The sequence below is a fragment of the Emys orbicularis genome, chromosome 1 (genome assembly GCF_028017835.1).
Source record: "Emys orbicularis isolate rEmyOrb1 chromosome 1, rEmyOrb1.hap1, whole genome shotgun sequence".
NCBI lineage: Eukaryota > Metazoa > Chordata > Testudines > Emydidae > Emys > Emys orbicularis.
This window is the reverse complement of record NC_088683.1, coordinates 129,315,901-129,460,079: the sequence shown is the minus strand read 5'-3', so window position 1 is coordinate 129,460,079 and position 144,179 is coordinate 129,315,901. Positions and strand designations below refer to the sequence as shown.

Sequence of the window (144,179 nt, the reverse complement as noted above, 5' to 3'; positions counted from 1 at the left end):
CAGCACTGAGTTAGGTATTATTGGCATTGTGTTACAGATGGGGAAACTACAGTACAGAATGTTTAAGTGCCTGATCCAAAGCCTATTGAAGTCAATGGGAATCTTCCAATGACTTCAATTGGTATTGGATCAGACCCGAAGTCCCAAGATCTCAGATCAAGAGAGTAATAAAAAGCCCCAGTCCCATTCTTTAACCTTGATACATCATGCAATCGATAGAATTATGCTGTTTTTCTGGACATACTTGTCTGAACCCATTATCCTAATAGAGCTCATCAGCTCCCAGAATCGGGCCCTTTGAAACTTAGTGCATTGGGGCTTAGCAGAAAGGCAGCAAACATACGGGGTTCTGTCCAATGTCACCTGAAAGGCAGGGGAATTTCCAAGGGATTTTTGTGGTTGAATACACTCTGCATCTTTCAATATCAGGCCTTCTTTCTTGAGTCCAGCATGGTAAGGTCAATGGAGACACTAGCCACTAGAGGATTATTAATCCCCTCTGTCCACAAGAGGTATTGGGGGGAAAGGTGGCCAGAGAGAATTTTAGGGTCTCAGTGGGGAATTAAAAATTAGGTGGGCATTGAGCTTTAATAGCAGACAAAATCCACAGCAAAAATAATCTGTCTCCCCCAACACCATGATGCCCTGGACTCATTAACAGAGACATTGTGAGTAGATTTACTCACCTTATCTATAAACTGTACACATACAAACAGACAACCCTAAATCTCTCTTACCCTGCTATTTTTCCTCCTGGCAATATAGCCTTTGTAGTCAATTTGTTTATGCTTTTCCTGAAGGTAAAATTGTACCCAGTTATGCAAACCCAGAATCTCTTTTCCATGTTTTGTTTCTCCGACAAACACGTGTTCGAATCCACAGGAATCAGGCCTACAATAAAATCAGCATAAAAATAATTAGCTACAAAAATTAATTTGCTGGATGCAGAAGGCCAGAAAATGAACAAAATTGGCACTTGCTGAGAGTTATCCATGAACATTGCCTGTTTTGAATGTTTTCTTTTTCTTTTTTGTGGAAATAAAAACAAAGATCTGGTTGTGAAATCTAAGTTGCTATTTGATGTTAAAGGAATAACTACCAGTAAAAAACAAAACAAAAAAACACAAACCAATGGACCAGAATATTTGTCTTTTCCATTATAAATTGACATTTATCTTTAAATTGCTTTTTGTCCCTCAAATGCATCTGTTTTCATAAAAAGGATTGTGTACCTAATAATCATTCAGTCTTCAAAAAATAAAATAAATAGTCTTTGACAAGCCAGGACAGTCTATTACAGAAACAGTGGGACATTAAAAATTACTTTCACCCAATTAATACATAACCAATTAATAGATAATTTTCTCCATTTTCTGTGGTTATGTCTGTGTGACATACAGACTTATTTCTTACATCCTATTAAATATGGTTATTACTCGGATCCATATTGACCATACATACCCCTTTCCTGTTTCCCTGGTGTATAGCTGAAACCAGATGCCATAGAGCTGAGACTTGAAATCGTTCAGACTGGGTTTTGACCAATTTTTTCTAACTAAATATTGATGAGTAAGCTGGAGGATTGAAAACAAGGAAATATAATTAGTTTAATTTACAGCTAACTGTGGCAAGTGATAAATCACGAAGAGCTGCTCTACTCACTTTCATTACTTCTGTTTCTAAGATAGCATCAAGAAAACGATTGTTTTCAGCCATTTCTTGTGGGGTCACAACTTCTGCTACACCAGTTGACGTTTCATAGTTGTCCAATAGGGAAACAAAAGCTGCAAAGAAAGATTCCATTCAGCATGGCACCTGGTATAGATGCTCAACAGTGTGTAGACAAAATCACCTTTGTAGTTTGGCCTCTAGATGGCAACATAATCACAAAAACATGATCAATTCTGGTATTCTATCTAGTATAGCAGATATATAAATAACAGTGTTCTGGTGAAGCTCCACTAATTGCTATATCATTGCATCTTTGCTCTGATCAAGGGTTTTAGGCCCAGTAGGCATTGCTGTTCAACGATATAAAGTTTGTCCATCCCCAGGTAAGCCCAACCCTGGAGACGGTGCTAATCCTGACCAAAAAAAAAGATCTGTGTGAATAATAAGTCCTTGTTCCACAGTAGAAGTAGTAATACCAGAAAACATCTTCCATGCAGAAAAGGAGTCAGTGTGAACCTGAATGGCTGCAAAATGAGAAATAATGTTATGACCCAATTAATTAGTTAATGTTTCTAGAGGCACCAAGGAATAAGTAATAAATTGAAATGGCAGTTTCTGGAACTGCCATTTAATAGGCATAAAGCCAAATTCTGTTCTGAGTTACACGGCTGTGTAAATACAGAGAGATTGCCTCCATTGCTTTTATTGGCATTGCCTCACAGGTGTAATAGATATCAGAATACTGCTTAGAGACTTTTGTTTGAAATAAAGGTAATGTTGGTAGTTGGTACTCTATTTTAATACCAGTAGCCAACCATCTGAGCAACGAAAGTATTAAGTGTGAACAAGTTAGATTTTAAAAGTTGCTGGGTTCTGCTGATTGAGTTTATTCTTGTAAATACGTATAATTCTAGCCAATCTTACCAAAAACGTGTATATTGTTTACCCACATATTTCCTCTGGAGATCAGTGTACTTTCTGAAATAGAGGCCACAGGTAAACTCCAAGATCTTATTGAAAATCTAGGGGAAATTCCCTTTCAAATGACATACTGCATGATGATCTTCATCTCCAAATAGTCTGACCATTCAAGCTATACATAATGCTACATTTTAAGTCTACTTTTTAAAAAAATGCAGATTCATCATTCCATTTCCAATGTTACCAAAACGACAATGAGAAGAAAGGATGCACAATTACTGAGGAACAAACCCCAGGAAGATCTCACCTGCAAAAGTTTTTATGCTCTTCAGACGCTCTTCATTTACGTAGCGAAACAGAGGCTCAGATGCACTGTCCCTTGCAACCCCGCTACCCTGCTGTACAAAGCCTGCTTTTTCCTATGAGAAGCATCCAAACAAAACAATGAAGGATGCAAAATGTATTTAAAGGGGATAATCCCTCTCCTAGTAGTAATCAAAGCACAGCAGGAAGTTAACTGCTATTAAAACTGTTTATTATACTACAAAACAATCGAGATCGTTATACAATAAATCATAGCATCAAGAAGAGAAAAATATTATTTTTTTGTCATTGTAAGAGTTTGAAAGGGTCCTATTGCCTCTTTCTCGGGGCTAACAGTGATGGCTCATTGGAGAATAGCTCTAATGAATAACTAAGGACACCTCTGTGTTGTATAAATAATAAGCAATCAAGTGGCGCAATGTGGGTCTGATGCTGCACTCCTGGCACCAACAAAACTCCCATTGTCTTCAGGGAAATTAGTGCCTGCATTAGAATTGTGGAATCAGGCCCAGAGGGGAAGATTCTCAAAGGTATAAAGGACAGCCAGGCGCCCAACCCACATTGACTTTAAATGGGAGTTGGGCACTTAACTGCCCTTTGTGTTTTTGAACATCAGCCCTGTTTCAACAAGAGATTTAAGTTTTCTGAGTGGAAATTCTTCTCTTGGATTCAAATCCTGAGCGTAGCATCCAGGCCAAGCACTGGGTAGATGCACTGCGGAGCTGGTATGGTACATACCCAAACCCCTGGTGCAAAGGAAAGGAGGAAGAACATAGCAACTAGGGTGACCAGATGTCCCGATTTTATAGGGACAGTCCTGATTTTGGGGTCTTTTTCTTATATAGGCTCCTATTACCCCCCACCCCCTGTCCCAGTTTTTCACATTTGCTGTCTGGTCACCCTAATAGCAACTGATCCTCTAGCCCCACTTCCAGCTGCCCCAGCCCACCCATATAGTGCACCCCCATGTGCTGCTGCATTCCACACTGAATAGGGGTGCACATCCCCTGCAGGGCCTCCCACATTTAGTTCCCTGCTCCATCACAAAGCAGAACTGCACCAGTTCCCCTGCAAAGGGAGGAGTCTAGACTTAGCGCTTGGTGTGTAACACTCCAATAATAATTTTAGTATTAATGGAAAACAGAAATCAGATAAATCAATATCTTTAGAAGAAAATAGAAAACAATTTGCACAAAACTTTTGGGACTTAAGCTTCATTTAAAAAATACCCCTCTAATATTTTTTATTTGATACTTGCCAACTTGCCTTTCTTTTTATTTCAGTTGCTGGAAGTCGCTGCTCTTACTCCAAGTACAGATCAGCTAGCTGAAGAACAGAACTGTCATTCTGAATGGATGCTGTGAGAGTTATCTGTTTTCCTGCCTGCCATGCATTATAAAATGCTCTGACGAGGTTGTGGTTTCACCAGCCATTGTGTTAACTGTTTCTTCTCTCTGTACACAGTAGAATTCTGCTAGACAGCAGAACTGCACTAATTTGTGCTTTGCCAGTCCGTGCCCTCATAACTTATACACACACAGCCATCTCTTTCCACTTTATGATAAAAAATATAAGCTCAGACTCACTGTAGTGAGGTTTGATACTATTAAGATTTCATTACTTTTACAGAATATACTATGGCATATTTTCTAGCATACTAAGAATTATTGTGTTAGTTTACTTCTCACTTGAATATTAATTCAATAGCTAGTTGTCTTTTGAGACCTAGCACAGTGGATTTCTTTAGTAAAACTAAGTATTATAATAAAAATTACAGACAATAATAAGTACGATGGCCTCAATCCAGCAAAGCATTTAATCACTTTCATAAATTTAAGCATGAGAATAAAGCCCTGTGCGGATACAAAATTTGTATCCGCATCCAATCTGAGATCTGCAAACATGGTCTGTGGATATCCGCAGATTTGCAGGGCTCTAGATATAAAGTTTGGATCTGCATCCATCTGCGATCCGCAAACATGGTCCATGGATATGGATATCCGGAGATATAAAGCAGATATCCATAGATTTGCAGGGCTCTATGAATAGTCCTACTGAAATCAACTGGCTTGACTGATTTGCTGTACTGGTTCATTGATTTCACCTCCTGGTGCTCGCTACGGGTGGTTGCTTTGGGGCCTGATCCTACAGTATTAAAATCAATGGAATTTTGTCACTGACTTCAGTGAGAGCAGGGCCTCAGTGACTAAGGGAAGTTGCTGGTGTGAGAGAAACTGACCTCTAAACAGGATTGTCTGCTATCACCGAGGAATATGGAATGCAGAATTCCTCAAGGATCTATGGCATCCATGCTGTTCAACATTTTTACTTGGCTTCCTATCTCTTGCTCTAACCATGAGACCAAATTCCCTTTAGATCTGCTCCTTTAGCGGATAGCTATTTAATAGTCATAGAATTCTGCAACATTTTCCAGGGATTAACCCAAATCTATGGCAATACAATGAAACTCAAATGAATATCTGATAAAGAAACAGATTTGTTACAGAATAAACCTTCTGGCCAGCCTTTCAAAAGTAGGAGCTTAAAATCCCTATATGGCTACCTACCTGATTTTCAACAGTGCTGAGCTCCAAACAGCTCTCACTGAAGCTTTTGAAAATGAGACTAGTGCCCAAGTATGGATTTAGGGGGTCTAATTTTGAAGCCAATGGAAGCTGTTGGGTGCTCAGCATTTTTGAATTCTGATTTTAATTACGTTGGCATAAATGCAGAATATCTCTACTTATTTCAGTGTGCTACAGAAAGCAGAATTTGGCCTTAGATGTGTTAAATGAAGACATTTACCAAGCTAAAAACATACTGCATTCATAAGCAACGTGTTACTGCTAGATTTCATTGGCCCCCCATTGCTACATTATGCATTTAGCTAATTTCAGGCATCATAAAATATGTTCCTTTCATCATTCTCATAACATTTGATTTACCTGGCATTGAAAAAAACCTCAAAAGCATTAACAACTGAACTGGCACTTCCCCACATGGTCTTTGTTAGAGCAGGCAGGCATTACATAAGAGGAAATCTGACAAATCTTGTTAACTCCATAGGAAGAAAAGAAAAAAAAGCAAAGTGAGCTACATTGTGCCCTGACTGTGCAACCCCTTCAAAGTGAGTGGGGTTGACTGAGGGCAAAATTGAGCCCAATGTATATAATTTATAACAGCAACAGTATTCAGCATAATTCCCACAAATGTGGCATCAACAAGAGATTCTATATTTAAATGCCTCGGTTTAGTGGAATATGTTTTATGCTGCTGAGTTCTGATCCCATTTACACATCTGAACTGTAAAACGTCCCTAAAGGATCCTGTTAGAAAAGCAGAACATTTTGATGCAATAACATTCGACGACTAGTACATTTAATCTATACATGGATTTTGAACAAGAAACAGTGTTACCAGATCAAGCAGCCCCTTCTCTAAATGCTTAGTTTCAGCTAAATATCAGTAAATTACCCCTGGCTGAATATCTCTCAGAAAAAAAGTGTTTAACTATTGACTCTGAAACCCCATGAGCAGACTGGGTCTCAGAGCCCAGGCTCCGGCCTGAGCCCGAACGTCTACACTGTAATTTTTAGCCCCACAGCTCGAGCCCTGTGAGCCTGAGTCAGTTTCCCCAGGCTCTGAGACTTGGTGCTGCAGGTTTTTTGTTGCCGTGTCGACGTACCCCAAGTCCCTCACAAGCATTATCAGCTTAGTGCGCAGCAGGGAAACAGTAGATGTGGTATATTTGGACTTTAGTAAGACTTTTGACACAGTCCAACATGACATTTTCATGCGCAAATTAGGTAAATATGATCTAAATGAAATTACTATATGGTGGGAGCACAGCTGCTTGAAAGGCCATACTCAAAGAGTAGTCATCAATGATTTGATGTAAAACAGGGAAAACACATCAAGTAGGATCCCAGAGGGGTCTGTCTTAGGTCTGGTGCTATTCAATATTTTTATCAATGACTTGGATGATGGAATGGAGAGTATGCTTATAAAATTTGTGAATGACACCAAGCTGGCAGGATTTGCAAGTACTTTGGAGGACAGGATTAGAATTCAAAATGATTTTGACAAACCGGAGAAATGGTCTGAAATCAAAAGCATGCGATTCAATAAAGATATGCACCAAGTACTACACTTAGGATGGAAAAATCTAATGCACAAATACAAAATGGGGAATAACTATATAGGCAGCAGTATTGAAGAGAAAGATTTGGGGTTTATAGTGGATCACAAATTGAATGAGTCAAGACTGAGATGCAGTTGTGACAAAGGCAAAAGTCAATCTGGCATGTATTAATGGGAATGTTGTATGTAAGACACGGGAGGTAATTGGTCCATGTCTACTTGGCACTGGTGAGGCCTCCATTGGAGTAGTGTCCAGTTCTGGGCGCCACACCTGAAGAAAGATGTGGACAAACTGGAGACAGTCCAGAGGAGAGCAACAAAAATGATAAAAGGTTTAGGATACCTGACCTATGAGGAAACATTGTAAGAAATAGGCATGTTTAGTTTAGAAAAGAGAAGGGTGAGGGGGGACATCATAGTCTTCAAATATGTTAAGGGCTGTTATAAAGAGGATAGTGATCAATTGTTCTCCATGTCCACTGAGGACAAGAAGTAATTAGCTTAGTTTGAAGCAAGGGAAATTTATGTTAGCTATTAGGAAAGACTTTCTAATTATAAGGATAGTAAAGCACTGGAACAGATTACAAAGGAGGTTGCGGAATCCACATCACTGGAGGTTTTAAAGAACAGATTAGATGAACACCAGTCAGGGATGGTCTAGGTTTACTTGGCCCAGCCTCAGCATTGGCGTGGCGGGGTGGGGGGGAGGGAGTGGACTAGACGTCCTCTTGAGGTCCCTTCCAGCTCTATATTCCTGTGATTCTATGATTAATGGATTTTGTCTTCACAACACCCCGGTGAGGTAATGAAATATTATCCCCCTTTGACAGATGGGGAACTGAGGCACAGGGCAGATGAAGTGACTTGCTCAAAGTCAAATAAAAGTCTGTGGTAGAGCCAGGAATTGAACCCAGATCCCCTGTAGTCTAGTCTACTAACTTAACCACAGGATCATCCTTCCTTGCCAAGCAATGTAAGAGGTATTCCTGCTCTGTGGGCAGAGAGCCTCATTCTCACCTTACCTACCAGCCTGGTTAATTTTATTCCAGAATTGAAGGCAGTTTGCATTTTCCAGCCACAGCCTGAACAACCAGCATGCACTGCCTCAGAGAAGGATAGATAGTTAGCAGGTTGGAAGAGGTGGGGCTCGTCAGGAGAATAGTACTGGGAAGAGTGAGGCTTTCAGAATTCACTCCAGACAGAGTTCCAAACTGGCTCCATCACCCAGTGGCCAGAAAAGCTTCCTCCTCCTCATCTACTGACCACAATCCATAGGCGCTAACCAATATGAACACTGCTGAAGACCTAGAGTGAAATCCTGATCTTATTGAAGTCAAAGGGAATTTTGCCATTGACTTCAGTTGGGACAGGATTTTACCCTTAGAGATTAGCTGGTGTCCTAATGTTTAATTCCCCTTATCAAAACATTGCAAAACACATTTCCCCATAACAGACTGATCTGATAACACTGACGATTGTACGGAAGATGCAACAGGTAACAAACTGGCTAGCACACTCAGTGACAGAATTGCCATACATTGTGTCTTGAAGATTTCTCAGGGCAATACAAGGAAATCCACACTGTCATCAATAAAGGTAAAAGACTTGGGTTTCTCTTAGTACAACATTGAGAAACATTTTTAGAGAACAACACGTTTATATGTATCGGGTCCAATTTATGGGCTCAGCACAATACCCAAGGTAGCAGGGAAAAGGAGACCCTTGGCAAAGGCTTGAGTAATTTTAAGGCTGCTTTAAACTATATTCAGCTGCAATGGCTCTATAACAGGGTGACTGTCACCTTAAGGATAGTAAGGATTAGTAAGGTGGTCAGTCAACCTCTGTTCTGTGATGTGTCCCTGTAAGTCCTGGGACTTTTTAGAATGCATGAAGACCTACGGACAGCAAAGTTAGATTTTTTGGAGGGTGGGGAGTGGGGAGATGGTCTCAGGGGAACAGTTAAGGCCTGGGGAAAATCCAGACTACTCTTTCTTTAAGGGTCTGAGCCCAAGAGCCTTGTAGGGTGGGTGAGGCAGGGCTCCCCTCTCTCCTAGCCAACTAAGACAAGCTCTGGGAAGAAGGCTGTTTATTTTCTGTCTCTTCCCTCAGAACAGGGGAGATAGCAGTAGATGAAGGTTAATTTGCTCATGCTCTCAGCCTGAGGGTGAAAGGACTGACTGGGGAAAGGCCAGCTCGGGGAGAAGTTGACTGGGTTTCTACAGCTGGCTTAAATTACAACTCCATCTCCCAAGGAGGAGAGCTGGGGAGGTCCTGTCTTAAGGAGAAGAACAGAGGGATTGTCTGGGGACTCCTGAACAGGGGAAGGAAACTGACCAGGACTCTTACATGGACCCAGAGTGGGTGTGAACGTAGGTGACTAAAGAAGTGAGTAGAAAGAGTCAATAAACCAGACCCCTCAAAGGGAGTATATGTTTGAACTAATCTAGTCTGGGTAACTGACTGAAAGAACCTGAGTGGGCACTGAGGCAAGGTGCTGCAGAACCACACCTGGCCACAATGGGGTGTGCAGGGATTGCCCACACCTTTACCAGATCCAAGGGGCAGTTATGCTTGCCAAAAGTAGCCAGAATGCAGAAGTGCTCTGGTCATTACCCCTATGCCCCAACCAAAATCTTGGAGGGAGGTGGGGGGTGTTTGAGAACAGAGACAGCTATTTGGCTCTGTGCTGCCCAGGGAATCCTATTATGCTGAGAATGTTCTCAGGGGTCTGTAGCCAGCCTGTTTGCAGCCTCTCTACAGCACTTTTCCTGTCATTCTAGTGATGTAATGGACCTGTGAATTGGGCCCATTATATATACACATAAACAGTGCCCCGGACACCCCCCCCCACCCTCTATTTCATATAGATTCATCCTGTCCTCACTCCTCATGATATTTAGTAGCTAAATTACCTGTAAGTCAATTGTATAATCTTTCCCAGGCACAAAGCGGTTAACATCTGCATCCCATAGCTCATTGAAAAGTTTAGAAAGTTCATGATTTAACTCCAGCCTGCAAAGAAATTCAGAAAAATATCAATGCTTAAAAAAAAAAAAAGACCCAGATCAATACAACTTTGTCAACGGCAGCATCCACATTTCTGGTGGCACTTCAGTAGCGTTCTGGGTGCTATCAGGGCATTGAGGGAGCTCTCTCTCCTCATGACACTCACAGTCAGTGCTGCTCTCACCTGAGGGAAAATATTAATTAGTAGTACAGTCTGCTGATAATACCTAAAGTACTTTATGAAGAAATGGGAAATTGTTTATTTTGTAAGTTTTCAAGAGAATTTTTTCCTTTTTCAAGCAATTGATGTTATTACTTTTGAACAGCAGATTTCAGTTTTATTTTATAATTAGTGAAATCTACTAATAAAAATTTTTAAAAAAAGATTCATCCAGAAGGATTCTATAGACTCATCACAGAAATACAGCCATCTCTAGTGTGGAATGCAGCAGATGTTTAACAGCCAACAGCAACACTACACAACAGAATAAAAAAGGAAGTGAAGAATTCCAATTTTTTTATGGTTGGTTTTCTAGGGAAGATCCCTTACTCCATCACACTCCCTATTCCGGCCAATTCTCCACCTTCCAATCCTTCAAATTCCCATGTCAGAGCAGCTTTCCTTTGCTAAAAGAGGTTGGAGGGGACTTCCTTCAGAATACATCAGTGCTGCTCCTAGATCAGTCAGGAAGATTGTTGTGGAGCAATTCATGGTGCTTCCTCCCTTCCAAAAAAACAGTGGACCTGAAAATACCAGCATAAAACTAGACTAATCCAGGGGTAAATTGAGTCTTGAGTCTGTGGTCTTCCTCCAGCATGTAGTGGCACTAAGCACTCACTGTAAGGCTACCATGTTGGCCCCTCCACACTTTAAAAGACATTTGTCTCACTTAGAAATAGAATTACATAGCCACCAGCAAGGCGCATTCATTAAGAAGGCTTCTGAAGGTGACATTTTGTTTCTCTTTAATATTCGTGACGAACCTGCTAGCTGATAACTGGGTTCCTACTTTACCTCCACCCTGGCTGAGGTGGAGAGTGCAGGGCAGGGTGTGGTTATCCAGTTCACCATCCAGCCAGTAGAGAGCTCCATAATCCCCAGTATGCAAGAAAAGGAAGTAGCGTGCTGAGGTCAGAGGGGACCAGGCTCTGGAATCATAGGCCTGGAAGGAACCTCTAGAGGTCATCTAGTCCAGCCCCTGCACTCAGGGCCGGCTCCAGGCACCAGCCTGGCAAGCAGGTGCTTGGGGCGGCCGCTCCGGAGAGGGGCGGCACGTCCAGGTATTCAGCGGCAATTCGGCGGACGGTCCCTCACTCCCGCTCGGCGCAAAGGACCTCCCGCCGAATTGCCGCCGCAGATAGCGATCGCGGCTTTTTTTTTGGGGGGGGGGGTGCTTGGGGCGGCCAAAACCCTGGAGCCGGCCCTGCCTGCATTCATGGCAGGACTAAGTATTATCTAGACCATCCCTGACAGGTGTTTCTCTAACCTGCTCTTAAAAATCTCCAATGGACAGAGATTCCACAACCTCCTTAGGCAATTTATTCCAGTGCTTAACCACCCTGACCATTAGAAAGTTTTTTCTGATGTCCAACCTAAACTGCCCTTGCTGCAATTTAAGCCCATTGCTTCTTGTCCTATCCTCAGAGCCTAAGAAGAACATTTTTTCTCCCTCCTCATTGTAACAACTTTTATGTACTTGAAAACTGTTATCAAGGGACAGAAGTTGCCTGAGGCCAGGGACAGCAGCCGGGGGTTGGCCGCAGAGGGAAGGCCAGATAGCAGTCAGCCTGAGAGTTGGGATGAGTACGCTGAGAGCGGGCCAGACACACTCTATTGTTGGCAGAGGAGAGCAGTAGCCACACCAGGAGGATACAGGGCACTAGACTATTCATCCCGTTCCTTTGTGGTCCACGGGAAGAACAGGATTGCCTGCGTTGCCCACAATGTGCTCATTACACTGGCGGCTCTGCATTAAAACCATGACTATAATAAAATCTCACGCTTCAGGGCTTCAGCCAGTTGCCTGCAGGGATCAGGATAGAATCCCCCACCCCCCTACCATGGAGCATAACTGGTTGTATAGTAAAGCAATCCTTTTACTCGAAATGTGTGAGTATTTATGGGAACCCAACAAGGGCTGGACCTTGAAGAGCCTAGTGCTTGGAGAGAGTGGTACACAGGTCATGCTACGAGGTGTCAAAGGGGACTGATGTACCACAGCACTCACTACAGTACCCTGTAGTGGGGCTGGTTACAGTATTTTTCCCTTTGTTTTACATTTACAATAAAGTTTTGACCCTATTTCTTCAAGCGGTGCTAAACTTAAGGAACTAGTCTTAGATTTTGGGTATATTTTCACTTCAGAGTTCATTGGGGCTCTTCCTTAGGTGTTACCCCTGCCCTCCCTCCAGTCCATACATAAGACCCTATGACCGAAGTGTGGTGGTGCTTTTAACCTGGACTAGCTGATTCATCTCAGGCTCCAGGCTAAAGACCCAGTGAGGCTTTCACTTGGCCTGGGTACCTGATCATTTTGTACTGAGGACACAAGCAAAATCACCCAAGCGCTGATGGTCCTCCAATTCCCCTCATGGGTGTGGAAGGACAAGTTCTCCCACAATTCACTAGGCAAGAATCATAGAGCAACTCAGGTTTTTGCAGCACAAAGAACCATGGCATGTATGTGCCCCCCAGAAGTCCTAGAGACTAACACGGGTGAGCGTAGCGCCAGTGAGGACACAGTAACTCGGCTATGGCTGTGCAGTGTGGCTGCTCACACCCAGGCTAGGCCCATCCGGGTGCCCAGACCGAAGTGCTAATCACCCAAGTTAATTCTACAGTGAAGACACACCCTTAGTAACCAAGTGATTGTGACATTTCCTGCAATAGTGAAGAAAGCTAACAAGGTCAGGACAATCTGAAAATACAGCCAGTAGGACCTATCTAGTTTCTATTTCTTAGTCTGCTGGGACTGTTCAAATAGGCTCATTTATAATCCCTCTGACTTTACAAAGTAAAATTTTATTTGGTTTAACTATTTGAATTGGCAAGTCCAGCACATTAGTTCAGAATGATACAATGAGGACTTATGCAAATTTATATTGACACAAGAACCAAGTCTAGATAAACAAGACATTGATCACTGAAATGCCAGGTAGGCACATTGGAGAGTAATAAGAATCCTTACATGTCCCCAAAGGGAGTGACTAAGTCACATATCCTGGTTCCTGAAACACAAACTGGTGACAGTGAAACAAAAGAAAAACCGAACTACTGTAAATCTTAAGACTTTTCCCTCCGTGACCCCTCATTCTGCTCCCTCCCAATGGAATCACACTGCTCTGAACCTACACCTGTCATTTCTGTTCAGAATCCCTGACTGCCCAATGCAAACAAAACCCTGCTTTCACCATTCCCACCCACACACAAATAATTCTCTATCTCCTCCACACTTAAATAAATGTTCAGATTTTAAAAGGAAAAGGGCTGGGGAAGAAAAAGTTACGTAAAAAACTTTAACAACTGGATGGATCTTTGCTGTATGGATTTCTTCTGAAAGATCATCTTTTGTGTCCATGCTATACATGACACATTAAACCTACAAGAGTAGCCTTGTAGTGCTGACTGCTAACATAGATGACAAGCACACTATTTCCATTTTTTTCAGATCTTTTGCTTTTTGTGCACACGTTTTAGACCCTATTGGATCTGATCTCAATTTCTTGTTTATTAAGCTACTGGCCTTCAGATACCGTATGCATTCAAAAGACATACACCTGTGGAGAAGCCTCAAGTGAGCTTAGTGAAAATAGAACTTTGGAGGGAGCTGCTGAGCAAAAGAAAATATTCCTCCAAACAATATGTATGATCTTTTACATTATTTTAAAGTATGCAGTTTTGTTGTAGCTGTGTCGGTCCCAGGATATTAGAGAGACCAGGTGGGTGAGGTAATATCTTTTATGAGACCAACTTCTGCTGGTGAGAGAGAGACAAGCTTTTGAGCTGTGTAAGTCGAAAGTTTGTCTCGCTCACTAACAGAAGTTGGTCCCATAAAAGATATTACCTCACCCACCTGGTCTCTCTAATTACTTTAAAGTGTCTGCTGAATTTTGGTGGGAAGGTGGGGATGAAAGAAGAGCCTAATCCTGTAGCTATTAAATCAGGCAAAACACCTGTTGACATTAGGAGGCGTTTTGTTGGACTATGGGCTACAGAGCAAGCCCAGTCTTTTGTAATCTTTTGAAATGAGTAGCAGGCTACATTAGCCACTTCACAATTTCCTGGAGGCTGGGTGAAATGTAATGACCTGTGATCTACAGGAGGGCAGACTAGATGATCCACTAGTCCCTTCTGGCCTTAAACTCAGTGAAAATCTATGATAGTGTGGAGGGGATAATATGAGACATTTACCTGTATACCCGTGTTCGGCTGCCCCTAGAGGCTGGACTGGGAACTGTTGTTTCGATCTTTATTGTTATTCTAACTTAAAGCAATTGTGCCTATGGAATTTGCACATTTTATTTCTGGTGTCCCTAGTAAAGCAATCCTTTTACTCGAAATGTGTGAGTATTTATGGGAACCTAACAAAGGCTGGACCTTGCAGAGCCTAGTGCTTGGAGCGCATGGTACACAGGACATGCTACGAGGGATCAAAGGGGACTGTTGTACCACAGCACTCACTACAGTACCCTGTAGTGGGGCTGGTTACAGTATTTTTCTCTTTGTTTTACATTTACAGTTAAGTTTTGACCCTATTTCTTCAAGCGGTGCTAAGTTTATGGAACTAGCCTTAGTTTTTGGGTATATCTTCACTTCAGAGTTCACTGGGGCTCTTCCTTAAGTGTTACCCCTGCCCTCCCTCCAGTCCATACACAAGACCCTATGACCCAAGTGTGGTGGTGCTTTTAACCCGGACTAGCTGACTGATCTCAGGCCCCAGGCTAAAGCCCCAGTGAGGCTTTCACTTGGCCTGGGTACCTGATCATTTTGTACTGAGGACGCAAGCAAAACCATGCAAGCGCTGATCATCCTCCAATTCCCCCCATGTGTGCGGAAGGACAAGTTCTCCCACAATTCACTAGGCAAGAATCAGAGAGCAACTCGGGTTACTGCAGCACAAAGAACCATGGCATGTATGTGCCCCCCAGAAGTCCTAGAGACTCACACGGGTGAGCATAGCGCCAGTGAGGACACAGTAACTCGGCTATGGCTGTGCAGTGTGGCTGCTCACACCCAGGCTAGGCCCATCCGGGTGCCCAGACCGAAGTGCTAATCACCCAAGTTAACTCTACAGTGAAGATACACCCTTAGTAACCAAGTGATTGTGACATTTCCTTCAATAGTGAAGAAAGCTAACACGGTCAGGACAATCTGAAAATACAGCCAGTAGGACCTATCTAGTTTCTATTTCTTAGTCTGCTGGGACTGTTCAAATAGGCTCATTTATAATCCCTCTGACTTTACAAAGTAAAATTTTATTTGGTTTAACTATTTGAATTGGCAAGTCCAGCACATTCGTTCAGAACGATACAATGAGGACTTATGCAAATTTATATTGTCACAAGAACCAAGTCTAGATAAACAAGACATTGATCACTAATCACTGAAATGCCAATCTGAATATTGTCAAATCAAAAGTGTAAACTGACAATTATGGGGCAAATTCTGCCCTTGGGTGCACTTGTGCAGGGTCCCATTGACTTCAATGGGAGACTCTTGCATGAATCTGAGGGCAGAGTTTGGCCCTTTAGAATTTAAGTATAAGCAATAGATGGATGAAAATGAAGGGGAACAGCATATGTCCTTTTGTGCACATGCATCTATTTATTTTTATATATTTGTAATTCTATTTGGAGCTCTTAAATTAGCTTTAGAACAGACTGCTTGAATAAACTGAATGGCCAAATATTACCCCACAATACATGGTGTAGAAATCAGACGCGGAAAACAAAATCCACAGAAAATGTGCTGTGTAAGTGACCACTTGAGGAAATGACAGACTCTTGTATGTACCATGTGCTACAAATCTACATAACAGTAAAAATCAACTCCATGTCTTGTGGTAACGGGAACTTGTCACACACTGCTTCCCTGACAGTAACAATATCTGTGCACAAATATTAAACTGCCATTAACACAACGGCTTTGGTTATAAAGGGGATGTGGAAATGAGGGTCTCCTTGCAATAACTGCTCTGTGGATTCGCCCCTCTATCCTGTATTCCATCTAGCATTACACACAATCCTGGCCTCTTCGGCAGCCACAGTTCATTTAGCCCTGAAGGCTTTGGACAGAATACACATCAAATCCCATTAAACGATTCTCTTTCATTAGTCGAAGAAGCTTGTCATTGATTGATATGAGGCACTCCCTGCTCCTGCTGGTCTTAGGAAGTAAAGGCTCAATCAAACTTGCACTGAAATCAAGGGGAATAAGGGTCAAATCCACCACTAGCATTAAGCAGCTGGAACAAAGGTTAAATCCATTATTGGTGCTGACTTAGGCTTTTACATCCGGGTGAACTTGGCCCCAGAACCAGAAACTGAACTCAGTTCTCCTTTACTTTTCTCACAACATGTTAAAAATATCTCCCAGCACAAGGCCCCTGATAATAAATTTCAGAGGTATAACAATAGTTGCTTTGCACACTTGCTGTGTTCCTGGGCAGATTCCTTTATATCAGACCATACCTGCAGGTCAAATTAACTCTTTTCTTACCAAAATGCCAATTCAGTTGCATGTCAGGGAGCATATTGGAAGCAACAGGTTGCCATACTCCCATCATACTACAAACATTGAATGTCACAGAACTGGCCACCTCCTATGTTCCTTCCGAGCTGCTTTTGAAGCTCCTCCCACTTCTGACCTTGCCTTCTCTCTCCCTACTACCTTTCATCTCACGTCCCAATCCAGTGCTGCTGTTCTTGCCCACTCATACAACCTCCCTTTTCTCTTTCCACAGATCATCCTGACTTACTAATGATTTTCCCCAAGCCCACAGATCTTAAAAAAAACAAAACAACAACAACAAACAAGGGATGAAGAGGTTAAAATGAGTGGTAAATATAGCAATGCAATGGACAACTTCATATACTGAACTCTTGGTTTCCTTTATTCAAGGGCTCAGAGATTAAAGTTATAATTGAGCAGAATCCAAGTCAGTTTCCTTGACATTCTGCAGTACAAGTGTAGGAGAGAAGGGAACTGATGGACTTTCACATCTCACTTGCTTAGAGCTGGTTTGGGAACAAGTAATATCAATATAAAACAGATGTTTGGATCAGGCTTAAAAATAAACCACATGTTGATGATTAGGTAGTAAGCACTTGTCATGCTTCATATACAATTATCATAATTATAAAGATACATTCTGTAATAGCTTCCATCTAAGGATCCTAGAGTGCTTTATTAACATCCGTGAATTGAACCTCACAGCCCTCCTGTGGGGCATAAGAATCACTATGTTCAATTGACCATTGAGAAAACTTAGCATGTAAATTCTTAGGTACTCTTGCAATGGGAGCTATATAAATCCCAAAAGGCGTGTCTACATTTGAATGTTTCATTGTGTTTTAGTGTGTTAATAAACTCAGGTTAACTAACATGATTGTAAATTCCAGTACAGACAGGATACAAACATTTTTTGCTAGGGTTAAACATGACTAGCAACTCATGTTTGTGTCCTAGAACAAATTTTTGAGTCGTGTCTACACTAAAATTTACAATTATGTTAGTTAACACGTTAACTTCATGTAGCTAAGGCACAAGATTGACCCTTTTTTGCCCTTCAAAGAACTATATTAAATGTAATAGTTACCCCTTATTTGACCCGAGTGATTAGCCAAATTCAGGGATTTTGAGGGTTGTTTCATTAGGTAGAGATATTGATGATGGAGGCAGGTATTTCTTAGATTCAATCCTATTTATTTACAATGAATATACAAAGTCCTGTGTCCCTGAACACAGCGGGAATCTAACAGCAGGAGACAGTGTCTTTGTTTGCAGCTCCAAGCCCCTTTCAACCAGCACTCAGAGCAAAAAACTCTCTCTAGCTTTTTCTCAGGGCCGTGCTCCCAGTACTTGGTCAGGCTGCGTCTTTGGCTTTTCTGTCCCTACTGTTTTAGGGCTATGTCTACACTGCACACATTACAACGGTGCGGTTGTGCCGCTGCAGCTGCATTGTTGTAAGTTGCGCAGTGTGGTTGCTTTTTATTGCCGGGAAAGAGCTCTCCCAGTGACAAAATAAAATCACCTCCAACGAGGGGCGGTAGCTTTGTCGCTGGGAGCGCGGCTCCTGCCGATGAAGCGCTGTGAATACCGGCGCTTTTCCTTGCTAAAACTTTTGTCATTCAGGGGAGTGTTTTTTCACACCCCCGAGCAACAAAAGTTTTAGCAAGGAAAGTGACAGTGTAGATATAGCCTAGTAGTTTCTCCTGCTTTTCTGGCCTGTCTGCCTCTCTTTCACAGACACAAAACAATAGCCAGCAAAATCCCTCCATCTATATGTGTCTTGCATGTGCCATTGATTTGGGTGGTGACATGTGCCTGTGTTTGGAGTGGAGGCTGCTGCCATTTCAGCTATCTGGTACCATAAAGGAGCTTAACTGTTTCTTACAACTTTCTTAAAAGAAGGGCAATGATTGCACCCAACCCATAACAATACAATTAGGTAGAAACTCTTAGCTGTCAGAGTCAGTACTGGATTCCAGAGCTTGTAGCCCTTTTGCACAACAGAAGTTACATGTGTGTAAGGCCCATAGTGGGGACCTTATGGAACACATCCATGGATCCATGCACATGCTCCACTCTGAAGGGGCCGCCATCTGGATGGCAGCATCACAATGCCAGTCCTGGCTGCTCAACCCACACAATGCAAATGTTAAAGTTTACAAAGAATTAACTACAAAGCAAAGCACAGAGGCCACCAATAACATTGCTATTATTGTTAATCATTTATTTGGGATAGAACCTACTATGTGTACAGTGGTTTCTAAACACTTAAGAAGGGTGGTCCCTACTATGAAGAAGTCACAAATTATGGGCAAATCTAGAGCATTTCAAATTCAGATTACTATCTCCACTGGGAACAGGATTCTCTTCCTTCCTTCCATCCCAAGTTCACAAAAGCCTACCAGAGACTTTTAATTTCCCCCCCTGTCACTGAGCAGATATCCATACAGTCATATTTCTTTACAGCACCTTCCCCATTTTCACCCCACATTGGGTCAACCTAATTTGGATGGGTCATTATTTCTCCTTGCTTTATGCATTCTCTTACCATTATCCACTCATTCTGTACATTCATGCTGTCTATCTCCCTGCTTCTGCTGCTACCATCTAGGGTTGCCAGGTGTCCAGTTTTCAACTGGAACACCTGGTCAAAAAGGGACCCTGGTGGCTCCGGTCAGCACTGCTAACTGGGCCGTTAAAAGTCCGGTTGGCATGGGACTGGCAGGCTCACTACCTGGCTCTGCGCGGGTACCAGAAACGGTGACATGCCCCTCAGCTCCTAGGCAGAGGGACGGCCAGGGGGGGCTCTGTGCGATGTCCCCGCCTCAACTGCCAGCTCTGCAGCTCCCATTGGCCAGGAACTGCGGCCAATGGGAGCTGCGGGGGTGGTGCCTGTGGGGGGAGGCAGCACGGACGCCGCAGAGCCTCCTGGCCATCCCTGCGCCCAGGAGCCGAGGGACATGTCACCGCTTCAGGGAGCTGCCTGAGGTCAGCGCTGCCCAGAGCCAGCACCCCGCACATCCTACCACACCCCAGCTCCCTGCCCCAGCCCTGAGCCCCCTCCCGCACTCTGAACCCCTCGGCTCAGCCTGGAACTCCCTCCTGCACCCCAAACCCCTCATCCCCAGCCCCACCCCAGAGCCCACACCCCCAGCCAGAGCCTTCACCCCCCTCCCATACCCCCAGCCCGGAGCCCCCTCCTGCACCCCAAACCCATCATCCCCAGCCCCATCCCACCCCCAGCCACAGCCCTCTCCCCCTCACGCACCCCAACCCCCTGCCCCAGCTCGGTGAAAACGAGCGAGTGAAGGTGGGGGAGAGTGAGTGACAGAGGGAGGGGGGAATGGAGTGAGTGGGGGGTGGGACCTCAGAGAAGGGGCAGGGCATCAGGGAAGGGGCAGGGCAAGGGTGTTCAGTTTTGTGTGATTAGAAAGCTGGCAACCCTACTACCATCAGCTACACTACCTCTGTGCTAGGCTTCACAGAATTTTCACATTTGAGCCAATTGCTATGGTGACAGGGAATCTGCTGTGTGCTGGAGTTGTAAATAAGGATTTAGTAAGGTAAGAGTTTGACAGCATTTATGTGAAAATTCTCTTTCACAACGGAACACCACCTGCTAGTCACTGGTCTGCTCACATTATAAATTTGTAGTGTTCATTAGATAGGAAGGTGCCATTTGCACTTTCCTGTTCTGGGGCAATTTTTTTTTAATTTTGCAAATTACTCCCCCACCCCATCCCCACAACACATTTCATGCTTCTTTATTCAAAAGAGGATGACCAAGAGTGAGCGAACACACACAGACAGTGGTTATGCTCACATATTAATTTAATAAGCATGCTCCTGCCAGCAATTCAGAAAATGTGTGCCTAGAATTTCAGTCACTTCACAGTACACAATAACTTTCTCTTTTCTCTCCTTTCTCCCCTGTCCATGACCAAAATATAAAAATGGCATCCATAAACGTAGGGACTTCCCAGCTTCTTTTTGTTGTTCCTTTTCTTTTCAAACAGGACAGAGCACATACACAGATTGTACCTGAAGTTTAGAATGAAGGTGAAAAAAACAAAAGACAAAACCAAACCCTGCCAAGACCGAGATCTTACTTAACAAGTTACAGTGTCATTCTGAACAAAGTGTTTCTAAATGTCACAAAAATACCTTAACCATCTGGCGTGACAACCTCAAACAGAGACACTGAAGCCCCAGGACATAATACATCTTAAGATGCAGTCAATGTTTGGATAAAAGTTTCCTTGAAAGAAATTATAATACTTCCCCCTCTAATTTTCAATATGATAGTGTCTGTGGCCACAATCAGCGTGTAGTCTTGTATGTTCTTGATTTCTTCCCTATTATTCCTCCTTCCATACTCTTGATGATATCACCTCAATTACTAGCATTGTGTTTCCATATAAAAAAAGATTAAAACAATTTCTGCATGACAAGACAGGCCATGTTTTGCATAGGATTAAAAGTGAATTTTGCATGAGTGTTGCTGGTTTCAGCCATCTCAAATCTATGTTTCAGTTTCAGTGCAATAAAAGCTATATTGAGAGTGTAAGAAGCAAGAGGGCTGCTGGGATGTAGCTTCTTGACTGAAACTTTACTATATTCTAACAGGTGTACACTTAAACTAAAGCTCTAACCTTAGCATTGCTGCTAATTTAAAACAAGACATTTGCATGCTATGCCATTTGTTTTTTGTGCAATTCAGTTGTAAAATCTCTCTCTCTCTCCCCCCCACACACACTCTCCCTTTTCACCTTGTCCAAATAGTTTCTGTGCAAGAAATAAGTACTGCTGTAACCAACCAAAACAACCAGCCTGAAAGCTAGTTCTAATGAATTCAACCAAATCAGTGCAACAAAAACTGTACTGTAAATGTGCAATGCAACACCCAAACAGAAGGCTTGGATGTACGTCTTCTGCAATGTAATTTTATCCTCAAGAGACTTTTAGCAGCAATGCAATTTTTTAAAAGTCCTCTAATCTTCGCATCATTTGTGATTTTAAAAGAAGCAAAACATTTGCCCAGGTTGCTAAGCAAACCCTTTGCATAAAGATTTAACATGCATTTAAAGTTTCCTTTAAAATTGTATGAAATGGTTAGTAAAAGAAATAAACTATTGACTTGATTCTCCCCTCATTTATTCCAGTGTAGGTGCAACTCCATGGGCTTCAGTGGACTTACGCCTGATTTACAACCTTATGATACATTTGAGAGAAGAATCCGATCCAGTAAACAGGACTGTATCTGTAGAGTGGAGATCAAGCTTCAAGTTTCAAGATAATAACAACTGTATCAATGCAATAAACAGTCTAGTAAGACCCTATAATTCCAGAAAAACACAAGCGGGCTTGATGAAAGACTAGAAGGAGGGGCTTGCATCATTATAACTTTACCTTTGCAAGGTACCCTGCAACATCACCTGCCTTAAAACATCTAATCTTAGTATCACATTATTTTACATAAAGCAGCATATGATTCAGTTGCCTTTTTCGTTCCCAGCAGCTTTTCAACTTGAAGCAAGTTACTACAATAGAACAGAAACAATAAGCAGAATGTTATTGCAATGCTGCACTCCAATTAAAGCCCCTTTAAATATAGGTGCCCCAGAGAAGCACAACTCTCTGTCTATTTGGCATTTAAAAAAGAGGAATAATGGGCCAGTGTGATTCTCCCTTACCTACGAGCCATGCTGAGAGAATATATTTCTCTTGGCAAACACACTGGAGAATGAGATCCCAGCTGAAGCTCAAAACTCTGCAGCTCAGTGATCAGACTGAAGAGGTGTCTCTTTCCCACAGCCTACTTACCCAGAACTGTCAGTCAATGTGATAGACAGGGCAAGAAGGCAATGGAGATGCAGACACGTAACTATGGGAGAGGAGTGTGATAGAGGGAGGGGCAAAACCTGACAATAATAACTTTGTGGCTAGCTGCAACCTGCTAGTAGCTGGAATAACTTGTCAGCTGTTATGTGTGCTGAGGAGACAGGGAGACGCTAAACAAGACTTAGATCTGCCTTTTCCTCATTCTTAGCCTCTAGAGCTTTTGTCATAGTGGACGTGCAGATTTACAAAGCACACAGAAAACAGAGCTCTGTAGGGAATTCCAGAATTGAATTCTTTGCCCACTGCTTTCCACATGGTGTATGAATTTTACATCCAGAAACAATCACTTCAAACCTAAAAGTTTAGTATTGACTTCACTGAGAGCAAGCTTGGGTCCTTAGTGTCATTCTCATGCTTTTGTTTTATTGTATGGTTATTATAAATCAACAAAGAAAAAGTTAATGAAGACACAGTGTACAGGGAAAAAACACCTTCCTGTCTTTCCGCTCACAACTATCATGATAGCTGACATTTGGAAAGTACTATGAAGGGCTATAAAATCCTCCTGGAGCCCTCACCCACTCCTGAACCCCAGCCCTAGCCCGGTGAAAATGAGCGAGTGAGCAAGGATGTGGGAGAGTGAGTGATGGGGGGACGGGACAGAATGAGTGGGGCCTCGGGGAGGGGCGGGGCAGGGAGTGGGATAATGATGTTCGGTTTTCTGCAAATAGAAAGTTGGCAACCCTAGGTTCAGCTGGAGGGCTGAGACTTGTAGGACTGGACTGGAGTGTTGGAATACCCAGACACTATAGAGCAGAGTCTTAGCTGAGTGCTGGAGCCTGGCCTGGCCTCTAGGAGGCACCCTGGCATTAGGGATACCACCTTAGTTTTTTTGGATTTGCCAGTTGCCAGAAAAATAATTTAATCTGCTTGTTTATTTTTTAAGTGGGTCTAAAGATTTGCATGATTTTCACAATACACTGGGATAGCTAATGGTAAAGTTTCTGTGCCCAGCTAATGATGCTGCAGTGTTCCCACTTCTGCAGTTTAAATAAGAGAATGATGTTATCAATCTTATCTGTATGTGTTCTCTCTGGAGTGGCTCTAGAAGGAGGGGGGGGTTGTGGAGTTGCCTTGTGATTGGGTTTGTGGTGGGCTTTTTTGCATTTCAAAGGTGGTAACCCTACCTGGCATAAGAACCCCAGTGACAATGTGGTAGAGAATGCGGGCATGAGCTTCCCATCCCTGGAGACTGACTCAGATTGTTGAACACCCTCGGCCTAAGGTCGTGAGTTGGTCAGATGGTGACAGCATGGATCTGGGATGCCTTCTAAAGTGGATGACCAAGATTCAGCAATAGCAACAGCAGCTCCTGTGGCAACTGGCTGCCCAGCAGCAACAGCAGATCCGGGACTTAGGGGCACAGCAGCAGTGATAGGTTCAACAGGTAATGGCCCTGCTGTAGCCTCAGGGGCTTACTGGAGTTTCATCTCCAGTGGCTGTAGGCCTGGCCAGCCACCGTCATGCCAGTGAAACCTCATGAAAATGGACCCTGAGGATGACTCAGAGGTTTTCCTGGTGATGTCTGAGCAAGTGGCGACAGCAGTTCAGTGAGCCATCCTGGAAGCACCTTATCTGATTGGATCAGCAGTCAGCACAGGCTGAGACCAAGGGCTGGATGCAACAGCAGCCCCAATGAGAAGCTGTCTGGGGAATCAGTGACCTGATGCCCTGGTGTGATGGGATCCCCAGTGTACAACCTGGAACTGTGGGAGTGTTGTGCCCCCTTAATGCTCCAGCCTGGGCTGTCTCTCACAATGCTTTGCTAGTGACAAACCGCCAACCCCTCCAGGTGCTGTTATCACTCAGCCATCAAAATGCAGAGACACAGCCAGCTAAGTTGCATGAATGCTCTGCAAGCCACTCATGAACTATACAAAGGGAGACACCAGCAAATCTCCCCAGCCTTGCACCCCAGAATGTACCATCTTATACTGCTCAAGACCTTCTCTTGAACAATGCAAGCTCATTAATTAGTTTGCCACTTTCTCAAAGGATAGTGGACATACACCAGCCTGTGTAATCAGAACAGATCCCCAAACACTTTAGACAAACTCACTGTTAAGGATAAACTATTAAAACAAGTTTATTAACTATAGAAAGTTTTTAAGTGATTATAAGTGATAGGCAGAAAGGTCATAGAGAGTTATATTTTATTTTCTTACGTAAACACATGTTCTAAGCCCTTTCAGACTAAGCAAGAGTTGAATCAAACAGTTTTTTCACTCCCACTGGATGTTGCAGGTAGGTTATAGTTCTTAATACACAGGCTGAAGTTCCTTCTGAGTCTGAGACCAATCTCCTCAGTTCAAAGTCTTTGTCTTCCCAGTGATCTTGTTGCTTTCATGGGGTCTCATGATGCCACTGTCCCTTATTTTATACTCTCAGTTCATGTCCCTGAGAAGTTACTGGCCCAGACGTGTCCTGTTGGCCTTGCTGAGTCCCAGAGTTGAGCAATCCCCATTGTGTGGTGCTCATGCAAATGTTTCTTCCAGAATTGTAAATCTCTTATTTACAATTCCCCTGCTGGTCAATGGCTTGTGATGGTTGCTTAATGCCTGTTTGGGTGTCACTTTGTTGTCACTGGAGAGCTAGCAGTGGGCGTCTCCCAAACTCACAACATATTTCAATAACAACCATATTGCAAAATCTCAAACATTCATACACAGTAACGATATACATATTTTGACAGAACAATGAGTTTCAGCAGATCATGACCTTTCATATGGTATCTTACATGGCATGCTTTGTATGAAATATCACAACCATATACAAATGATGAATATGAGATTACAGGGTGCTACTTTGAAGTACAGGGTATCACCCCCAGTTCCAGAAACAGCAGCCTCCTGGGGGGCCCAGCAAACTGGAGTGCCTCAGCCTGGTCCCCTCTCGAAGGCCAGCCAAGCCTGGACAAAGGATGCTGGGGGTCCTGCAGTCCCTCCACAGGAAAGCACATTTAAACTTAGAGATTGGATACTTCTGCTTCTCCCAAGTGCCAAATCCAAGGACTGTAAATGCCAAGGACCGTACAAAGTAATCTGTCAGGTAGGACCAGTTAAATCTGAAATCAGACAACCCAAGAAGAAGAAGAAGATCGGAAACCCTGGAAGGAGCAGGTGGGCTTGTTTATCACTTCATATCCCCCTGGGCCAGAGCTGGGACCCCAAGCATCCACCTCTGACCCAGAGCAAAAGACCCAAGTGAGACAGCTCATGAATGCCTTCCCAACATTATTTTCATCCTGGCCAGGAAGTGGGACTAGGGGCAGAGTTGTCCCAGGAAATTAATGGAGAGGAACACCCTGTGCTCTCTTTTGGCAATGTCCACCCTCAACAGTGACCTGCAAAAGATTTTTTAATTGGACTTTGCCCTTTTTTTTTTACACCGAAACCAAAGGTTTTTAAACAGAAATCCCTTCAATAGCTTATCTTTTACGTTTTTCATCAATGAACCCTACAATCACCCAACCTAGATTGAACCTGAAGTTCAAAACATACAGGAAAAGTTATTAAAACAAAACCAAAAAAGTTTAGGCTTTTTAAAAATACATCACAAAGAAACAAAAAGAACATAATCCAAATAACTTTTGCCTGGGCAGGTCACCTTAAAATCACTGGTTACCATCCTTTCAATTCCCAGCTCTGTAGCTCATTGGCTTCTTGCTGTTTTCCTTCCAAGACAGCATTTTTAGGGCCTATGGCTACTTTATGGATCAACCTTTGGTATAGGTCCCCCATCAGGTTCTTATTCTCCACTGGATCACCTGCAATAAATTAACAGACGTATTGGAGCATAAGCTTTCGTGGGTGAATACTCACTTCGATAGACGCATGCAGTTTATAAGGTGCCACAGGACTCTTTGTTGCTTTTTACAGATCAAGACTAACACGGCTACGCCTCTGATACCTGAAATAAATTAGGGCCCTGATTCTCAGGTGCTCTATTTCTGCACTTAAGTGGGAAAGATGGCTTTAAGTCAATGTTGTGCTCCCTTTATTTTTGGATATGTCTACCCTGCAATCAGGAAGTACGATTGCAACACATGTAGGCATACCTAGTTGGCTTTAATTTAGTTGATTGGGTACCAATAGTAGTGATGCCATGGTAGCACAGATATCAAAGCACTTTACAAAGGAGATCATGCTTATATGATTTCATAAGAATTTGTTAACATTTTTATTTGACTCAGGGTCTGTCTGCACTACACTCATATAGACATACACAAGCTAGCTTTAATCTATCTAGGTCAAGACCTGGAGTAGAGGTGGGTGGATTTCTTCAGATTAGTAGGTTAATCAAAGAAAAACATGGTTACAGTCGAATAAAAACTAGTCACAAATTTGACATGATTAATTCTGGCTATTTACCAAATGGCTGGATGTGGTAGCTGTAATGCTGCTGTCCTTCCTACCCCCTCCCACTTTTATCACCTTTAGCTCAGTGGTTAAGGTACCTGGGATATGGGAGACCTACATTCAAATGCCTGTTCTGGAACAGACCTGAAAGGGACTTTTTTGATTCACCAACAATTTCAGATTTGGTTTGCCCTTAACCATTCTTCCCTCCCCCTCCCCCCCCATCCGGCTCTATACAGGAGTAGTGAAGCTGAGCCAGTGCACACTTCACCATGAGCTGTACAAGTGCTCCTGGTAATTATTTGTGCAGCTAGCTCACACAGAAATGTGCACGGCTGCATCTTCACTGCTCCAGTACCTGAGCTAACTAATTAAAGCTAGCTCTAGTACGTCTACATAAGCTGCAATCACACCATGTGCTTGCAGAGTAGACATACCCTCAGTCATGTGTTTTATAAGGGATCCTCCGGACCATAATGCACACCTTGTTTCTTATCACCTTCGCTCTTACTAATGAAACAGTGCTGAGGAGCTGATAATTTATATAATAAAGTGACTGACTGTGAAGCTGTAATGTTTGCAGATGATTCAAGGGAGCAGCAGCTACCTGCAACTTCAGGAGCTGCACGTAGAGGCCTGAGGCCTGTCATCCTGACAAGGTAGAGAATCTGAAACCAGCTTTATGTTGGTTGAGAACTTAGGCCTGGTCTACACTACCCGCCGGAATCGGCGGGTAGAAATCGACCTCTCGGGGATCGATTTATCGCGTCCTGTCAGGACGCGACAATCGATCCCCGAATCGACGCTCTTACTCCACCAGCGAAGGTGGGAGTAAGAGCCGTCGACGGGAAGCCGCGGAGGTCGATTTTGCCGCCGTCCTCACAGCGGGGTAAGTCGGCTGCGATACGTCGAATTCAGCTACGCTATTCGCGTAGCTGAATTTGCATATCTTAAATCGACCCCCCCCCCGTAGTGTAGATGTAGCCTTAGATAGTATGGGCATACGGAAAGTTACATTTCCCTAGCACTTTTCATTGTATGCAGGGGCGCCATTTGGGGGGGCAGGAGAGGGCTCTAGCTCCGGCCCTGAGTTTCATAGGGAAGATCTACTCACCCTAGCCCCAGCCGGAGCTCTTAACTGCAACAGCTTGAGTGTGATATGTGATGAGTTTGGCAGCTGGGAGCAGCGCAGCCTTTGGGGACGGGAGTTTGTTTATAAACAGAAACAACAAGGCAGGGTGATTAAGATAAAAGGCTTATCATTAAAATAAATTAAATAAATAAATTAAGGATCCTTAGATGATCCTGAAAGCACTGCCAGGCACTTCAGTTAAAAGATAGGAAACAAAGGGTAGGAATAAAAGGTGAGAATGGAGCGCGATAAATGCAAAGTAATGCATTTGGGAAAATATAATCCTAACTCTACATACAAAATGATGGGGTCTAAATTAGCTGAACCTGTCAATAAAGAGATCTTGGTGTCATTGTAGATAGTTATCTGAAAACATCTGCTCAATGTGCAGTGACATTTTAAAAAGCTAACAGAATATTGGGAATCATTAGGAAAGGAATAGATAATAGGGGGAAAAAATCATATTGCCTCCATATAAGTCTACAGCATGCCAACATATTGAATAGGGCATGCAGATATGGTCACCCCATCTCAAAAAAGATATATTGGATTTGGAAAAGCTACAGAGAAGGGCAACAGAAAGGATTTGGGGAATAGAACACCTTCCGTATGAGGAGAGATTAAAAAGACTAGGACTTTTCAGTTTGGAAAAGAGACGACTAAGGGGGGATATAATAGAGGTCTATCAAATCATGAATGGTGTGGAAAAATTGAATAAGGAAATGTTATTTACTCCTTCACATAACACAAGAACTAGGGGTCAACCAATGAAATTAATAGGCAGCAGATTTAAAACTAACAAAAAAAAGTATTTCTTCACAGTCAACCCGTGGACCTCTTTGCCAGGGGATGTTGTGAAGGCCAAAACTGAGTGGGTCTAATATTTATTTAATTTTCTTTCTTTTATAAAGGAATTAGATACAGGGCTCCTGTCAGCTCATTGCTAAGTTAACTGCCAAAAAACTAGAGTTTTCAAGTGCCTAAGTAGCCCCAGGAATCACGGTTAAAGTTGTCCCCACCCCCACCAAAATCTGAAATGGTGCTGATTATATGATCTCAAAGCACCAGACATTCACTTGCCCTCATAGCAATCAGCTGGGCCGTGGGGGAGAGAAGGGCAGGTTGTGCATGTAAGGTGTTCTCTACGTTTTATATGGGAGCAGCGAGACATACAAAGATGAAGTGAGTTGCCCAAGGCCAAACAACAAGCTCTGGCGCATGGGGCAGCAGGCCTGGATGCACTAGTTGCTCTAACCGTTAGAGCACCCGCCTTCGGACTGCCCATGAGGACGCTAATACTCCGCCTACAGCATTTTCTGTCTGGAGAACCACGCACAGCCAACGCCCCGTGACCGCGGCTCCCAGCTCCAGGGAAGGAGAATTAAAGGTTTCATCCCCAGTGCGAGGCCGCCTGGCGGGCGGGGTGGCTTGCGGGTTACCCGCCCCATGCAGCCTGAACCCTCCCCCTCCGCGCGTCTCCCTAGGGCACAGCCACACCCCAGAGCCTGCCCCGGGGTGGGACGGGGAACCAGCCCGCGCCCTCCCGCAGCCAGGCGGCGAGCGGGGGCCGGCTCCCAGCCAGGGTGGCGCGCGCGCGCGCGCGGGGAACCCGGCGAGCTGTCAGCCAGCGTGATGGGCAGGGGGCTGCGGCAATGGAGAGGCAGGCCCGAGGGGAGGGGAGGGGAGGGGCGGGGCGGACGGTGACGGCGCGGGGCGGAGCGCGCTGGAGGCGCCGCAGACTCGCCACATTGTAGCGCACTGGGCCGGGAGGGCGGGGCGGCGCGGCTCGAGGCTTCTGTGATCTTCTCAGCGCAGCAGCAGAGAGGGAGCCCGGTGCAGACATGGGGGCGCAGCTCAGCAGGGTAAGCGGCCGCCTGCTCCAGCCCGGGGGGGCTAGTGCTCCGCGGGGGTGGCACTGAAGCCTCTGGAGCCCTTCGGATCGGGCAGGGCTCTTCCGCGATGGGGCGAGGCAAGGCGGCAAGGCCTCTTGCTGAGACTGTCACTGCTCCCCCTTGTCCCCCGGGAACAGGGCCCCACGGTGGCGCTCCCTTTTGCAGAGCTGCACGGTGTAGCCCTTGGTTGCGTGCAGGTGCCCCCCCGCCACCCTCCGGGCGCGCGTGTGGCACCAAGTTGCCGTATCTAGAGGGGTGCCGCTCCCAAGGTCTATTGACCATCAACGCAAACAGAATAACTTGGGGGGTGGAAGCTGCTGCCCGCGGGATTAGCGGCTGCAGTTGGTTTGCTGTCTGCAAAAGCCAAAGGCAGGGATTACAAGGGGTTTGGCGATGGTCCGTTAACAATGCCAAGAGGGGAAAAAACCTTAAAGCCTTTCTTAGAGGCCTCATCAGCTGCTCCGAAGCTTGTGCGGTGGAGTTTGTGACTCATCGTGTTTGACCGTCAGTGGAAAAACATTTCAGATTCCTGTTTTCTGGATGGTCACCAGCCTATGGCATCTAAACTTGCCTCCACCCAGTTCCTCTCTTAAACACGTTGCGGGTATATATAAACACTGGCGTTAAATGACATAGTGCCACTTACTTTTTGTTTGGGTCTGACTGTATTTTAAAGCTTCCATTATCCAGTAAACAGAATACAGAAGGTGCGTTACAAAGCAATGCAACTGCTCTCATCACCCTTCAATAAAAAGTGTGGGTGTGTGATAACAATAGACAGTCTGTTTTGAAAGAGCTAGTGACCTTAAATGTTGAGAAGCACCATTTTTTTTTTTAATCCCTTGCAAACTGACAAATTGAATGTGCCTGAAGAAGAGCCCTTACCACACCCACATCCTATTTTTTAGAAAGACACTGTCAGAGGCCTAGTATTTGCGGCTGGCTGGTTGCTTTTCAGCTAGGATCTAGTGTCCTCACTTTCAGTTTTCACATGCTTTGTAAGGTGCAGTTCTTGTACGCTGGGCTGTGTAGCTCCAGAAAGTGCAAAATGCATTGATTTTTATAATGCAGTGATTATACAGCCAAATAACTGGTGGAGGGAGGCTCAGGAGGGAGGTCTGGCTGGCCATGTTGCTAAGGAAGAGTCTTAAGAAATTGGCTTACACACAACCCTGTGCATTCAAATCCAATGTATGTCTGAAGCACTACACTTCTGTCCTTTGTTAAAAATCAGTTAAAAAGTTTAAACAGAAGTTCTTGTTCAACTATAAGTAGAATATAGCACTAGCACTGTGAAGATATTATTAGTTTCATGCTCTATTTCCCATTCTGATGGGAGTGGTTGTTATAACAGACTGACATTAAATATACTACACATTGATAAGGGCTTGCATCCCTGCTGATTTAAGTGTAATTCAGAGTAGTAAGTAAAGGCCCCATAGAAGAGGAGGCACAAATGCTTTAAACCATTCTGTGAGTGAATGAGTTGCCCTTTAAATCTAAGAATGTACAGTCAACTTAGTTTTAAAGTAGAGAATTTATTTAAAATAATCTGGCAGAAAATGAAAGTAATTTATTTCTTAAAAGTATTTTCCTATTGAAAGGTTTTTGACAGACGTAAACGTTAGGCAAAAGTGGGCTTTTAAATACCATCAATTGTCAGCAGTTGCATGACTTTCTCACAACTTTTTAACCTGGGAAAAATCCAGTTTAATAGTATCTGTGTTATGGTTGTCTCTCATTGAGTTCTTCCTGGTTCCAAACACTCATTTCATTGAGATTCCCAGTATAGGTCAGTTTAAGCAGCACTTGTTTATGGGTTAGGTTCTCAGCTGTGATAAATTGTCAGTGGAACTGTGCTCATTTACATCAACTGAAAATCTGGCTCATAGTCTCTCGAGGTACAGTTCAGCACCCTCCCTCTTCTATTCGTGAAGGCCTACTTGAACATAAATGGGGTCTTCATTTTAGCCTGAGTACAGAGGCCTAGATATGGAGGAAAGAAGTTCTGATGGCATTTATACCCTGGCTCATATCTGCTGTATCAGAGTGCTTTATGATTTGAAAGCAAGCACATTAAGGATGTCTGTATCTGTGTCGGTAATTTCAAATGTATTCCAGAGATAATATTTAATACTTGTATACTGATTACTTGGGGGGGAAGGAAATGAAATTATCTTGTGATATTCTACTTGTGTGCATTATGTACACAGGCCTAGTATGTATGCTAAAATGAAGTCTCTGTATATGGAATAATTAAAGTAAGTTGTTATTCATTTATATTGCTTATTTCTCAGGTTTCTTTTTCCTTGCCACGGTCTGATTTTAAAAAATGATACCATGAACTATCAGCTGTGGCTGAGACTTTTGCACAGTTATGTGGCTTGTTAAGAGATGGTCTGTGTGGAAAAGTGTTAACGGTCATTAGCATGCATCATTACCCTTTTCCAACAGCTGTATAAACCTCTCGTTTCAACCCCCTTTCTCCAGTGCACCTGCTTAAATATTTCTAACTGTGGGTGTTTGAGGGTGACCTGCAGGAATAGACTGGAGGCAGCTATAAACTATAGAACTTCAGATACTGTTGCTTCTGGACCACAAAGGCAGAGAAGGAAGATGGGTAAATGATAAAGGCACAATGACAAAATGTACGCCTCCCTTCCAAAACCACAAACAAACAACCCCTCCATGCTAATTAAACTTTCTTAAAAGATGGGTCTAGGCTGGGATGGGGAGATAGTAGCTGAGCATCCTGGAAGGTGTAAGACACTCTCCTAGAAAGGTTTCAGAGTAGCAGCCGTCTTAGTCTGTATCCGCAAAAAGAACACTTTTGTACTTGTGGCACCTTAGAGACTAACAAATTTATTTGAGCATAAGCTTTCGTGGGCTACAGCCCACTTCATCGGCTGCATGCAGTGGAAAATACAGTAGGAATATATATATACACACAGAGAACATGAAACAATGGGTGTTACCATACACACTATAAGGAGAGTGATCAGTTAAGGTGAGTTATTATCAGCAGGAGAGAAAAAGAACTGTTTGTAATGGTAATGAAAATGGTCCATTTCCAGCAATTGACAAGAAGATGTGAGGAACTGTGGGGGGAGGGGGAAAAAAGCATGGGGCAATAGTTTTACTTTGTGTAATGGCCCATCCACTCCCCGTCTTTATTCAAGCCTAATTTACTGGTGTTCAATTTGCAAATTAATTCCAATTCATTAGTCTCTGGTTGGAGTCTGTTTTTGAAGTGTTTTTGTTGTAATATTCCGACTTTTAGGTCTGTAATCGAGTGGCCAGGGAGATTGAAGTGTTCTCCAACTGGTTTTTGAATGTTATAAATCTTGACATCTGATTTGTGTCCACTCTCCTTATAGTGTGTATGGTAACACCCATTGTTTCATGTTGTGTGTGTGTGTGTGTGTATATATATATATGTGTGTGTGTGTGTATATATATATATGTGTGTGTGTGTGTATATATATATATATATATATAAAATCTTCCTATTGTATTTTCCACTGCATGCATCCGATGAAGTGGGCTGTAGCCCACAAAAGCTTATGTTCAAATAAATGTGTTAGTCTCTAAGGTGCCACAAGTACTCCTGTTATCCTAGAAAGGTTTTTAATTGCTCTCATTTTGTTACAATTCAGTGACCGAGTATTTTGCCATAAATTATCTCCCTCAGAATATGCCTGATAGATACACTGCTCTCAGGTGTTGCCCTCCCTCCAGATAAACCTAGTAGCAGTAGCTCCTGGCTGTAAAATGTACTCTCTAAAGCAGTGGTGGGCAACCTGCGGCCCATCAGGGTAAGCTGATTGCGGGCCGCGAAACATATTGCTGACATTGACCGTCCGCAGGCGCAGCTCCCATTGGCCGGGGTTCGCTGTTCCTGGACAATGTCAACGTCAGCAAAATGTCTCCCGTCCCGCAGTCAGCTTACCCTGGTGGGCCGCAGATTGCCCACCACTGTTCTAAAGGCTATAATTCTGAATGTATTTCATTGTATGCTACTGACCACACCCCGGTGCAGGAGCCGAGGATCCTGGTCCTGTAGTAAAATGCCATTGTTAAAAGTAGAACTTTTCATAAAATATTTACGCTTGTTCCCCCAACAAGATGTTTAATTGCAATAATAAAACCTTCTGTTCTGAAATAATTTATCTCTAACGAGGCACATCCTAGCTACCAGAGAGCAAGACTTGACAGAGCAATGTTTGGCAAGAGAACTTGCCTTCTCTCAGTCACTCAACTGATGTAAATTGGTGTAGCTCCTTTGACTTAAAGGGAGCTATCTTGATTTATGTCTTGTTTGATGCCCTATTAGGAGAGTACAGAACATTGTTTGTCCTGCTAGTATATTTCAGGCCTGTTTTCTTATGAAGAGTGATGAATTATTTTGGAAAGCAACCAGCCTGTGTTTTTCCAATCAGCTGACAATGGGTCTTTAGCTGCTGGATCAGAATGTATCTGAACTACTACCCTACTCTATTTTTCCTTTGAAGCAGAATCCTGTGAGGCTCTTGCATTAACTGACCATAAATAACAAAGTGCCTTCCATTCTGCGTTTATGAAGCAGACAGTGTATTAGTCGTGTGGCTCAAAACTAATGGTAGCAATTACCATACCATGACAGATCTGTAGTGCAGCACCCTGCCTCCAGGAGTGGTGATTGTCATGTGCTTCAGATGAAGATGTAAATATGATATAACAATTTAATGAGTAACAATAATATTTTGCACTTACAGTACTTGCCATATGTGGACTGAAAGTTGTTCACAAAGTTGGGGTGGATTTAGCTCCGTTTTACAGATGGAGAAACTGACTTACAGAGAGGTGAAGTGACTTGCCTGAGGTCACTTAGCATGTCAGTGACAGCTGAGAATAGAGCCTTGGCTCCTGATTCCCAATCCTATGCTCATTTAATTAGCTGTAGCTGCTCCTTTGCTAATTAATAACTGCATCTTTAAAGGGCCTATGTAACATTATGTTAGGCCTAAAATTTGGTTGGCCTCAAAAATCTTCTGTAATCCGGAGTTTCTATTCATTATTCTGTCCATCTCTGTCACCAAGACATGAAACATAAAAAGTAACCTTTTGTGCATGATATATAGCCTTTTGCTATTGCTGCATCAGCAATTAATGAACAGTCTTAGCCCTGGTCTACACTATAAATTTACGTCAGAATAACTGTTGCTCAAGGTTGTGGAAAATAGACAGCCCAGAGCAACACAGTTATATTGACTGAACTCCTGGTGTAGACAGCGTTATGTTGATGGGAGGGCTTCTCCCATCAACATTGTTACCGCCTTTTGGGGAGGTGAAGTACCCATGCTAACGGGAGAAGCTAGCTCATCGGCATGGGTAGCGTCTTCTCTTAGTGCTACAGTGGCGCAGCTGCACTGGTGCAGAACTGTAAGTGTAGACAAGCCCTCAGAGTTGAGATCTAATGGTGCTGCAGAAACATGGAAGTGTAAATAGTCTTGTTAGCTTTAGATCCATTAGAAACTTCATTTAATTTTTTTTCAGCAGATGCCTCCGTAACAAACTTAAAATGGTCTAATATAAACAACCATTTATGGCAGAATCAGTAGCTTCTTGACACGCGTTGCTACAGTGTTCAATAGCAATCACATTTATAGCACTATGACTTGAAAACAGCCAATCAAATTACTTTGTTTTATAAGCTAGTGAAAGTGAAAAATGCTCAGTCATGTCTTAAATTCCCTCTGGAAGCTGTAGTGCACCGATGCAGTATTATGTAACATTTGGGGGGGAAAAAAGAAAATTGAATCCCCTGCCCCTTCTGGTGGAGGGGCAAAATCTTTCACTCCCCATCCCCAGGGGAAGAAAGTGTAGAAAATTCTGCAAGGAGAACCCCAGTTACTCCTGTGACACTTCAGTGATATTATTATGATATGACTATGATATAATCATAATGTATTTTATAAAAGATAAGTCATGAGAGGTATCACTGGAAAGGTTATGATTTACTGAATATGATTATTCTATTTGTATGCATGTATCATTTTTGTATCTGAAGTTAGGAATATTGACTTTATATTTGTATTACAAATGTGTTTACACCTGGGGAATGCCCACTAGGCAAAAGGCTCTCAGTCTAGATGGCTGGCTGGGAAGGGCCTATCTCCCTTATCTTGTGAGACTTGGCAACTCTGCAGGCAGGGAGCTTTCTTGAGGAACAGCCTCTGACTCATGGCTGCTGTAACTCTACAAGGACATGTGACCAGGTCAGCTGGGACTGGACTCCCTCTTGGAATATCAGTGTTTTTCCACTGACTGGCGTGGGAACCAAGCTTTGAAACAGAGTTCCCACCATATGCAAAAGCTATTTAAGGCAGGGGTGTGACATCATTGTGGTTCTTCACTGACTCCCCGCCCCAGAGAGACTCCTGGAAACACCTGAGGAACAAAGACTGAACGGGGGGAGGGCTGTACCAAGGCTAAAGGGATTTTTAGCCTGTGAATAGAACACCTGCCTGGGGATTCCAAACTGTAAACTTAGTGCAGCTTGCCCTTTAAGAATCTGCAGCCTGTTTGTCTCATCATTTAGGGTGAGGATTTGCTATTCATATCCGACCTATGTCGTTGATTAAGCTTAGTTTGCATGTTTTGTTTATTTTGCTAGGTATTATTTATATTTATAATATTATTTATATTGCTAGGTAATCTGCTTTGATCTGTTTGCTATCCCTTATAATCACTAAAAATCTATCTTTTGTAGTTAATAAACTTCTTTTATGCTTTAATCTAAACCAGTGTGCGTTTGACTAAGGTGTCTGGGGAAAATCTCAGCTTGGTTACCACAAGTGCGCATGGTCCTCTTCACATTGAGGGAGAGACGGACCAGGTGTTAAACCCATACACTGGCCAGAGTTAACCAGGGCAGTATGGTACTGCTCTGGGGTCCGAGGCTGGTGGTTAACTGCATGTAACTGCAGCTGGGTGTGTCCCTACCTGTGTGAATGCTGGTGAAAGTGCAAGCTTGGAGGGCTTTACAACTTGTCACAGCAGCACAGTGTGAGAGGGAGCCCAGGCTGGTGGGTCAGAGGGCTCAGTGGTACCCCAGTATCAGGTGGCACCCCAGGGGAACCCGTCACAACCCCATCTGCTGTGTGGGAGTAGACCATGTAGAGAATGATACAATATGGCCCTATGTTTAAAATCTGTTCCCGCACAGAGGGCTCCTATGAGGCCTATGCCACTCTTGCATGGACCCTCTGCAAAGGGAGAAGGCTTGTTCTAAATGACTAACTGGACACATGAAAACGAGGCAGAATAAATCTGTCTACCAACATGTCTATAACCTGTTCCATGCTGTGATATCTGAGTGCTAGGAATCTAGAAAGACTAAGGCAAACTAAATGTGTATCTAAACCACCACATTATTTATATGGTAAACCAGTGTTTGTACTTACTGCAATGAGGTATCTTTGAATGGACTTTTTTCTGTATGTTCATAATATAAGCATGCAGAAACGGAGGATATGTCTCATGGGTTGTTTCTGACATGACATTATCATCATGGTATCACTTCACTGAAACAAATGGCGATGTTAATATTCTTGTCTTTATGCATTGTTGCAGCTTGGAAGGATTGTGACCTACCCATTATGCGTAGTCATCAGCTTGATCATGAGACTCTTTGGGAAATCCCCTCCTGCAATTACCCTGGAGGACCCTGAAGTGAAATACCCACTAAGGCTGATTGACAAAGAGGTAAGTAAGTGCACACTTGTACAGCACTGAGCACGCTGACAGCACTTCCATATAGATATATAATGTCCATATCATTCTACAACTTGAGTAATGTTGCAGCAATATTGTGCCCTGTTGGGAATTGTAAAAGTTCTAAGGCTGCAGAGTTCTGTTTCTGTTTATATTTAAACAAAGCAGAGAGCTGCTTATTTATAAATGCTTTTTACCTAGTTTAGCCGATGCTGTCAAGTTTACATTGTATTGTAAGAATCTAATTTTTTTTAAACATAGACTCTAAACCTCATACTGTTTTATTAGCATTGTCTCCATGCATGGCAAATGGGAAAGACGGTCTCTTCCGAATTATCCTGTGGAACATGTCACCCTAAATTCCTAAAATCTGCAGGATTTGATTGTCTTTTCTGTGTAAACCTTTTTTCATTTCCAGGGGGTTGGGCAGAGGGGAGAAGAGACTCATTTTAAGATCAGTTCTGGTCACAAGTATTGTAATACAGTTTGTATCTTTGTGGATGGGAGTTCAAAAAAGAGTTCTCACATAAACAGGAAACATGTTTGAAAATCTATAGCTGCTTTGGAAAAATACTAGCTTAATGAAAAAATGTTTCTCGCTAAAATGAACGGTGACCTTTGTAATTTACACTTCAGTGTTGCAAAATCCACTTGTGTGTGTAGGGGGAATAATGTAACTTCTTGTGTGCACTGCTGAGTATTTTAAGACATGTTAAATTGCATTGGATGAGAACTTCTTAAGGTTTCAAGGTTAAAAATATCAGTCACTATTTGAAAAAGTCTCCAAGATATAGCTGTGTGTTGCACAGTTGATTTTCAGTTTGAATATGGAGCTTAGGTCAGGCCTGCACTACAAACATACATCTGTATAACTACATTGCTCAGGGCTGTGGAAACATCCACACCCCTGAGAGATGTAATTATACCAATCTAACCCCTGGTGTAGACAGCACTATGTCGACTGGAGAGCTGCTACTGCCTCTTGTGGACATGGATTAACTATGCCAATGGGAGAAGCTCTCCCATCAGTGTAGTAGCATCTTAAGTAAACAGTTACAGCGACTCTAGTGCACTAGTGCAGCTGAGACGCTGCAGCTTTTGATGTATAAACCTACCCTTATTCGAAAACAAATTTTATTAGTTACAGGATATCTTCTGATGGGAGAGAACTATTTTTCTTAAGTGGACTCCATGCACATGTGTGTTTTCTGTGGTCATTCTTCCCCTTCCTTCCCAAAGGCTGAACTGGGTAAGGGGAGTGGTAGTACTCTACGAAGCTCAGTGCAGATTTTGCCCACCCCAATGCCAAAATGCATTGCTTCTTACACTAGATTGTGCAGCTGTTGTTAATATAAGAATTCCTCTCCTTTATAGCATGCTTAGATCAGTTAGTGAAATCACTTACAACCTGAACTGTTACTAGGTTTCACTATCACCCCTTTGAAGTGAATAATACCAGTTAACGCCATTGTCAGAGTGCCATTGTTTCAAACTGCCCACAAACTTCATTGCATTTGTTTACATTCCGTTCACTTTTTTGTGAATGGGGGCCTTTTCAACACTACCCAATAGTAATGTTAACAACAGTTAAGTATCAGAGGGGTAGCCGTGTTAGTCTGAATCTGTAAAAAGCAACAGAGGGTCCTGTGGCACCTTTAAGACTAACAGAAGTATTGGGAGCATAAGCTTTCGTGGGTAAGAACCTCACTTCTTCAGATGCAAGAGGTGAGGTTCTTACCCACGAAAGCTTATGCTCCCAATACTTCTGTTAGTCTTAAAGGTGCCACAGGACCCTCTGTTGCTTTTAACAACAGTTGTTAACAGACGCAGAAGAGAGCGTGCTGAACATGGTCCATTTGTTGAACAAGGACCAACTGTGTTTAGCACTGTTTCACCTAACCATTGTTATATCCTGGTTTAACAACTGTTTCCATCAGTCATACTTATTATGGGTCGATTTCATAGTGTAGATGAGGCCTCGGCAAACAGAATTATGCATTTAGACGTCTTTAAACCATTCAGGATTCTAAAGAGAAACTATCTTATGATGTAGTAAAATTATCATGCTTGGACACCTTTGTGGTTGATGTGACATTCCAGTTAAGTGATGAGGTGATAAAGAGAAAAGGCAGTTTACTATAACAAAAATAACGTTCAGTGCACTTCATTCTTTCTAGATTCCTGTTTGGATTCCCTTGTAATGAACAATCAGATCTTAATTTTATACCTATTTAACACCTGGTTAAATAAACCATAATCCTTTGGCACAGGCAGAATGCATCTCACACTAAGTGGAACTATTAGGACTTTCCTACTTGAGCAACAACTGTCAGTAACTTTTGCTATCATTGGTTATGTCCCTTCCCCGGGACTCAGGCCTGTCCTATGCTTAAGTTAGGTCGACACAGCTCTGACACTCAGGGATGTGAAAAATTCACATCCTTGAGTGCTGTAGTCATGCCGACCTAACCCTCAGTGTGGACTCGGCTAGATGGACAGAAGAACACTTTTATCAGCCTAGCAACCCCTTACATCACTGTAGGAAGTGTCTGTATTACAATAGCATAGCTGCGGCACCATAGCTCTGCCACTGTAGTGCCCACAGTGTAGACATGGCCTCACTTTGTAGCGTATTACAGAACTTTCAGTGTGCGGCAGCAGGGGCCACATGGACACTTACTGTGTGGCAGGCTAGTGCGCGGTAGATTTACACCCCAGCTTGCAGTGAACTAAGTGTTTGTTTAGACAAGCCCATAGGCTATGTCTACACTAGCACTTTTGTCAGTCAGAGGTGTGAAAAAACTCACCCCTGTCTGACATAAATTTCACCAACAAAAGTGCCGGTGTGGACAGCGCTATGTTGGCGGGAGACGCTCTCCTGCAGACATAACTACAGCGGCTCGTTGTGGGGGTGGTTTAATTATGCTGACGGGAGAGCTCTGTCCTGTTGGCGTAGAGCAGCTACACGAGAGACCTTACAGCAGTGCAGCTGCAGTGGTCCTGCTGTAAGGTCTGTAGTGTAGACGTAGCCTAAGAGTCTGATTCTAAAATCCTTAGTAACAACAGTAGTCCAATTGATTTGAATTGAACCCTTAGGGAAAAGTCCTATAGAGTTTAATAGGAATGAAACCTATTTGTAGCAACTATTCTACAATCATATCTAATTTAATAGCTATCACTTCTATGGGTATTTAACCATTGTATATAAGGGATAGAATGTTCTATTACATTTTATAGGGATCTTTTATAATAAGATGTAATACACCTCTACCCTGATATAACACGATTTCGGATATAACGCGGTAAAGCAGTGCTCCGGGGCGGGGGAGGGGCTGCGCACTCTGGTGGATCAAAGCAAGTTCGATATAACGCGGTTTCATCTATAACGTGGTAAGATTTTTTTTTTTTGGCTCCCGAGGACAGCGTTATATTGGGGTAGAGCTGTATGGTACAATGGATGAGGCATTGGACTGAGAGACCTGGCTTCTCTTTTCTGCTTTGTCACTGTCTTACTGTGTGCCCCTGGGCAATTCGCTTAAAAGCGCTGTGCTTCAATTTCCTCATCTATAAATGGGGGAAATTATACCTACCCACCTCTGCAGAGCTTTCATATGTAATGCTTTACAGAAGAGCTAAGTATTTGTTTATCTAAGGCAGGGGTGGGCAAACTTTTGGCCCGAGGGCCACATCTGGGAATAGAAATTGTATGGTGGGCCATGAATGCTCACAAAATTGGGGTTGGGGTGAAGGCTATGGTTGGGGGTGCGGGCTCCAGGGTGGGGCCAGAAATGAGGAGTTCAGGGTGCAGGAGGGGGCTCCGGGCTGGGGCAGGAGAGGGTGGAGTGGGGCTGGGGATGAGGGGTTTGGGGTGCAGGAGTGTGCTCCGGGCTGGGATCGAGGGGTTTGGCGGGTGGGAGGGGGATCATGGCTGGGGCAGGGGGTTGGGGGCGTGGGGAGAGGCTCAGGGGTGCAGGCTTTGAGCGGCACTTACCTCAAGCAGCTCCTGGAAGCAGCGGCATGTCCCTTCTCCAGCTCCTATATGGAGGCACAGCCAGGTGGCTCTGCACGCTGCCCCGTCCGCAGGCACCGCCCCTGCAGCTCCCACTGAAGTGCCGGAGGGGAGCCATGCCGCGGTTTCCGGGAACCGCGTGGAGCGGCCCATGACCCCGCTCCCAGGCTGGAGCGCAGCAAGACCCAGACCCCGCTCCCTAGCAGGAGCTCAAGAGCCGGCTTAAAACGGTTGACGGGCCGGATGCGGCCCATGGGCCGTAGTTTGCCCACCCCTGATCTAAGGGCTGCAAAGTAATCAATAGCACTAGAGTTCAGACCCTAAGTATGCTGTAATGAAACAAAAAGCGTATGAGGTGGAGTGGAAAGGGGAAAATGAAACAATATCTCATTAGTGCTTGTTCATTCTCCCCATCCAAATACATTACATATCACTTAATATTTTTATCTAAACTGAAGTGTCACTTTGGTCCAATGATCATGACTTATACTGTTTAAAGAGTTATGATCATAACATTTGAGAAATAAATCGCTTTGATTTATTTGGGGATAAATGATTTTGAAATCAGTAATAAGGTCCCAAGTTTTATAGCAGGGCTCTAATCTGCAGTGTGTGTTCTTTCCCATTATAATTAAGGAAACTTTATATATAATATTTTAAAGCCACTAATGTAACAAAGGAGACCAACTTAATAGTTGTTAATCCCCTCTTATACCCACCAGTGTTATTTCCAGTATTCTGCTCCAAAACTAAATTAGAATAACTAATTCATTTGATTTACAACATAGCCCAAAGTAAGTCTTTTGTTGGAGAACTGTTTCTGAAACTTCTGGCTTCTGAAACTTCTGAACTTCCTCTTTTTTGTCTTTTGTCTAAATTTAAACTACAAATGAAGAACTGGTTAGCTCCTCATTGAGATGTTTGGATGGAGTTCTGTACAAGTGCAGAGCATTATAAAGTTATTGCCTATATACTAAATTTCAAATAACTAGTTTTTATTGATCTTTGTTAAATCTGAAATGTTTCTCTCCATTTTTTGTTGTTGTTGCATTTGTCTTAGGTATTTATTGTTAGTTTTTGACCTCACATATTGAAATATCAATGTTATTTCTTATTTCTTGAAAATAGAAAGGCTTTCAAGGAATTTGAGTGGAAAGTATACTTTTGATACAGCAGTGAAACAGTGCTAAATTGACTTCTTATTTTATAGCATAATACATAGTGCTGAAACAGTTTGTTACATATCTGTGGATTAGGGTGAAACTAACTTTTAGAAACAGCCTGACTGACATGTCTATTAAAAACAAAACAAAGAAAACACCCAACAAAATACAAAGTATTTCCAATGATGTGTGATGGTTTTGTTTTTTTCCCATTTCAGGAAATTAGCCACGACACGAGAAGATTTCGCTTTGCCCTTCCAACTCGAGAGCACATTCTAGGTCTCCCTATTGGTATGTTTTATATTGGCAGCCTGGTTTTATCATCATGAATCAAAGCTTAGTTAATTATACCGGTCACAGACCTATGAAGCAGTATGGGCTGCAAGAACTACTTTAAACATTTTAAAAGCTACTGACGTTATTGTATCTTCCCCTGTGACGTCATCTGATTCATTCCAGTCGCAAAGTAAAATAAAAAAAACCCTCCTGCTCTAAATGCACTTCAAAATGCAGCCTTAAATATGGAGTACCTAGGACATCTTTATAGTATGCCTTTTGGATGTCAGCCATTTGTGTTCAGGTATGTGTAACTGACACGTGTGTTAATGAGGTGCTAATCACACTCGAATGTGCGAGTCATCCTTGAACATCCTTTTACACGTCTGTGTATGTGTGTAGTATATAATATCTAAACTTATGCGTATGGCTGCTACAGTAAATAACAAACATGATTGAGCTCCGGGTTGGAGAACTGCTCTCTAAGGCTGGTGTAGCTGAACACTTAGCCGGTTCAGCTGGATTTCATGCACACTGGAGGAAGAAATCTAGCAAGGTGGTATGGAAATACAGGAGAGCAAGGGAAAAATTTATTAGAGCATAAGCTTTCGTGGGCTACAGCCCACTTCTTCGGATGCATATAGAGTGAAACATATATTGAGGAGATATATATATATATACACACATACAGAGAGCATGAACAGGTGGGAGTTGTCTTACCAACTCTGAGAGGCCAATTAAGTAAGAGAAAAAAACTTTTGAAGTGATAATCAAGATAGCTCAGTACAGACAGTTTGATAAGAAGTGTGAGAATACTTACAAGGGGAGATAGATTCAATGTTTGTAATGGCTCAGCCATTCCCAGTCCTTATACAGTCCTGAGTTGATTGTGTCTAGTTTGCATATCAATTCCAGCTCAGCAGTCTCTCTCTTTGTCCTCACCCACAACTATTTCACATTTGGGGACAATATATACCTTCAAGTCAGCGGCACTGCTATGGGTACCCGCATGGCCCCACAGTATGCCAACATTTTTATGGCTGACTTAGAACAACGCTTCCTTAGCTCTCGTCCCCTAACGCCCCTACTCTACTTGCGCTACATTGATGACCTCTTCATCATCTGGACCCATGGAAAAGAAGCCCGTGAGGAATTCCACCATGATTTCAATAATTTCCATCCCACCATCAACCTCAGCCTAGATTAATCCACACAAGCGGTCCATTTCCTGGACACTACTGTGCTAATAAGCGATGGTCACATAAATACCACCCTATACCGGAAACCTAATGACCGCTACACTTACCTACATGCCTCCAGCTTCCATCCAGGACACACTACACGATCCATTGTCTACAGCGAAGCTCTAAGATATAACCGCATTTGCTCCAATCCCTCAGATAGAGACAAGCACCTACAAGATCTCTATCAAGCATTCTTAAAACTACAATACCCACCTGCTGAAGTGAAAAAACAGATTGACAGAGCCAGACGAGTACCCAGAAGTCACCTCCTACAAGACAGGCCCAACAAAGAAAATAACAGAACACCACTAGCTGTCACCTTCAGCCCCCAACTAAAACCTCTCCAGCGCATCATCAGAGATCTACAACCTATCCTGAAAGATGATCCTTTACTCTCACAGATCTTGGGAGACAGACCTGTCCTCGCTTACAGACAACCCCCCAACCTAAAACAAATACTTACCAGCAACCACACATCACTGAACAAAAACACTGACCCAGGAACCTATCCTTGTAACAAAGCCCGATGCCAACTCTGTCCACATATCTATTCAAGTGACATCATCATAGGGCCTAATCACATCAGCCATACCATCAGGGGCTCGTTCACCTGCACATCTACCAATGTGATATATGCCATCATGTGCCAGCAATGCCCCTCTGCCATGTACATTGGCCAAACCGGACAGAATTAATGGACACAAATCTGACATCAGGAATCATAATACTCAAAAACCAGTGGGAGAACACTTTAACCTGTCTGGCCATTCAATGACAGACCTGCGGTTGGCTATCTTACAACAGAAAAACTTAAAAAACAGACTCCGAGAGACTGCTGAGCTGGAATTGATATGCAAATTAGACACAATCAACTCAGGATTGAATAAGGACTGGGAATGGCTGAGCCATTACAAACATTGAATCTATCTCCCCTTGTAAGTATTCTCACACTTCTTATCAAACTGTCTGTACTGAGCTATCTTGATTATCACTTCAGAAGTTTTTTTCCTCTTACTTAATTGGCCTCTCAGAGTTGGTAAGACAACTCCCACCTGTTCATGCTCTCTGTATGTGTGTATATATATATCTCCTCAATATATGTTTCACTCTATATGCATCCGAAGAAGTGGGCTGTAGCCCACGAAAGCTTATGCTCTAATAAATTTGTTAGTCTCTAAGGTGCCACAAGTACTCCTGTTCTTTTTGCGGATACAGACTAACACGGCTGCTACTCTGAAAAGGGAAAAATTGTTTGTTCTGGACCAAAGGGGTAAAGAGAACCTTAGGACCCAGTCTGGCTTTTCCACCAAGTCATTGTCAGCCGTAGCGAAAGAGAATTTGCTCAGAATAGCCCCTCAAAAATAAACCTACTCTTCCTTCTGCTGCTTGTAGGACAGCATATTTATCTTTCTGCACGGATTAATGGAAATCTGGTTATCAGACCCTACACACCAGTCTCCAGTGATGACGACAAAGGCTATGTGGATCTTGTTGTCAAGGTAAGGATATCATTGTGCCAAACAATACTTGCCTATTTATAAGCCTTTAAAGGTTACAGTAAAAAGCATGGTGGTGTAAAAATACTTGTGTGATTCCGTGATGTCTAACTCTACTGTGGCTTGATGGCTTCCATTCAGCATTACCTCAGCATGCAAATCAATATAGATTTAATCCATATAGGTAAGTTGGGATCATCTAATGTTCTGAATTTTCCCCTCTCAATAGCCAAGTTGAGGTATTCAGTAAATCTTTCTAAAGCTGATAGAATTTAGTGTTAAATTACTACATTACTTTGCTGCCTCTCTTCAGAGTTTCATTTCCTATTATATGTTTCATTCTCACATGGTGACATGTTTTATCAAGCGAATCGTAGAAATGTAGGGCCAGAAGGGGCCTCGAGAAGTCAAGTCCAGCCCCTTGTGCTGAGGCAGGACCAAGGAAATCTAGACAAGTGGCTCTCAACCTTTCCAGACTGCTGTATCCCTTTCAGGAGTCTGATTTGTCTTGCATACCCCCAAGTTTCAGATCACTTAAAAACTACTTGCTTACAAAATCAGACATAGTGTTCTGTGACACTTTTGTATTTTTATTACTGAAAAAATGCGGACTTTCTCATTTTTTACCATATAATTATAAATCAGTTGGAATATAAATATTGTACTTACATTTCAGTGTATAGTAGAGCAGTCTAAACAAGTCATTGTCTGAAATTTTAGTTTGTACTGGCTTTGCTAGTACTTTTTATTTAGCCTGTTGTAAAACTAGGCAAATAACCTAGATGAGTCGATGTACCCGCTGGAAGACCTCTGCGTACCCCCAGGAGTACGCGTACCCCTGGTTGAGAACCACAGATCTAGACTATCCTTGACAGATGTTTGTTCAACCTGTTCTTAAAAACCTCCAGTGATGGGAATTCTATAACCTCCCTTGGAACCTTATCCCACAGCTTAACTACCCTTATAGTTAAAAAGTTTCCCCCCCACCCCACTAATTTACCTATATCTCCCTGGCTTCAGATTAAGCCTGGTACGTCTTGTCCTACCTTCACTGGACATGGAGAACAGTTTATCATAGTCCTCTTTATAACAGCCCTTAATATATTTCAAGACTGTTATCAGGTCCCTCCTCAGTCTTCTTTTCTCAAGATTAAACATGCCCATTTTTTTTTAACCTTTCCTCATAGGTCAGGTTTTCTAAACCTTTTATCATTTTTGTTGCTCTGGAGTCCTCTGGACTCTCTCCAGTTTGTCTACATCTTTCCTAAAGTGTGGCACCCAGAATTGGATGCAATATTCCAGCTGAAGCCTCACCAGTGCTAAGTAGAGTGGGACAATTATTTCCATTTCTTCTATCTAGCACCCCTGTTAGTACACCCCATATTAGCCTTTTCCATAACTGTATCACATTGTTGACTCATCCAATTTGTGATCCACTATAAACCCCAGATCCTTTTCAGCAGTACTACCAGTTAGCCCCCATTTTGAAGTTGTGCACTGGATTTTTCCTTTATAAGTGAAGTACTTTGCACTTGTCTTTAGTGAATTTCATCTTGTTGATTTCAGACCAAGTCTCCGATTTGTCAAGATAATTTTGAATTCTAATTCTGTCCTCCAAAATGTTTGCAACCCCTTCCAGCTTGGTGTCATTTGCAGAGTTTATAAGCATACTCTCCACTCCATAATCCAATTAATTAATGAAAATATTGACCAGTACCAGATCTAGGACTGACACCTGTGGGACCGCACTAGATACTCCCTCCCAGTTTGACAGTGAATCATTGATAACTAATCTGAACTTTCAACTATTTATGCACCCACCTTATTAATTTCATGTAGACCACATTTCCCTAGTTTGCTTATGAGACTGTCATCTGGAACTGTGTCAAAATCCTGAGTAAAATCAAGAACTACAGCTTCCCTCCTATCCACTGGTCCAGTAACCTTGCCAAAGAAGGCTTGGCATGGCATGATTTGTTTTTGACTAATCCATATTGACTATTTCTTAACACTATTATTGTTTAGGTGCTTACATATTCATTGTTTAATAATTTGTTCTAGTATCTTGACAGGTTTTGAAGTTAGGCTGACTAGTCTATAATTCTTCAGGTCCTCTTTGTTCCCCTTATTTTAAATAGGTAATATGTTTGCCCTTCAGTCCTCAGGGACCTCCCTTCTCCTCAGTGAGTTCTCAAAGATAATTGCTAACGGTTTTGAGATTGCATCTGCTAGTTCCTAAAGTACATTAGGATGAATTTCAATAGGCCCTGCCAACTTGAATACATCTAATTTATCTAAATATTCTTTTCCCTGTTTTGGCTTGCACTCCTTCCCCTTGTTAACATTAATTGTGTTGAGAATCTGGTCACCATTAACCTTTTTAGTGAAGACTGAAGCAAAATAGGTATTAAACACATCAGCCTTCCTCAGGTCATCAGTTATTAGCTCTTCCTTCTCTGTTAAGTAATGGACCTACACTTTTCTGTGTCATCCTCTTGTTTCTAATGTACACCTCTACCCCGATATAACGCGTCCTCAGGAGCCAAAAAATCTTACCGCGTTATAGGTGAAACCGCGTTATATCGAACTTGCTTTGATCCACCGGAGTGCGCAGCCCTGCCCTCCCGGAGCGCTGCTTTACCACGTTATATCCGAATTCGTGTTATATTGGGTCGCGTTCTATTGGGGTAGAGGTGCATTTAAAGAACCTCTTCTTACATTCTTTTATGTCCCTTGCTAGGTGTAACTCACTTAGTGCTTTAGCCTTTCTGATTTTATTCCCATTTTGTCTCGTTTGTTACCCCTTTGCCATTCCTAGGCTTGTCTTCTAATATTGAATAAATGGCTAAGGGGAATGTTACTCATAGGTCTTGTCTACATGGGAAAATTCTATCAGTTATACCATTATGACCCTTGCTTTTATTCTGGTATAAGAAGGGCTTTTTTGGCTTAGTTTAAACCCTTTCTCAAGTGACAAGGTCCTCTTATACAGGAGTGTGTGTATGCGTGTGGCTGGGGCAGGGGGAAGGGAATTACACCAGTACAACTATATTTGTTTAAATTCACACCTTAGCTTATACTTGTAAATACTGGTATATCTTTCCTATGTAGACAAGCCCATAGCTCTATTGGTAAGGGGTCTGATCTTGAAGTACTTAACACCCGCTACTCTCATTGCCTTCACTTGGAAGCTGCAGGCTCTTGGTACCTCAGAATTGGGCCCAAGGTTAACAGATCTTGAGGCTGTCCCTGTGTAACAAAGCTGTCCTAGGACAATTTTCACCTGTTGAACTGGCTTTAAAATAGAACTGTCTCTGTTTTGGATTCTCAGATCTCTGTTTTAGCTTGTCTGACAGCCATGTCTCATTGCTTATTGAGTTTGGGCATATTAATTTGTGTATTACAGAAAATTAAGGCAAAAACTTGTCTTTGGTTTTAACTCTTTTAATGAAACAGTTCCTTTTAATCTTTATTTTTAACAGATTTATTTTAAAGGGGTCCACCCAAAGTTCCCCGAAGGAGGAAAGATGTCTCAGTATTTAGAAAGCCTGAAATTAGGGGATACCATTGACTTCAGAGGGCCCAGTGGATTACTTGTCTACAAGGGAAAAGGCAAGATTGATTTTGGAAATATTGTGTCCAGAATAACAAGCACAGAAAATCTTATGTAATTGTGATGCATTGTAATGTAGGAGTAGTGATTACTAACTTTTTTTCCCATAGAGGTTGTGGCCTTTCCTACACATCTTACCTACATTACAGAGGTTTGCTGGTAGTACAGACACAGTTCTATTCCCAAGAGTGAGTTTGCTGGTAGAACTTGTGTGTTTCCCTGAGAGAAATAAACTATAGCAGCAAAAGTACATTCATGCCACTATGACTGTGTTTCACTAAGGCTTTTGCTGGCATAGAAATGTTGCCCCAAAATCACAGCCCTAACCAGCATTGCTATACTGGCAGAAGTTTCTCGTGTAAGCCTGGTATAAGCTACTCCAGGATAAAGCAACTTTTACATACCGTAATTGTACCCACAGCAGGGATTGTACTATATTGGCAAAAAATAGCACACCTAACTGGCATAGTTATACTGATACAAAAACTGTGTGTAGACCAGGCCTGACCGACTTCTACTCAATTTCTAGCAAAAGAACCAGTAGCTGTGTTAGGATCCCATCTGCATGACAGTTAACAATGGTTAAATTTGGTTACTTTGTCCAGGCCTCTATGAATGAGGCAGAAACATGTAACGTCATGGTTAAGAAATGGGCTTTATCCCAAGCTAGGGCTGATTCCTAGGATAAAGCAGAAATGTTTGTAGCCTCTGTCAAATCTTTGTGGTGTGTCCACACTAGCCATTAGGAATCAATTAACTCTAGGTTTAAAAAAAACAAACCAAACACCACACAGTGAAGAGAAGCCCATAGAGACCTGTGCATGGGCTCTTTTAAAACCTGGTCATGACTTTATTCGACACCACCCAATGGCGTGGTCTTTGTGTAATAATTGCTGATGGACTGGATTTGTATTAGTGTTTAGATACTTAATTTTAGCCAGGTTTCTTCCCCACACAATTGAGATGTCTCTTAGAAATAGTCATTACATACAGAGAATGGATTGTGAGCTCTTGAGGGCAGGTTGATCTTGTCGGGAGGTGGAGGATGGTCCTTGTCAGACTGGGCTCCTGCTCCTTGACCAGGGCCACTAGACATTACTGAAATGCAAATCATGATAGCTTGATGTTGAGTAACGAGTCAAAAAATCCTGTCTAATTATAATACATTAGCAGCGTTCATTTTTGACGTCTTTTAAAATAGTTAGCACTTTTTAAACATATCTGTTTGTCCTCACAATAGCCTTATGAGAGGAAAAGGTGACACATCCCCATTTTCCAGATGGGAAAATGAGTGGAGAGGTGATTGCCTAGGGTCTGAGACGGTCACTATAAATCAGAATTAGAACTCAGGATTTGTGATCCCAGTCCTCTGTCTAAATTAGCATTCACGAGTACTCCCTAATATTTGTCTTAACTCCTTTTTTCCAGGCACGTTTGCTATTCGCGCTGAGAAGAAATCTGAACCTGTTCTTAAAACGGTGAAATACGTTGGAATGATCGCAGGTGGAACTGGTATGTAAGAATGAAGTTTCATTCTTTGTGCACCTTGTTTCTGCCAGGCTATTAGATGTATTGCTGGTGGCCAGTTTTAATTGCAGTTTTTTTTCAGGCATAACGCCTATGCTGCAGCTCATTCGCGCCATCATGAAGGACAAAGATGATCCCACCATTTGTCAGCTGCTGTTTGCTAATCAGGTAACTCTTCTTTTCTTCTTGTGGCAAGGGATTAAAATTGTCCTTAAGTTTAAAAAAACAAAACCCAGGTATATGCAAACCTCTCCTGAGACAGCACAGAACATAGGTACAATTCAGTATCATAAAACCCTAAGCTAAAAATGAACAGAAACTATAAAAACAGCCACATGTGAGGCCATTGCAATAAGCACACTATTCTGTACATTACTGCCTGGTAACTTTTGCCCTGACATCTAACCCCTCTGCTTTTTCCTATGTCCTCTTGTTATGTTCCTTATCCAGACTGTAAGTGTTTTGAGACAGGAATTCTTTCTTCTGTATGTTTCCTGGAAGTGCTTAGCACTTTTATTTTTTTTGGGGGGGGGGGGAGCCCTTGTCAGAATTTTAAAGCTGCCCCATCTAGCGGCATCATCATTTGCTCTCCTTCAAGATTAATACCCCCAGGGCACAGAACCAGGTTTGCGTAGGGAAGTATTAATCTGACTATTTCTGAACACAGTTGCAGTATATGACCTAAACTTAATTGTCCCCAACAGGCGATAACTGCAAAATGGGGGAGAGTGCGCCATGCAATTCGAAATAGCAGCTTCCTTGTTGTAGAACCAGCACTGCAGAAAGATATTTTCTGATCTGTCGGGGGCCATATTCTACTCAGGCCCCATTTTCAGATTTCAACTTCTCTGAAAAGTTGCAGTGTTATGCCACTACATGCTGTCTCTTTCTTTTCAAAACTCCAGTGAAGGATCAATACAGTGAAACTTAATATGGTTGTAATAGAGCTGGTAAATATTCTCAATTTTAAAACAGGAAACCCTTGTTTACGAATTTCATGATCTAGCTGAGCTAAGCATTAGGCATACAAAAGAGGAGAAACAGAGGTAGATGTTGTCCAGTGTGATGGCTTAATTTGAATACAAATCTCTGTCCACAGTCTGAGGGGTAGGGATGTAAGTTGACAGGAAGTCTTAGTCCCATTTGGTTCTAGTAATCAAATATCCCCTAATTAAATGGTGTAGCAAACACCATCCAATGGTAATGAACAACTTGTCTCTTAAACCAAACCAGCCACTCTTACCCAGATAACATTCTGCCACGCGTACCAAAATGTATGAAGGGCAAGATTCTCAAAAGGTCATATTATAGGCACCTAAATAAAGTAGCCAGATTTTTTTTTTTTTTAAAAGGGCTCACTCCAGTTTTCAGAAGGAGTTGGTAGGTGCTGAGTATTTCTGAAAATCTGGGCATAAATCTCTAAGCACATTGTATCAAGTTACACTAACCCAAACAAAAGCAGATGTGTGGGTTGACCATGTATGATGTTACAGACTATCCTCAGTGCTTTAACTTTATCTTGTATCCACTGAAGTTATTTTAATCATAGATAATGTTGTAGAAATGATAGTAGTAGAAGTTGGTGATGGAAAAGTCCTGTTGGGTCATCTAGTTCTTCTCTGCCAATACAGGATTGACCTTATTGTACATTTATCAGAATTATGTCTAGCCTAGACTTGAATGTGCCAAGGGATGTCCCATTTCCCTTGGAAGCGGATCCCATAGACTAATGCATCTGACTGTTTAGAAATTTTTCTGATGTTAAGCCTAAATTTTCCCTCTTCTGTTTCATCCCAGTATTTTACCACTCCAAATGCCTCTCCATTCCTGGTTTTTACACCCTTGAAAAAAATGTCCTTGCCTGGTCATTATTTAGCCAATTAAAGGATAAAATGTCTCATTCTAAGGATAGTTCATACACTAAGTGCTTCATAACTGGCTCCTTTGGATCTTTCCCCCCCTCTACCTGTGTACTCAGCCCTTCACACCCGTAATCACTTTTGTTGCTCTTCTTTGAACTCTCTCCTGCCTTTCAATATATTTCTATTGGGGTACCCTGTATTCCAGGTATTGTCTTAACAAAACTGTGTACAGAGGGCCTGCTGTCTCCCTGTTCTTGTTTGTGCACAACCAAAAATCACATTGTAACGTAACACTGAGTTGCAAACTCCTAGCTCCTCTGTCTGCTGTCACCCATAAAATGTCCTTAATTTTTGCTGCTTTCCAGATTTCTCCCTCACAGTTAATCAGTGTTTAGGATTGTGTCTATATCTTGTATTATCCCAGGTAGAATCTCATTTTATTTCCTACCCATATTTGTAAACACTGTAGACCCTCTTGTATTATTTCTATGTCCTCATGGGTGTTCTACACATTCATATTTAATACTTACTGCTAATCTCACTGCATGCTGTTAGCCCCTTTTAGATCATTGAAAATGTCTTCTATTGTCCAATTCAGATGCCTGCTTTTATTAGTCAGATCCAGAAATAGCTTTCTTGTAACAGATGCAGTTTCACGTTAGATCCAGAAATAGGTGCCTTCTCAGCAACAGGTGCTGATAAACTCCCTCCACAGTCCCCAATATATTACTGTCATTGGTGCCAAATTGCTGTGTGGCTGGGTAGAGTATGAAGGGACTAGCACCGCTTCATAATGTGAGGCTGAAAAGGAGATGGAAAAACTACCCTCAGAGTCTACAAGCATTATTTATACTATAGTGATGTTGTGCAGTAATTTCCCAGGTTTTTTGAAAGCTGAATTGATACTGAAGACTGTTAATATAGTATTTCAGTTTTGTGGTGCTGCATCTAATAACCATGTAGTGGGGGGTGGTTTTGTCATTTTAAAAAAAATATCTAAATATATTTTTATTCTTTTTCATGAGACAAGGTGTGGTTGTCAAAGATCAAGAAGCTGAGAAATTTGGGGTCTGTTTCGGACTCTGTCTCTATCTCATTGAGTTATCTTAAACTTTGTGTGTCTCTCTCTCTAATATTGAGATGATAGCTACTGCACAGGAGTTTTGTGAGGCTTAATTTGTTACAGTTAAGAGACTGGATGAAGGACTCTATTGAAAGTATAACTCCTTTCCTTTCCTTGCAGACTGAGAAAGATATCCTGTTACGTTCAGAACTGGAGGAAGTTCAGGTTCAGCATCCAGAACGCTTTAAGCTTTGGTACACGTTGGACAGAGCACCTGAGAGTAAGAACTAACATGCCACCCCTGTCAATGCACCAGATTACTAGTGCTGATGATTACAATTCTAGAATCCTCTCTAACTTTTTCATCCCCTGTTAAGGCAACTAGATGCCTTCAGAGCTGACATGGTGACTTCTGTAGGAAGGAGGTTGGTAGCTAGTGCCTCCGAAGCTATGCAACTGGTCAGGAGAATGCTAGTGTGTAGTCCTCATCTTTGACTTTGGCAGCAAACATGAATAAGTGCCCCCCCCCCCCCCCCCCCGCTCTCCTGACTCTAGTTTCAGTATATTCTGAAGAAAGAAAGGAAAAAAAGAGCGTTATTGACACAAGAATTGAGGATTAAATGTGTTGGCTAATATGGGAGAACAAAGAGGCAATCTCATTCCCCTTTTTGGGGTCAGCAGTTTTGTGTGTTCAGTGCCAGCAGCAAGCTGGGGAACCCCGAATCCCTCTATGAAAGGGTTAACACACTAAATACCTGTGTTTTCTTAAACAATGAATTAAGAAGGAAGGTCATGTGGTACTAAACTGTGATAGGGGAAACTTGGGTTCTGTTTACAACTCTGCCAAAAACTTCCACTTTTAGTAAATCACTTCCTCGATTTCAGTTCCCCATCTTTAATATGAGGATAATACATTTATCCTCAACACTCTTACATTGTATTAATACAGTCACGGTGCTGAAATATTCTCTTATTCTGTGTCTAAGTTCCTAGCACAGTGGAGCCCTGTTCTTGGTTGGCCCATAATAAATAAGGGTGAGTGTTGTTATAAAGCCTGTTAATAAAATACCTTTTTCCCCCTCTCCATTCAGATTGGGATTATAGCCAGGGATTTGTGAGTCAAGACCTGCTCAGAGAACACATGCCCCCTCCTCAAGATGATGTTCTGATCCTCATGTGCGGCCCTCCTCCAATGATCCAGTATGCTTGCTTACCTAACCTGGACAAACTGGGATACACCAAGGACATGAGATTCGCCTACTAAAGAAGAGTTAGCTGTGCTGTAGTGCGGAAAGAAAGCTGATGTAAGGAAAAGCATCTAGTTAACAGGGAACAAGACAAAGTACACACACAGGTGGCTGGTGTACAGTGCTGGGAAGCTACATTTAGATTATAATCACTTAGATTTCTTAATGAGTTTGGAAGACAAGCCATCCATTTTAGACTCAAATTTTAATTTTGACTGTTTTTAGTGTTGTGCCAAATTTTGGCACAACACTAAAAACAAACAATTTAACCAGGTTGCAGGTGGGTAGTGATGTATGATGCTTTCCTTAACACATTCTTCAGAGAGACTCATTGACTACATTCAATGTCAATTTTCAGCAGCAAAGCATAATTTTTAGGGGAATGAAGAGGTCCGTTACATTGCTTAGCACTGTAACCACAGTGGTAACTAGTTACTTCCCAACACTGTGTATATTGGATAGCATACGTGGTATGAACTATGGCCATGTATGGGAAGTACACCTTTTATTTACCTTACTATTGCCAAATCTTAATGATCTCAAAGCTTTTACAGTAGGCGGGTCAACAGTGGCTGCCTCTTACACACTCACCTTGCAGAGGTGAAATCTGGTGGTTTACTGGTTATGACAGATATGTTGTAAGATGTCAAACATAAATACACATACTAGGAACATAATTTCCAGTTGTATTTTGGACTGACCTCACTTAAAGCAAAACTTTTCCAGCTGATCCCCTTCACTAGCCATTCCCCTCCCAAGGACCTGAGATTAATTCCTGAAGGCAGGGGCTTTTAAATATAGAATGTTGAAGCAGTTATTTTTATTTAAAGAGCTGAAGGTGCTAGACTAGTGGGGAGGGGGGGGTGTAGAAACTCTGTAGATTTGACTATTTTTCAGAACTGCTCCTGCTGGGATTTCACTTGCAAATCTCTAGGTGTACTAAAATCCCACTAGCAAAAACTACTCAATTTAAAGTAATACTCATTTAAATATTAGTCTCTCTTTTTGTACATTTATTTCTCTGATAAGTTACTAAGCAGGGGGCTCTACCCTGCATACAGTGCTCAAGTAAAACTCCATTGAGAATTTTGCCCAAAAAGGATGTGTAGAATCGAACTTGTCTGACAGCAACTTCATCTGTCTAGCCAAATCCAAAAGTGCTGGGCTGATTGTACCTAGGTCTTAAACAGCTTGTACCTAAACTGTGGATGTTTCCATACAGAATTTTTTACTTTCCAGCAATTGAGATGGAAGCTGTCCTACCTATAAGTTGTCAAAAATATAAAATCTTGTTGGAGTTGCTAAAACTGTTGGCTGAAAGAGTAAGTAATATTGATACTATAACCTCATAGTAATATGTATCTTTGTAATTTGCAGGACCTCTTTTTGTGCCTATGTACAGCCTTGTATTCTGCACTTAACAGGTGGAAAAGATTAAAGATAATACTATTATTCATTCTAGGTTTCTTTACGTTTAGTAGCCTTGCTGCTGGGAGATTTGTCAAGGTGTGCTTCTTACGGTCTGAAACTTGAGCTTCGGTAGAACTGTACTGCATCCTCCGAGTACAACTGAGGTGTTCCCACTACTAATTTAAATCTGTCTTTGGAGCAGGCAATATGTGCAAGTTTAAAGTAAAGCATTGGTGTTGCTTGTATCTCTAGAGGACAAACATACCCAAAGATTTTTTTTTGATGAGCAACCCTATAGCTGGTTAATCACAAGCTGTTTTGTATTACTTATCATGCATATTCACTTACTGGCTTTTTCAAAATGTTTGTGCAAGAAATAAAATATTTTGCTGATTGTCATTTCATGTAAGTGTTAACTTTGCAAAGCCATCTGTGCAGGTACATGGATAAAGAACTTGCTACCTCTTAATAAAATCCTACCATGGGTAGGAAAAGGACTAATTGAAAAACAAAGTTTAAAAAAACCACATTCTTACCCAACTGCTTATCTGTTTCCTTAGCTAGATTTATGGAAGAATAAATTCAGTCTGTAATCAAAACCATATTGTATTTTCTGCCATTAGGATTTTAGTACATCATCTTTAGTAGCAGAGGCCCCTTCAAAAACAGATATTTGTGTAAGAAAACCTTCCATACCTGCCTTAGATATGTAACTATTAAAAGCAGCATTTGCAAATATGTCATTACAGTGTGATGGGATCATAGTTCTTGGATAGTATTTCCCCCATACTTAAGCTGAGAGCTGTTGGGAAATTATTACTGCACAAGGTGAGTCACTATGGTTCTTTGAGATATGTTCCCCCTCTGCATGCTCCACTACTTGAGTTCTCGCTATGACTCTGCTGTAGAGAAGGAACTGAGGAGAGGTTAGCCCTCATGGCACAGTGCATATGTGGGCCCAAGGGGCAGTGCAGACACACCTAGAGTGGAGCACCCATCGGGACACTACTCAGACATGCCTTTACTTTCCCCAGTAGGTTCTGCTTACAAGTGGTGAGGAAGTGGTCCCTTACTTCAAAAAAGAGCCTCCTTGACAAAACATTGTGCTTTAGCTGGGGTGGGAGGAAGGGTCCCAGCTCTAGCACACTCCTCCCCCTAGTGGCTTTGATGTAGGCAGGCAATGCTTGTAGAAAGCTGTGTGTTCCAGGAGGAAACATTGATGTCCACTGTTTGCCTTCGCTGTGGTATCCAGCATCCTAGCATGAACACTGTCCAGAATGGATTAGCTTTCACCACCACCATGTGGATCTCTTAAACCCACCATAGAGGTTACAATCACACACAAATGGAGTTCACCATATGATCTAGACATACTGCACCTGCCATTAATACTTCATATTGGGTTTTTTTTTTTCTGATGAAGTTGTCTAAAATGTTGCTATAACTATACACAATTCTAGACAGCACTTTATCTGTTGTAGGTCTTTCCATAGAGCTTCTTTGAGTCCATTTCCTACCTCTGCTCACTAAAGCATTTGCTATTGATTTAGCTGTAATACACTAGAGTTAAGTCATAAGGAAGTGTTTTTATGTTAGAACTATGTGGATGCCATAAAACTACATACTAGCCCATATTCTGTTTGCTCACCTCTGACTCACTGCATGTAAAATTGCATGTTTCTTAAGAGTAGATGGGGTTAACTTGTAGAATCACCTACATTCAGCCACCACTGGGTAACATTAAGAAGGGCTCTTTACAGAGTTAAAAACATCATTAAGAACCTGTATTATGGCCTGAGACTAATGTACTTTAATTGTATAGGGAGCTGTATAACAGAATACTAGTAAATGCAACCATGTGAAAGTCAGTCAGTCATTTGCACATGCAAAGTTAAATGACTCAATTACATTTCTTACTTTTAAAAAAGGGTTTTTACCTTGAAGGACTAGAGGAGACTGACTACTTAAAACCTCACAAGTTGGTTTTCTTACTTTATTAAATCCTTTCTTACCAAATACCTTGCTGTCACACCACACTTCTCTGCAAGGAGTTAATTAGCAAATACAATAGTGAGGTCTTACTATAAAACTGCTTTGCTTTATAAAATGTGTCCCAGCGTACTTAACCTGGGGTAAATGAGTGTAGAGCCACAGAAATCAATGGAGCTATACTTCTATATACCAGCTGAATATCTAGCCCCATTTCTCTAAACAAATGAACAAAATGGTGCTTTTTCTTTCTTTTACACTTATTGGCTAGTGCACAGTAAGGCTAGGGACTCCGCTACTCCTATTTGTGACACAAACAGTATTGCCTGTCAAGCCATCTGCAAGTTTAATTTAAAGATACAAGAAACTCACTGCAGGGAAAACTGAAGTTTAGATTTCCACTCTCTGAACAAGTGCCTACAAATACCACATCAGTCTGAGAGTTGGTCAAAAATCTGAATATCACAAATCAGAACAAAAACGTTGAAATAGCAACAAGTATTGTGGAATGAAAAGTTCCAAAAAGCCCAGCGAGGAGAATGGGATTTCACATGACAGATGCATAGGGTGTGCTATGCCTCCTGCCTTTACAGGTGTCTTTGGGTGTGTACCTTTCTTAGTGCTTGGCCCTTTTGGCACATAGTAGCCCGGTGGCTCTGCTACTCAGAGTGGGTCCCTGGCTTCAGCACCTGTGTTTCTCACAAGTGCCAAAGGAGCTGGATGCCCAGTAGGAGGCTTACCCTCATGGGAGCTCTACAGCCAGCAGACATGTTGACAGCCAGTCACTGAACAAGACATTTTATTAGTCAATTGGAATATAAAATTGAGGGACATCAGCCTAGAAGGGTAAAGCAAAACTGCATGTGCCTCGTGCAGCACCACCTCTCTGCCCTGCCCAAAGGTCCTGGATTTCCCCCACCCTGCCCTGGTAAAACAGGATCTCATTGCAATCCCCTCACCCCTTATTTCTTTGTCTCACACTTCAGTCATGTTCAGACCTCTCCCTCCCCCCCAAATCTGGCTCCCATTGTTAAGGGTGTCCTGGGGTCCTGCAGTGGCCCCTCACAGGAAACAGGTGAGAAGATAGACCTGCCCCCTCCTGCTGGGCAGAAACTTTGCTGCTGGTGGATGGGCCAACTTTAACCTGCAGGGTAGAGATGGGAAGACAGGCAGTGACAGAAGGGAACAGGGCTAAGAGGGGGGTAATGGGAAGTATGGGGAAAGGGAGATAGAAACAGGAAATGCTCTCCTCCTCTTGTCTGCTCTTTGTTTCTGGGGCTCCCCAGGCTGCTCCCTGAGTAGTTGACAACACATTGGGAACCTCCTGCCTGCTTGTACTTTTTACAAAAATAAAACAGTATGTTTAATAAAACAAATTGAGCTGGAAAGAGCTAAGCTGGGTCAAACAGGTAGCCCTAGCAGTCCTCCTCTAGGTACCGCTCCCCATTCCAGGAAATTCCCCACATACAAGGTAGGCAATAATACAGAGGCCTTCTTAGAGTCTGGGAGGTTGAGAGGTCTGGTCACATTGTTCTCATGTGTCTTGTCCCTCTGGTCCAGCCAGTTGTCTTCTAGCATAGTTCCAAGGTAACTCCATTCATACCTTGGCAGTTCTTGATACACCATTCATCTCCCTCCCTCTATATGCCTATGCAACGCATGCTTGCTTCATTGCTTATCCTTTGTCCCAGGAAAGAAATTAACACAGTGTAACAATGCGAAAGGAAGCAGAGAAATTGAGTCACACATACCATTCATAAAAATAATACACGAACTTCCCCTCTTTTCCACATGGCACTTGAGGCATGGAAACTACAATTCACATGAGGTACCACAACAGCTGTGATGGACACAGGTTAATAGATTGACCTGAAACTAAACTTTTCTATTTGGCTTGACAAACTGAAATGTTCCAATTCAGGTTAACCCAACCCAAAGCAAAACATTTCACTTTGATTTTCCCAAAGGAAAACTGAAAAATTTCAGCAAAATCTAAAGTTTCTACTGAAATATTTCAATGTTGCAAAATAGCATTTTCTGTTGAAACAAACCATTTTGACAAAATATTCCTGACTAACTCCATTAATAAATAAGAGTTATCAAACTAATGGATAACTCAGGCTTTCACAGGACTTTATAAAAATCCTTGCAAAGAACAATGAAGGGAAGGGAAGGGAATGTGTAATCAAGTTCAAACAAAAAGCTGGATAGTCACCCCCAAAGTATCCATTTTTAAGAGAGCAGTTTTATCCTCTCCACCTTACTGAACCCCTCAATACTTAAAATACACTGAAATCTACACTAAGAACCACTTCTGTAGACAACCCTCATCTCAAAGAATCATTTTAGCATATGCAAGGTTTCTCCTAATAGGACAGCTAATTGTTGTGGATCTTGGCTGCTCACTTAAAGACAAATTTCAGTGTCCTTACTGTTTTTTCTTCTAATATTTTCAGTTCATCGATGGGCCTAATTCTGTGCATCACAGAAATCTGCTAGGAATTCCAGGCTTGATTCTGAGCTCTCTTTTATACTGGTGTAAGGCAACTGACTTTAGCAGAGGTATGCCTGAGTTACATCAGGCCTTAATATCTCCATTTTCATAACCACAAAGGTTGCAAATTCAGTAAAATATGGTACAGCTAATTGATTCTCAATCTTACATGTTTGATTTTGTTGAATAAAATTTGGATATTAAAATAGAAATTTGACTATAAAGTAGAAAAAAATATGAAAAAGGTTTGGGAAAAGGAACTTAATATCCCAAAAGTTAAATATCCACATGACAATTTTCCTTTAACCAAATAGTGATGCTTTCTTTCAATCCTACCTCCCCACTTTGTCTGCCTCATCTATTTAGTGATTTTTGGGGCTGGGATTTTGTCTCTTACTAGGTGTTTTCTGCAAGGTATGATTCCAAATTCATTTGGGACTTCTAGGCATTACAGCAATACAATAATAAACTATTAACAGACTACCATTTACTAGTGAAAAGAGTTACATATAGGAAAGCTTCTTGCAATCATTCAGTCTACATCCATGCCAAAGCAGGATGAATAATGCAATAATGAAACAACTTAGATTTTACACCCAGCATTATAAAATCATAGTATCATTGCCCTTTTCTCTGATTCTAAATAATAAAAAAATAAATATATTGTCTTTATAGCAACTTTCTGTTTAAGAAGTGCCCACACTCTCTAAGTAAATGTAGTAAACTCAACTCTTTCAAAAGATCTTTCAAAGGTTTGGGTGTTGAGTATTAAAGTTCTGAAGAACAGAATATTTTTAAAATTAAGCCTCTGGCACAAACACATTTTCTGGAATGCATATAGTGTTGATTTAAAAATTAGAGAGAGTTAATCATCTTGGGTCCTATAAAAATCAACTGCCTGGACTAAGTAACTATGTTCAATAGTGTGTGCGTGAGAAAGAAATGCAGATGATCGAAAGACCAGTACTGGATATTCTTTGGTGATTGGGTTCACAGCCCTTTTACCATTAACCAGGAGTTTAAAGAAAGTTAATGTACACCTTGCCCACCTCCTTGAGCCCATTTTTCTTACAGAGGCAGTTTTCAAGCATTTCTTTTGTGGAGAGGAAGCTGTCAGTGTTCAAGACGAACTGCCTTAGAGCATTCTCGCCTGACAGGTGATTTTTTCGTTTCTCCTTGTTGATGCTGTCTAGCATGACTCCTCTGATATCCTTAGGCTTCCCTGGCACTCCAAACATTATAAAGAGGCCCAGGCAGTCTTGTCCCACCAGCGTGCAGAACTCTTCAAGCTTCTCAAACCTGCTTTTGTTTTTGAAAGGCTGGTCTGCTAACGTGGCTTCCTTGCTGGGCCCCGTTTCATCATGGAGGAGCTCAGCCATCTGCAAAGACTGCACGGCGATCTGAAGATTGATTTGTTTGTCGGCTCCTGATAAAGTCCAGATCCAGTCGATCCCAAGCAGCAAAGACTGTTGCTTCGTCATCTTGCTGGTCGTGATACGCTCCTCCACTCCTTTTTCAATACAGAAACTGATGAAGTTAACCAAAAAGATCTCATTTAAAGTATCCATGGCTGGGCGGAATTTGCTCTGAGAATCTTCAAATCCAAGGTATTCTTTCAGCTTTTGAGATGCATGGACCACTCCTTGGCTGAACACCTCGTTTATAATGAGAATGTCAGCCTTGTTCTTCTCGTTAGGTTCCTGTGATAATTTCTGGCCCATTTTCTCTGCAAAAAAGATATTCCCACATGCAGAATGCTCTGGGGTAGCTTCTTTTTCCTCTCAGTGAAAGCTGCGCGGTCACTGGGTTAAGTCATGCCTTTAAATATGCACAATGTTCACCCACTGCTTTCCAGAAAAAAGTCACACCAATAGCAGAGCTATGCTGTGCAAACGGGTCACAGTTCCGGAAAGGCAGATACACATTTTTCTGGGCGTGCTCTCATCTAGCTCAATACCAGAAACCAGCTGAACAGGTTGGGTAGCTTTCACACAAAGTATCAGTTCTTCGGTGTGCGTTACTCAGACTTTACACCTTTATCGTTAATTCCAGCACCGGTTGTTTAACTTACCTTATCCTTTTCTGTTTTTAAAGCCACTACAAAGAAGCCGTTCTAGGGAGACTGGGTGGTTCATGGGAATATGGAGCCTTTCACATTGAGAACACTGGTTCAAATTCAGCTCAGGACAGCAGAGACCAAACTTCATTGCCATCTGACAGCTTTTCAGTGGGCTGTGTGAAATGAGCGGGTGGTCTCAGGTGCATTCTTAGTGGACGCTTGTCCATTTTGCAAAATTTGCTAGCAATAACTAGAACCCAGGAGAAAGGACAAGGAAAGAATAGAAGCTAAGTTATCCACTTGCCCCAGAGAAATGCCTTGCAAGTCAGGGATGGGGGCACATTGGCATGACAAAGTGGGGAAGCTTACGCTGTTCCTGCCTGCCTGTGTTGTCCTAGGCTTAGGATCATAGAAAATCAGGGTGGGAAGGGACCTCAGGAGGTCATCTAGTCCAACCCCCTGCTCAAAGCAGGATCAATCCCCAACTAAATCATCCCAGCCAGGGCTTTGTCAAGCCTGACCTTAAAAACCTTTAAGGAAGGAGATGCTACCCCCTCCCTAGGTAACCCATTCCAGTGCTTCACCACCCTCCTAGTGAAAAAGTTTTTCCTAATACCCAACCTAAACCTCCCCCACTGCAACTTGAGAGCATTACTTCTTGTTCTGTCATCTGGTACCACTGAGAACAGTCTAGATCCATCCTCTTTGGAACCCCCGCAGCTATCAAATCCCCCCTCATTCTTCTCTTCTGCAGACTAAACAGTCCCAGTTCCCTCAGCCTCTCCTCATAAGTCATGTGCTCCACCCCCCTAATCATTTTTGTTGCCCTCCGCTGGACTCTTTCCAATTTTCCCACATCCTTCTTGTAGTGTGGGGCCCAAAACTGGACACAGTACTCCAGATGAGGCCTCACCAATGTCGAATAGAGGGGAATGATCATGTCCCTCGATTTGCTGGCAATGCCCCTACTTATACAGCCCAAAACGCCGTTAGCCTTCTTGGCAACAAGGGCACACTGTTGACTCATATCCAGCTTCTCGTCCACTGTAACCCCTAGGTCCTTTTCTGCAGAACCCCAGACACTAGGGCTGTTCAATACAGTACCTTTTATGACTATATAACACAGTTAATATAAACAAGCTTTTCCAGTCTTACAAAATCCATCCCCCTCCTCTCTCTTCTTGGATTCGCTAAACATGATGGTCAGATGCATGCCATCTTCATAGCATTTGCATGGATGAACCCAGGCCAGTTTTAGTTCTGCTACTTCCAAACCTCAATTCTTCAATGAAACCACTTCCTCTGCCCAGGATCTCATCAATATTTCCAAAAATAAAATTAACACTGTCCTGTAAGAACTTTATTCCTTCTCATCTCCATTCCTCCTTTTCTTCTTTGATAGCAGTCATTGATGTGGAGATCTTCCCTCTACTCTCTGCCTTTAATCTCTCAACCATCTCATCTTACTTCCCATCCTCGCACTCCTTGCCCTCTGGCTGTTTTCCACCAGCCTACAGGCATGCTTGTGTTTCTTCCCTCAACCTAAAAAAAATCCTATGTCAAATGCACAGGCCTTACCAACTACTTATCTTTCTCCTCCCCTCTCTCTTGCACATCCTTGTGCATGTTATCTACTCTCTACTAGTTAGGCTTCTTCTCCTCTAATCTCGTCCTGAGCTACTTCAGCCCCTCTCCACTCCACAAAAACTGCCCTCATGAAGGTCACTAACAACTTCTTCAGAGCTAAGATTAAGGGGCACATTTCCGTTCTTGCTCTTTTTAATCTAGCTGTAACCTTTAATATCACTGATTAATTTCTCTTCCTTTCTATGTTAGTGTTTTGAAGCTCCCAGTTCTCCTTCCATGTTGGCCAGTGCTTCAGTGACCCCCCACTCAATCTTCTCTCTCTCCTTATTTGTTGGCAGGCCTAACATTTCTTTCTGTGGTCTCATCTCTCTCTTCTGTGCTTTCTCTTTACGGAAACAAATCTGCACCCACAGATTCAACTATTCACCTCTAAGCAGATGATTCCCTAATCTTCAACTGTCCCCACTGTCCAATCTTTTATGATTAAAAGAACTAAACTGTTTAATATGCCAATCAGTAGCAGAATCAGGGGCCTGCAGAGACTCAGAAATTACAAGAGACATTTAAAAAGCCTGGAAATCAGTTCTTATTTGCTTGCCAACAATTTTGGGTGGCTCCTCTTCAGAGGACATAACACAAAGCAGAGCATTTCCCTAATCTGAGGACACGATCTTTTACTGATTTGGAAATAGAAGAGGTTTTGCTTAATTTGCTTCTAAAAGCTTTGCAGTTACCCTTTGAAGTATTCCTCCCCATCTCTCAGGATCATATTCGTTTCAAGTTTTGAAGAGATGTACATCTAAATTACACACAGAAAATATTTTTCCAATCACTGCAAGTTATGTGGTATCTGTCTCCCTAACTTTATAAATGGATGGATGAATAAACATACTACCACTGGAATTCTGCTTGGCTTCTTCTTTTTTTTTTTTTAAATGACAAGAACATAACTTTCTAGAAAATTAGTTTGAAAAGTATTCTAAGGTCAATTGAAACTATAAAGAAGACAGACAATTGAGATATTATTTTAAAAATGCAGAAGCCCAGAAATATTTGGTATTTTCCAACAGACTTTATTTGCTTTTACACAGCAATACATATTAGTTTATGTTGCCCTCTTTACACACAAAATGTAAAATATCATAAGAAGTGTATGTTTGTTTTAACTTCCTGACTTTATTTTAGCATTTATATTACTCTCTCCATAAAATAATCAAAGTTCAGATGATAGGTAGCTTGGATAGGATGGCCTTTTTCCAACCAGTAAACTGCTGAAAAGAATGATTTTGAATAGACCTCTATTTACATTAAATTAAAAACAAATGAACATCTAAAGCTCTCAAATAGGCTTATTGATAGGGCTGGATGGGGGGGAAAAAACAGCTTTCTGTGAATATTTGTTTCAATATTTATGTTTATAATCCCCTTGGGATCTTTTTCTGTGAATATTTTAACTGTTGTGTTCACTTCCAAGAGAGTTTGCAAACAAGTGAATTTTAAGCAACTATTGGTTCCTAAGGGCAGGGGCCCATGTCTTCTTGTGTTTGTGCAGTGCCTAGCACAACAGGACCCGGATCCTTGGTTGGGCACTACTTCAAAACAAATAGTAATTATACTGCAGATATTCACAGAAAGCAAACTTCAAATTCACAAGTATTCACACTGGAGACCTTATTCCAAGTGTTACACTTAGCCAGTCAGGGAACAGACACTTACCATGTGACCTACCTGTCCAATCAAAATAGCTCAGATATAAAATCATCACAAGAAATTGCTGATGAACAAGCTATAGGCCAGTGGCTCTCAAACGTTTTTTACTGGTGATCCCTTTTTCACATAGCAAACCTCTGAGTGCGACCCCCTTATACATTAAAAACATTTATATTTAACACCATTATAAATGCTGGAGGCAAAGCACGGTTTGGGGTGGAGGCTGACAGCTCACGACCCCCCCATGTAATACCCTCATGACCCCCTAAGGGGTCCCGACCCCCAGTTTGAGAACCCCTGCTATTGACCAAGAATTATTTGCAGAAATTATTCCGTCAATAATTTTGAATAATGAATAAATAATTCATTATGAATTATTTGCCTTCTCTAGTTAGTAAGGAACGAATGGCAGAGTTCAATGTAATGCATAATGTAATTGGTTTGAATTTATTGTAGTTATAAATAAATATAAACCTAGGCTGTCCATCCTTTAAAAAAAACAGATTGGTAACAGTGTATACGGTTATACTGCTAAACATCAGAAAAAGTCTCAAATCCCTCCCAGCAACTTGTAGAAGCCCACATTAAAAATCTTGATAATGTCTCTGTTGCCTTCCCAACTTCTGTAACAATACATCAGATGTACTGAAATTGCCATAAATCTAACATTGTTTAGACTGTAACAAGCAACTTGTCTAGAACAGCTCCTTCCCAATGCTTGTAACAAGAACTATGATGAAAAGCATGATAAAACCCGTCTGTTAAAGCACACAACACGGTAAGGTAATTAATCTAGCTGTAGTTTTTCTTCACAAGTAATGAAGCATCATGCCATTGTGCTACAATACATGCAACATTCAACACCTTAACAATCATCATTTTAACAGACAAAGAGCTAGCATTTTTTGGTAAGAACTATCATGTTCTATAGAACGTCCAACAAAAGATTTTCACTGGCTAGTTAGAATTTTAGAAACCTGATTATTTCAAAGCAGAAAGGAGTTGTGCTTTACAGAGGCATAAGTATTAGGCAACATGTGTTTTGGTATTGGACTTATTCTTGAGGCAAAACCCTACCTTAGGTTTAATGCTGGGAAATTATACATTTCCTATATGTTTCTCTACATAACTTTTGCAACTATACAAGCCATCCTATTGGAAACACAACACAAATATCCTTCTCCACACTGAGCATTCCTCAATTTCAAGCTGTGAATTTTCCAGAATATTTTTAAAACCATTAAAACCTTATTTTAATGTTAATAGCTGCTGCTGAAGGAAAAAAGAAAAGTAGAGAAATTTCAGATATTACAGATTTAGAAATGTGATGCAAGCAGATCTACATTTCACAATAGCTTCATCCCAAACCCAAAAATGTTGACAACACTTAGCAAAAATGAAAGGAAGCAAACAGTTCAAAGGTCAGTACGACTTTTCCAGTAACCAGCTGGTTTGCAAACTGGGATCATCCCTTTAAAAAAACAATTGAACCTTTCACCACTTTATGTCACAAAATAAAATTTCTGCTTTACATGCACTTCATATAATTTTTTTTTTATATAAAACAGTATAAAAATAAGACAGCAACAGTCAAGAGTTACCTTGAGTTTTGTGTAGGGCAGTGGGACCTGGATACTAAAAGAAATAACTGGTATTTACTTTGGACATATCTATTAAAATAGGACACCAGTGATATCTTTTTTTCAGCTGAAAGCCACACTGAATGCGGACGCAGGTTATTTACAAGTTACATGTTTCATATTATTTTGAAACAGTACATTTCACTACATGAATAAACATAAAGAGCATTATGGTAGCAAATTGTAAATGCAATACTTTGGAATATATGTCACAGGTTTGTACATTAAATATAGTAAAAACAATTATACTACCACTCACCAGTGTCTGGTTGGTTTATCTTTTATGGCAACTTTAGAATAGGCACCTTTTCTCCTTATCCACCCAAAAATATCACTTCTAACAAACAGAAGCAAGAGCAATGTAATGTACATGATCTGCTGCCCATCACATATAACAATGATGTTCCTAGCATATACGAAATTGAATTCTTTATTGGTATTCGGCAGTTACTGTCACACATTTGAATCTTCATCTGTTATACTGGCGCTAGGAGAGCAAGTAGCAAAGTCTTTAAACATTTCGTCTTCTTTTAACATGTGCTGCAAAGGAAACAAAGGAAGAATTAACACTGACTCTGACAAAATTAAGAACTCAGAATTGTGTAGTCTCAGGAAAATAAAATGCAATGCAACTGTAGTGAAACCTCTATGGTGAAGTCATTCACCTCAGTCCTCTTCTGCATCCAGTGTATGCTGGGTGGAGATGACAGTAGAGAATCATTTGCAGCTCCCTGATCCTGGAGCTGTTTTGGTCCTTGGCATAATGTAGAGCAGTCCCAGGATTGCTCTACAGTATGCCTGGCTGCCTCTGCCCATAAAGGGCCATTGACCAGCCAATGATTGCCTGAGCATAGTGGCCATACCTTTCTTCCCCAGCAGGATTACCCCTACACCAGTGGTGATGCAGCAGTCAGCTACTGGAGGCTCTACACACACAGGGGACTCCTCCCCACCAGGGAACCTTCAGCTATGGTATCTGGCTGTTGTCTAGCCCCTTGGCAGTGTGGTGCAAAAAGATCAGATTTGGGTTCAGGTTGGAGCCCATGATTTTACAGAAAACCAACCGAAACCAAACCACGCATGGGTGATTCTTTGTGGAGGTTCACTATAACTAAGGCTACGATTTAGTCACGGAGGTCACAGCAGTCATGGATTTCGTGACTTTACCGGACCTCCGTGACTTCTTCGGCTTCAGCTGTCAGCGGATGAAGCCGGGGCTGGAGGTGGGACCCCTCGCGGCTTCCCAGGGCTGTGTGCCCCTCTCCCCTCCCCCTGTGGCCGGGCTGTGCAGCTGGGGTTGGAGCCAGGACTCTGTGCCCCTGCCCTGCAGCCAGCACTGGAGTGGAGGCTGCATGCCCCCCCGAGGCTGCGCACCCCTGCTGTGGCTGCCGGAGCTGGGCCTGTGTCCCCCCTCCCATGGCAGGGGGGCTCAGCCTGTCAGTCCCTCCCCCATGGGACTCCAGCTGTCATTCCTCCACCCCTTCTTAGCCCTGACCCCATCTCCCCCGGTTATTTTTAGTAAAGTCGCAGACAGGTCACAGCTCCTGTGAATTTTTGTTTATTGCCCATGACCTGTCCATGACTTTTACTAAAAATAACCATGACAAAATCTTAGCTTTAAATATAAGCAGAACTCCGATTTGCACAATAATTCTGGACTTTCAGTCTACTTAAGGCTAGATGGAGTTTCACAATATAAAAACTAACTTTCACCAAGTTCTGCAATAGACTGAAACCTGCCCAAAGCAACCACCCAAGGGACTGAAAAAAAAATCAGCTCCCGAACACAGATGGTCTGCTAAGAAGAGTGAAGCAGAGTTGTGCTTGGCAATACTTTGGGACATTTCTTAGTACAGGAGGTTGTCTAAGGTTTTGGGCCATATTCAAAACATGGACGCTTTAGTTCTACTGGCAGTATCTTAAGGCTTACTGTCAAGTTGTTGATGCCTTCAGAGAATGCTCCTATTTGCCTCACTGTCCCTTCTGAATCTTCCATCTACAAGAAACAGGTCACAGGGAAAAAATAATTTATACTCATCTGTGGTGGTGATTCAGTAAGTGCATTAAACAACAAACATTCTACATTATGCCAATTGCGGGGGAGTAAGTTTTGGCATTGTGGAAAAGCTTACTTGTGCCAAATTAAGGCCCAAATTCTGTGCATAAGTAGTTCCTTTGGACTTGTGTCAGGAAGCATATTTTTTGGCAGTACTATGGTGTTCCATGACTGCTGGTGACAAGGAGTTAAACAAGCCTAGGTAAACAACACTGGGTATGCCATTCAAACCCAACAGCGCCATCGCCAAATGTAAACAGCAAAAGCTGGTTCACCTGCTCCAGTCTATCCAAATCATCATCGTCATACACTCGGATATCCAAGCCAGCCTTAAATCCTTTCTTAGATCCACTTCCAGATGCCTGTCCCAGTTCCATCGGGCACACATACTCTTCCACATCATCCTGCTTCTTCTTCCTCAGACTTCCAAAATTGCTGAAGGCAAGCTTTTTTGGCTTAAAAAGTTGGAAAAAACTGTCATAAAATCAGGAACTCGGTAATTTACTCAGCCTGGATTTAATTAAGCTTTTATTCTTCCATCAGGTATTTAACTGCAAGCAAATAATAGAGGCTCAGATCCTAAACACGTTAGCCTGAATATTTCAAATTTCACTACAACCAAAACAAGGAAGAAACAGGTCCTCATTCTTCTTCTTATTTGTGTAACAGTAGCACCTAGAGATTCACAGGGTCCCATTGTGTTAAATACTGAACACGCACAGAGTAAGAGACTGCCTCTATCCCAAACAGCTTACAAATATAAAGGGACAGGGCAAAAGGCAGAAGAAAGGAAGCATTATCTTCATTTACCACTGGGAAACTAAAGCACAGAGACATCACACAAGGTCACACACAAAGCCTGTGGCAGATCCAGGAACAGATTCTAGATCTCTAGGGCCCTACCAAATTCACAGTCCATTTTGGTCAATTTCACAGCCATAGGATTTTAAAATTTCATGGTTTCAGATATTTAAATCTGAAATTTCATGGTGGTGTAACTGTAGGGGTCCTGACCAAAAGGTGATGGGGGGGGGGGGAAATGGTGTCACAAGGTTATTTGGGGGGGGGGCAGGGGTGCGTGATATTGCCATCCTTACTCCTGCGCTGCTGGTGGTGGTGCTGCTGCCTTCAGAGCTGGGCAGGTGGACAGCGATGGCTGCTGACCGGGAGCCCAGCTCTGAAGGCAGCGCTGCCGCCAGCAGCAGCACAGAAGTAAGGATGGCATGGTATGGTATTGCCACGCAGCCACCCTTACTTCTGTGCTGCTGTTGGTGGGGCGCTGCCTTCAAAGCTGGGCGCCCGGCCAACAGCTGCCACTCTCTGTACACCCAGCTCTGAAGGCAGCACAGAAGTAAAGGTGGTAATAGCACGACCCCCCTAAAATAACCTTGCGATTCCCTGTGACCCATTTTGGGGCAGGACCCCCAGTTTGAGAAACGCTGGTCTGCTTGGTGAAATCTGTATAGTAGAGGGTAACTACACAAAAGATCAAATTTCACAGGAGAGACCAGATATCACGGTCAGGGATGTGTTTTTCACAGCTGTGAATTTGGTAGGGTCCTACAGATCTCCTAACTCAGTCTAGCATCTTCACCACTGATCATCCTCCCACTCTAAAAAGCACTTGGATTGAGCAGGAACTTGAATCTTGGGCTGTCAGATTAAAAGTGTGATGCTCTACTAACTGAGTTAGCTTTCCTCCCTTCTGCCCCACAGAGCGTCAGCGAACAGCACCCTGAATGCTTGTAAAACCACCACGTCTGGCAAAGTGGCAATTTAACTGCTGCTTTTTTTTTTCTTTTTCTTTTTTTTTTTTTAATAAATTAATGGAGATATCCCATCTCCTAGAACTGGAAGGGACCTTGAAAGGTCATCGAGTCCAGCCCCCTGCCTTCACTAGCAGGACCAAGTACTGATTTTACCCCAGATCCCTAAGTGGCCCCCTCAAGGATTGAACTCCCAACCCTGGGTTTAGCAGGCCAATGCTCAAACCACTGAGCTATCCCTCTCACCCACACCCACACCCACACCCAAAGCATTGACCTACCTTCACTTTGGCAGTAGCAGTTAAAAGGACATAGTCTGGAGATTCCATGGCTTCACGCTTTTGATGTTGGGCATCCTGACCAACCAGTAAATTGAAATGGGTTGCCAAATGGCGTCTCAGCAGTGTCTTGTTTGGTGGGATGTTCAGCAACTGTGCCATGGTTTCCACATTAAAACGAGGTTCCAAGACCTATGAAACAAACCACAGAAAGTCAAACTGAAATCAATCAATACCCTTGGATTAGGTCTTGAGGATGCCAGCAGCCATGCCAGACTTTATGGGCATTTTTTGGGTTGCATAGGCCATTTTTAGGGGAAATGCACTATAAAAGAGAAGAAAAGAGTTAGACTCATAGACTTTAAGGTCAGAAGGGACCATCATGATCATCTAGTCTGACCTCCTGCACAATGCAGGCCACAGAACCTCACCCACTTACTCCAGTTAACATCTGTTGGGTTTAGAAAGGCTTATTCCTGTGGTTTTGCAGAGTTCTCAGTGGTAATAAACCAGTAAACAAGGGAAAGTAAGACTGACCCACCCTTGTGTTTAAAATATACCTTCATTTATGGTAAAATATCTTTCCCACCACCCTTTTTCTTTCTTTCTTTCTTTTAAATGTTACTCTGATTGGACGAATGGCGAGAGAGAGCGCTTGAGAGATCCTGTCATAAACTGATAATGGTATGCTAGTGTGTAATTTTCATCTCGGTTTTAATATTGGAAACTTTATTTAAGCTTAACGACAATGATAATGGAAAGTGAATAGGCATACAGTGAAAGTGTTCTGTGTGGTGTGTTTCTCAAACAGCACAGTAATGTTCTGCTTTCTATAATCAGTTTCTGTACAAGAATCTGAGCTACCACCCTAGTTACTTAGATGGCGCTCTTGATTGTAGTATCTGAGCCAACAGAGATTAATATCACTATATGAAGAAGATTTCTACTAATGACAGTGCCTGAAATCCAGAACGATCCCAAAGTAGTTTACAAACTGATGCACAAACTATACACAGGAATCAAAATACTCGCCCACTACAGAAGCATATCTAGCTGTTTACCAGCACACAACAACACTCTAAAACAGTTTAGGGCAAGGAGTAGAGAATGCCTTATCTGAAAGAGAATGCAAGGGAAAATTTAGATGTACAGAAACTTTGTTACCTAAATGGCCAGCACATCAGTGTTTATAAAGGTTCCTAACAACAAGAAGCTTACTAAAGATGACTGCCCAGTTGGACAGACTGAAGTAAAGAGAGACACTGCTAACAAGGCAACACGTAGTTACACTTGATTTTAGCCATATATAGTATTAAAATATTATCTGGACTCTCTTATAAGTGAAACACTAAACCCTTACCATAAGTCCACCATGCACACCACTCCCTCTCAAATTAGGTGCATATTCTGCTAGGTCAACTGAGCGTAACCACTCCATTACACGGTGATTGGTCCACTGAGTAACCTCTGATGGGGTGATGTTGTTCTGTAAATGGGAATCGTTACAGTCATGAAGATTTCTTAGTTCCAGCTTTAATTCAATTCCTTCTCTGCCCTTCACTTTAACCAACCTTCCACTCTCAAATGCATAACACTTTACTTTTTTATTGGTACCTTGCGGCATTTTATACTATCAGACTGGAGATGACCTAGACCAAAATCCCAGAAAACCCACGCCCCTCCCCCAAATATTGGGAAATTTCAAATCAGATCTAAATTTTATGGGTCCAGCCCATGTTTTCATAAGAGATGCTGGGCACCCTAGTGCCTGACAAGTTGAAGAGATTTTCTTCTTCATGCTCCTCGGCTGCTGTCTCTTGTTCAGCATCCTCACCTTCGAGTCTGGTATTTCAAGATCATTTATTAATGAGTGTTGAACAGGCTGGTGGTACTGGTGTTGGAGGGTGGAATAAAGAAAGCTACCTCATGCTTCTGTGAACATTATGAGAACTTGTCGGAAGCTTTTAGACAAGGCGTTGTGATTTGAAACAGTTCATTGTAACCAGGACACCAATTCAGAACTTGGAATTTGTATATATCTGCAAGATTTCTGAAGAAATATTGATCTGATCCATGCATATGCAGCTGATTGGTTATCTTGGTTGGAGGTCAACATTCTAACTCCCCCACCCCAATCTCTCATGTAGCAAGTGTGGTAAAATTACGTGAGCTGCGTCCATGAATGCAAAAAGCCTGATTCTGCTGTCACTTACACCAGTTTTGCACCACTGTTAACTTCAGTGGAGTGACTTCAATTTATACCAGTATATGTAAGAATCCATTATCCCCAAAGAACTGCTATACTGGGCACCCCTTAGAGAAAAACGTGATGCAACTTGAACCACAGTTCTGGTGGCCTTATCTTAGTTTCATAATTCCCTCTCAAGAGCAAGCTGCCTGTAAGACAAACACAGCTACAGCAGTAGCCCAAGATAATATTTGATTACAAGGTTCAACCCATTTTAGAAGGTAAATATTAAAAAAACGACAGATTTAATAAAAACTTAACAAGGCTTTACCGGGAACTGTGCACCTAATTCAAGACAATTAATAGATTCCACTTCCATCCTTAAAACAGCACAACACAGAATATATTCCAGAAACAGTCAGTCATTAATTAAAGAGAGAGAGGGGAGATTTTACACTAGGAACTGACTCAACAGGCTGGGGTAAGGGGAAGAAAAGGGGCCAGAGTCCCAGATAGGTAAAGCCCAACATGAAAGTTGAAGGAAGGGAAAAAGTAAGGGACGGGAAGCAGTCAAGACTGGGGGTGGGTAGAGCAAGGATCACTTGTAAGGAAAACCAGTGGATTATACTCTCCATGATTTAGCCTTCACTTAAAACTTGTTACCTCATCAGACGGCCTCCTGCGCAGACAGTTGGGTTCAAAGTTATTTATTCTCAGGACCTGGATGGCTCTTTTAATGCTAAGATGGTGAAGGACACTAACAACTTTCAAGGACAGCAAGTCATCCTGTGAAAAATTAAAAAGGGGTGAAAACACACACACACACACACAAACATACACCCATTTATTTTTGGAATCTATAATAACGTATGCCCTGAAAAGATAGATGTAGGTGTCTGCCTACAGTGCCACATCTAAGAAATGCTGGGATAGCCCCTCCTTATGGTAATTTTTAAGGATTAAAAAAATATATATATTTGCCTTGCCTCCTCCTAGATTTCCCAGAAGTCTTTCTACCAGCTGTTGTGTAACTTCCTTCATGCACAGAAGTTAGTGGAAAGGATTCTGTGGAATGATTAGGAGAGAGAGTGCCATAACCTGTCATCACCAATGCAACCAGCAACGTAACTTTCTGAACACAGAATATCAAGCTCATTTTAAAATTTTAATCCAACCTAGACACAAGCTTTCACATGAAAAAAATTTTTTTTTTGAAAAAAAATCCAGCCACAGTGCTTATACGAAAAAGTGAGCGTCCCTGTGAAAAGAGAGGCAGCTCCTATAGTAAAACAAAGAAATAGTCATGCTGGCCTCAAACCTACTGTAGCTGATAAATGTTTTTCAGGGGCTTCTGGTCAGGAACTGGATGGTCAGGTGACTGACAACACGAGCTGACCACTAGCGAGGAAAAGTGCTACTCTATAAAGGCTGTTGAGGGGTCTATGTGAAATGGTTTGGTGGCTGTAGGCACCTACAAAGCGAGTTGAACGAAATCATGAAAACCACCTGTGACGGGTGCATAAACCCCGCACTAACAGGGCTTGGGCGGCTCAGGGTGCTAAAGTAGCCCTGCCCCTGTCAATTCTGCATGGTAGGGAGGAAGGCTTTAAAAAGGGGGAAGCTGCAGTCAGCAAGGGGGAAACCCTGAGAAGGGAGCAACTAGAGAGCTCCTGGAACAGCCAGAGGAACCCTCACACCAGAAGCCTCCCAGCTGTGCGAGGAGTCCGGCAAACCCGACAAGGAGGGGCTGACTCAGCTACCCAGCCACAAGGACTCCAGTAAAGCTGCTACCCAGGCACCCCCGACATAAGGTGATGCCGCTGACCTTTTTCGCCTTGTTATTGACCCCAAGGGGGGATTGGTTTGTGCTGACCGGAACTAATGCCTTTCCCCCCAGCCAGAAGTAAAGTAAGCAGGCCCACAAGGGCGGGGCCACTACCAGGGCTATGAGTATGTCTACATGGGGATAAACAACCGGTGGCTGGCCTGGGTCAGCTACTGACTTGGGCTTGTGGGGCTGAGAAACGGTTGCGTAGATGTTCAGGCTGAGGGGACCCTGCGAGGGTGGAAGGTCCCAAAACTCAAGCTCCAGCCCAAGCCCGAATGTCTATGCAGCAATTTTTAGCCCACAGCCCAAGTCAGCTGACCTAGGCCAGCTGCGGCTTTACTGTGGGGCTTTTATGCCATGTAGAAGTACCCTAAGAGACTGGGGACTATACTAGGCCAACCCTGTGGTGGAAACTGGGCGTGGTGAGGGGCCCAGCCCCACCAGGGAAGTGCCCTAGAGACTCTTTTTACACTACCATCAAAAGTGACATCCTATTATCAGTCTCAGAGACGCGAAGGACTGACTGGGATGAGGCTGAGCTACAGCTACAATCTCACCTCCAGGTCAGGGCTGAGGCACATGCTCACTATTTGGTGAGGAAACAGAAGATTTCATTCTTCAGGACTATCAGCTTGGCACCTTTCACACGTGCTCTGAATTCACACTTCGTAAAATGGCTTTGTGGGGGCATCTCATCAGAAAGGTGAAGGAAAAAATGACAGCAGCTCATGTCCTTTCAAATACAACACAGTCCTTCCTGCATGTGATCAGTTGCACAGTTGGAAGGAAGTTGTGCTGTCTCTTCATTATGGATTTGATATACACTTTAATTGCAATGACAAATTAACTAAAGTTTTAAAGTCACTCTGCAACTACAATAGCAGACTACATGCACTGACATTGCTTTGACTCTATGCAGCTTCCCCTCACATCATCTCAAATTCAGTATTTTTTCAAACCTAGCTACAGCTAAAACTTTTTATTACTACTTCCAGAGCAAAGAAATGATACATTTTAATTTGCCCAAGTACATATCGAACATGTCCACCTTCTGGATCATTTGGTGCATAGGGATACACCCAGAATTTTAAATCCTGTTTATTTTTCAGGTGTAGAGATGTTTGTGGCGATTATTCACTGGCAGACCCAGATTTACCTATAAATTTGCAATCTATTCAGTGTGAAAGATCACACTTTTCTGCATCTGTTTTCACTTCAGCATCTAACCTCAGAAGTTTCACACATCAGGAAAAGAGACCTTTACATTTGCATGCCACATTTCAATCTGACAGATCCTAAATTACATTACAAATAATATAAAATATTAAATGCAAAAGTTACATTATTGCAATATTTTTGCATTATTGCACAGTTAAGAACTCAAAATCTGGAGATGTCTAAGTTAAAGCTGCACATTCAACCAGAACTGTGCCATGAAGCAATGCTTATTTAGTTTAAGTCTCAAAGTCTAATTCATTGGTGGCGTAAATAGATGCAACTCTACTGCCTTCAATGGATTTAGACATACTTATGTGAGAGGGAATCTGGCTTCCCATCTTTTAGTGCTATTTATATCAAACTAATACTACAATTCAGCTTGTGCTCAAACTTCCATTCTACCCACCTATGTGTTCAGGGAACTATAATAAGAAAATTTAATGGAAAATCCAGTAGTTCACTTCCCAGAGGTTTATGCATATATTTTCTTTAGTTTCCCTCTGTAGGGTTTTCTACAAAACCTACTTAGACCCTGAAAAAATGTTACTTTTGATTTGCAGGTTCAAATTAGTCCAAAAAGCAACATGAAACTTAATTAAAATTGCTTAACTTCACCTGGTTTCATGTCAAAGTCATACAAAACGAAGATATTTACATGGTTTAAAATATAAAACCCCCAAAATCTGGTCAGGTTAATTCAGGCTCACTCACGTGTTTTACCAGCTTTAGTGAATTTTATCATGAATGTCGTCTGAATTTTGAGTTTGAATTTTTTGTTTGCATTTGAACCATGTGAGTTTCATATGGTTTCATTTCAACTTCGCAGACATCTCTATTTCCAGTTAATGATTTAGGGTAAACTTAGTTATTACAATTCATTAGGTCACTGAGCATGGTTAGGATTTTGCCTAAAAACATAGTAATGGATCTAAAATTAAAGGGGGAAGTGCCACAGAAAAAGCAAGTATTAGGAAGGTACAGTTCCTGCTACAAACCTCTTTCTCTTTACACGTAAATTATACTGGTTTTAAATGCCAAATGGTGCAGATTATACTTCTTTACAATCAGCTGCAGCCCCTATGTAATTTATACCACTGTTTAAGTCACCACTGAATTGACCACAGCCTTCCATGGGCCTGCTGGCCCTATGCTTTCAACAGAGGCTTAAATAGCAGGAGCAAATCAGGTCTTAAAAGCACATACCCTATTTTTATATTAATGTCCCAAACACACACAAAAAATTGGGAAGCAAATTCAGAAAAACATGCTATGTAAGCAACAGAATACTTCGCCTATTTTTTTCAAAATTTGTCATGAGGCTTCAGTCAGCTAACTCACACTGGGTAAATTTTTCCCCCAAATCCACATTGGCCCAGAGTTCTAAAGGTATTTAGGCACCTAAAGATGCAGATAAATGCCTAGTGGGATTGAAAAAAGCACGTATATGAGTAAGGGTGCAAAGCCCTTATTGATTTCAATGGGGAATTTGGCGCCTAATCTGCTTCACGGCTTTTGAAAATCCCACTAGGTACCTCTCTGCATCTTTAGGTGCCTTAATACCTCCATAAATCTAGCCATACCTCACTTCCCCCTTGACTTACATGCACTTAAGGGCTTACGTGGGGCATAGACATTGTGCTGAACCTCTGCACAGGAGTGAATTTCATTGCATGCATGTCTTTTTCCTCTGCAATGGTTCATATGAATTTGAAAAAGCAAACCCAGCTGTATGTACAATCACCATTATTTATCAGCGTCCAAAACGGAACATGTTGAGCACTGTAAGGGCACGTCTTCACTACCCGCCGAATCGGCGGGTAGCAATCGATCTATTGGGGATCGACTTATCACGTCTAGTGAAGACACGATAAAATCGATCCCCAATGGCTCTTCCGTCGACTCTGGAAATCCACGGCGGCAAGAGGCGGAAGCGGAGTCGACGGCAGCGGTCGACTTGCCGCCGTCCTCACAGCCAGGTAAGTCAACCTAAAATACGCAACTTCAGCTACGCTATTCACGTAGCTGAAGTTGTGTATCTTAGGTCGACCCCCCCTGTAGTGTAGACCTAGCCTCAGTAAGTTAATACAGGAAGATCTTAGCCTTCTCCCCTGTGCTAGTGTATAGAATGCACAAAGTACATACAAACAATATCTTGGCATGAGATGGTTACATTTAGCGTGTTCATGGCACAGGATATTAGTAAACACTTTCATGACCAATTTTTTTTAAAAAGATCATATTGTATATGACCCTCAGTTTCCATTCAAATCTGTAGGAAAGAACAGAACCTTGCCTCTCAGTTGCATTATGTCTTATCTGCCTTCAAACAAAACACTCTGGGCCTATTTCACCCATGGTGTTTTAAGGTGCTGGAACTAGGTTAGAAGTTGGTCTGACATATTTAAAAAATACCACCTAATTGTATTAAGCTTAGTCTTAATTATTTAGAATAAATTTTAAAGAAAAATCCTGATTTAAAGATTAAAGGAACTTGCTCTGATTTTCCTACCCTAGTCGCCCAAATGAACAGTAACAATATATTGAACATTTAATATTAAACTTCTTAGAGAGAAGAATTAAGTCCATCTACTTGAATTAGTTAATATGAATTTGAACAAAGGCCCAATTTTCAGTAGGTAGATGGATGCTGTGACTATAAAATTTACACACACCAATTGTGTCTACAAGTACTGCACTTGAATTTGAAAATCATCCAATTTTGTCTGCAAATTAAATAGGCATAGGGTTACCTCATTTTCACATACACATTTATACACATAATTCTCAAATGTTCAGGCACAATGGAGATATGTGGGTATATTTTGCAAGTATACCTTACAATACTATCTTTGAAAACTTGGTCCTTAAAATGTTCCATATTAGGGATAACCTGTGAAACAGTCACATAGGTAGTATTATTGGGGTTTATATCCTCTGTAGGATGTAGCTACTAGAAGGCGGCATACCACTGAATACACTTGACGATGTCTGACATTCCATTACAGATTAGTGGCACACAACATTGGGGGAGGAGACACACAGACAATTACAGTATACTATTGTATAAATATTTGATTTTAAAACTCATTGCAAACTGTGGGAAATTTCTGACAAGCTGACCTCTGGTAATCACTATTCTGCTATCATCCAGCAAATCTGCAGAACAGATTTTTGGAAAATGCAACAATTTTAAAATTACCTGCAGAAAATCCGACAAGACCAAATAAGCTGCTTTTCTGTTGAACAATTTTATTAAGATATATAGATAGATTTTCCATTCTCTGTTTTGTAAAAGCAAATGAGGTTAATCTTCTAAGTTTGTTAATTTATGTGAACTATAGTTATCTTCCATATAATAGATCTATTCACTCTGGATAAAATTCACCCATGCACAGAGGGCGAGTGCAAGACTTATCATTTAAGTCCCATCTTAAGCCCTCAGAATTGGGCCTAAGTCATGCATAGGCATTCTGCTGATCTGCACATGGGTGAATTTTACTCTCTATGTAGTTATGACATAAGCGATAAATAATAAGGAAAAAAGTCTACTGATTACCATTTTCTGAGTGCGTGGTAAAATAAACTTTAATTGAGTAATACTTTTGGAATCACCATGATATATAGCAGGAAAAGCAAGTTTCTTTAGATTAGCGAGGCTCCAATTTACCACCTAGAATCATGTCACTCTGCATTAAAAAAAAAAAAAACTAACAAAAACAACCAAAACCAAGAACACAAAATATGCCAGAAAATAACCTGTCATTTACTTACAACGCTCATGTAATGGAGCATTCGACCATCCACCCTTCCTTCATCAAATTGAGTCTTATACTGGGGAAGTCCAATATCATCCAACCACCCTAAGAAAAAAACATATTACTAACTCAAAACACCTTTAGACGAAGGGCAGTTATGTATCTAGCCGGCACTCTCCATGTTATCATTACTCGCGGGTATTCATGGATACTCAAATTATCCAGGATCCTTAACCCCCTGCCCCTATCTTAGGGTATTTCTATACTGCACACTCCTTACAGCAGCATGTACAGTACATATGCAGCAGGTCCCCCTAGCATCGGTATGAACAGCTGTGGCGACAGTGAAACACTGCTTAGGTGAGCAAAGACATGCCTGAACACTTAGGGTATGTACCCTATGCTGCTCTCTACATGCCCAAGCAGTACCTCCCCTGTTCATACTGCTACTGTTAGCGGTGAAGTGTCCCACTGCCAGAGTCTTTCCCCACCTCAGGGAAAGGCTTCTGCAGCAGATAAAGACTCCGGCATTGGGGAGAGGGTCCAGCAGCTGCCCCCTGCAGGGAGCTGCCAGAGCCTTTCTCCGCCACAGTGAAAGATTCTGGCACAGGAGAAGGCTCCAGCAGCTCCCAGTGGCCTCCCCCTTGACAGAGCCTTATACTGCTATGTTTAGCTACAAACTGCAGTGTGGATGCAGCCTGATGTTCACTGCTGTGTGTAGCTACACACACCCTACATGCTGCTGCCAGTAGTGTGCACTGTAAACACACTTTTAGAAAGCACAGATGCTATTATTTTAAAGTGCAACAAATCTTACTGGTAACCCAGTTGTAATCCAGTTTTCCATGATTGTTTTCTTCTTCTGACCCCAGGGCCTGAAGAGCGAGCTGAAGTTTCTTCCGATGCAGTGGATGCTTTATTCCAAGTTCCTGTGAAGACAAAGAAACCAAAGCACTTAATTTCTAGCTCAGCAGCATATGGATGATATGTGATTTACACAGAATCAAAATGTAAAAATAACCAAAATCCATTTTACCCAACCCACAAACTAACACACAAACTCCAACATGACAGGCCAAATTTTGCCCTTAGACACACGCAGCAATTGCTGTTGAAATTAACAAGTATTGTGCACATGTATCAGAGGACAGATCTGGTCAGGTGCCTAAATTTAGAGATCTAAATTCACAGTGAAGCACCTACCTGAGCACAGCTTGATATTTGTTGAGCACCCACCACACCCTAGGATGTCAATGGGACTGCAACTGCTCAGCACTTCTGAAAATCAGGCCACTTATTTACATACCTAATGCATTTAGATGCCTCATCCCTTTGGTGGTTGTTAGCCCCAATATTCTTATGTGGAGCAAAAATAGCCTGCTCACTAAACAGTGATGGTAGTCGGCAGAATATTTTAGGGGATAATATACTTATCTACCTACCTCAGAGTGAGGCAGGCAAGGTTGCAAGGTTTAGTTAGTTATTAGCTATAAAGCACTTTGAAAACATGAAGTGCTATATAAATGTTAAGGAATAAGTGGCTTGATAAGATAGTCCTCCCCAATACTGTTGCAAGTGCAGCTGTTCCAGGAACTCTTCAAAGACAGTTTTTTGTTTTTTTAACTAAATACCTGATATCAAATGCAAACATTGGAGTATCGGTAGGTGAAAGGGCCATTATGGCCACACCTATTTTTAATTAAAAAAATGTTTTCGGATGTTGCATGATATCGTATAACAACAGCTCTGAATAGCAGCTTTGAACTAACCCGGGACTACTTAAGGAAGTGGATGCCTTATTTGTTTACAACAGTAAAAGAAGCTAAACATTCAGTACAGCCAGACTTGTGACTGAAGTAAACGATGATTAATGCTGTGGACCCAAAGCAGGAAAAGAATTAACTTTCCCAACCTGAATGTAATTGAAAAACTGTGGCATGGACAATTTAATTGAAAAGTTACATGAATTGAGGGCCTGATTCTCCAGTGCCTTGCACCTTGTGCTGTCATTTATAACTGTACAAAGTGGATGGGGCATAAAACCAAATCAGAATAGTAGCCTTTTACACTCACCTTGCACAGGGGTAAATAAAGGCATAAGGTGCAAAGAAGTGGAGAATCAGGGCCATAAGCCAGTGGTATTGCAACAAGTGATTTCCTTATTTGAATATATATTTTTCAATGTAATGATTGGAAGAGTTAGTTGATGCGCCAACATTTATTGCAGTTAAATCATACGTTTAATTACCTCTTTCATTATGAACATTAAAATTCATACTAAAGTTAGACACAAAACAATTTTTTTTGCGTTACTAAAGACAAATGTATTTTAAAGTTTCACTTGCTGGGCTCTTCGATTTTAGTTGCATCTCATAGCCCTGACTTACACACACACAAAATGTAAACCGATGCTTAACAATTAACCCAATATAAATATTTTCCTAACATGTCTTACCTTTTCCAGATCCTGCTGAGAAGCTTGCAAGAGAGTCTGCCCAGACAGTATCCAGTGTTTGCCATGATTCATGTATGAACCTAAACCCTGGCCCTGGAGCCAGTTGCAAACTTGCTCCTTTGTCCATTTAGCAAATGGCATATCCAGGTCACTAAAGCAGAAGAAATATTTTTTTAAAAAATTACAAATTCATAAGTGTTTTTCAGAGCTGAGACAATGTACAGGAAGAGATGCGTGCCTGTATTATTTAGACTGTAAGCTACTTGGGAAAAGATATGTCTATTGCTCTGTGTTTGTACAATACCTAGCAAAATGGGACCTTGATCTCAGTTGTTGAGTCTGAGGCACTAGCATAATAAACATGACGATGACAGTTATTAGTCATCATCATCATAATCTGTGTGTTCCAGGATGGCTTTAAAACTTTAAAATGTGACTGAAATACTTTACTTAAGATATTCCAGTGACCTACATTATAATGAAGGGAACTTTATCAGCTTATGTGATGACCGAGGCCTTGATCCTGCCTGAAATCAATGTGGTGGACTGACACCTGCACCCATGTACAGCCCCATTCACTTCAGTGTAGCTCCATAGAGGCAGATCCTGAGCCCATTCGCCTGAGAGCCCCACTCCAGTCAATGGGACTGCACTCAGGTGCGGGATTCCACTCGTGTGACTCACACTGCAGTATGGGGCCATACTTAGTATATTAATTTCCCAACCATCCTCTTAAGGAGGACAACGTCCCAAAGAGCCAGGGCTTGCCTGTTTCCTTTTGCTAGCAATGCTAATGTTACTCTAACTTAACTTTTGCAAAGCACAATTCCTCTTAATACAGGAACAAAACGAAAGCCTGCTACAAGGGCAAATAGAAGTGGAAAAAGCACTGCATGTTCTGGTTCAGTGCAGCTCCTCTTACCTGTTAGACTGCCCAAGATCTCGAGACCAGCCCAGTCTTGGTCCTGCAGTCGCTCTTGTCCCTCCTCTTTTGAACTCTGCCTCAGACATATCATCCGGGTTAAATGTGGTAGACTGGCTCCTTTTAAGCCTAAGTAAAGGAGGTTAATATATGATAACCAGGAATAAATTCCTTTATTGGCACAATCACGGAATACACTGTGGAGTCTTGAAATAAGCTGCAATAATTTTTGCACCTTTTCATCTGCACTAAGCCGTAAGCTATTAAATGGCGGGGGGGGGGGGGGGGGGGAAAGGATGAGAAGCTGAGAACAAAGAACTAAGAGAGAGAACAACAAAACCAACAAAAACACGCCAGGCACGGCAGTGACTTTGCGATAAGGATAACGATTTACTAGGAACTGTGTTGAGATGACCAAGTCATTCCACCTAGGCCACCAAACAGACTGCAAATGGTAATGACTTTGTTATGTCCAGCCTGAGCTGCACTTTTGGTGACCTAGAGATGAAAGGTTACGTATCCCGTTACCAATCCCCCTAATGATCCAAACCTACATGATGTTCACTTTTTTTTTTTTTTAAACTTACCTTCCAAATAGTTTCTTGATTCCTCTGGCTTTCTTCTTGGAGTCTGGAGAAGAGGGAGACAGCTGCCCACTATCAGTTTCTTTCGGTCGAGGGGGCAAACCAGCTAGGTCCAAGTGATCTGCAGATCCCTTTTCTGTTTCAGCTATTACAAAACAAACCCCAGTAGAACTTCACCTGGCAGTACTTCATCTGCGTTTCACATTATGAGCACATTACTGAGTCTGTAACCACTTTTGCTAGAATTACTGTGAACCATCGATTTTAAGAAAACGGGGGGATCCGAAGGAGATAAAACGTGTTCCTTTCAGCGGTCTAGTGTTTGAAAACTGGTAGCACCCAATAACATCAATATGTTGCATTCGTTAAGTACCTTGCACCAAAAGACGCTTTATGAATTACTAATAAATTAAGGCCGTAGATAACTCTGTCAGGGAAACGTTATTTCCCCCATTTTACAGACAGATACACCGAGGCACAAGGAAGCCCCACAGGAATCCAGTGGCACAGCAGGGAGTAGTACCCAAGGATGCCCTAAGCACTATAAAGCATTTTCACACCAGTGTTCCTGATAATAAAATGCAATTTCTGATTAGATCCCCATCTAGCAAGATCTACCAACAGCCATCTCCTTCTGACTCAGAAATGCAATTGGGAAAAGAGGGCCTTACGCTTCTGCACATAGTGGAATATTTTTCTCCTTCACAGACAAGTACCATGAACTTTGGGTGGTGTCCTGACTAAAAAGCCATTGCTTCTTATTTAAGAGTCAAAGGATGGATGTATCTAATACCCACCACTGCATAGGGAAACAACATGTTGCCATCCATGATGGAAATCTTACGTCTTTATCCTGTATTTGTCTACAGAGACTTCATATCCACTCCAGGTGAACCTGGGGACTGCTCAAGAATGTACTTGCCAACCAAAATTATAAAATGAAAAACAAATAACAGAAAAAGGTGCTAAATAGACGATTAAACAAATTGCAGAATCTAATATTCTACTTAAGCAGAGATGTGCCAGCAAGTGCCATACAGCTGTGGGCAAACAAACGATGAGGAGTTTGTTTACATCACTTATTCGCTAATGGAAGCTTAAAACAAAATTGAAGAAGAGAGACTATAAATCTACTGCCTGGAGTCTGTTAAAGTGAAACAGCCATAGCCAAAATGTAGCCCCTGGAGACCACAGAGCAGTTTGTGGCCACCTTCATCATCTTTAATATGGATGGACAGCTACAGGCACCATCATTTGTTTTAAAAAATAAACTCTGTATTGCCTTTCAAGAGAAAACAAGGTTCACAAAGCAACTACCAGTCATTTGGATCAAGATGGAGCACAGTATGCTGGGACCTATAGTTTAATACCTCAAAGTTAATGATGAAGGTGGCTGCAATTTGCTCCAATTAATGCAAGTTAGGCGTGGCACTGTAGCTCCTGGGAACTCACCAGTGTGGCCCTTAGTTCGGCAAAGTTTCGATGCCCTAGCAAAAGGTCAATTAGCAGGTCCCATATTAGCAATATCTTCTCTAATGGCCAAACATAAAGAGAGGCAACTATATAATTTATTTTAACGTGTTTTTGGAGCATTTCAGCTCTACTGATGGGTGAACGAGGTGCTCAGTGCTGGAGGATAGAGCTACTGTATAGGTACGGTATTTTAGAAAGGAATCTAATTTAGGAAAAAACACATTTAAGCAGCATTCTTGGTGGGAAACAGAAGGACATGGTTGAATGAATCAGAAGCAGAGGTTTGTGGGTACTAGCCACTCACTGTATCTCCTTCATCACTGAAACAATCCTATGAATAGCTGTTTTATGAAAGTGATGTTTGGAAATTTGGAACACTAATGGGAAATAAGGAGACTGCCTCTATTTCTGTCGTGTCTTAGGACCATATTCACCTTCAGTTACCATCACTGATTTAGGGTTACATGGCTGTACATAAAGGCAACAAATTCCATTCCGGTTCCTATACTGCCCTCATCCACCAGCATAGCTGAACACACACCAGAACTACCAGACTAGCATTTGTCATGTGTGGTTTTTCTCTCTGATGTTTATTACATTAATTTCTTCCTTAGTTATTTGGAAAAGAGGAATCGTGTATCCCTCCCTTCAGTGCTAGCTTAATTAAAGCTGTACAAATACTGCCAAAACTCATGTTGCATTACCTGTTAGCATCTTCCAGAAGCACTGAGTTGGATGACAACACAAAGATGATGATCTGAATAACCAACAAGTCATTATGATAAAAGTGAGCAGAATCCGTGGCCAGGCCTCTGTAGATTACACACACTTCTACAATTACCTCCCATTCTCTACCTTCTTTTTTGCCTTGATGGGTAACCTTGTGTTCGGAGGTTCATTAACCTTTGCAAGTCTACCCGCAATGTGTCTCATTAGTAGTGGTTATCATGAAACAATGCAGCAGACTTTGAGTAGTGGGCCAGTGTTAAACAGAACATACGTTTTAGTGTTTCAACAGAGATCTTATTTCTAGCTCGGTTTTAAAAGTTCATGGCCATAACCAGCTGTTAGCAGCAATCACAGCAAAGCACTGGTACAGGCAGACATGCAGGACTACTATACCTAACGTAGGTGCACTTGCACTTCGACTGCGATCTTCAGATATCCAAACAATGCACATAACCACACGCAGCACAATGGGAGAGAATACGCAGAACGACAAGGTAAAACATACATCAAAATTTACACTGGCAAAATACAAGACAAGGGGAGAAAAGTAAAACAGACACATGCACCACACACACCACTGAATTCACACACAGATTAGGATTACCAATACACGGTTAATCCCTTCCTCACCAAAATGTAACATAGCAAAGCTATATATTAATGAGGGTAAAACAACATCCAGATGATTTCAATCAGCATTTGAGCACAAGAAAGTAAAAGATTGCATGTGTCATAATTCATTGTGCCTGGGCCTCACAATACCCCTATGAAGGAGACAAGTATTATTGACTAGTTTTCCAGATGGATACACCGAAGCACAGACAATGTAAGTGACTTTCTCAGATTTTATAAAGCAAATTCATAGCAGAGCTAGGAGCAGAACCCAGGGTCCCATCTCCCAGTCCTCTACTGTGACCACTATACCCCACTGCTTTCAACCAGTAAGGATTATTTTAAAATTGCTATTTTTGTTACACTGCAGACATCGTATGAAGAAATGGGCACAACAACATTTTAGTGGGACGAGACAACTGGTCTAATCATTGAAATCTGTGCCATGTAGGTCAATCAATTTTCATATTATATATGGGAGAGGAAGACATGGGCCATATATAACAAGGCTGTGGGTAAATTAACTCCCTGGGGCACAGGATCGGAATGACCATTAAGTAGGCAAGAGTGGAAGACTTTTATTCTGACCAAGGAGGCCGTAATCCCATTTAAACTTTTGAAGGATGGAGGTTTTTCTCTGCTACTCTCCCAGGGGAGAGATGCATCTCAGGTACCCACATTTTGCTGACACTTTTAATAAAAAGACGGAAGACAACTGTAGTAGAGGTGCTATTGTAGGTATAATATTGGACTGTGGTAACAACACTGCTCTTGTGATAAGATTAAGATATTGAGCAGAGGTTGGAGCAGGAGAAAATGCATATGAACCACTGCATTTCAGCAAGGAAACTGCTACTTTAAAATTGCAGTATGCTATACAGGGTCTGAGCAGAGAGGTCAAGGCAAGGGTTGGATTGAACTGCTATGCAATAGCACAGCATTTTTCTTGCACAGCCGTCAGTTACTCCAGTTCTTTGGGTCATACTGTGGCTGCCCCTGCTTATGATAGCTACAATATGCATAAAAAGAACCCCCCATCATTATTAAAGACTCTTGTACAAAATACACTGGAGATGCTTTCAGGAGCGTGGTACCTACCCAAATTAGGTGCACTTGCTGTCCTCTTGTTATTTTTTATCTTGAAAAAGCCTCGTCCAAATGAAGATCTGGCTTTTCGGGTACCAAAACTGTCCTCATCTCCGGTACCACTATGGCTTGGGGATTTTGGAGGAAGGGTTCCACACTTGTTACCTTCCATGGGAGCTTTAGTCTGATTAATCAGGAAAACAAAACTTCAGAACTTAATCTTACTGAACTACAAAAAGCTTTTAATTGTGCACAGTCAATTCTGAAAGGTAATCTGGAAATAAAGGTAGCATTTGCACTGTAAAATAGACTATAGCACGCATGTACCGAGTCTAGATTAAATAAGCAAGATCTTCAGTTAAAATGTGTTTGTGACTCAATTATATTTACTACCTGTTTAACAGTAGCATTTCTGTACTAAATGTTTCAGATCTTGCAAAAGTGGCCCTTTAAAATTATAAATTAACCACACATTCACATAGGGTTTGATCCTGTGAAGTCCTGAGCTCCCTCATCTCCCACTGAAAGTTTCTGGAAAAAGGGAGGAAGAACAAGCACCTCATGACTGGCCAGTTCTCTGCAGATTGCCAGAAAGTCTCCATGGACCATGAGCGGTTTGCAGAGCACAGTATGAAAATCACTGGACTAGCAGCCTATTTCCATTGTCCAATTGAAAGACACAGAAGCAACAAGCAAATGGCATAAATGGTGGAGACAAATTAGATTTGTAAAATTCTGGCAGCTTTGATAATCTAAGATGATTGTAATATTGATAGGCACATCTCTATTTAGTCTGGGTTTTTAAACATATGACTTAACCTCTCATGGTCTCTGATTGGCAAGATAAACACAACAATTCTCCTTTTGCTGAAAAACACAGTCATGACTATAAAAGTGGTATTTAAGATACAAGGATTCTTCCCCATTACTTAGAATTTCAGTAATTCACTGAAATTACTTAGAATAGGAAATAGTGGCTGTGTCCTAGATAGTGGTTGGTAAATGGTTACTTTTTAATGGCAACCACTGTAAAAAGATAAGCTCCGAAACAATGGGAACTTGGAAGATTTCCAAGGTAGAAAAACAAGTTAATTACAAATGCTACAAAGCTAAATAACAAATCTGAGACCCAGCTTTGTTAGTTTGTGGTGGAGCAATGTGTAACCTCACAGGGTTGCAGGGCTGGAGACACTCTATATCCCTTGATCCTGGGCTGTCAAGGGATGAGCATGCTGAATCAGCAGCATGCACTCTGCCATGTGGGAACAGGAACTGCTTGTGCTGCTCTGTAAGGAATCCTCTGGCTGGCTCGTGAGAAGCATCAATGGTTTGGGCTGCAAGCCCCCTGGAGTCCTGCTTAGCCAGGACAGCGTACCACAATAAGGGGTGTCTTTGGGGCCGGGTGAGTATAGGTGAGGGGAGAACCTCAACTAGGAGACAGAGTGATTTGAATATGTTTGCCCCAAGAGAAGGTGGGGAACAATAGCTAATGGGTGATTTTATTTATTCTCAGCCAGTCAAAATGAAGAGCCATGTGTGAGAAGACAAGAGTGAGTGAGAGAATATAAACTTGACCCAAAGTGATGGTGGAGACCCGAATATATTCTCTGAATCACACTCCACAACCTTGCTTGCAGTTCTGCTATTCTCCCTTCAAAATTCTGATACAATGTTAATAAAATTACGCTATTTAAAACACCTTCTGCTCTCTGCATTGCTTCACACGAAGACACACACACAAAAATTACCTCTGCTGGTTTCTGTACAGGTTCTTTGTCCTGTTTGGGAAGGATTGAGAAGTGTTAAAATTCTTAGTTACCTCATTATTTAATTCATTTCAGTTAAAAATAGTGAGATTTCTTTCCTCTTCTATTTTTCAAAAGGAATCACTTAAGAACTATAATCTAGGGGAAGTAATGTCACTTTTTATTTTCCCCCATACATGCAGTTCTGTTTAGGTTTTGGATTTCATAATATAGTCCTTTTTAGATCCTGATTTATTAATGGCTTTGCACAACCAAGGCTGGTTTTAATTACAAAAAGTAAATGAATTTAGTGCTGGTAAAAAAGCATCTCTCTCTGAGCACAGTGCAAATAAATCTTATGGGGTATAATTGCAGGTTTTCCCTTCCTTGCAAATAACAGTCAGCCTGAACTAGAGCTGCTTATCACGGATTTGGATATAATGGGACTCAGATCTGACCTGTTTAGTTCTGGTTCTCGTTATGACAGATAAAGGTTTTTAACCCTAAGCAAAATTCACCCTCTCCTCCAGTTTCCTCCATCTCCATCATTCACCCATCTCTACTGCTGAGATGCTGGGGGCCCCTTGTCTTCAACTTGCCCTGCTAACTTACATGACAATGGCAAACTGCCTTGTCTTTACTAGGATTTTACCTCTAGTTAGGTAACTTGAATTAAGAATACACCTTTTTACCTAATGAAGACACAGCTTTGGAGTGCAGGTGATTTACTTATGTAAATACCTCATACAGTAAGAGGATAGACCCCTAAATATTCAGGGACAGATTTTCTTCACTAATATCCACAGGATTTTGTTACAAATGGGGTCATAGCTAGCTGTAAATTGAATGAACAGAGCTATGCGCTGCTCCAAACCTAATCTGGGGCAGGCAGGCAGAGCTGGTAGAGGAACTGACTCCATGCCACCTAAGGGTATGTCTTTACTACGCACCGGATTGGCGGGCAGCGATCAATCCAGCGGGGATCGATTTATCGTGTCTAATCTAGAAGCGATAAATCGACCTACGAGCGCTCTCCGATCGACTCCTGTACTCCAGCTCGGTGAGAGATGCAAGCAGAGTCGACGGGGGAGCAGCAGCAGTCGACTCACTGCGGTGAAGACACCACGGTAAGTCGATCTAAGTACGTCGACGTTATTCACGTAGCTGAAGTTGCGTAACTTAAATCGACCCCCCACCCCAGTGTAGACCAGGGCTAAGAGACCTCCTCCACCACCTCAGGACTTCTCAACTAGCCAGCTCCAGCCAGATTCCAGCCCCTTGCACCAGTCAGGGGGCCAGAATTGGCGTAGACAATCTGGGCCTCAGTATTAAGGGGAAAGAAAGGACTAAAAAACAAAACCAACCACTTCTGATGCCTCTTCCTTCAAATTGCCCAGACTGCTGGATTTTTGCAGGGCTGACATTCTACAATAAGAGCATAAAAATCAAAATGATTATGAGTTAATGAAGCTAGATCCCATTGTCTCAAAGGCAAATGTACTCTAAAGAACTATATAAAGATTGTATTACAGCCCTCCCTTGTTAACTCCTCCCATGTGGTGGCTAGGTATTGCCAGGAAATCTTCCATAGCATAATTACTGCTATGTTAAGCTACAAGAGGATGAGCTAATGATGGAGTGACAGGCAGTTTAACTCTGAAATTCTTTGCTTCTTATTTTAAATTAAATTTTCCAAAAGGTAGGCTGAAATAGACATCCAAAATATGTACTTGCATGAGCCAAATTGCACGCATAACTTGCAAGCTCTTAGTGTTTAATTTGCATGTATGCATACAGTAACCAATTTGTAAAGGTTTCATTCAAGCAATTTAGGTGGACATTTAAAAACACTCTGTTATTTCACTTGTTAAGAAGTTCATATACATTTTAAAAACAAAATATAACTATTCTTAAAGGAAAGTCCCTCAAGGAAAAAAAATCACTATTTTAGGATATCAGTAAAGATAGAAAAGAAACTGCTTTGGGATCACAAAGAAGGAAAATGCACGCACTATGTTTAGATTGCAAAAAATTGAAAAAAACTAAACTAGGAAAAGAAAGACACAACATTGTCAACAACAGGTATTGCCAAATTTCATTTTCAGAGACTTAGGTTATTAAGTCACTGAGCTGCTTTTGAAAATGTAACCCTAAGTCCTATTTTCAGAAGTGACTTTCAATGAGACATAGGTCTGGTCTATATTATGAAGTTAAGTCGACATACGCTGCCTTGCGTCAACCTAATTGTGCACATGTCTACACTTAAATTTGTCTCTCACCAATGTAAGCACCCCGTATGGTCGATGTACAGAAGAGCTGCATGCCATACTTGGCAGAGACCCCATCAACACTGTGGATACCTCCTAGGAGATCGAGACACAGACTCCTGCCATGAACAGCGAGGACAAGGAGGAAGATGAGGGATGACATGAGCCAGGACCTGTTTGAGATTCCACTGCAGTCCAGTCAGTCCCGGCAGTTGGGCACGGGTGAGCCCAAAGTAGGGGAAGTGTAAATGTATTTCCCATCACAATGATGTACTGATGGCACTCCCAACTTAACAGGACACAGCTATCGACTTTTCATTAATTGACTTGTACTAGAAGTACAACAAAGAGCTGTAGGACTGCTATCTGCTTTTCATTCCCCTCTAGAGTTAGGGAAGGGAGACTATGAGGAGCAGTTTGTTTCTGTATACAGGGATGTCCCTTGAATCCTCCTGAGAGATCTTAATGACACTTTCATGGAGGTACTCTGCAGTCCTCTCCCGAATGTTTCCGAGGATGACAGCCTTATTTCTTCCTTTGCAGTAGGGCACTTTCACACGCCAGCTGGCAATAACTTTGGCAGGCACCACTGCAGTGCACAGGGTAGCAGCATATGAGCCAGGGCAGTTCCGGGACGCCAGCAGCAGCTGCGCTCTCTGTGCTTTTGTTACCCTCTGGAGAGAGATATCAGCTAAAATCACCACTGCCTGTGGAAAATGGTGCCAGTATTCGGTGTCTTCGCCTTATACTCAGTTTCATGCATCTGAGCAATTCTCTCCTCATTTCCCTCACCCTGGTGGGATGTATTCACCATGGCTGAGAGTGGCGCCATACACAAGCATTCAGAAGAAGACGTGTCAGCGAGCATGTCTTGTTTAAAACTTTATGGGAGCAAGGGAAGGGAGTTCTGAATCTCAAGTTTCACTTTCCATTGTGACTACACTGACAACGGTACCTCTATGTGCTTTATCTGCAGTTGCTGCCATTGCACCCTTGAGGGGTTCCCTCTCCACACCCATGGAACGCCTGAGCCAGAGAAGGAGGTGAAAGAAGAGGACTCGGGATGATATGTTCAATGAGATCCTGCAAGACAGTGCTGCATTAAACTACAAGCAAGGGGCCTGAAATGTGAACACTGCAGATAGCCTGGAGAAGGAAAGAACGGACAGGAGAAAGGCCCAGGAGTCCCAGCAGAAAAAGGAGAGGAAGATACACCAGGACACAATGGGGCTTCAACAGCAGCAAACACAGATGCTGCAGACTGTCACAGACCGAGAGGTTCAACAGTCACGGGCTCACTTCCCTTTGCAGTCCATGGTGAACTCCATTACAGCACCTCTCTCCACCCGTCCTCAATATTCCACCGGGCATTAGGGGTCGCATTCTTACACTCCATCACTCCACACTGGGGACATTAGGAAAACCACAGCTTCAAGTACACTGACTTGTGAAAGCCACAATTGCCATATGCGTAGGTAAAATGGATATGAATGTTCTCTCTCCTTGTTAAGTTCTGTTCCACTAATTTATTAAGTTTTTAATGTATTTACTTTTACATTGCACAGATTTTTCTTTGCACTGGTTTTGTTATTGAATAAAATTCTATTATTTGGAAAATAATTCCTCTTTATTAGCTTACAACATATGTTGCAGAATGCCTAGCATCTCTAAAACCACCCACTTACTTGTTACTGTACAACGTGAGACGACTCATAGGATCAATGACAAACAGTATAATCATCTTAAATGGACAGCAAGCACCGCAAAATTAATAGGTGCATTGACAGTGTAAATTCACAGATGTACACCAAGCACCTCACAATGTCTAACATGCCCCAAAAGTGTATGGCCAGGTTGAGCACAGTACACCACAATGCATTATTCTGGCTCACTGTTAAAGTGCTCCTTCAAAGCCTCCATGAGCCATATAGCTCCACATTGAGCTCGTCTAATAAACCTTGCATCTGGCTGTTCAAACTCAGACGACAGCTGCTCCACCTTCGCCCTCCACAACAGTGGCAACTTTCCCCACTTTGCTTCACAGATATTATGCAGGATACAGCAGGCAGCAATACCATTGGAATGTGTTTCATACTGCGATCCAGTCTTGTGAGTAAACAATGCCAGCGTGCCGTCAATTTTCCAAAAGTGCATTCAACTGTCATTCTGCACTTGCTGAGCTAGTAGTTGAATCTTTCCTTGGTGCTGTTGAGGTGGCCAGTGTACAGCTTCATGACCCAGCGGAGCCAGGGAAAGGCTGGGTCCCCTGGGATCACTATTGGCACATCAACATGGCCAATGTTAATCCATTGGTCCAGAAAGAAAGTCCTTGCTTGTAGCTTCATTAACTGTCCTGTGTTTTTAAAGAGGCGAGTATCATGCACCTTCTCTGACCAGCCCACACTGATCTCAGCGAAGCGCCCCCGGTAATCCAACAATGATTGCATAATGCTAGAAAAGCAGCTCTTTCTGTTAGTGTACTCTGGGGCAAGGTGCTTTGGGGCCAAAATAGGGATGTGTGTCCCATCTATCGCCCCACCACAGTTCTGGAACCCTACTGCTGCAAATCCATCCACTATATTCTGCATATTGCCAGGAGCCACAGTCCTGCATAGCAGGAGACAATTAATGGCTCTGCACACTTGCATGACAGCAGCCCCCACAGTGGATTTTCCAACTCCAAAATGATTTCCTACTGACAGGCAGCAATCTGGCATTGCAAGTTTCCACAGTGCGATCGCCACTCACTTCTCCACCGTCAGTGCAGCTCTCATTCGGTGTTCCTGCAATGGAAGGCTGGGGTGAGCTTGGCACACAGTTCCAGGAATGTGGCCTTGCACATCTGAAAGTTCTGCAGCTACTGCTTGTCATCCCAAGCCTGCAGTACGATGCAATCCCTCCAGTCAGTGCTCGTTTCTTGGGCCCAGCAGTGGCACTCTGCCATTTGCAGCTGCTCCATGAATGCCACCCACAACCTTGAATTGATTCTTGCTATGTCCCTCAGCAAAGTGTCTTGCAGGAAATTCTCATGTTCCCCGCTGATTTGGTTCTTCTTACGACTCTGCAAATACTGAAGGATCACGCATCCTGTGCTTGCAACAGTTATAACTGTTAGGGTGGGAGGGATAGCTCAGTGGTTTGAGCATTAGCCTGCTAAACCCAGGGTTATGAGTTCAATCCTCGAGGGGGCCACTTAGGGATCTGGGGCAAAATCAGTACTTGGTCCTGCTAGTGAAGGCAGGGGGCTGGACTCAATGACCTTTCAAGGTCCCTTCCAGTTCTAGGAGATAGGATATCTCCATTTATAAAAAACAAAAACAAAAAAAAACACACACACAACATTAGTGAGAGCTGTGCAAGCTTCATGCTTCTGTCAGAGATGCGGACAGCAAGGAATGCCATGTGGGTTTGTGGGATTTTTTTATAAAGGTGCAAAAATTATGGGATATAGATGACATTATAGGATGGCAACAGTTGCATGTTGAGAAGTTGACCCCTTGCTCCAAGTCCTCACCATGCATTGTCAAAACTTCCCAAAAGACAGTGCACTGGATGGTGGTGGGTTGCACACTGGGATACCTACCCATGGTGCACTGAACTGTACATCGTCACACATGCTTCTGGTGAGTACGTGCAGGGCCGACGCAAGGAGCCTAGTATGCGCACACACAAGCAATATACTAATTGTGATGGCTTTATGCCCCTTTTCAGCAAACAACTTAAGCACATGTTTACCTTTGAGCAAGTAAGTAGTCCCATTGATCTCAGTGGACAATAAAGGTAAATGACTGAGGTTAAAATTAATTTCCCATGACAAATCCCTTTAGCTAGCTGTAGCGGGGTGGTTACCCCGCTCCTGCCCTGAAGGGCTTAAAACAGCCCGGGGGAAGGTTGTGGCTGGGAGCTGGCCCTATATAAAAAGGCTGTGAGGCAAAGGCCAAGCAGTCTCTCTCTGCCTTCAGAGGGAGAAGGGCCTGGCTGCAGCGAGCTAGAGACAGAGTACCAGAGTGGAGCAGGGCTGGGGACAGGCTGAGGAGCTGGGGAGCTCCAGCCTGGATAGCCCCAGGCTGCGGCCTAGTAGGAGGCCAAGGGGTACTGGGGGTTGCAGAGGGCAGCCCAGGGGTAGGCCAAGGCAGCAGGTCCAAACCCAACCTTGCCTGTGATGAGTGGCTTATACTGCAGTCTGCCCCAGGGAGCGGGGGCTAGTTGGTGACTGGCAATGGACTTATTCTGAGGCGAGGTAGGGATAGTGGTTGGGGGTTCCCCGGGGAGGGGAGACTCTAGTACTGAGGGGTGTACTGCCAGGGGGCAGCACCCCAGATAAAAGGGCACCGGGGTCCGGGAGGGACACGGGGGCTGGAGGACAGGCGGACCACCGGCCTGCAGGGGGTGCTCCAATGCTGAAATGAGCTAATTCCCGGAGACTACCAGCAGGAGGCGCCACAGAGGTGAGTCCGCTCCTCTACACTAGCCAATGTCCCTTTGTCATTACCATAAAAGGCAAACATAAGTCATGTGTACATTGTGGCATTACACCCCATATTCTTCATAGTAATATTATGATATGGCATAACTATGATATATTTTATGCAAGATAGGTCATGTAAAATATCATTGAAAAGGTGATGATTCACTGAATATGATAATCGTATCTGTATGCATGTATCATGTTTGTATCTTAAGTTAGGAATATTGTCTATGCATCTATTACAAATGTGCTTACACCTGGGGAATGCCCACTAGGCAGAATGCAATCAGTCTAGATGGCTGGCTGGAAAGGGCCATTAGGGAAAACAATAGGTTTTAGAAGATGCTAATCTCCCACCGGGGAGCCTTCCTGAGGATGCTACAAACAGCCTCCGAGTCATGGCTGCTGCGACCCTACAGGGGCATATGACCAAGTCACTTGGTACTGGACTCCATCTTGGAATATCAGTGTTCTTCCACTGACTGGGCGTGGGAACCAAGAGGGTGGACAAAGGATTCCCGCCATATGCAAAAGCTATTTAAGACAGGGGAGTGACATCATCGTGGTTCTTCACTGACTCCCTGCCCAAGACAACTGCTGGAAACACCTGAGGAACAAAGACTGGACTAGGAGAGAAGGGCTGGACCCAGGCTAGAGGGATTTCTAGCCTGTGAAAGGAATACCTGGGGTTTTAAGCTGCAAGCAAGTGCAGCTTGCCCTCAAGAATCTCTGAAACTGAGTAAAAAAACAATTAGGGTGAGAATTTGCTACTCATATCCAATCTCTTTAGTATATTAAACTTAGATTACCTAGCAAATAAACAAAAACACAATCTGCTTTGATCTGTTTATCCCTTATAATCACTTAATATCTATCTTTTGTAGTTAATAAACTTGTTTTTGTTTTGTCTAAAACCAATGTGTGGAAATCATAACTGAGGGCAGAAAGCTGTTGCCTATCTCTCTCCACATTGAGGGAGGGGGCGAATTTTATGAGCGTCCGCTGTACAGTTTTCTGTGCAGTGCAAGAGGGTATAATTTTGGGTTTACATGCCAAAGGGGGGTGCATGCCTTAGGAACTGGGAGGTGCCTGAGCTGAGCCTTCCCATGCAGAGCTGATCTCAGCATCTGTGTGTAGCTGCATACGTATTTAAAAAAAAAAATGTAATTCCCCAAGCCCACTGATGTTACATGACTTGACTGAAGACATTTCATACTGCAACAGAAATGAGACGCTAGTGTACATTTATAGAAAGAGCATTAGAAATTATCAGAGCAGAAAACTATCAACATCACCAAATTATTTTAAAATGAGTTAACGTGGTTAGAATAACTACACACATTTTCGTGTGATCATTAAAAAAATTCTTTAAAAATATGGTAGAAAGGTGTCTAAGTAGAAGCATTTCATTGGTTGATATGGTACTTACAATGGACTGTCACATGGCTGTGTTTCTACGGAGGAACATGATGTTGTCCCTTCACTGTAAAACAGACAAGGTACTACATTATAAGATATCTAAGAATTCCATGAATACATTCTATCTTCTCAACTAGTGAATTTTAACTCTCTCTTTTTTCACCTGAATGGCTGTATATTACCACAAATCAAATCTTTCCTTCTGTCATCTCCTGTTATAAAAGAAAAAGGGTGGGAGTGAACTCAAGAAGCATGGCAAAGACTTCCTACATCACTTCAAGCACCGCAGGCTAACCAACATATTCAGAAATTGAGTCTGAGTAAATTAAGGGGTCACAGCATGTGTAATGGTCTCACATGCCTTGCAAGAAATGGAGACACAAGCAGGCTATAATGGGAACTCTGGCAATGAGTCAGGTCACAGTGATTGTTTTTAAAAATAGAGAAAATGAACAAGAAATGAGATTCACATTGCTTAAGGCTAGAGCTACATGAGTGGCAGCACAGCATGGAGAAATATGGGAACCAGTGGAAGAGTGGGAAGGAAGGAGGGAGAGCAGAGAAAGACAGAGGCCCTGATTCAGGAAAACACTGAAGCACAAGCTGTCCTGGGTGGAAATGCTTTCCTGGATCAGGGCCAAAGAAAGCACGCTTCAGCACTTGTCTGCTCTAGTTTGTACACTAAAGTCAAAGACAGTCTTATATCAATGAGATTTCATGGCATTTGGATTCCTAACATCCCATATTATTATAGATAAAAATAATGGTTGAGATCTTCAAAACCCAGCTAAGGAATTTAGCTAAACACCTCTCATTAGCTTTACTGGGAGTTCTGTGGCTAAGGCTGTAATCCTCTAGCTGGCTTTAAAAATCTCAACCAACGCTCCTTAGTAAAATCTGTACTCACTTATGCCTCAGGCTAGAAAAACCCAATTTCATTGTCATATGCCAGCCTCAAGGGAATCAATCTCTCAGACTTCTTGAAACTGATTTATCTTCTTCCTGGTAGCTTATTTATGGCTCCTGTGGCCAGTACTGGCTAGTCATTCTCAGTTTCGGTTTGGGTTTGGCAGTGCTTTGCAGGAATTTAAAAAAATCTCTGACTGCAAATCGCTTACAGCAAATTCACACTACATATTATGATATTGCATCTAAAACTAAGCTATTTATATAAAGTAAAAGCAATTATCCTGATTCTCCACTGCATTACATCAGTTTTATGTTCATCCCGGTCTTAAAGGGGGAAATGGAACCAGCCACACACAGGCCATAATTAATTAGCTGCTTCCCAGACTGAGAGGACATGGCTAAGGAGGGTCAAGTGGCAGCTTAATGGACACCTAGGCCTTGTAAAAGGGCTGAGGGAGATCAGTCTTCCCTGTGGAACCAGAAGGAATGGGCAGGCTCCTATGTAAGCTTCTGAGCCAGGGTCTGCAGGAGAAGGGTACTTCAGGGCAGTGGCTCTCAACCTTTCCAGACTACTGTACCCCTTTCAGGAGTCTGATTGGTCTTGCGTACCACCCCAAGTTTCACCTCACTTAAAAACTACTTGCTTACAAAATCAGACAGTGTGCTGTGACACTTCTATTACTGAAAAATTGATTAGATTCTCATTTTTACTATATAATTATAAAATCAATTGGAATATAAATATTGTACTTACATTTCAGTGTATAGTATATAGAGCAGTATAAACAAGTCATTGTCTATAGGAAAGTTTAGTTTGTACTCACTTAGCTTGTGCTTTTTATGTAGCCTGTTGTAAGACTAGGCAAATATCTAGATGAGTTGATGTACCCCCTGGAAGACCTGTGCATACCCCCGAGGATAAACGTACCACTGCTCCAGTGGAACCAGCCCGGGGATCCGGTGCTCTACAAGAGCAGGGCCCAGCAAGGGCTCAGAACAATACCATAGGGGCTGAGTGCTCTATCCCAGAGCCATAAAGACTCTCAAAGGTAGCCCAGAAACTGGGAACAGGTCCCCGCGGGTGGGGTGAAGAGAAACCCGCAAAGAGTAGAACCACCTTTTTGTTTGTTGGGACTTCTTAGTTGGACATTTGCTACCCCAGAGGGGTTAATTTTTGTTTATGACTTGGCCAGAAGGCTAAGCCACAGCTCTCGTACCACTGGCTGGTGTGTGCTGAGGGGACCCATCTCAGGGAAGGAACTGAGGCAGGGAGCACCTATCGTGCCACATTCAGCCAGTCAGGGGGCATTATGGGGCAACTGCTCCCCACAACATTCCTATTAATTTCAACACCTTCTTTGTCAGCAAGCATGTAGCACACTAGTGGTGCTATAATGAACTACAACAATAATAGAAATGCGAAAACAAATGGGTTTGGTGAGCATATACTTCAGTCCTAGATGGATGTTCTAATATGTGACAGTGCTAGTTTGAGGAAACAGACTTAATACTCTAATTGTCCAGTCACTAACAAACACAATTTCACTTAACATTTTGTAACAGAACTTTGACTTTACATACCAGTTAGAAATAGTTTGTAATAACTATACCTCACTTCACTTGCAACTTCTGGTTTAGGCTGTGCTTTTACTTTTTCGGTAGCTGCTTCTGGGCTTTCGGGTGCTGGTGGAAAAGCGGGGATTGAAACTTGCAAGATGCTGGTGTGAATTTGTAGTGAGTTCTAAAAGAAGGAAGGACACATCATTTGAGTGGGCAAAAGCTACACAATCACTGTATGAAAATCAAAATCAAATAGATCAGCGACAAAAACAAAAGTCTGACTCAGGCATATGGTTCCATTCATTTTCTTTTTACTATAAACACAGTTTAGTGCTTATAAAAATGGGCCAGGCTGACAACACTGGAGCTTAAAATCCTCTGTTGGTATACAGAGCAGGTATAAGAGGATGGATAAAAGCAGCATAAGCCTCTTGATGCTGCCTGGTCAATGCATCTCCCTTATGGACCCCCCCCCATGACATGAAATAATAGTTCACTCTCCATCTCTGTTCAGTCCTTGGCTGCTCTGAGACTTCCATCAAGGGTGCCAATTATTTAAGCTACGGTATTTATTTTCTTTTAAATGTAAAGTGCCTCTCTCTGGCTCTAAGCACTAAGGCCCTGGTTCGGCAAAGCATTTAAACACACACTTAAGGTCTCTGCTGAACCCTGGGCTTCTGGCCTAATCCTATCATTTATTTACGCATGCACAGCTTTATGCATGGGACGCATCCCATTGGGTTCGATGGGACTACTCAGATACATATCAGAACATAACAGTAAAATGTATCCATAGCATTAAAATTAAAAGACAAAAACACAACCTGGGAAAGTCCTATGGAATTTAATAGAAAACTGTAACTTTCTCATAGGTTATTTGAAACATCCTGTAGGATTCAATAGAAAATTATAAGCTTGCTCTTCATTTCTATAGCATGGTTCAAAAAATCCTGTACAAAGTAATTTTCTATTAAATTTTAGAGGGATTTTTTAAAGTAATTTCTCTAACATCCTATTAAATATCTACATAATGTTATTAGTTGAATTCACTTTATGCACTTGTGTAAATCCATCCCTGGTCAGTGCAACCCTTAAGCAGGTGCTTAACTTTATGCATGTGTTTAAGTCTCATTAAATGCAACTTCAATGGGATGTGACCACGTGTTTAAGTGATTGGGCCTCAGTTCAGCAAAACAGAGAGGCACAATATATAAACTAACAAACACAAAAGGTAAGAGAAAATTATACTTTTAATTTTCAATTTTTATTATCTCAGATATTAAACACAAGAAACAGTTTAAATACATGATGTATACAGGTCTGTCGCATCTTAGGCGCATTTAACATGCGCGATTTCAGCTTTACGCGGTTGACAAAAACAAAAACAACGAAACAAAAAAAAGAGAAAAATAACAATTTAAATACTGTTTCTGTAGTGCGGGCGATTCCGCCTGCCATTACACTCAATATAATTTTGACTATATGCGATTTTCGCTTTAGGCGCTGACTGCGGAACGTAACCCCAGCATAAGATGAGACAGACCTGTAACAGGACAGTACCACATCAGCTAAAAAGATCCCCATTATTTTACAATGCAAATGCAAGACATGTTTGTGAATGAAACTGCTGGTAGAATGCAGCTGGGTTTCTCCACCATCTCCACCTGTTGTGTCGTGTCTTATACTTAAATTGTAAGCTCTTTGGGGCCGGGATTGGCCTGGCTTTGTACAGCCTTTAGTACAGTGGGGTCCCAGTCCATGATGAGGGCTTCTAGGTGCTACAGTAATACATTTCACCATTGTTCTCGATTTCTTTAAAAGAGAATCAAGAAAACGATATATGCGTATATAAATTCAACCCCTGGAGGCAAACACCCTATTCCAAGCTGTTCAGAGCCTTCCAGAAGGCAGAAGCACCAGACTTGTAGATATACTAAATAAAAATTAGGGACATAATCTCACTACACAAATGAGTAACTTTTCACACATGAGCAGTCCCATAGAAGTCAAGCCTTTTACTCACACGTTATCTCGGTGTAAGATATTGCCTGACACTATACATCACTGTCATGATACAGTGCCTTTCTTAGTGCCCAATCCTGCACGGCCTGTTCACCCGGATCGCCAGCTGAAGGAATGCAGGGCCATGCCCTAGGTTTAAAGGGACATCAACTCAAAAGAATCACACCCCTCTGAAATTTTCTGATCCACTGTTACAAGGTACCCTGAAGATAACTATAAATGAAACATTTGTGTGTTGGGGATGGGTCGGGGAGAGCCGGGGAAGGAGATAGTATGTTTCAGTTTGCTTGCTTAGTGCATTTGACAGCATTTGGTTTACAGCTATTTTCACTGGTTTTCTCTGTATAATCAGCTAGTTCCTCATTTTGCATGAGTGCTTTGAGGGGAGAGATAAATATTTTAAATATAGGAAAACATGCTTGTAAAATCAAGGATGTTGGCATGGGACAGATCATAAACTACTTATAACTCATTTTTGGAAATGGAGAAGATACCAAGTGGACTGCACCCCTTTAAATATACTATAGTATATATTTTAACTGATTTAAAATAGTCTCAAATTTATTTCAGGTAAGTGAAAATAAGCTTTTAAATAAGATTTTACATAAAATCAGTGAGAATACAGTTCCAGCAACTTTCTTATATTTGATATTAAAATCATTTCTGGACATTAAATATGATTTTGTGTTTACACAAATTTGGGATTGGTGGCTTTCAAACAAATTCTATACTAGTAAGGACTTTCCAAACAAAATGGGGAAGTTTTACTGAAACTGCCTAACAAGCAAGAAAACGTAAAGACGCAGGGGGTTGGTTTCTGTAATACAACTACAGCATGAGTAACGTTGTCAAGTAGTGATACACGGAGAGAAAATATAGAACAATACCTCTTCGGGAACAGTAGTGTTAAACTCTTCATGGCTTGGAGAGCTGATTACTGGGACAGGAGATGGGCTTTTCTCTTGATCAGTTAAACTCTGCATGTCCAATAAAACCGCTGAAACAGATCCTGAATTTAAAAATTCTTCACATTCGCCTTCTTTGCCTAATAGAAGAGAGATGCAAACGTACTGGCTTTAGTTCAGTACATGTGAGTATTGTTCTCACGGACGACAAAGCAGGACTTTTATTTATGCTCAATAGGACAACAGGGTGGGTGGGTGACGGTGATAGGAGGAGACAGGGTGTAAGGGTGGGATGGCTGGCTTCTTTAACCCCTTCCTGACTGGCATTATGATTTCCCAACACAGCTTAAAGTAAAACTCCACCAATAACAAAAATACATCAGTGCTTAACAGCACGAGCTCCAATTCCAGCAGTACCAAAGCAGGACAGAAGTACTGATACCCCATAGGCAGCCATAGGAGCATTTTTGATGCTGTGCCCATACAACAAAAGGCAAGCCAAGTTTCACACTGTGAGCCAAATCCTTAACTGGTGTAATTCGGCATAGCTCCATTGGCTTTAATGGAATGATGCCAACTTCCAGCTGAAGATCTGGCCCTATAAATCCATATTTGAAATTTGATGTCTGGGCAATATTAGGCAGAAACCCTGCACAATAATGATCCAATTGGATTTTTTTTTTAAATCCAAGAGGGTTGAATTTCTTTTAAGTCATAGTTTTGAATAAATAAAATTTCCAAAAATATACGGTTAGTGGACTCCAGATAGATTCTTCAAGGTTTATTTGGGGTTCTTGTGGAACCAGAATGCACAATCCTCATTTAAACGCATGGGGTAAGATGTTTTGCTGTGCCATTAAGAGGCAGGGCACAGCACATTGAGGCTAGAGGAAAGGGACTAACGGTGGCTTGGTGCCCTCCGAATTCTGGGCTACTGTGGAGGCCCCTAGATTAAGATAGCCCTGAAAGGCTGCCTGTCTCCAGTTGCCTACGGTAGCAGCACTGCCTGGAATCCCCACTGTGTTTCGTGCTGTGGCCCTGCCCCATCCTACTCCTGTCCACGCTCAAATACATCCAAAGCAGGGCTTATGGTGGGGCCCACATGGGGCAATGTAAAAGCCAGCTCATACAACCCTGAGCTGGGGGAACTGTCCCCTAGCTGGGTCCAGTTGTCTAATGACTCATTTATGCAACTGTAGCAGCATCAAAGAGCCACAGTGGATGGAAGCATCCTGCTCATGCAATTATATTTCTTAATTACAACAGCAGAAACCCACTCCCTCCACATGAGCATTTCAGTGGGTTCCTTTTCAACATCTAGGGGGAGGGATAGCTCAGTGGTTTGAGCATTGGCCTGCTAAACCCAGGGTTGTGAGTTCAATCCTTGAGGGGGCCATCTGGGGCAAAAATCAGTACTTGGTCCTGCTAGTGAAGGCAGGGGACTGGACTCGATGACCTTTCAAGGTCCCTTCCAGTTCTATGAGATAGGTATATCTCCATATATTATATTATGTTGAACATTCTTGGTGTTCATTAATGTATCAAACTCCAAAACACTGCACAGAGACGTTTCTTTTCCCATCCTCACTGCACCAAAACGCAGCAGACATGGTTGTCCCAAATGTAAGATGAAGAATCAAAATCTGTCTCCATTGTGCCATCTGAGCCAAAATGGTGAACAAAGCTCAAAGCCGTAAATAACTGGACAAAGAACAGTCAAAATAAATGACTGTGCTAGCTTCTAAATAAGAAAAAAAAAAATTCCCGGACAGTTTGTACAGTGCCACAAATCAATGGTGTCTCAGTCTGCCAATTCCCTACCATGTTAGAGTTTGTATAGTCTGCTTTCCACTGACAGCATTGCCATTCTTTAACTGGTTCAGTCACATTGAAAGGTATGGATTTCTACACTTCTGATCAATACCAAAGTACCACATGACTGACAATGACAAGAAAAAGCATTGGGGCATTCACAGCGCTGTGTTTCTAGAACCTATCATTTATTGTCAAAGTAAAATCTCAACCTTACGGCCCCTTTTTCTCTAGCCGAAAACATTCTCTGTGTTCTGTGAAGCATACAAGAAATAAAATACACTTTTATCATTTCCTGTGGCATGTAAAGTATCACAAATGTACACCACTGAACCTTGGCTTCAAGGCCTCTCTCTCTCTGTCTCTCCACTATTAAATAGGTTGCTCTGTCATACCAACCTTTGCTCTTTTCACGTAAATGCTCAAATTTCATGACATAGGCATATGAAGTTTGTATATAGTGACAAGCAAGCTGGGGTCAATGACACTAGTAAATAAATTGCCCACCATGAGGAGTTGAGTGCTCTCAGCTCCAGGAAAAATCATGCTCTTACATCCTGATCCGAAGCCCACTGAGGTCAATGGAATGACTGCTATTGACTTCAGTGGGCTTAGGGTCAGGCTCTCAGTAAGTGGGGAATGATTGCTTTGACCATGCAACTTGTCTAAACAGGAATTTGTAAAAGTGCTTCGACGTTTATTACGTAGGACGATAATGATGTAAAGCAGCACACTCACTATATGATTAATAGGAAGGCATTTCAGTGATCATTGATATAATGCAACTGCTTCTTATGGGTGGCTAAGGCAGCATGAACTGGTGATTTTCCTTAGTGCATTGCAACAGGGGCACAGCTAAGGTAGTTTGGGTGCCTTACTTCAAAAATGAAACCTTAACACTGAGTTTTTCATTTGTATTTAACTCCAGTATTTGGAAAGGTCAAATGCACTCAAACCACAAACACCCCCCTGCCACTCTATCTTCACCTTCATGAAAGTTTTGTGCGGGAATTTCTCTCTTTTCTTTAAAAATGGTCCTAGGAGCTGCTGGGGAGGAGTCTTGCTCCTACAAACCCTTTGAGGGCCAGGAGATCCAACAGCTCTTAGGAAGATAGGGAGATGCCCCCTTATTCTGTTGGCCACAGAGTATCCTGCAAATCACAGTCCCCACCCACCATCCTGTGCTGACTTCGTAAGATCCAATTCCTATGAATCTCTGGAAGTCCTCCGGGTGAGGGCTCCTTTTCTGCAGCGCTTAGGAACAGCACAGTAGTGAGACTTCCCTCCAGTCTATTTCCTAATGGGTGGGACTCTCCTCCTAAGGCTTGTGGAAGTGAGGTTGCAGGTGGCTTTCGAGTCAGCAAAATGTGGGGGGTAGAGGGGAGGGGAAGAGTCCCCCTACTCATCCTCCTGCTAACTCACAGGCTTTGCAGTCTATCCCTGGGCAGGCCCGGGTCAGAGGATCCCCAGGCACAGGTATTTCACTGACCCCCCCAAAGTTGCAAGTTAGCCTGTGCAACAGCACTACTTGGTCAGGAACTCTCCCGCTGCCTTGCAGTGTTACAGACTCCCCAGGCTTCCAGCCTGCCTTTGATCCGGTTCCTGTTCCTGCCCCAGCCTTGCCTGAGCCTTGTTCCAGCCCTCTCCAGCCTTTTCCAGGCCCTAAACCTCACCTTGCACCAGCCCTGCACCTGCCTCCAGACCCCACAGACTGACTCTAACCCAGATTTGACCTTTGGCCTGCATCAGGAGTCCAACTGTAACACTGATTTGGCTAGTCTACAGACTTTGACCTTGGTTCTGACCACAGCCTGTCCCAGACCACAGTTTCAGCGCTGCCCTCGGTCCAGTCCCAACTCTACGGCTGGCTTCGACCCTTGGTGCCTGTTCTCGGCCAAAGCTTCAACCAGTAGGCCTCACCCGCCTAGAACCCAGAGCCTGACATACTGTCCTTAACTCTATTGGCCACATATTTCCCCTTGATTCCTTTGCTTCCCTTATCCATTCTCTACAATTCCTAACTTATGATTTATATTCATTACTATAAACTTCCCCTTTCTTCCATTTGTTTTTATATATATTGTGACAGACCCAGACCAGTGGGGTAGAGGGCAAATATACTGGTCACTGGATGAGTAGTTTTCTGTTCCCTGAGTGACCAGAGCAGGGGCTGCACTAGAGTAGTCAGAAACCTGCTAGAACCAGTTAAGGCAGGCAGGCTAATTAGGACACCTGGAGCCAATTAAGAAGAAGCTGCTAGAATCAATTAAGGCAGGCTAATCAGGGCACCTGGGTTTTAAAAGGAGCTCACTTCAGTTTGTGGTGCGAGTGTGAGGAGCTGGGAGCAAGAGGCGCAAGGAGCTGAGAGTGAGAGGGTGTGCTGCTGGAGGACTGAGGAGCACAAGCGTTATCAGACACCAGGAGGAAGGTCCTGTGGTGAGAATAAGGAAGGTGTTTGGAGGAGGCCATGGGGAAGTAGCCCAGGGAGTTGTAGCTGTTACAGGAGGCACTATAGACAGCTGCAGTCCACAGGGCCCTGGGCTGGAACCCGGAGTATAGGGCGGGCCCGGGTTCCCCCCAAACCTCCCAATTGACCTGGACTGTGGGTTCTTCCAGAGGGGAAGGTCTCTGGGCTGTTCCCCAACCCACATGGTGAATCTCTGAGGCAAGAAAATCCGCCAATAAGCGCAGGGCCCACCAAGATAGAGGAGGAACTTTGTCACAATATATATTATATATATAATTATTTTTATAGCTGCTTTTACTTCCCCTCTAAACCAGGTGGTTTTTTAAACCATCATGGCCTTCTTCTGCAATTGTGGCTTTTGGAGCATCTTGTAAGGTGTCTTAAATGATTCCCAAATTATGAGTCACATTTTTCTGATTAATTTGTTCCTCCTGGCTGATCTGGCTCATAATTGTTTTCAGCTTTGTGAAATTGGCCCTATTAAAGCACCACGTATATTTATCACTGGTCTGGACTTTACTCTGTTTGCACATTTTAAATGTGATCAAAATCCATCACTGGTACCTAACATGTAGAGAGTGATGAACTTCTCCCCCCCCCCGCTCCCTTTGCCATCCAGGCCCTACCCAGGAACTCTCAGGGACTGAAAAACCTGAACCCTGCAGTTACATGAGTTAGCTATTCTGCCCCCTGTCCAGTGCCAATCTTCACTCCCTGAGAGTCTCAGTGGGGCCTCCCAAGTCCCACCCCCAGCAACCACAGAAATCCCCAATTTTTGTAAGCCTTAGGATGCTCGTTGGGGTCACCTACAGCCTGGTTCCTTCTCCCTTCCCATCCCACAGAAGAGGTAGATGTGTGTGTGTGTGTGCGCGCGCGGGGGGAGGGCTCTTGTTCTAAGTCATGTCCTCCAGAGGGAGGATGTGATCCTGAGGCCACATGCTGGCTCCAGAGGATGTGATGAGGATGGGGGAGAGCCCAAGCCTGGCTCTCTCCTGCCCATCGCCTATTGCTACAGTTGCTCTAGCAGCTCTCAGACTTTCCCAGTGCAATGTGTGATGCTGCTGCTGTGGTGGTGGTGGTAAGCTCAGCTCTTTAGAATGTTCATGTCCGGTTATTATTTTGGCAGGCTACCAATTCTCCCTAAGGAATGCAAGCAAGAGAGGGTGAATGGTTATTTTTAACAGTTAAACCTCGATCGAATTTCATGGGACAAAGAAAAGGAACTTCTCTAGCCCAAGGACTTTCCCTTTGCTGAATTTCAAAGGCCTGTGGCAATCGATGGAGGTGACAGAGCTTCTCCCAAAAAAAAAAAAAAAAAAAAAAAAAAAGTCACAAGAATCGTTTAAAATGGAAAGCGTCAGGCACCCTAAATGTGTGCAGTTTAAATGCTAGCAATGTGGGAAATCTTTGTACTTGCACTGTACCTTTTTTCCCCTGAGCCAATATTACCATGTCTTGCACTTTCTTATACCGATTCAGGGATTGTCGCAGCTCTTCTATCTTCCGATCCTAAAACAAAGGAAGGATCCATCTTGTGACTGTGATTTCTTTTATGAAGAGTCAAAAATAAGAAATAAAAACCTAAATAAATTAAATTGTCTAACAGATTTAAAGAAAAGAGAGGAGGATAAAAGCTCAGAGCTTGAAGAGTGCTGGAAATATAAACCTGGATTTATATTTGGTGAAAACTGGTTTCTCTACAAAGGACATAACCAAAACTCAGGATCTAAATACGGAGGATTCAAACACCCCCAAACTTTAAGGTGGATCTCAAATTTTGCAGCAGCATCCCCTCTCCAAAAGAAAACTAAACACCATATTTTATATATACAGTAGCTCCTCATTTAAAGTCATCCCAGTTAACATTGTTTCGTTGCTGATCAATTAGGGAACATGCTTGTTTAAAGTTGTGCAATGCTCCCTTCTAACGTCGTTTGGCAGCCGCCTGCTTTGTCCACTGCTTGCAGGAAGAGCAGCTCATTGCAGCTAGCTGGTGGGGGCTTGGAACCAGGGTGGACCAGCAGCCCCCCTATCAGCTCCCCCCGTCAGTTCCCCGCTCGCCTAAGTTTCCTGTGCAGCAGCTGCCCAGCAGGCTATCAATTGCTGGCAGTTCAGCTGTTCCTCCCTCCCACTGCCATGTGCTGCTCCTGCCGTCTGCCTTGGAGCTGCTCCCCGAGACTCCTGCTTGCTGTGTGGGGAAGAGGAGGGCCGTCAGGGTGTCCCCCTCCCCCCCTGCTCCTGCACCCCGCTTACCCCATCTTCCATAGAGCAGGGGGGACACAAGACAGGGCTCAGGATGGAGGGAGCTTGCTGGCAGCAGCTGCAGTCTCAGCAAGCTGATCTAATTAACAAGGCAGTGTACTTAAAGGGGAAATGCGCATCTCTCTCTCTCTCTCACACACACACACACACACACACACACACACACACACACACGGTGTGTGTCTCTGTCTGCGATGCTATCTCCCCTCCCTCCATTCCTGCTGCCTTGTAGAGTAAGAGAGTTAACCCTTGAGGGCTCAGCCAATTGCTAGATCATCATTTAGCAGTAAGGCATTCCATGGGAAATATCCCACCCTCTGACTCCTCCACCTCAACCAAGCTTCACAATCATCATCACTGTGTACCAGTATTAAATTGTTTGTTTAAACTTAAACTCTGTGTGTGTGTGTGTGTGTGTGTGTATTTTATATATTTTTATTATATATATAAATAAACAGTCTTTTGTCTGGTGAAAAAAATTTCCCTGGAACCTAACCCTCATTTACATTAATTCTTATGGGGAAATTGGATTCGCTTAACATAGTTTCACTTAGTCGCATTTTTCAGGAACATAACTACAACGTTAAGTGAGGAGTTACTGTATATATATAAAAAACATGGTGTTTTAGTTTTCTTTCTTTCTATATATAGTTAGCATACCCTCTGCCATTTAAAAAAAAAAAAAAGGATATGCAGATTATTGATTTAGAGGCTTAGATGACTAATAGGGCCAAATTCTCAAAAGACATCTGCAAAATTTACACAAACTCATATGTATACATAAAACGATATGTGCATCTGCGAATGGTGTGCATCCATATTCCACAGGTGCTATATACTTTATAGAAAGCTCCTTTTCATATTTGGCCCATAATAGTTCATGGCACTTATATGTAGAGCTTTACATTTTCAAAGCACTTTACAAGATAGGTCTTGAGCCGCAAACCTTTACTCATGCGAGTAGTACAACTGAACTCAGTGGCACTACTTGTGTGAGTAAGGATTACTTGCATGGACAAGATTTGCACTATACAACTTATAAGTGCCTATTTTTGGTGCGGTCAGAAGCAACTGCAATACACCTATTGACTTCAATGAGAACAAAATTGGACCCTTACTAATTAATCTTCAAAATGTAAAAATTTACATAATGCCCATACTTGCTGATCCTACTAGAGGTGTAACTTCACACAATGAACGAATGCTGAACTAATGACTGTTTTGCTACCTTTTCTTCATTAGCTGCCATTAGAGACTCCACAGCCTTCTTCATTTTCTGTACCTCTATATCTAAAAATACACAACACAATTGCACAAGTCAGATTAAATGAGAAAGTAAATGGGAGAAAGAAAACATCCTGACAATTTCTGAATCTATGTTTACAAGAAATAAACAAACAAAATGCAAACCACTAAAATTATTTCAATCTGAAATGGAAAGCAAGATTCACAACATTCTCTCTATGGAAGCAGTTTTCAGCAACTAAATGACTGAATTTAGCAAATATTCAGATCCTAAACAATCCTAAGAAAACTGCTAAATCAATCAGTGATGCCTTTCCTGTGTTATTTCAATCCTTTAAATAATGGAATAATTATAATAAAGATCTCCAAAATAAAAACATTACAACAGGAGTGCAATAAAACAGTCCTTCATTATGATAACAGCCAAACATTCCATAGGGCATTTTATCAACCCAGCTATACAAAGCAATGGAATTAAGCAATGGATTGTGGGACATGGTGAGAAAAGCATTGTGTCATGAGGCTTAGTCATAGCCCAGAATGGATGAGAACAGCATGATGGAATGGTATATGTATTCACTGTGAAGAGCAGTCATGCTAGAATGTGTGTTGTAGTTTAGACGTGGAAAAGGATCCTTAAAATAGAGATGAGTACAAACTGTGCTTCATCTAAAATCCTCACTTACAAAATATGTAAACGCCATAATGTAAAAATGTAAAAAGACGGGTTTTTATTTGTTTTTTTTTAAAAGAGGTGGGGATGTTCTTTGTTTCTATTAGAAATCTACCTACTTTGAATGAGCAAATGCAGCTTTAAAATTAGATATGTTACAAATGTGGATGAGTGATCAAAAGGATGATCAAGCAAAAATTCTGCTTTGTAACATCACAGATTAGTGTTTTAATCCGCTACTGATTATCGCACACCAACAAATATAACCAAGGATTACTGCTGAAGGGGTGAAGAAAGTTCTTCCTCAGCAAAACAAGACCAAAGAAAGATGTATAAAATATATCATCCTGTGCATGATAAATACAGCTATTTAAAGTCAGATATTCAAATTCTCTGCTGGTGCAACTCCACTGACTTCAGTCGAGTTATGCCAGCACAGAATTTGGCCTACTATATTGTGACTGCACTTAACATAGAGGGATATTTTTTACTTATATGTGCCTTTTATGAAGAAAAATCTATCTATTCAACCATCTGTAAAAGTACTTCTTAGCAGGATCAATTTAATTTCTTACAAGCCTTTCTACAATGAGCCATATCTAGCAGGCGTGTAAAGCACCTAGAAATGAACAAGTATAGCAGACTCCCTCTCGCAGGCTGCTTCAGGAAGCCAAAGATTTTGTTTACTAGATTTTCAATAAAAAGATTCACATTAAAAGTCACAGCCTATTGAAATCTCCCTTCATTTCTAATAATGTAACTGAGGCTTATAGATGAGGCAATCTAACAGCTTCTGTTAAAGCAGTTTTAAAAAACACATGCAGAAAGCTCTATTAAGAATTTCTGAAGTATAAATGCTTGTGGAAAGACACCAGGAAACCTTACTTTTGTCTTTGAGCTTCTTTTTACAATTTTCATCTGTGCAGGAAAACCCAGTGGATTTGAAATTAGCATACAGGTTATGACATTAAATACCATTTAACATTATACGCTGTTACTGTTGGAGTCATCAATGAATAATTCCTTACCCTCGGACAAGAGTAAAACAAACATTTACAATTTAAGGGCCCAGTCCTACAAACTTTCACACAAGTACTCCCTACTCACCTGCTGAAGCCAGCAGGATCACTTTCTAAGGGCTCTGGCCTGAGAGTCTTATACAAGGCCTCAGTATTTTTTCCCGCCTGCATGTTTTCACATACATTGTCTCATATAGTACTTATCCCAACAGACTCCTCTTACCATAATACTAGACATGAAATATATTACACTTGTACTAACAACTAATAGTAGATAACAGAATATGATTGCTCAGGTAAGCATAAATCTGCAAACATGGCAGATACTCTGCAAATATTTCAATTGCATTTATTGCAAAAAGGGCATTCTTTAATGTTTTCCAAACACAACAGAACCGTGGTTCATTCACAGTAATGAATGGGAGACCCCTGTGTGCAACTGAACTATGCAAATTATGGCTCAGTACCATAAGTCAAAGGGAGCATGGAAGTTGAGGATGCTTGGCACCTTCCAGGAAAAAGCTCAATATGAGTAATAAATGCAATAAAAATAAACATTAGTAAATTAGTAAGTGAACAAACAAAAATTGCAAGGATAATGCACACAATGTATTTTATACATTCATTTTGGCAACTGAAGTCCAGTTATTTTTATTTATTTTTAGTAAAACAATACTTTACACTAGTCTAGCAAATGAAGCATATTTTACAAAAATAATGGAATCTCAATCTTAAGACTGACTACAGCAGATGTATGTTGCTGAGAAGTAAAGCGAGAGCTGGTCAGAAAATGTCAATTTTTTGTGGCGAATTTTGAAGAAAAAAAATCTTTTTAAAATCCCATAACCTTTTGAGAAAACCCCCATAACCGATTTTTAAAAATTTTCTTTAAAAGGTTTGGGTTTCCAGTTTTTCACTGAGAAACTGGAAAATGTTGACCACAATGAAAATTCTCTGTGAAAATTCAGGTTTAAGTAGGACTCCGATAGGGTTTAAGTGGGACTTCCAAGTAGTGTATGTAGGCCTTGTACACATTCTGAATTTCACCCAATTAGGCCTGCTCTACACTTAAAATTTTTGTCAGCACCCAGGGTTGTCAACTCTCCAGGATTGGCAGTCTCCCAGAATTGGCATTGATCTCCCAGTGACTACTGAAAGCAATCCAGGAGATTTTAATAGGATATTTTAAGAAAATGACATTACGTCATGTTTGGGGGGGAGGGGACAATCTGGAACAGCTTCGGTCAGAGCTGGCAACCCTATCAGCACTGGTCTATTGGTCAGGGGAGTGCTTTTCTTCCTTTACCTCTAACCGACTTAGCTATGCCAAGTCCCAGCATAGATGCAGTTATATAAAAAGTCCTTTTGCTAGTGTAACTTACTCCATTAGAGCAGTAAACTATACTTTTGCAGTTACAAGCTTTGTCCATGGGGTTCTGGGGTATTCCCAGCAAACCCTTTCTAGTGTAGACAGGGCCTCAGAGTTGTAAACACTTGGTCACCTTATTTTAAAGCAAATCAACAACCTATTATTGTAGGTTTTATGATTGCTTTGTGAATACTCGCAGAATATGTTAAAAGGAATAAACATGCTGGCAAAATGTGTAACGAAACTGAGGTTTTAAAACAATGATTCCCTTATAACAATTGACAGAAACAATTATTTAAAACAGGTAAGGCATAACTACAACTGTGCAAGAGAGACCTCTAGAAACCTCTACTTAACCGAAAGCCTCCTTTGTTCTTACCTCTGTCCGTTATTTCAACTTCTTCTCCTTTCATCTTGCACACCAGTTTTTCTTGTAACTTTCTTACTTCTGCTTCCTTCTGTTCCAATTTCTCTTTCAAAGATGCCAGTTCATCCTGTATAGATACATAATCATTTATCCATAAGAAGAACAAGGTTTAAGTTTTGAAGAGGATTTTTAAATATTTTTTTACTATTTAAGTTAGAGATGGTTCCCAACTGAAATTTCACACCTAAGAAGCCCAAGGAGAAGAGCCTCATCTGGTGCAAACTGTTATGGGCCCATTGAAATAATAACATCAGCTGAGAATCTGTCCCCAGAACTTTGAATCTCAACTTTTGCAGCAAAGCTGCTATCTCTATAACAGGACAGACCCTTCCCCTAGGTCAAAACAGCCCCAAACTTGGAAATAGTTTAGATTCAGACCACATTTTCCATGCAAGTCCCATCACCAATTTAAATGTATGATGATTTTTTTTGGGTCTGAATTAAAAGTAGCATTGGGGGGAAAAAGGGGTATTTCTTTTTAGCATGCGTAAATAGTAAAATTAAAGGGAATGAGGCTAAATGCTTCACGGCACTTTCACAGCACTTTGTAGGTTCGAAGTGCTGAAAGTGAAACAGAGTTGCATAATAACTGAATCGTGCTATATTTTGGGCCAACTATTTTATCACATAGTATCTGAACACACGGGGGATATGTATGCTTACTGCATGGGTTTGAAGCTAATAGATGTTGATTTCTCTTTAAATACAGCGTTGTCTCAAAACAGGCCACGAACAGTTTTATCAATACGCACAACTGACTATGATAGAAAATCAATCATAATATAAAAAAAGCAAAACACTCTGAAAAGCAATTCAGACAAAATGAAAGAAAATAAGTCACAGGCAGTTTTAGCAGTAAGGGTCTAAATAAGGAAACCAAACCAAACCAAACCTCATGGACTAGATATTCCATCTAAGCTCACTTTCCATTCTGACAACATAGGATCTGATCACTGCACCTACACAGGTTAGTTCACCTATAACTTACACTTTAGCTGGGTTTGCTATTGCAACACCTCGGCAGTGATTTGGTTTTGTAAACCAAAATCAAAGAGGGTGGCTTGGATATGGGTCCCATTTCACTGGAAGACTGAACGCTCAGATGGTGCTTGGGGTCAGATAAATGCTTCTGAACTGTATCTACCCCCATACACACTGACCCAGCATGAAGTTTTGTTTCCGAACTTTGGGCCAAATTCTGCTCACCTGAACAACAACATGTCCCTTTGGCCTCACTGGGATTCCTCATGGGAATAGCTGGAATAGGATTTTACCCTTTGTGGAAGCATATCTGATCATTATAAAATGGCATTTGCTCAACTTTCTTTTTAAAAACAAAACTCGAAATGTTTCTATTAAACCCTGAAATGGATACGCTAAAACGTAACATTTGGATTTAAATACCTTCCTGAGCTTCACTAATGATGCCAATGGTTCCAGAAAAAGAGGCTTGATTTTGCATTCCCCAGACACTCCAAACTCGTACTGATTTCAGCGTGGGAGGTCTAGTTGTACAGGGCACGCAGGTTTGGGCCCTACATTCTTCCACAAATGTGTCCCTATCTTAGAATCTTTAAGAGTTTTTAGGTTTCAGAGCAGCAGCCGTGTTAGTCTGTATCCACAAAAAGAACAGGAGTACTTGTGGCACCTTAGAGACTAACAAATTTATTTGAGCATAAGCTTTCGTGGGCTACAGCCCACTTCTTTGGATGCATACAATGGACTCCATTGTATGCATCCGAAGAAGTGGGCTGTAGCCCACGAAAGCTTATGCTCAAATAAATTTGTTAGTCTCTAAGGTGCCACAAGTACTCCTGTTCTTTTTAAGAGTTTTTAGTACAGTAATTGAGATTTAAGTTGGAGTTGCATTCAGTTTCTGATGCAGGGTACTTTCCCCAATTAACTCAAGATATGGTCTGTTAATTTATTATGTTCATAATATTTGAGGAAGTTGATGTATTACAACAATTATTTTCTTGTTTAAAAATACATTAACAAGTCTTTGGTAAGAAGTGTGTGTGTGTGTGTGTGTGTGTGTGTGTGTGTGTGTGTGTGTGTGTGTGTGTGTGTGTGTGTGTGTGTGTGTGTGTGTGTGGCTCAGTAAGAGCTTTTTCTGAATAATGAATGCAAGCTGGAGGAGTGAAAATTACCCCTTTGAAGGGGGATACTTTAAATTTAAAATAAAGTTGTGGGTAAACCACCCAAGCCCTGTGCACTACTGAAATCCCTCTAAAGTCCTATTTATGCCCTAAAAACAATTTGTTAGGAACATCTCACTTCACAAGGTTTAGTTTCTAGTGGAAAGAGCACACTGCATGTCAACAGAAAGTAATCAATAAAGAACACAGACAGCATGACAGCAAGATGCAAGCACAGACCACAAAGCAGTGGTGCAGAAAGGATTCAAAACAGGCCCAATATTACCCACAATCTACTACACCTTTAATATCTGGCATTTTTGCTCCATCCGCTGCTTTTCATACTGCATCTGACCCACTTTGATTTTCATGCTAGAAAGTTTGGCCATTAAAGACTGGTAACAGAGACAGAGGAGTGAGAGAAAACAAATGATAGAAAAGAAACAAGGCTAGATAGCTAACAGAATTCACAACAGAGTTAGATACTTAGAGAAATGGCATGCTAGAATTGCTCAGGTTACTGCTTTCTCTTCAGGGTAAACGTGGATAATGTATAGCCCATTTAAAAGAAAATAATGCTCAGTTTTCATCCCACCCATGGTCCACGCCTTTCTCATTACAAATGATCCATACGCATACAAATATCTAAATAGAATTTAAATACAAAAATTGCTGCTTGCAGCTAGTTAACTAAAGCAACAGTGCCTCTCAGAAATGGGGCTGAACCTGTGGCTCTGATCTGAACTCTCCTGAACTTGTGTGTTGAGATTTGAAATCAGAACCTGATATGAAATTTGTATATGGCCCCTGTCTGTTTTTTTAAATGAGCATCACCCTTGATCTGCAAATTCCCAAGACTTCAGGATGTTTGAAAACCAGGTACAGTTCCAAAATTTGCAGCTTACGCCCATCTCTCCTCTCTTTCCCTCAGTGTAACTTACTTTGGTGGATTTAAGCTTCTTCTCGTACTGAAGTCTTTCATTATCCATCTCTCCCACTCTTAACCGTAATTCATTGATTTCCTGCATCAAACCCTGAGTGAAAGGAAAAAGAAAAAACAGAGAAATTCAATAAACAAAACAGAACAACAGCTCAGCAACCACACATCAGTGGGAAAGTAAAAACAAATCAATACCAAAACCAAAACAAAACAACCCACACACATTGTGCATACAGACACTTCAAAGTTCAAAATTAGGTCAGGACAAATATTCAAGCAATTCAGAGCTCGGTGGACCATCCATGGGCTCCAATTCCAAGTTCCTACATTCCTGCACTGAATGCAGGAGGGAAGCAGGAGTGGAAAAGGTAGCTTTGAGTGGCTGGTGTGCTCCCTATGTCCACAGCTCCCCCACTCCCCCAGCACATTTATAATTCCAGAGCAGCATAAAGAGACCTTCATGCAACTGAGAATCAGACCCATGGATTTCCAGGTTTCCTCCTCAAAGCACCAAATTAATGCATGCAGGCAACAATCAGCTGATTTATCAACTTTTAAGTAAAATAGCAGCCTGATCCTCCACCTCGTGTAGTCATTTATACCTGTGCAAAGTGAGTAGAATGGGCATGTAAAGTGCTACTGGCCTGATTTGGCAGTATTTGACACCCATTTTGCACAGTTGTGAATGACAAGGAAATGGAGCCTCTGTCCCAGGAACTCTTCAATATTCCTATGACATTAGGTCTTGTTTCTGGTTCTCTCTCTAAAATACAAATGGTAAAATAGTAGTCACCCAGAATAAAAACCCTCCGGTTATACAAAATCAAACACTGCCTTCATAAAGGGACTATATAAGCAAGTTACATTTAACCAAGACTACACAACAAGACCAAATAGACCTATTATTGGAGAGCAGTGAGAAAAGATGCCACAATGTGAACCCAAATTATGCTCACCTTATTTGTGCATGTAGTCCCAGCAGATGACATCCTATTATCAATTTTTGTACCTATATTGTCACTGAAATGAATGGGATATTATTCATAGTGTTCCATATTTTTGGTCACATTACGTTAGATGGTATTGCAACATACTCTACCAGGCCGTGAATGCAACTGCCACCAAAAGGCTGAAATTTGTGCAGCACAGAGCTGCATGCCTCATAAGCAACAAACGCTGCTGTGAATGCTGTCACGTGTGTGCTTTGTGAACTCCACTGACTCCCCTTTTGCTTCAGAACCAGGCTCACAATCCTAACCCTAATGGATTGGGATCTGACTTCTACAAAGACTGCCTTGCCCTTCCTGACCTTTCCACAGCAGCTACACTTCATCCAAAGTGATGCAGCTACGGACAAGCAAGTTTCAACATTCTAACATTAGGAGGGGTAGAGCATTCTGAGCAGTGGAATACCAGCTGTAGAACTCTTTGCTAAAAGAGATGAGACTAAACCCAAGGTTGACAGTGTTTCAATCAAGATGCAAAGAAGTATGTTGATGATTAACGCTACGATTTTGACACGGAGGTCAAAGGTGCAGGTGGCGGGGGGACCCACGCAGCTCAAGCTCTCCACCCACACGGGTGACGGGGGGACCCCCACAGCTCAAGCTCCCCACCCCCACGGGCGACAGGGGGGACCCCCGCAGCTCCCAGCCCCAGTGGGTGGTGGGGAGCCCCCACAGCTCCAGCTCCTGTGGGCAGCAAGGGGGGCCCCCAGAGCTCAAGCTCCCCGCCCCCAGAGGCGACAGGGGGGACCTCGGCAGCTCACAGCAACAGTGGGCGGCAGGGGGACTCCTGCTGCTCCAACTCCCCACTGCTACAGGCAGCGGGGGGCCCCCCACTGCTCCCAGCCCCAGTGGGCGGCAGGGGAATCCCTGTCGCTCCGGCCCCCCCCCGGCAGTAGGGTTGCCGTGGTGGGCTCCAAGCCACCACAGGGGAGGACCCCGCAGCTCCTGGCCGAGCCTGACCCCCCCCCAGCTCCTCTCTGCCTTGGGCAGTGGGGGACTCCGCAGCTCCCAGCCACAGGCGGAGGGGAACCCTGGACCTCCAAGCCCCCACAGGTGGTGGGGGGCCCCAGAGCTCCTGCCCCCACATCTGCCCAGTGGCTCCCCATTTTGTCATGGATATTTTTAGTAAAAGTCACAGCCAGGTCACAGGCTTCCATTAATTTTTCTTTTATTGCCCGTGACCTGGCCGTGACTTTAACTAAAAATATCCATGACAAAATCTTAGCCTTACTGATGATTATTAACATCCCCATTTTACACTGAGGCAGAGACAGATTAAGTGATTTGCCCAAGGTCAAACAGGAAGCCTATCGCAGAGCCAGGAACTGAACCCAAGTGTCCAGTGCCTTTACCACCAGACTATCCTTCCTCTCAGATAAACTTCCAAACTGAGCTGTCAAACCTTTTGAGGATTCCCCATCACTCATTATAAATACAATGAATATTGCATCCTTTGTATGTGTTTTTGCAGAGCACAGGGGAAGGAACTGTACTAGATTACGTAAACATCCTCAGGTAGCTGAACCAAGCAGAAATGAGCAGCATGTGTGTTTGGAACCCTCAGCTTCTTTAACACAGAACATTCACCACTGGGCAGAATGTCTCTCCATGAAAGTAAACAAGGCATGGTGTGCTGGAAAATAACAGGTATATTGAACTTGCTGTTTGGCAGGGGAAAACATTTACCTGAGTGCTGAGGTCTGAAAGAAGCCTCTGGCTAGCTTTTTATTTATCATGTCTATTTTGCTAATCTGAGGTTTACACCCTGATCCCCAGACCAGTATTATATTTTGGCTAAAAGTGCATTCTTAAAATGCACTGCAGCAATTGTAATGCTGTTTCACCTGAAAAACACTCAAGAAAAATATATTCGCTTTTTTATGAGTCCTGGAAAACAGGCACAGGAGGATGGAAAAATGACTAAAACCTCCTAGTTTAACAACTTTCAAGCCCCAGACAACAGCATTTATTTATTTATTTTAGCATGGTGCTCAGTTTTACCAGTTTCTATACAAGGTGCTGCAGTCTACTTTCATCCATGCCAGCCAATGACAGGCACCCTTCTTATGGGACAAGCAACCCAACAATTCCATTAAAGGATATTTATGGATAGCTGGAATGACTTACCTTCCAGCCCCTGTTCCAGATGTTCTCCACCTACCTGCCTTTTAGCTAGTTTACTGATTATGCTGTGCTAGATACTCAATGAATCTGAAGATCACGTAGCAATATTTTTATTTCTTAACGAAGATCAGACAAGAAGCAGGAGGCAGATAAATCTTACAGAAAAAGGGTAGAGCGGGGTTGGGGAGTTTAGTCAACTTTTATTATCCTGAACCATGACTGCAACTTAATTTAAGCTATTTCTGTTGGTCAGTGGGTACTTCTGGCAGTAGGGGTTAAATGATGTCCCTGACTGTGTCATTCACTGGGTTCTGGGAGCTCTAGCCTTTAACCTTACTTCATTTGGAAGATGGTAGAACAAGCCATCCTCCTGCCAAACGGGAATCAGGCTTATTATCCAGGACTGAGGAGTCTTACAAAAGCACCCATGCTCTCTGGGAAGCTTAGTGGTACTTCTAATCCAGTATCAGGCAGCAGGTCATTGTTGGGACTGGGGTATTACTGTGACTTCTGAGGGACTGGGTTGCTCCCCTGAATTGAGATACAGTAACAACAGGAACAAGGAGCAGAACGTCACAGGCAGACCAGCCATCTCCCCATTCGATCGACTTTCACCATTTCTTGCCCTCTAGTTTTAGTTAGCAATTGGTGCATAGTTTAATACAGATGTGGCGCTCCCTGGCACTTTGAAGCAGTTGATGCATGTGTCTTTGGAGTATCCACTCTGCAAAACAGATTTGGTGTGAATGCAGGGGAATATCTCCTTACAGAGACACAAATTAATGCCCTTGACAACAGTACTGGATCAATTAAGAAAGCTCAGACCATTTAAAATTGCAAATGTCAATAGTGACTCGCAAACAGAACTGAAGAAGCTGCAACTCTGAACCGGTGGGAAGAAAATATGTTTTTGTGGTTAAAATGATTAAACAAGGAATGGAAAAAAATCTATTAAACTTGCCACATAAAACAGCTCTTCTCCATCTACTACAAAAATTTACAGTTGACTTGAAGGTCAGAGTATATAGCTACATCCCATCCAAGTTAAGCTACCGGAACTAGAAAGTTAATTAAAAGAGAGATCATTCAGAGTCTGTTAACGATCACTATGCTAGTGTACAACTTTATAACTTGGCTCCACCTGGCACTTCCTTACCGATCATCAACTTAGGGATGAAGTGGGACCTGATAGAGCATGTCAGTCTTCTTATAAACATACACAATTAAATACACTGAACTGTACCTTGCTCATGAAAAATGTTGAAGATTTCAATCAAATCCCTGCACCTCTGGCCTTAGATTTGTGTATTGCTTTTATCAAAATAGATCTGGATTTTTGTTGTTGTTGCTAGATGTTTGACTTCAAAACAACTGGCAATTAATTTTGTGTATCTGTAATTGATGAGGTTATTACTTAGAACTTTATCACGAACTGTTTGAGACTGAAAATACCAGAAAAAGAAATCCATCCAATCCTTATTCAAAATCCCTTTAAAAAATTTCTTCCTACAAATTAATTTAATGAAAAAAAACTTTAATAGAACTGTTAAGATGTGCACACAACCTCACTAAGTAATATTATTACTATAAGCCAAGCATTTTCTCAACCCATCCCCTATGGTTAGCTACTCTGTCTTTCTGTGTCATGTCTAATATTAGATTGTAAACTCTTCAGGGCAGGAACCATGCCTTCTTATTTATTCTATCAAGTTCTTCCTACACATTTGGGTGAGGTCTAATTTATAACCATCGTCATTAAAAATATTAGACAGCTATTGGAAAGGGACAAAAAGAATTAAAGAACATCTATGACCACATTTCAAAAACAGAAATATCACCAATATGTTTTGCAGAAGAAAATTTTACAATTCATTTCCTGCCAAAGAGTGTTTTATACGAGATTATACTCCAAATTACATTCCTTTGTCAGTTTTCCAAGGCAGAGAAGTAGGTTTATATAAAATCTTTGCCATCAGCACACATGGGCCAGACCACAACCCTGCACAGATGGGCCGGGGAGGGAGAGGGGGAACAAGCAGCCCCCACAGCCCTGTTATGCATCTACACAGTGGGCAGCCACAATCCTGCTCTTTGCACTCCTTAGCTCTGTTCCCCCTCTTCAGGCAATATAGATTCAATCTGCAGCTCCACCACTGACTTACTGTCTGACCTTGGGCAGGTCATTCAGACTCGGATTTTCAATAGTACCTAACTTCCTCAGGCTCCTTTGAAAACCCCAGTCCATCTGTTCGTGCTTCAGTTCCCTCAACAACTGCTTGTGTTGTCCTTTCCCCCACCCTTTGTCTATTTTATTGATTTAGATTATAAACTTTTCAGTGCATGGACTATTGCTTACAAGGTGCTAGTACACTGGGGCCCCAATGCTGATGGAGGCCTCTAAGTGCTACTCTAATACAAATCAGTGTAACAGTCCACGGTCAGATTACTTCTGGGAACTGGTGATAGTGCTTGCCACATCTGCACCAAATTCACCTGGCTCTTCAGATATGGTGATGTAAAACCACAATATCATCATTAGGCCCTGATCAAACGCCCACTGAGATCAACAAGAGTATGAGTAATTCAATGGACTTTGGATCAAGCCTGGAGTGAAAAGTGAAACACCAATATGAGACTTTTTTTGTGGAACCTGCTCAACTTGTATTTAACCTCTCCTCTGAAAACACACACACAAAAGGGTTAAAAAGATAGCTTGGGCTAGGTGTACATACATGTCCAGAAGAGACAAAGTGCAGCTGTTCTGTTCCAATATTTGGCTCCCCCAAAAACCTATGCAGTTCATACTCCACAGCTTTTTCTTGCACTGGCCTATGGAGGACTTTCCATGGCAGGCCTCAGATGTTGCAGCGTGAGGGGTGTTCAACATGTAGCCTCTTGTCTTTCCACAGCCCGCCACCATTCCGTCCCCCGCTCACAATAATCATGCTCCTAGCATGAGTAATGGGAATGGGTAGCTGCTGGGGCACATTCAGGACATTTTTAGGCTGTGGGACTCATTTCCCCCTGCTGGCACTGGGGGATCCAAACTGCAACCATAGGTGACATTGCACCACTCAGAGATCAGGGGTGCTGGAACAATTTGTATAGTGGGGGTGCTGAGAGCCATTCAACCAAACTGTAAACCCTATACATGATGGAAACCACTTCAAGCCAGGGGGTGCGGTAGCACCCTTTCTCTCCGCCACCCCCCACCCCCAGTTCCAACACCTATGTCAGAGATTCACCCCACAGAGGAGTGTGGTGCTGTTTGAACCCTGAAGGGAGGACAGTTTTAACTTCAAGTTGTGGCTCTGTAGAGTGTCATGTCTGGCTGTAAACACCCCTCCCTAAATAAAACTTCCTCCCATTTGGAAGATTTCAAGTACCGCGAGGTATGTTTACCTAGTTATCCACAACACCACATTTGGACCAAAGTGTCCAGTTCTGGCCATCTTCAAGAACGATATAGTCAAGCTGGACAGAGCACCGCACAAAAAGATGATAGATAGAGAATTAAATGGAGACGTTACTAGAGAACAGAGTGACACAATTGGGATTATTTAATATAGAAAAAAATAAATCAGTACTGATTTATAATTACTTATTTAAATTATTATTTAAATTTATAATTTAAATTAATTACTGAAATTAATTATATATCATAAGCCTTGAAAAGCTACTGTATTTGAGAATACCGAACAGAGCCACTCTAGGAGACAAAGATTTAATTGACGAAGGAAATTATGCAAAAAGAATAATAGGAGGTATTCATTTTAAAGAGAAGCAGTGAACAGCGTAAACTGACTTCCAGTTCAACGGGAAGCAATAGTAGTATATTTAAACAAAAATGGGATGGATGTGTGGGAGTCAATTATTTAACTCAATCAGTAATCAAGTCTGTTTTGTACTTGGGAGTAATCAACTATCTTCTTTGGAGGGCTCAGGACATTTTTGCTGATTGTGCTTTCTTCTGGATATGAAGTTTCTCTGTTTGGTTTTGGTGATTTTGTGCCCATGAAGCTCAAGGGCAGGATTTTCAAAGCACTCAGCATTGGCCTCATTGAAATCAACTGACTATTGACTTCAGTGGGGGTAGAGTTAGGTCAACTATGAGCACTTTTGAAAATTCTAACTCCCCAAAACTATAAAGCACAGATATGCAGATTGGTCACCAAGGCTTTACTGCCATGAAGGGCCAGCTCATAGAACTAGTAAGTTCTGTAATAAAGCAAGCAGCTATGTTGCCTTTTTTTAAAAAAAACAAGCCACATTTTAGTAATAGTTTATTAGTTCTGGCACGGATGTCCTGCAAATAAAACTATATTATTCTTAATCATCATAATTAATAATTGCATTTAAATGCAATTTAAGTTGAATGTTATTTTATTACAGCATCTTTTATCCCCATAAAAGACCATGATTAGGCATATTCGGAGGCATTTAAGAGAAATATTGGTATTAATAGCTACCATGCAGGTAAGCCTTTTGCACAGAGTCTACAGTTGCAGTGCATGGCGTGGAAAAGTCACCTCTTGATCCCCATACTGTAACCTCTTTTCCTGGAACAGTGCTAGTTCCACCTCCACTTTCTCCATCTGTTGTCTGAGTTCTGCTATTACGTTATGGAGTGACTGCAGTGCAGAGGGAAATGAAAGAAGGGGATGACAGGAAAGATTGGAAAAAAGTGTAATCAAAATATAAAGACAAAAAAAAGAGTAAAGCAAAAGCACTGAACGGTCAACCACTTTTGTTACCTGTTTTGGAAAACTTATTTAAGAAACCAAGTGACACTTCCAAGCACAGCCACAGCAGAATTCAGTTTCAGCAATATGTGTTTACTGTGATCATTTGGGTCAAATGTTGCCTCCCAAAAAAATGTTTGCCATTCATACTGTGTTTACCGCTCAGTGAGGTCTTTAGTTTGTAAGGATCAGATCACATTGTATCTTTTGTGTTTTCTATGTAAAGAAAGAATTTCACATTTTACTGTCACGGGGGTGAGTAAAGAATGCTACAAGTTGCGGGAGTTCCAAGAACCAGCCAATACTAACTTGACTGACCCACCACAGCACTACCAATACCAAGAAGAATTCAATCTGCCTGTGCCAGGTGGAGAGCTTATTTCTACAGCACTGGTATGTATGGCACTTGTCTGAACTGGTCAGGTTCACTGCTTTTAGGCAATAGCAATCATTCATATAAAACTGGGATCAGACTGCAGGGAAAAGGCAACAGAACTTAAAGCAAGCTCTGCTCATAGCTCCACAGCAGCTAGATGTCTTTGCTAAAATGATGAATGTTGACATTTACATTATCATCATTCGCCTTCAGCCTCAGCGCACTATTGAAGTTAATGGGGCTGGTCATTCCTCCCAGAATGACATTATTGATTCTTTCTTTCCACAGATTCATTCACGTTTGGAATCCTACCTTTGCAACATTAAGAGTAAGAAACTTAAAGTTTCTCTTTATAAAATCAAAGCTTAAAGTGATCTGCAATAACTTGTGCAGCCACCGGAAGATTGTTGGCATGGCTTAGCTCACCTCTACATGGTGGCTCAATTCACCCTCGCTGTTACCACGCGGAACTGGGCTGGCCAGTTTGAGCCTTGTAACAGAAAGCCACCGTAAAAGAATCATTTTAAAAATTAAAACAAGAAAAGTGAATGTACTGTGCATACCAAGCTGCACGCTGAATGGCTTACCTGCTGGCGAACCTCACCAGAGAGCTCCATCTTCCAAAAAGAAATTAAAAACACACATTTGTTGGGCTCATTATGGGCTTGATTGTGTTAGTCTAGAGGGAAGTGCAGGGCTGGCCCCTCCCCGCCCCCTACTGGGAGCTCTGGGGGGCATTCTGTGTTCAAAAATGATACAGATTTTGCAGTGAAGACAAGGCCAACAGCTCTCCGGAACACAGAGGCAGCATACTCATTTTTAAGTTGCCACTTCTGAGCCCATGTGCAGCCAGAGGAAGCTGAGCCATGGATTGCAATTCTGCCTGCCCCTGATTCAAGCTGTTCATTGGGGGGAGGGCTCTGTATATTCATCTCCCCCTGCCTCCCATCCCTGTGCACCCATGTAAGAGTCTGGCAGAATCCAGTCCTAAGTGAATATCTGCTGGCATTTTGGACAGCTGAGACACATCTCAGACTCTGGGTGAAAAGCTGGCCCCACTGAAGTCAATGGCAAAACTCCCATTGACTTCAATAGGGACAGGATTTACACTCTGACTTGTCAAATGAGTGATATTTAAAAACTCTCAGAGATGTTGTCTGGCTCTCACCGAACATGAGTGCAAAGTCTTTCATTACAAGAGCATGCTTGAATATCTGCCGTGACATACATGAGCCTCGCTCTAAAAGAGTGTGACCTGCTAGTTTGGAACACAGCAAAGCAATGTACCTGTTCATTGCCCCCATGAGCCAGTCCATCTTAAATCCCATTTCTTTCTGACTCAGAATGACTTGAATTTGGAAAGTTATTTTTATAAAACTGAGAGAAAGTTTCAGGTAACTTAAAACCACATGAAGCTCTGAGGATCAGTTCATCTGCTTTACTAACCTCTGTGTCTCCGTATCTGTCTTCGTAGTCTAATCGGTCCTTCTCTACAGCGGTTAGATTCAGCTTCAAATTGGAAATTTCTGCCATAAGGTTCAATTTCTGAGTTTCAAGGGATGTTCTACTCAGAAGTTCCTGATTCAAAATGAAGAGGAACAGAGTTATTCTTCTGAGGAGGAAAAATTACATGCTTAGCACCACATTAAGATAGGCCCCAAGAAAGAGAGAGCAGGAAAGCGGCCTTCCTGCATCTGGAGGCCTCTTGGATAGAAAGGTAGGACTCCTCCTCCAATCTATCAGGCCAAAGGATACCAGCCATAGTTAACCTGGTTAACTGGATGCCTATCTTGAGTGCTGCCTGTCTCTCCAATCAGAACTCAACTTCTAAGCTTAGTTTATCCAGGGATTTTTTCCCTGGAATACCCAATTCCACCCCATTAGGAAAAGGACGTGAATAATGGACATCCCCAGGTCCTGGGCAAATCAGTTTGCTCTAGGCCTGCCAATTCTGCCACTCAGCAGCTATTGAGAGAGATGATCCTTTAACAATTGGTGGCTGTGGGTCGGATGCAGTTAACTTGGATGCATCCAGGATCATGGGTAGTGGGGTGATTGCTGCCAGACCCAGGAAGAGCTGCCCCAACAAACTTGCCAGTTGTCGCAGTTGCCGAGGGCAGCAAGTAGAGTTACAATAAATTAGAGCTAAGAAATAACACCCATCCTACCTAGGGCCTCAATCCAACTCCCTTAGAAGTCAGTGCAGGGACTCCAATGAGAGTAGGACTAGATCCTTACTCTGCGGGATAGGGCTGACATGACTCAGAATGAAAACAATTTTAACAAATAAAATAGACTGTAAACAAGAAAGTTATCACTTTGTCATGTGACACCATGGGTTCCAAAATTTTGTCCTAAACACACTAGTCTGATGGAACCAGACAAAACAGTATTCAGTGCTACATCACAAATCTACTAAGCACGTTCAGCGAGAGAAATGAAATTGCTCTGGCTTCCTCGCAATACCTGCTGCAGCATCTCTTCTGTGGCATTCAGCTTCTCCCTGTGCTCCTCTAGGCAGAACTCTAAATCTCGAATCTTTTCTCCTTGTGCTTCCACCTGGTCAGTAAGTACACTTACCTGTAGAGTACAGAAATATGAAAATCCATAACTACTTCAGATTTATATAGCACCTATCACCCTGCAGGACAAGGAATAAATAATAAGAGGCAACCTCTGCAGTTACAGCACATAAGAGGTGTTCTACAATAGTTATGCTGTATGTGCTGAGGAGGAACATTAGAGTTGCCATGGTGAGTCAGACCATGGTCCATCTTGCCCAGTATCCGGTCTCTGACAATGGCCAATGCCAGAGCTTCAGGGGGAGTGTAAAGAACAGGGCAATGATGGAGTAGATGCACCCTTGTCTTCCACTCCTGGTAGCCAGAGTTTTAGGCTCATCCCAAGCCTGGGGTTGCATCCCTGTCCATCTTGATTAACAAACTTTCATGGACCTATCCTCCATGAACTTATCTTTTTTGAACCCAGTTATACTTTTGACCATCACAACATCCCATGGCAATGAGTTCCACAGGTTAATCATCTGTTATATGAAAAGTACTTCCTTTGGTTTGTATTAAACCTGCTACCTATTAATTTCATCAGGTGACCCCTGTTTTTTGTATTGTGTGAAAGGATAAGGCACAAAGGATAAGGCACAAAGAAAGTAATATAACGCCACTAGCCGTCACCTACAGCCCCCAACTAAAACCTCTCCAGCGCATCATCAAGGATCTACAACCGATCCTGAAGGACGATCCCTCGCTCTCACAGACCTTGGGAGACAGGCCAGTCCTCGCTTACAGACAGCCCCCCAACTTGAAGAAAATACCAGCAACAAAAACACCAACCCAGGAACCAAACCCTGCAACAAACCCCGGTGCCAACTCTGTTCACATATTTATTCAAGGGACACCATCATAGGACCTAACCACATCAGTCACACCATCAGGGGCTCGCTCACCTGCACATCTACCAATGTGATATATGCCATCATGTGCCAACAATGCCCCTCTGCCATGTACATTGGCCAAACCAGACAGTCTCTACGCAAAAGAATAAATGGACACAAATATGACATCAGGAATCATAACATTCAAAAACCAGTAGAACACTACTTCAATCTCTCTGGTCACTCAGTAACAGACCTAAAAGTGGCAATTCTTCAACAAAAAAACTTCTAAAACAGACTCCAACGTGAAGCTGCAGAACTGGAATAAATTTGCAAACTGGATACCATCAGATTAGACCTAAATAAAGACTGGGAGTGGTTGGGTCATTACAAAACCTAAACCTAATTCCCCCAATACTAATTTCTCCCTACTGTTACTCACACCTTCTTGTCAACTGTCTGTAATGGGCAACTCTCATTACCACTTCAAAAGTTATTTTTCCTCCCTTGGTATCCTGCTGTTAATAGATTTATCTCGTTAGACTGACCTCACACTTGGTAAGGCAACCCCCATCCTTTCATGTATTTATACCTGCTCCTGTATTTTCCACTCCATGCATCTGATGAAGTGGGCTCTAGCCCACGAAAGCTTATGCCCAAATAAATTTGTTAGTCTCTAAGGTGCCGGAAGGACTCCTCATTGTTTTTGCTGATACAGACTAACACGGCTACCACTCTGAAATCTATACACAGAAGAGGAAAAAAACCTAAGTTTGGAAATGACTTACTTGCAGAACAAGAGATTCCTTGTCATTTTCCAGACGCGCTAGCCTTTCTTGATATACATCTTCATTACCAGATATATGTCCATTAGTCTGAAAAAGAAATTTAAAAAGTGTGGCTTATATGCGATCATATTGTTAGCATTTTTCATCAATAAAACTCCAAAATAATTGAACCCTACAAACTCCAGCTACATGCAATATTGCTGGTCACTTGAAGAAAGGTTTAAAAAATAAAAATGATGGGCTAGATCCTCACCTGGTGTAACCTGTGGTCACTGGAGCTATGCTGATTTACACCAAGGATCTGGCCCCACAGACCCAACTTCTCTGTTGCTGTAACTCCACTGAGTGCAAGTTACAGTAGCAGAGATTTTGGCCCACTAGGCATCACTTTCAGCATGTAGACTTTGATTAATATAAGAGGAAGCAATAAAGGAAAATAAAAAGACTGTGCTCTCCAAAACCCCACCAAAAGCACTGCTCCTGTTAGCTTTTTAACAGAATTTATTCATTTAACATTAGCATCTCTTCAATTTATTTAAAATAGCATCTGTCACTTTTCTCAAGCAAACTCTCACCACCTGTGATCCCTTGATTCAAGGATGAGCTCTACCACAGATTTACATATGGGTCTTGAGATGACTCAGCAAACTATCATATGAAAATTAAATAAGCATTTCCTTAAAGCTAAAGCACATAGCAATCAGCAAAAAACATTGGCTCTAATTCTGTAGCAATAGACAGAACCTAAATGTATTCAGCTTTAAGGTTCAATTCATTATGCAGCCTGTAAAGAGACCAGATTTTAGATACCAATCCAAATATTTATTATGGATAAAAATTATATAGTGTTGTTAATTTGCACAGTTTAAAAACAGATTTTATTCCTAACATTTTCCTGGCCTAAAAGGGTTACAATATAAAGAAAAGACACAGGACTACATTTTCAGCACAAGGAGCGTGTGGGGACTTAGATGAGAAGGAAGAAATTGGTCCTCTGTGACCCAATTGCACAAATTCACTTATTGCACATTCAGCATTTTAAAAATATCTGCATGATGCAGTACCATTCTGAGACACACTGGCAAAGAGATGAGTACCTCAGGAAGCTCTCAAGTGAAAAAAAACAAAACACAGCTACAAAATATCCCATCTGAGGTGAAAGAAAATGAATTATTTCAAATGTTATCATTGCTTACAAGCAACATGCTGCATGATGGTACATACAGAGTAATTTAGAAAAAAACACACAATACAGAGCATCCCTTCACAACCTCAGACATATTTTACTGTGTAAGCAAAACTTTGTATTGTGAATACATTCCTTTAAGAAGTTGCCTCAGTCTGAAGAAGAAAAAAATATGTTGATGCTACCCAGGAGCCCAGAAACTGAAAACACAGCAGGAAAATGAATCATCGGAGAGACCTCTTTTTCATAATGATTCCACCAGAAAAACGTAAACTATCTTAATAGAGAACAAAATTGATTTAATTCACACAGATCTTTCACGCTCATCGTTATTTCAAAGCATTTTACAATATCAGAATTAAGTTATTTTTAAAATATTCTTCCTATCCTCATATAAATCACTCGGGAAAGCATGGGAGCCTGACACAAACCAGCGAAGACAATCGAAAGACTCTCATTGACTTCAGTAGTCTTTGGATCAGGTCCTGTTTCTTTCCTTCTTTTTGTCTTCTTAATACATACTAAAAGAAATTCCCCAAGCTGGGTCTAATGACCATCTGCATGAGTCAGCAGAACAGACCTGCAACTCCAAGCATGCTCCAAGAATCAGACATCCTGTTGTACTCTCGCAAACTGCAGTACAACATACAAAATATAATGGAGGACCACTCAGTTTAAAATTCTAGAAATATTAAGCAGTTAAAGGTTAAGCCCTCAAGAAATTGGGGTAAATCCTGCCATTCGCTATATTGGAGTGTTGTGGCAGAGGGCATGTTTCTTCTTACCATGCAGTATCTCCCTGGTACACCAAGGTGCCTAGAAGCATGTATCACTTTCCCAGGAAGGCAAGAATTTCTGTCTTATACTCAAGCGATCAATACCTGGCACCAGGGTCAGCATTCTCAGAGGAGCAGGAAGCGTGCCCCAGAGTACACTGCAGCTGTCCATCATGTGTACTCCTGTGCTTGAAGGATTCCTGATGCAGAATAACCTGCCAGTATCTCTGCTCATCCCGGCTCTGCTGGATTCTAAGCACCAGGGCAAAGCTTAGCCATTGTCGGTGTTCACATAAAATTGTTCTGGCGTTCACTGGAATTTAGCTGAAGTAATCGGGATTTATCTCACAGACAAGTGAGAAAGACAAGCCAAACAAGTCCAAGAGTTTCCCAAGTAAACTCTTCTTGGCTGCTAAAGGGAAGGGCTTTCTTTTAAATTACATGGTGTGTGAATAATGCAAAAAACAAATGTTCATAGCCTTTGCTGCTATTTTGTAAATCAGTGTCACATAACTGGTATCTCTGTTTAGTTTTCTGAAATCAAAACAGTGAAAATATTTGATCAACATTTTCCATTGCAAGTTCTATCGATCTCAAGTGCTTATACAGCCCCATTACCACAGTAGCCTCACAACACCCATATGAAGTGGGGAAATATCATCCCCGTGTTATAGATGGAGAACTGAAGCACAGTGAGGTTAAGAGACTTGCTCAAGGTCACACACAGTAGCAGGAAATTGAACCTAGGTCTCCGAAGTGCTAGGCGAGCACCCTAACCACTGGCTCATTCTTCTTCTTCTTTTCTGTGCAAAATCAATACAGACGGACTCAAATGGAAATCTACATACAGAGCCATATCTTTTTATTGCAGTTATTCTAAAGCACGAGAGTCTTCCAAATCAGGGTGAAAACTGATGAGCTGTGATAGCAAAATGCTATACTGGTTAACAATGCTATGACACTTCATTTCTAAGCTCTAGAAGAAAGTTTCCTTTCTGCCCCAAATGGCCCAGGCTTGGTCTGTGCCCAACAGTGAATTTTTTCCACATCATTAATTAAAAAAAATCTTCAGACCATATCTGGAGCTGAGAACTTTAAAAAAAATTTCATTTAAAAATATTGCCATAAAATACTCCATCAGTAAATAGATGGGAATCCCATTTTGGGCAGTAGTATGTCTGTATTCTCTCTTCCCCCAAGCAGATTTTTTTTATTGTACTGGTAATGACAGGTTTTAACAAAACTGCCAAATCAACATAACCCAGAAACCTTTTGTAAATCCTGTGTAAAAACAGACAGAGCTGACTGATGGCAGGTCTATACTGTGACAGACTCAGACCAGTGGGGTACAGGAGTCCGGTAGAGGGCAAATATACTGGTCACTGGATGAGTAGTTTTCTGTTCCCTGAGTGACCAGAGCAGGGGCTGCACTAGAGTAACCAGGAACCTGCTAGAACCAGTTAAGGCAGGCAGGCTAATTAGGACACCTGGAGCCAATTAAGAAGAAGCTGCTAGAATCAATTAAGGCAGGCTAATCAGGGCACCTGGGTTTTAAAAAGGAGCTCACTTCAGTTTGTGGTGCGAGTGCGAGGAGCTGGGAGCAAGAGGCGCAAGGAGCTGAGAGGGTGTGCTGCTGGAGGACTGAGGAGCACAAGCGTTATCAGACACCAGCAGGAAGGTCCTGTGGTGCGAATAAGGAAGGTGTTTGGAGGAGGCCATGGGGAAGTAGCCCAGGGAGTTGTAGCTGTCATGCAGCTGTTACAGGAGGCACTATAGACAGCTGCAGTCCACAGGGCCCTGGGCTGGAACCTGGAGTAGAGGGCGGGCCCGGGTTCCCCCCAAACCTCCCAATTGACCTGGACTGTGGGTTCTTCCAGAGGGGAAGGTCTCTGGGCTGTTCCCCAACCCACATGGTGAATCTCTGAGGCAAGAAAATCCGCCAATAAGTGCAGGACCCACCAAGATAGAGGAGGAACTTTGTCACAATACTTAAAACGCTGCATCAGCACAGCCGCACCAATGCGGTTCTCTAGTGCTTTAATGAAGACGTTTTAAGCCTCTATGAGAGGCCATAGCTATGTCGATGGGAGAAGCTCTCTCTCGCTGACATAGCACTGTCTAGCTGGGCGGTTAGATCAGTATAATGTCGCCCTCTCGGGGGTGTGTGTGTGTGTGAAGAAACCACATCCCTGAGTGACGTAGTTATACTGATATAGGTCTGTAGTGTAGACTAGACCTGATTAAACCAAGGTCTCATGCTCAACTCAATGACGCTTCTCTGTCTATCATATGATAGCACGTTCGACCAATTCCTTACTTTCAGAGGATGTTCTAGGCATCAGTGGGCAGAACCTTATTGATTTTCATGAAAACTGGAAAAACCGAAAGAGCATCAAGATATAAATATGGTTAAGAACACTAGGTCTGATTTTACTGATGGACTATTATTTTAATAGGTGGAAGAGTGGCAGAATGCACGAGTGCAGAGGCCAAGCAAAAATGAAAAATAATTGAACATTCTCAAGTCTCAGACATGATTTACTTAAAGTTTTAGGAGAAGATGATTTGGGAGTCGGGTTATGTTGTACACTCACAACAATACCAAATACCTCAGTGCTTTAATTTTTAAACTGCCACCTGCTCAGTAATCAGAATCCGTAATTATACTCCCTTCTACTTTTGCCAACGCTCACAATTTTATTGCAAATCTCATAATATTTGGTGTATAAATCCCCAGTTCTTGGAGTCTTGTGATTATCTGAAAATTTCAGCTTTGTTTCTTACCCAAAAAAGTTTATAGCCTCGTGGTTTCAGAAAAAAATCTTGAAAACATGAACTCTAACTGAGTCAAACACCAGGAGGCAAATGGAAAGAACCCCACATTTATTACTCATTAAACTCTCATGATTTTTAAGACAATCATGGATTTGTGACCCCTACTCATGACTTTTGAATGTTTGGGTTTGGCCATACTGCCCTTGTGGCTGCTTGAGAACAACAGTGTACAATGCATGAACTTATCAAAGATACCAAGCAAAGCAGCAAGATAGATGGCTCCCTGCTATCTCAAATCACTTATTTGATCAAAGACAGACCAAACTTGATAGTCATACCTAGCAAGAAGGATATCTTGTAGTTAAAGAGCACTCCGCAGCTAGGCAAAAACTCAATTGTGTGACAATTTGTGATATGGGCACTTTCCACTAGGGGCTAGGATGGAATCATCACACTCCTTTCAACCTATGATCTCTGGCAGGATCCGAATTCAGGTCTCAAGGGGTGAGAGACTAAATATGCCTCATACTATCATAAAATGCTTTCAGGATCTAGCCCAGTCAGTCTAAATCAAATAAATCTACCTTATGTCTACACTAAAAAAAAAAAAAAAAAATCAAATAAATCTTCACTTGAATACAGGATTTTTCCATGAATAAATCACATGTAATGTTTCTTGGCTAGTGATCTACTTCCGCCACATGGGAACCACTCCACATCTTTAAAAGGGCTGATTTATTTCAGTACACTTATCTCAGACAAGCAAATTTATCTTTGAAACCTAATATGCCTTCATAAAGAATACTATTGGTTTTATTAGCTCCCAGGAATCTGGCCAGCTTCTGAAAGAATTAACTCATTAAAGAGGAGGCAGAACCTGCAGCTGATTTTACGAGAGGACGGCAACAACTACATGCACGGAGTCAGGAAATCACTGTCAGCATCACAAGTCAACTCATTACCAAAAGCTGAAAATACACATGAACTGACCTATGGTGAACATGAAACTTGGCTAAAAAATGGTCACTGGCTGTTAAAGATCACTGGCTCCTCTGTATAAAAAGCACGCAGAGTTATACCCCCACCACCATTAGAGATGGGCCAAGGATGAAAGGTTTGGATCTAAACTTTGGGGAGTTTAGTGGGAGCTTAGATCTGGGCTTCTGCACGAGTCCCATCTTTAAACAAGACGAAGTGAGTTATGCAAGCATCCTTCCCAGAAAGGCAAAGGACACTCACTCAACTTGACAATGTTTTTTCTGTAATCAATAATTAATATCACTTAAAAAGCAACAACAAATCATCCAATTTTAATTTGAAAACTCAACTCAGAGAAGAGTGAGGCGATGCTCATGGTTATGGGAAAGCACTTTAAGAAACTTGCTGGCAGTTTGAGTGCCTGCTACCCAGAGAGGAAGCCGGTCCTGGTAAGAGGAAGATGCAGTTATGACTGACAGGTGTCTTTAGATTTTATGTTTTCTGTTTGATTTTTACTCTACATTGCTTAAAGTGAGGCTCCACTCATAAAAGCGATTAGGTAAAATGTATACCTCTTTACCCAAGAGATTTGCTCCCGTGTAAGTGTTCCCAGCCAGAGCTGCTGACTTTAGTGACTAAAAAAGGTTGTGCTGCATTTAACTCTTATTAGTACCTTGGAACAAACTCTGGGAGAGCGAGTTGAATTCTATTCCCTTTGTGCTTCAACAGAATTATGTATCTAGTTCAAACAAAGCAACAGAGTTGCAGCGATGCAATGAAAAACAGAATTTGGTTTGAAATACTTTATTACCCATGATGATATGCAAGAAGGGTAAAAAGACAGCCTTTCAATTTGCGGGGCTCATAGTTAGAAATAAAAAAAATGTATTTGCAAACTGACCATATCTGATCTGGAAAGCATTGACAAACAAAAACAGATCTATTTGCAGAGAAAAGAGACTGTGAATAAATGCTTTGCCCTGGGCACTATTTGAATTAAGTAGATACACATTAGAATAGAATGAGAATTTTTATTCATCAGCAACAAACTGAAGATCCCTGAAACTCGGGAAAGGTTATGATCTCATTGTGAACGTCACAGCTATTCCCTGTGTCTATGATGAGAGACACAAACTCTGGATCCCAATACTTCTGAACTGTGAAGAAGCCGGAATCCAGATCCAAACTGTGAACGACTGGGCCCATCTCTAAGTTTAATCACATAAATCCATCCACTTCCAGCATGCACATAGGGAAATGCGTGTATAATTTCCACTGCACATTTTTTTATTCACCTCAGTTAGAAAAGCAGACAAGAAAAGCAGCTTGATTCTATCCCGTTTAGTTAATTAACACATTGTGGATTTCAAATGGAGATGTTAAGAGTTCATTTTGTTCAATGGAAACATTAGTTTACCTTTGAATTCCTCAATGGAAACTACTTGATCACTTTACATAAACAACTCCATGATCAGATATTAGTGCACAACACGTACAGCAGGTTCCAACTGGCCATTTGGCACACTTAACCATTCTCCTCAAAATATTTCACATCCGTATTTTAACTTAACTACTTGTCCCTTTATGTAAAAAGGACATCGGAAACAGGAAGTTCTTTTTGTTTTTAAATGCTGAATGTGTAGAATCCTGCTCTCCTTCCTTTGCGAGTCATCCCAAAGGGGCTACACATGTAAATACAGCAGGAACAATTTGGTGTGAGGTCGGGAAGAGCCATGAGGAGAACTTGAGACAGCCAATTTCAATATTGTGGGATTGAAAGAAATCTCTGTTAACTATACCACATTATACAGAACTATATGAGGAATGCTAATCCAGACCCTTTCCCATCTAGATCACGAATTCAAATTCTACCTGTGACAACAGTAACTGAAAGCTGTTACCATCTGACAGCTGTTTGGTGGTCTATGTGAAAAGAATTTGGTGATTTCTTTCCCGTTTCCAATAGGCAGGCACATCTGCATCACAAACTCACCACCCAAACTGGCACTATTTGGCATCCTTATTGATAGTCTTAGCAGAGAATCTGAACAGTCACAGAGATGGAACTATCTTCTTGCTGATACAGACGGCCCCTCCCGCTCATGAACATGGCATACTACTGGCAGACCAGCATAGCCAAACTTGTACTGTCCATGCTTTACCTGCAGAGATTTTTCATTAATCATGGATATAATTTACTTAGCACCTTTCATGAGCATTCAAATATATATATATATTTTTAAATCAACCTCTTGGACAGCACATGTTTGAGTCCCATGTTTACGCCTGTTCCACACACATCTGGTATTAGCTAGAGTTGATGTTAATTACTGTGAATTACAGACATTCGAGGTGCTGAAATTATAGATAACTTTATATATTTTGAAGAATCGAATCCCATATAATTCAATCTCTTCCTTCTGACATCCATATGTTATGCCACTTTGGGTCTTGATCACAGATTTCAACACTGTGGGCCCTGATCCAAAGCCTGCTGAAGTCAATGAAAAGACTTCCACTGACTTCAGCAGGCTTTAGATCAGGCCCTGGGTCACTTGAATAGTATAAAGCAAAAACTACTTCAAAAACACAGCTCTCCTCCTAGAACCTTCAATAAGAGAAAAGTTCAGCAGCTGTATTATTCCCAGGACCAGTATCTCTCAACTGAGATTTCATAGAACTACATGTGCCACTAGACGGCACCTGAAATCAAATAGAAGCAAATTCTATCAATGAAAAGCATTACATTCTTACGGGGGCAAATATTCAAAAATGGCCTCTAATTTTGCACACAACTGATTTTGCATGCAGTGTTGTGAATGTTACTAACAGAATGCAGTCTTAGGAAAACAAGAACTGCCCGCTTCCCCCCTCTTCCCCTACGTGCACCCAAGGTCCATCTAGTCTGGTATCTGGTCTCCAATGGCAGACAGCATTAGTTCCTTCAGAGGAAGCTGCAAAACCCTGCAGTAGGCAGATGTGGCCTGCCCCTCCTTGCATTAGGTGTTATTCTGATCGCTAACACTTGGCTGTAGTGTTGCTAGCACAGGCACTCTAAACCGATGGGAGAGAGCTCTCCTGTCAACTTAGTTACTCCAGCCCCCGAGAGCGGCGGTAACTATGCTGGCAGGAGAGCTTCCACACCGGTGCTTAGGTCGATGTAACTTACATCGCTCGGGGATGGCTTATTCACACTCCTGACTGACATAACGTATACTGACGTTTGTGCTAATGTGTACATAGACTTAGAGATTGACAAACGCTGAAGTATGAGGTCTAATACATAATTTTCACTTCCACCACCTGGGCTCCCCTGAGATATGTATTCTCCCCTAAGCCACCAAACCAGCACCAAAGGTACTCACAAACAAGGAAGACTTTCACTTGCACCTGCAAGCAAGTACAGCAGGAATACTGCAACCGGAAGGGGATTAGGGATGCAAAATTAGAGGTCAGGCTGAGGCCTCTTTGAAGAGGCTGCCGTAAATTATGTCTCACATATACTGTGCATAATTACTTCCTCTGTGCTTTCCTAAGTCACACTCTACTACAGAGTAACACGCTGCTCTCAAACGCAGTAGTAACAAGCCATGGGCAAGGGAAAATTTCCTTCTTAAACCAACGTAACAGTCAGTTAAAGATGCTGTCATTCTAAAAGTTTTCCTGATAGATTATTAATACCAAAAAGTGTAAACTGTAGATCTGATCAAAAATTTTCCATCAAAACTGATTTTTGATAGAAAATTGGGTTTCAACTAACTAAAATTTTCACTAACAGTGTCTGCTTTCCACATAAAATTTTGATTTTTTCATAAAAATATTGAATGCCCAATCACTGGGAAATTTTCCCACCAAGGGGAGATACTGTGGTACATCACGGAAAATGTCCAACCAGGGACCCCAGGCTATAAAGGACATGAGGCTTTGCCGCAGCTTTCCTGAACCAAATTATTTCCCATTTTGTCCCAAATATTTTGGTTTTCAATTTTTGACTGAAAATTCAGAATTTTTCTGTAGAAAATAAAAACCCATTTTCTGACCAGCTGTAGCCTCTAAGACAGGACACCCAATGTTTTATAAGAAAGTCAAGGTGATATTGTACCATTTGGCTTTGGAGCCATTCAATCAAAGCTTCTGCTGTTGAATCTGGGACCTGACATCGCAGTCCTTCTTTTTCGTCCGCTTCCATCATCTCTAATAAACCACGCAAATCCTCCACAAGGTGCAGTGCTCGCAGGCTCCCCATGAATGGGGAGGTAGGGGACTGACAATCAAATATACCATTGGAATACTCCAAAGCCTTGGAACCTAGACAAAAGCGAGGTAAAGAGACAAGGATTACATTAGATAAGCCACAAGAGTAAATAAATATATAAATACAATTATGAGACTTGCTATAATACATCTAGGAGGTTCGGCACCTACAGGGATTCCTAGTGACAAATATTTATTACCAACAAAATTCAGACCTGGATCTGGATTTTGAACTTCCCAGATTTTAAGGGTGTTTGGATGCAGGCTCATCTCCATGTTATAGCACAGACATAAGTAATTCTTCACTGATACTCATCTGGTGTCCTGATGATACCTGTAACTTGTATCTTTTCTACAATTTTAATGTAGAGTAAACCTAACATAATATAGCACAGGTTGTTAGGACTGTCTTGCAGCAGCGTAACATGCCAATACAAAGCACACTGGAGTTCAAGGCACAGCTTGGTCCCCCAGCTCCCTAGGCTACCAGAGGTTGGGAATACTGTGGAAGAAACATGCTCAGCCCTAGCAGTGTTTTGTCTCACTCTGTGGTGATTACATGACCCAAGAGAGACACTGATGGGTTCCACAGGGAATTGCAGTCAACATTTTTCACTCAAAAAGATAGGTTACCCTGATGGAAGCCTTTAAAAAAATAAAGAGGGAGAGAAGGAAATATTGAATGACTTCCCCTAAAATTAAAACCCTAAGCCCAAACAAGTTGGATATTGTGGCATTCACACGTGAGTATTAATAAGCAAAAAAGTTATTATTCACTAACACAAAGGATGTTCACTCTAAAGTTAAAGGTTCAATAAAAAAGGGAAGAAATTCACAGTTAAAGCTGATTTAAGTTAGCTTAGCTAATTCTGTCTCGATACTTCAACACACTGATTTAGACTGTCACGTCTGTAACGACTTAATACTGTAATGCCTAGACACAATGAGACATTAACGACAAAGTATCAGCTTTTATGCTGTTAACTGTTTGGATATTGCAGATATATGCAGAATGTACACTTCCTTCTAAGCCTTCATTTGTCTGGCAGTCTGAAAAATGCAAGCATTCCAACTATTAATTCCCTTTGAGAAAATTAAAAAGAGAAAAATCCCTTGCAGAAGTATAGGAGGCGATAGGACAAAATTAACAACTCCTTTGCAATATTATTTAAAGGTTTGTAAAGACATATGTAATTAAGTCTTTGGTGTCTTAAACATCCTGATAACCACCCTTTATTTTTACATTAAACCCCATGCTGTCCAAGCCTACTTGGGCCCTTCATAATTCAGACGCTTGACCAGATCTGCATGCTAATATAAAGATTTTTTATAGATAGACTATATCAATCCTAGGACTTCATTATGACCCATTGTATACACTGAACATGTGTGCCAGAGGTCTTTAAGAAGATAGCATTGTGGAGAAAAGTCAGTTCTAGCAAAGCAGGCACTTTTTGAAACTTTTTTTTTTTTTTAAAAGGAAATTATTGTATGTGGGATTGTTGAAGCCTTCATATCTCTGATGCTGCCTACGCAGAATACTTCTTCAATTTGAACAGCTGTTTGGATAGCTCTGCTGGAATGGAATCAAACCAAAAACTTCTGTCTGCTTTGTTTCTCTGTTTTATATGATTGTATTTTTTTCACAGCTCACTAGACACAGTTAAGAGTTCAGGAAGTAATATACTTTTTGATCTCTCTCCCCAAGTCCAGTAAAAATGTATGAGCGAATTGCTCATGGTTATGAAAACATTAAAGTTAGAGATAGGCCCAAACCAAAGCCCTGATTCAAAAAGCCCCTACTTTGAAGGGATCAAAATTCAGTTCTTAATCTGAATTGTCCCATTCAGGCCTATTTAATTAATTTCTCTCAAGACTTGAGTGAGGTACAGCACTAGAGACAAGCTTTCCCTTCTTGACACCCCACTACTCTTCAAACAAATACTAATCCTGATTTGAAACATCCTTGGCTATTCCAGTCCAACAAGTTGAACCACATTGCCCAATGGTTTTGTGAAAGTGTAGTGATGGGGAGATAGGAGAACAGGTGCAACTGAATTGGCACTGTGTGTTTTCAGGGATTTGTGCCATCCTCTTTCAAATCGGTTTGCATCCTTTGAGTTTCACAACTAGTTAGTAGGGAGTCAAACACAGTTCTATGTGCATCCTCTTTCAACTGGAACTCAGCCCTACACAGATGAAAGGAGGATTGAACTGGTTAAACAAACAGCATAATGTTTTTACCTGCTATAATGCCGTCCATCTGTTCCAAAGCTGCAGCCAGCATGTCACTTGCGTCACTCATCATCTTCCTGCTTCTCAAGGGTACTCACTGCTAAAGCCTAACAAGAAATGAAATGATAATTCTGTTACATGGACACCAATACATCAAAAGCCTCAACTATGCAAGTCAGTCTGCAAGTGGCTATTCATTTCACCATTGTATTAATTTAGATGGAATACATGGGCCAAAAGTGTTAACATAACCCAGTCACTGTCCAACATGTATTAAACAAGGTCTGGGGTTTGGTATACAGAGACCTCAGCTTGCTTAATACTATGGCAAATACAGCATTAAAAATCCTTGTAACTTTTAATTAAAGATACAGAGAAGGGAAAACATGGTTAAAGCATCTGCAATGAAAAATATTAAGTCCATCTTTCATTTTAACAACATCCCTTGTTCCCTTTCCTTTAGCCGGAGAGAGTTTTTAGAAGGAAACCTCCCCGTCTTGTTTGACAGTCTCTTAGATGGTATTAACGATGATAATAACTGTCCTTTTGGGGAAAAGAGAAGTGAGTTGAAATGGGCTGGAACTGTTGTTGTTGCTGTTGTTAAAGTCTGATCCCATTTTATTTCAGGTGGTCTTTGGGATTCAGATGGAGCTGGTCGGACTAGCACTGCCATCTGGATCCCTCTCTCTGGCCCAGTCTGGTCAGGACTTCTCTCGGGATCAGGATGATGA

General features: G+C 42.0%; 4 protein-coding genes across 6 annotated transcripts in view; 1 reads left to right on the top strand and 3 right to left on the bottom strand.

Annotated features, from left to right (window-relative positions):
* LOC135883343 (poly(U)-specific endoribonuclease-like) overlaps positions 1–11,249 on the bottom strand; it is a 17,104-nt gene extending 5,855 nt beyond the window's left edge. The window contains exons 1-6 of the mRNA XM_065410437.1: positions 10,969–11,249; positions 9,969–10,068; positions 2,900–3,011; positions 1,663–1,784; positions 1,462–1,574; positions 738–891 (exon numbers count right to left, since the gene is read on the bottom strand). Coding sequence (XP_065266509.1) covers positions 738–891; positions 1,462–1,574; positions 1,663–1,784; positions 2,900–3,011; positions 9,969–10,068; positions 10,969–11,249 — 882 coding nt within the window. The remainder of the gene's footprint in view (positions 1–737; positions 892–1,461; positions 1,575–1,662; positions 1,785–2,899; positions 3,012–9,968; positions 10,069–10,968) is intronic.
* An 18,671-nt stretch (positions 11,250–29,920) lies between these two features.
* LOC135876473 (NADH-cytochrome b5 reductase 3) lies at positions 29,921–57,139 on the top strand. 3 transcript variants are annotated; one of them, XM_065401710.1, is made up of 10 exons: positions 29,921–30,045; positions 37,690–37,821; positions 43,221–43,293; positions 45,915–46,021; positions 49,501–49,630; positions 51,060–51,143; positions 51,241–51,326; positions 54,264–54,363; positions 55,175–55,387; positions 56,793–57,139. In XM_065401710.1, the coding sequence occupies exons 1-9, from the start codon at positions 30,025–30,027 to the stop codon at positions 55,345–55,347; spliced, it is 906 nt and encodes a 301-aa protein (XP_065257782.1). In that variant the 5' UTR covers positions 29,921–30,024; the 3' UTR covers positions 55,348–55,387; positions 56,793–57,139. The 3 variants fall into 3 exon arrangements, with proteins under 3 accessions (XP_065257782.1, XP_065257790.1, XP_065257774.1); XM_065401718.1 differs by having other exon boundaries at positions 56,708–57,139; XM_065401702.1 differs by having other exon boundaries at positions 55,175–57,139.
* Positions 57,140–62,242: 5,103 nt separating this feature from the next.
* Positions 62,243–62,944, bottom strand: REP15 (RAB15 effector protein). The gene has a single exon (XM_065400602.1). The coding sequence runs from the start codon at positions 62,942–62,944 to the stop codon at positions 62,243–62,245; it is 702 nt and encodes a 233-aa protein (XP_065256674.1).
* Positions 62,945–68,672: 5,728 nt separating this feature from the next.
* On the bottom strand, positions 68,673–143,521 carry PPFIBP1 (PPFIA binding protein 1). The gene is made up of 28 exons (XM_065403735.1): positions 143,458–143,521; positions 141,062–141,267; positions 131,245–131,331; positions 129,532–129,645; positions 128,512–128,643; positions 118,818–118,910; positions 115,691–115,805; positions 113,809–113,841; positions 112,234–112,295; positions 110,168–110,252; positions 104,447–104,604; positions 101,588–101,718; positions 99,079–99,132; positions 92,279–92,339; positions 90,918–90,947; positions 89,182–89,353; positions 87,865–87,897; positions 85,273–85,414; positions 84,686–84,814; positions 83,764–83,914; positions 82,126–82,237; positions 81,325–81,413; positions 75,171–75,293; positions 73,680–73,805; positions 72,323–72,511; positions 70,551–70,730; positions 70,150–70,215; positions 68,673–68,759 (listed from the first exon to the last, which is right to left on the bottom strand). The coding sequence occupies exons 1-28, from the start codon at positions 143,519–143,521 to the stop codon at positions 68,673–68,675; spliced, it is 3,024 nt and encodes a 1,007-aa protein (XP_065259807.1).
* Between the last annotated feature and the right edge of the window lie 658 nt (positions 143,522–144,179).

Bases quoted from the DNA above. Each gene is read 5' to 3' on its own strand.
- LOC135876473 (XM_065401710.1), top strand. From the start codon at position 30,025: ATGGGGGCGCAGCTCAGCAGG. The intron at 51,327-54,263 runs GTAACTCTTCTT...CTTTCCTTGCAG, and splicing joins AGCTGCTGTTTGCTAATCAG to ACTGAGAAAGATATCCTGTT. The intron at 54,364-55,174 runs GTAAGAACTAAC...CTCTCCATTCAG, and splicing joins GTTGGACAGAGCACCTGAGA to ATTGGGATTATAGCCAGGGA.
- REP15 (XM_065400602.1), bottom strand. From the start codon at position 62,944: ATGGGCCAGAAATTATCACAGGAACCTAACGAGAAGAACAAGGCTGAC.
- PPFIBP1 (XM_065403735.1), bottom strand. From the start codon at position 143,521: ATGATGAGTGACGCAAGTGACATGCTGGCTGCAGCTTTGGAACAGATG. The intron at 75,294-81,324 runs GTAAGTAAATGA...AATTTTTCACAG, and splicing joins TGCTCCATTACATGAGCGTT to GATGACTTGCTGTCCTTGAA. The intron at 73,806-75,170 runs GTAACAAGTTTT...TCCCATTTACAG, and splicing joins GCAGGAGGCCGTCTGATGAG to AACAACATCACCCCATCAGA.